This window comes from Rhinoderma darwinii, chromosome 1 (genome assembly GCF_050947455.1).
Source record: "Rhinoderma darwinii isolate aRhiDar2 chromosome 1, aRhiDar2.hap1, whole genome shotgun sequence".
Lineage (NCBI taxonomy): Eukaryota > Metazoa > Chordata > Amphibia > Anura > Rhinodermatidae > Rhinoderma > Rhinoderma darwinii.
This window is the reverse complement of record NC_134687.1, coordinates 580,679,525-580,823,703: the sequence shown is the minus strand read 5'-3', so window position 1 is coordinate 580,823,703 and position 144,179 is coordinate 580,679,525.

Below are 144,179 nucleotides of genomic sequence, written 5' to 3'. Positions count from 1 at the left end.
CATAATATTCTTATACTCAATGTTCTCATGGAATTTGAGACTTAAAGAGAAACAAATGATGACATGTCTCCACGTTTGCCTTTGGCAGATGTTTATCAGACATTGAAATGCTGTCTTATATTTGTAATTAATTTATATTTATGATGCTAATTAATTTATATAACAATGATAATATATGCTGAGCAAGATATTTATCCTTAGGAACCAGCAAAGATTGTAAGCAAAAAATTAGATTACCAATATTAACGAAATTATATGAAGACTTCTCAGATAGATAAGACTAACAAGAAATAGGACACCTTAGTCTAATCTTTCTTATCTCATAATATAATTAACGAGGGTACAGAACGATACACAGTTTATCTCTTAATGTTGGAACAAATTGTTCTGAATAAAGGGATTAAAGGTTTTTCAAGCTTCTTATGTCATAAGAAGTTTATTAAGAAAGTATTTATTGTTACAAAATGGTAAAAGAAGACTAAATTAATAAAATGTTACTGGAATAAAAAAAAAAAAAAAAGAGAGACTGCCGGGATGAACCTATTCAAATAAACGGGATAGAAGCTCTGGATACAAATTTACCTCTATTGTTATTATAATAAAAAGACCACGCGTTCTTGTTGGTTAAGTGGAAGACCACAGCTTTATTATACATACACTCCTCAACAATTAAAATTGCAACACCCAGAAGGAAAAGTTTTGGATATGTGGAAATCACAGAATTGATAGACATGTTAATAATATGCAAATTATAAAATATGGAAACAAAATATTTCAAACATCTTGATTTACTCAGTATCGAGTATGAGCGCCACGTGCAGAAATGCACGCACTTACACGCCTTGGCATGCTATCAATGATGTTATTGATGGTTGTCTGAGGAATGTTATGCCACACTGAATGCACTTGGGCACGCAAATCATCAAGATTGGCTGCTGGCAGCTCTCTTTGCAATTGTTGGCCAATGATGACCTAGATGTACTTGAGGGGAGACAAGTCCGGAGACGCTGCAGACCATGGTAACATGTTTAGACTATGCAGCCTACTCATATTAGCACGAGCAACATGCAGCCTGGCATTGTCCTGTTAAAAAACGGCTTCTGGGAAAATTTGGAGAAATGGCTGTACCACTGCTTTCACAACCAATTCAATGTGAGGCCGAGCTGTTAGTGTAACTGAAATGAAGACTAGAGGGGTTCGGCTACCATACATTATGCCATGGCACACCAAAATCCTGGGAGTAGGACCGGTGTAATCTTCCCTTGTGAAGGCCTCTTCATGGCATTACCCACGTGGTCTCCAGACCAATCTCCAGCAATCATTGCATCCAAGACAAAAGCAGGACTCATTGCTAAAGAGAATAGACCTCCATTCCAGCCTCCATTGCCATCTTGCTGGGAACCATGATAGCCTTTGAGAGTGTTGGCGTGTGGTCAATGGAATACCTGTAGCTGGACGTCTGGCTCGTAGCCCAATGTCGTGTAAATGCCTTCTGATGGTTTGTGTCGACACTGGTTGCCGCTCTAGGCTTGGGATGTGACGTCCAATTTCACTTACAGTACAGAATGCATCACTACGTGCCATTCTTGCAATCGGAAAATCTGTCAGTGCAGAGGTTCGCCTCCGCGCACCTCTTGCTGTCATTCCCGTTTGTTGTTGTTCTCCCAACCTCCGGGAGTTGAACAGTGCTGACATCTTGTCCTAGGCACGTAGCAATCTGCCGGAGTGATAAACCAAGTTCAAGGATTCTGTCCTTCTCAGTTTGTGTCAAGTGATGATAACTGGCATGTCGACGAACAGGAGGCATCACACAATCATCCCACACCACTTGATTCGATTTTTGAGTGTGGCTTAAAAACGTTGCTATCAATCTGGCTTTTATTCCCCTCCTACATGCCACAGATTGGAGCTAGCACAATTATGCCCATGCACTACAATGCAGTGGGCATGTATCCCTTTAAGGGTATGTTCACACGCTTAACCAAAAACGTCTGAAAATATGGAGCTATTTTCAAGGGAAAACAGCTCCTGATTTTCAGACATTTTTTTTAGCAACTCGCGTTTTTCGCTGCGTTTTCTACGGCTGTTTTTGGAGCTGTTTTTCTATAGAGTCAATGAAAAACGGCTCCAAAAACGGCTCAGGAAGTGACATGCACTTCTTTTTCGTGGGTGTCTTTTTACGCGCCGTTTTTTGAAAATGAGGCGTAAAAAAATGCCCCGTCAGAACAGAACGGCGTATTTCCCATTGAAATCAATGGGCAGATGTTTCTAGGCGTTCTGCTTCCGTTTTTTAAGGCGTTTTTCGAGGTGTTAATTCCCCCCAAATACGCCAGAAAACACTACGTGTGCACATACCCTTACTCTGCTTGAACATAGCACTGAGCACTAAATAACCGCCATGTAGGGTGAAGAGTAAACCATTTGGCATTTACAGCCCATACCCAAGAAAAAAAAAATTATATTCCGTCCTGAAGGCCCAATAGAAATATATCAAGGCCAATTGGGTTCAGATGAATCCTGCTGTGCATCAAAACATCGGCATTATTGCATTGTGCCTTACCACAACTTCAATGGCTCTAAGTACTTGACGGGACACATGAACATTCAAGACCCTTCTAGCCCGCTCTATGGCGGATAGATTATGGGCCCTGTTATAAACCTATCATGGGACCACTGCCAGAACACATCTTGACTATACGATCCAAGAAAAGGCCATTTCTCTCCAGATCCGACTTAATGAGACATATTAATTCTGCCAGTTTCACCACGCAAAGATCGTTACCACCTTTGGTCTGCCTGCTCACACGAACCACTTTTTGCAGCACTCTCAACCATCTTAAGCCGCGCCACTTCCCTTCGGCCTCTGTGAAGTCCAAGCTCGAAAACTCCAGGGCGGTGTGCCGCTCTCTGAGCTGCTCAATAAGTGTAAGAGTGACCGATCAGCCAAATTTGTGGTCGCTCACCACATAAAAAGAAGAAAGTATAACCGAGAACCAAGAACTGGTACATAAAACACAAGGGTGAAGGAAGACCTACTGCGGTAATAAATCAAGACGTATGTAGAAACAAAAGCTGTCAGACTTTCACCTACCCAATGTCATGATATAATTTTCCAACATACCCCTGGCATTTGCCATGGTGGTCCCACCAATCCTGAATGAGTACATGCAAAACTCCGCAGGATTCAAACCCAAGGACGTCAGACAAGCCTGAAACAACACCTCAAATTGGAATCTAGTCAGAGGGAGCCCATTGTCATGCACTAGCAAACAATCGCCCGCTGATCTAACAACCGGGTACTCTTGCAACAAGCCTTACGTGCCCTATTGACACGTAAGAAACCAATGTTTCCTTCTTGGGATTTCGTCATTGACCAAATCACTCTTAGGAAAAGATAAATGAGGAATTCAACAGAATTTGTCTTCCTTCTTCTTGGGGATAATGCCAAGAGGGGAAACTCTCAAAATAGGATTTGCTTTGCATCTCTTGGGGTAGAAGGCTTGACTAAGCCATGACTAAGGACGCAGTTAGCGTCAGAAACACGTAGGCACCGCTCACACTGCTTCATTATCCCTCTATTGTACTCTGGAAATACCTTTATTCACCGCACTTGTTTTTTACTCTTTTGTTAATAAAACTTGGAAGAAGCTTCCTATTTTAACAGACTTAAAAGGACTCAGCGCTGGATCCAATTTCTGCTTTTTTCTATGCTTATACGTGTACCGACACGAGGACCCGTGCGCGAACGATTCCATACATCTATATAAGGTGAGCTGGAGGAACCCTCCTATTGTTTCTAATGAGGGTTAGTGTTAGCCTCTGCATTGGCTAACACTAAGCCGCGCCTTAGTAATGGACACTTTCAATCAGTCAGCAGATATTATTAAGGCGGCGGTAATAAAGTTTAAAAAAAATACAAAGACATAGAAAAACAGGTTTATTGAAATAAAAAACCCCCTCATTTACCATTTCATTGATAATAAAAAAAAAAAGCCGTCATCGACGTAGTCCTCGAATCCGACGTAGTCCAATGACCGAACCTGTAAAAAAACATTAGTAAGGGCCTGTTCACATCACCGCTGCCCTTCCGACTGAGGTTTCCGTCAGGTAACCCCTCAACGGAAAGGCAAACTGAAACCTCAGGTTCATGGTCTCTATGGTGACGGAAACTTTGCTAAAGGTTTCCATTTGTCCCCGTTGCAATAGGGTTCCATTGTTTTGAGAGAATCAATAGCGCAGTCGCACATCTGCAGCAGAGATCCAAGGGTAGGCCAAACACATTGGACTTTAATGGCAATGTAAGAAAGTTATTGCTCCTTATATCCTCACAAGTGCTTCCCCCTCTCTTAAAGCTTCCTTCACATTGTGTTATTGTCCTATGTTTATCGTAGAGAAAATCTCCGAACGTACACTATAAGCAACGTAGACGATAATTCACATGGCTCCATTTTGTCCTTTTAGCCTCCATCAGGCTAGTATATGTCGGTTTACCTTTTTTTTTTGAAGGATAGAATAGTGTAGTAGACTTTGCTATTCCATCCTGAGAGATTCCACAAAGAAACGTATACTCTCCTGACATTAGTACGTGGACAGTGATGTCAGGAGCATCCCAATGCTGGAGTCCCCAGGCAGAGCATCACAAGTGCTGTACCTGTGGACTGGGGAAAGCTCCTGACGTTACTGTCCATATATGTAAAGTGATGTCAGGAGATTCTCCAGGGCCGAAATCCTTGCCCAGAGCGTTGTCGACGCTCCGGCCGTATACTCAGGCTTTGCAAAGCTTCAAACGTCACTTTACATACATGGATATCAGAAACAGTGCCAGAGTCCTGGGGCAGAGCGCTAGTAGAAGGCTCCAGTCCTGGGAAAGCTCCTGACAACACTGTCCATTTATGGACAGTGACTTCAGGATTTTCCCAAGTGCCATTCCCCAGGCGACGTATCCCACTTTATGCTTTACAGTCGAATATGTTTTGACTAAATAGAACAAAATCCAGGGTATTATCGGTCCCTGCCTGCTCCATGGTTTCATTCACTATAATTGACAACAATACCAAAATCAGTTAATGCCTATAACATACTAACGTGAGCGACACACTTTTCGTTGCCCTCCCCCTGTAATGGAGGGAGTCCCAGACAACTTGGCTGTATGGGTCTCAGAAATTCCTCATGGCGGCCCAGCCGCAGGGTGCACACGGGCTGGCTGCCTTGTTTTTCAGAAGCAGCAGATCGCCTAGTGCACTCCCTCACAAATAGAGCACTCCTGCCTGAATTTGCAAGTGGCATATAAATGGCAGTGCCCTTTCTTTGAACTAGCATGCTTCATTATTGTGTGGTTGGCTGGATTCACACATCAGTTGCCTTTGTGGGCCAACCTACGGACGGGCACAAAGCCAAGCAATGCCTGAATTCAACGTCAGAGTGCCACCAAGCCAAACCACTGTGCAGCTTGTAGGCACAAAAAATAGTATCTTGATAAACGAATACCTTAGCGCACTACTCAAGAAATTGCTGGCAGATGATGTGAACCAGAACTGAAAAACTCAAAGCTCTTGGCAAATACCACATAGCTTTAGAAAAGGGGTAAAGAAGAACTATCCTGCATGTAAACTGATGCACAATGTTTAGATGGAGAGTCAGAAATTATATAACGTTACAGGTTTTTTGGATATGACACCATATATATTATATTGGATATGGCACCAATTATATTTATTCACATATTCTTTCCCTGCAAGGTTTGTTTTAAAATGGAAGAAAAATGAGATTAGAAAGGTAAAATAACTTTTTAATATAAATCGATTGAAGCATTTTTTTAACCCCTTAATGACCAAGCTTGTTTGGACCTTAATGACTAAGCCAGATTTGTCAAATCTGATAAGGCCCCATGCACACAAACTTATTTTTTCCTGTCCGTAAATACTGGCGTAAATACGGGTCCTTGGTTACACGTATTCGACCCGTATTGCACCAGTATTTACGGACCCGTGCCCGTAAATACGGGTCCGGTGTCACCAGCATTCCACCCATATTTACGGGCACGTTTTCGCTGCAAAATTGCACTGCAGTAATCGGCAGCCCTTCTCTCTATCAGTGCAGGATAGAGAGAAGGGACAGCCCTTTCCGTAGTAAAAGTAAAAGAAATTCCTACTTATCCAGCTGTTGTCTTGGTGACGCGTCCCTCTTTCGACATCCAGCCCGACCTCCCTGGATTACGCGGCAGTCCATGTGACCGCTGCAGCCTGTGATTGGCTACAGCGGTCACATGGGCTGTAAAGTCATCCCAGGAGGCCAGACTGAAGGAAGAAGCAGGGAGTTCTCGGTAAGTATGAACTTCTATTTTTTTTTACAGGTTGATCTACATTATGATTGGTAGCCACTGTCCAGGGTGCTGAAACAGTTACTGCCGATCGTTTAACTCTTTCAGCACCCTGGACAGTGACTATCCACTGACGTCGCCTAGCAACAGTCCCGTAATTACGGGTGCACACACGTAGTCACCCGTAATTACGGGAGCCCCATAGACTTCTATGGGCCTGCCCGTGCCGTAATTACGGCCTGAAATAGTACATGTTTTATATTTTTCAACGGCACGGGCACCTTCTCGTAAGCAAACGGGGAGGTACCCGTTGCAAATAGAAGTCTATGGGTCTGTAATTACGGGCCGTAATTACGGCCCGTGATTACAGGCGTTTTTACGTTCGTGTGCATGGGGCCTAAGTCTGACTTTATCGGAGAGTAACTCTGCAGTAGTTTGCATATCCAAGTAATTCTGACATTGTTTTTTCATCACATGTTGTACTTTATTTTAGTGGTAAAAGTAGGCTGATACGATTTGCGTAAATTAATTAAAAAATACAAAAATTGAAGACGTAAAAATAAATTTTTTTCCCTAGTTTGAACTGCAATATGTCACATATGTACATACATACTGTACAATTTTTTTAATGAAATATATATTTCCATCTCTTTACTCTATTTTGGCAGCACTTTTGAAAAAAATGTAAATTTTGAGCAATTTAGAAGACTTACAAATGTAATAATATTTTTATAATCTAAACCCCTTAAGGTATTTATTAAAGGGTGTTTTAAGTATTTTGAGGCCACAGTTTCTTGTAAGAATTCATGCAAATTAGGCGTAAACAAATATAATTACATTTTTTTCACAAATGTTTCATTTGAAGACAGATTTCTTTGTAAAGCGAACATGAGAATGAAGAAACACACCCCAAAATCTGTCACCCTGTTTCTCCTTTTTTTTAAAATACCCCCATTGTGGCTCTAATGTGCTGCCTGGACACACGGCAGGGCACTAAAGGAAGGGTGCATCAGGAGGCTTACACTATGGAGGGGATGTATTGGCGAAATGATAGATGGCCCTTGAAGGACATAAGGCAGAGGCGTAGCTAGGTTCTCCAGCACCCGGGGCAAAGATTCAGTTTGGCGCCCCCCCCCCAACCTCTTTCCAGATATCTCCTTCCCCCTCGCCGTGTTTGTTTTCTCTACCAATCGACGTGTCATTGCTTTTTATGTAACACATTTGTACATCTTACAAGCAATATGGTTCTATACACAACACCAGAACCAAGTTCATTACATATATACAGCACCAGCACAAATACAGCTCAATTTAGTGCAACCCCTGCCGTATAGGTGTGTACGGCGTAAAACTACAGCTCCCAGCATGGCCCGAACAATGGTGAGGATATGCTGGGAGATGCTGTTTCACAAAAATAAATCCTATCATAATCATCTCGCTGCAGATCACACAGTGACTACATTACTGATTAGAGGCACAATAAACATTTACATTAAGTGACTCACCGGTGACAAGTCAGATTCTAGTTCTTTTTCTCCATCCGGTCCAGACCTCTATGACGACTTCTCCTGGTCCATTTCTGCAGTTTGCCGCTCACATGTCTTCAGCTTCTCACTTTACCAACATTTCTGCACCTATAAATAAATATAAAGTTATCATTATACCACACACTACACCCCTAAATATAATAGCGCCATACACTGCACCTCTAATAATAATAGCACCATACACTGTGTCCCAACACACACTGTGCCCCCTGTAGATAGTGCCTGCCATAGAGCCCCCTGTTGATAGTGCCCCGATATAGCCCACCCCTGTATATAGTGTCCCACAAATAACTCCCCCTATAGTGCTCTACAGATAGCCCACCCCTGTATATAGCCCCCTGTAGATATAGCCCAGCCCTGTATAAGGTGCTCCACGTATAGACCGACCCTGTATATAGCCCCCTGTAGATATAGCCCACCCCTGTATATAGTGCTCTACAGAAAGCCCACCCCTGTATATAGCCCCCTGTAGATATAGCCCACCCCTGCATATAGTGCTCCACAGATAGCCCAACCATGTATGTAGCCCCCCTGTAGATATAGCCCACCCCTGTATATAATGCTCCACATATAGTCCACCCCTGTATATAGTGCTCCACATATAGTCCACCCCTGTATATAGTGTTTCACAGATAGCCCACCCCTGTATATAGTGCTCCACATATAGCCCACCCCTGCATATAGTGATCCACATATAGCCCACCTCTGTATATAGCCCCCCTGTACATATAGTCCACCCCTGTATATAGTGCTCCACTAGATAGTCCACCCCTGTATATAGTGCTCCACAGATAGCCCACCCCTGTATATACTGTGAAAGGGGCAATACATGACAAAAAAAGGGCATTTAAAAAATACAAATCTGAGGGTACAGCTGTAGCCTTTGTAAAATATAAAGAGCTTAATAAAATCTGTAAAAATGTAATAAAATTAGCAAAAATACAAAATGAAAGGCAGGTGGCCAAGGATAGTAAAACAAATCCTAAAAAATTCTTCAAGCATATAAATGCAAAAAAGCCAAGGTCTGAACATGTAGGACCCCTAGATAATGGTAATGGGGAGTTGATCACAGGGGATCAAGAGAAGGCAGAGTTACTAAATGGGTTCTTTAGCTCTGTATATACAACAGAAGAAAGAGCAGCTGATGTAGCCGGTGCCAGTGCTGTTAATATATCAGTTGATATACTGAATTGGATGAATGTAGAGATGGTCCAAGCTAAATTAAATAAAATAAATGTGCACAAGGCTCCGGGACCAGATGGGTTACACCCTAGAATTCTTAAAGAGCTTAGTTCAGTTATTTCTGTCCCCCTTTTCATAATATTCAGAGAATCTCTAGTGACTGGTATAGTGCCAAGGGACTGGCGCAGGGCAAATGTGGTGCCTATTTTCAAAAAGGGCTCTAGGTCTTCCCCGGGTAATTATAGACCAGTAAGCTTAACATCCATCGTGGGGAAAATGTTTGAGGGGCTATTGAGGGACTATATACAGGATTATGTGACAATAAATAGCATTATAAGTGACAGCCAGCACGGTTTTACTAAGGACAGAAGTTGTCAAACTAACCTAATCTGTTTTTATGAAGAGGTGAGCAGAAGTCTAGACAGAGGGGCCGCTGTGGATTTAGTGTTTTTGGACTTTGCAAAGGCATTTGACACTGTCCCCCATAGACGCCTAATGGGTAAATTAAGGACTATAGGTTTAGAAAATATAGTTTGTAATTGGATTGAGAATTGGCTCAAGGACCGTATCCAGAGGGTTGTGGTCAATGATTCCTTCTCTGAATGGTCCCCGGTTATAAGTGGTGTACCCCAGGGTTCAGTGCTGGGACCACTATTATTCAACTTATTTATTAATGATATAGAGGAAGGGATTAATAGCACTATTTCTATTTTTGCAGATGACACCAAGCTATGTAATATAGTTCAGACTATGGAAGATGTTCATGAATTACAGGCAGATTTAAACAAACTAAGTGTTTGGGCGTCCACTTGGCAAATGAAGTTTAATGTAGATAAATGTAAAGTTATGCATCTTGGTACCAACAACCTGCATGCATCATATGTCCTAGGGGGCGCTACACTGGCGGATTCACTTGTTGAGAAGGATCTGGGTGTACTTGTAAATCATAAACTCAATAACAGCATGCAGTGTCAATCAGCTGCTTCAAAGGCCAGCAGGATATTGTCGTGTATTAAAAGAGGCATGGACTCGCGGGACAGGGATGTAATAATGCCACTTTACAAAGCATTAGTGAGGCCTCATCTAGAATATGCAGTTCAGTTCTGGGCTCCAGTTCATAGAAAGGATGCCCTGGAGTTGGAAAAAATACAAAGAAGAGCAACGAAGCTAATAAGGGGCATGGAGAATTTAAGTTATGAGGAAAGATTGAAAGAATTAAACCTATTTAGCCTTGAAAAAAGAAGACTAAGGGGGGACATGATTAACTTATATAAATATATTAATGGCACATACAAAAAATATGGTGAAATCCTGTTCCTTGTAAAACCCCCTCAAAAAACAAGGGGGCACTCCCTCCGTCTGGAGAAAAAAAGGTTCAAGCTGCAGAGGCGACAAGGCTTCTTTACAGTGAGAACTGTGAATTTATGGAATAGCCTACCGCAGGAGCTGGTCACAGCAGGGACAGTAGATGGCTTTAAAAAAGGGTTAGATAATTTCCTAGAACAAAAAAATATTAGCTCCTATGTGTAGAAATTTTTCCTTCCCTTTTCCCTTCCCTTGGTTGAACTTGATGGACATGTGTCTTTTTTCAGCCGTACTAACTATGTAACTATGTAACTATGTAACTATATACAGGGGTGGACTATATGTACAAGGGTGCTATATACAGGGGTGGGCTTTCTGTAGAGCACTATAGGGGGAGATATTTGAGGGATACAATATACAGGGGTGGGCTATATCTACAGGGGGACTATATCTACAGGGGGACTATATCTACAGGGGGACTATATCTACAGGGGGGCTATATACAGGGGTGGGCTATATACAGGGGGACTATATCTACAGGGGGACTATATCTACAGGGGTGGGCTATATACAGGGGTGGGCTATATACAGGGGTGGGCTATATCTACAGGGGGGCTATATCTACAGGGGGGCTATATCTACAGGGGGGCTATATCTACAGGGGTGGGCTATATCTACAGGGGTGGGCTATATACTATATAGCCCCCCTGTAGCTATAGCCCACCCCTTTATATGGTGCTCCATAGATAGCCCACCCCAGTATATAGCCCACCCCAGTATATAGCCCCCCCTGTAGATAGACACCCCCCCCCCGTAGATAAAGCCCCCCGCGTGTAGATAAAGCCCCCCCGTAGATAAAGTCCCCCTTGTAGATGAAGGCCCCCCCACCGTGAAGAAAAAGTCCCCCCCATAGACAAAGTCGTCCCCCTTGTAGATAATGCCACACACTTTTATTACAATTAAAAAAAAAAAAAAAAAATTCAAACTCACCTTAATCCCGCTCCCACGCTGGCCGGCAGCCATGGAGACCTGCTCTCTTCTGCCCAGCTCTCCTGGGGGTTGAACGCAGCGTCTATGAAAGGCGCTGATTGACTGGGCAGGATGACTTTCCCTGTCAGTCAGTCAGCGCCTTTCATCGACGGAAGCGTCACTGGTACAAAAGGTACCAGTCGCTTCATTCGTGGAAAGGCGCTGAATGGCCGGGCATGGAACGTGCCCGGTCATTCATTGCTTCTAATTATACCTGTGTCCTTGCGACACAGGTACAATTATAGTACAGGAGGAGGTGGCGCTGGCGCCCCCTCTAAACTGCGCCCGGGGCACATGCCCCGCTTACCCCCCCCCCCCTAGCTACGCCCCTGCATAAGGGACTTGTCTACCGCTAGTTTTTGGCCCTGGGTGTATAGATTAAAAAATGAGTCACTTAGAAGGGAGATAAGGGGTCTCAATTTGTTAAGACGATCATGGCCTGGGTCACTTCTTGGGGGGATTTGTGAGTTGTCTGAAAAATGCATGAAATGCATTATTGATTCATAGCGCGTTCGGGCCATAACGGCTGAAAATACAGGGGTGCTGTGGATAGCCCAGCCCAGTAGGAGTGGATAGAAGGTTTTTTTTTAACTATCCCCATGTTTAGGGTAATTCCCCCCAAAAAAATATTATTTCGGAAACTGTTGGGGGATCCATGCTCTGGCATAGGAGGACCTGGGATTTTGGGTGACAAATTGCCTGTCATATAAATTTGTCTGCTGGACAATTAGTCCCAGGACCTGTTCACCTATAAACAAATGAAAAAAAATATAGGAAGTAAAATTTTAGATATCTGTGTTAATGCCTGGAGTCGCTATAAATGGCAAAATTTAGGGGAAGAAAGGAATTGCAGGATCCCACATTGCGGGAAGGACTGGGCCCTGCTCCTGACGCTTCAATGGTGACAGCTGCGTCCACCCCCATAGGACTGGGGGATCCAGTGGCAGAAGCAGAACTTGCCTCGCTTTCAGAGTTAAGTTCTGCTTCTGACGCAGTGTCCGTATCGCTGCCAGAACTGCTAGAGCACAGCAAGGCTTATGCCTGCTCTGCAGAGAACATTCTGCGGCTTCTGCGATTCATGTTCGCTACACTAATAATATCTTACATACATAGTTACATAGTTCGTACGGTTCAAAAAAGACACATGTCCATCAAGTTCAAGCAAGGGATGGGAAAAGGGAACTAAAAAATTTCTACACATAAGAGCTTATATTTTTTTGTTCTAGGAAAAATTACCTAAACTTTTTTTTAAAGCCATCTGCTGTCCCTGCTGTGACCAGCTCCTATTCCATAGATTTACAGTTCTCACAGTAAAGAAGGCTTGTCGCCTCTGCAGGTTGAACCTTTTTTTTTCCAGACAGAGGGAGTGCCCACTTGTTTTTTGAGGGGGTTTTACATGGAACAGGATTTCACTATATTTTTTGTATGTGCCATTCATATATTTATATAACTTAATCATGTCCCCCCTTAGTCATCTTTTTTCAACGCTAAATAGGTTTAATTCTTTTAATCTTTCCTCATAACTTAGATTCTCCATGACCCTTATTAGCTTCGTTGCTTTTCTTTGTATTTTTTCCAACTCCAGGGCATCCTTTCTATGAATTGGAGCCCAGAACTGAACTGCATATTCTAGATGAGGCCTCACTAATGCTTTGTAAAGTGGTAATATTACATCCCTGTCCCGCGAGTCCATGCCACTTTTAATACACAACAATATTCTCCTGGCCTTTGAAGCTGCTGATTGACATTGCATGCTGTTATTTCGTTTATGATTTACAAGTACACCTAGATCCTTCTCAACAAGTGACTCCCCATTGTTGTTCCCCCTAGGTCATATGATGCATGCAGGTTGTTCATACCCAGGTGCATAACTTTACAGTTATCTACATTAAACCTCATTTGCCAAGTGGACGCCCAAACACTTAGTTTGTTTAAATCCGCTTGCAATTCGCGAACATCTTCCATAGACTGAACAATATTACATAGCTTGGTGTCATCAAAAATAGAAATAGTGCTATTAATCTCATCCTCTATATCCTTAATAAATAAGTTGAATAATAGTGGACCCAGCACGGAACCCTGGGGTACACCACTTATAACCATTCAGAGTAGGAATCATTTACCACAACTCTCTGGATACGGTCCTTGAGCCAATTCTCAATCCAATTACAAACGATACTTTCTAAACCTGTAGTCCTTAATTTACCCATTACACGTCTATGAGGGACAGTGTCAAATGCCTTTGCAAAGTCAAAAAACACTATATCCACAGCGGCCCCTCTGTCTAGGCTTCTGCTCACCTCTTCATAAAAACAAATCAGGTTGGTCTGACAACTTCTGTCCTTAGTAAAACCATGCTGGCTGTCACTTTTAATACTATTTATTGTCACATAATTCTGTATATAGTCCCTCAATAGCCCCTCAAACATTTTCCCCCACAATGGATGTTAAACTTACTGGTCTATAATTACCCGGGGAAGACCTAGAGCCCTTTTTGAAAATAGGCACCACATTTGCCCTGCGCCAGTCCCTTGGCACTATACCAGTCACTAGAGAATCTCTAAATATTATGAAGAGGGGGACAGAAATAACTGAACTAAGCTCTTTAAGAACTCTAGGGTGTAACCCATCTGGTCCCAGGGCCTTTTGTACATTTATTTTGTTTAATTTAGCTTGGACCATCTCTACATCCATCCAATTCAGTATATCAACTGATATATTAACAGCACTGGCAGCGGCTACATCAGCTGCTCTTTCTTCTGTTGTATATACAGAGCTGAAGAACCCATTTAGTAACTCTGCCTTCTCTTGATCCCCTGTGACCTACTCCCCATTACCACTATCTAGGGGTCCTACAGTTCAGACCATGGCTTTTTTTTTTGCTTTTATATACTTGAATAATTTTTGGGGATTTATTTTACTATCCTTGGCCACCTGCCTTTCATTTTGTATTTTTGCTGATTTTATTACCTTTTCACACATTTTATTAAGCTCTTTATAATTTACAAAGGCTACAGCTGTACCCTCAGATTTGTCATTTCCAAATGCCCTTTTTTTGTCATGTATTACCCTTTTTACAGAAGGTGTAACCCATGTGGGGTTTAATTTTAGTCGTTTATACTTGTTACCTATAGGAATAAATTTTGCTCTATAATTACCCAAAGTAGATTTGAAAATCTCCCATTTATCATTTGTACCATTATTTGACATTAATTCTTCCCAGTCTATATCCTGAATTGCAGTCCTCATCCTGGAGAAATTGGCCTTTTTAAAATTAAGTGTTTTTGACCTCCCAGCCTGTGTTTGTTTTTTACAGTATAAGTAAAATATAACTATATTATGATCACTTTTACCGAGGTTTTCACGAACATTGACGTTCCCAACAGCTCTGCATTATTAGAAATGACCAGATCCAACAGAGTTTCACCTCTAGTCGGGTCTTCCATGAACTGTTCCATAAAAATTTTCTGCAACAGGTTGAGGAAATGTCTCCCCTTTGCAGTTGAAGCCGAGCCATGACACCAATTAATATCCCGGTAATTAAAATCTCCCATTATCACTACTGTACCTGCCTGTGCAACCCGCTCCATCTGTTTATATATCTGAACTTCCATCTCCTCAGTTATATTGGGGGGTCTATAGATTACACCAAAAGTATTTTTTTTCAGTGTTTACCTTTGTAATTCCACCCACAAGGTTTTAACCTCCTCACAATCTTCACCCACTATTTTCCCTTTCACACTCATATCACTTCTCACATACAGACATACACCACCACCTTTCCTATGTGTCCTGCCTTTCCGAAACAGTGTAAAACCCTGTAGATTTACAGCCCACTCATGTGAAGAGTCTAGCCAAGTTTCAGCAACACCAACTATATCTATATTTTCTTCCAGTACCAAGGCCTCCAGCTCCCCCATTTTGCTTGCTAGACTTCTGCCATTTGTGAACATACACTTTAACTTGCCTATAACTGTTTTACTTTCATTGTCAGAAATGTGATTATTTGGGCATTTTTATTTTCATTGCTGTTTTGTAACGAAAGGATCTCCTTATCTTGTAACATAGTCCTCTCCCCACGGTCTGTTTCTCCCCCCTCTCTAACCTAACTACCTATTTAGTTTCTACATTGACCTCCCTCCTCAGCCCTAGTTTAAATACTCCGCCACCCCAGCTAGAATTCTCTCCCCGAGCACAGCAGATCCCCTTCCATTTAGGTGCAAATCATCTGCAGAATACAGTTTGTACCCCAATGAAAAGTCAGCCCAGTCCTCTAGAAACTCAAAGCCTTCTCCTCTACTGCAAGACTTAAGCCATGCATTTAACTCGCTGAGCTCCCGCTGTCTTTCCTGTGATGCGCATGGCACAGGCAGTATTCCTGAGAATACAACCTTGGAGGTCCTTCCCTTCAGCTTGTAGCCTAGTTCTTTAAAATTATTCTTAAGGCTCCTCCACCTACCATTTATTCTGTCGTTGGTACCTACATGGACCACAACAGCTGGATCACCACCAGCCCCTCCCAGCAATTTGTCCACCTGTTCGACCTCATGCTTAACAGGGAAACAGCAAACCATTCTGTTGAGGCGGTCTTGGTGACAAATTATTCTATCCTTCTTCCTGATTATAGAATCCCCTACAACTATCAATTGTCTTGCCTTATCTGCATTACCATCCCGCCGACTACTAGCTGAACTGTTCTCCTGGCTGTTAGGGAGATCCGTATCCACTAGGGCTGCCATTTCTGAGACTGACATCCTCGCATCATCACCCAACTTGGCAATTTTGCTTGGAATATCAGAAACAGGATTGGCCTTCCTTTTCTTGGACCCCTTTCTACTGCCCCTAACTACATTAACCCAGCTACTTGCCTGATCCTGCTCACCCATGTCTTCACCCTCCAGATCTACCCCACTAACTGTGTGCTCCATGAGCCACATGATGCTCACATCTGCCACAGAGGTATTCACCCTGGAATTCCGGATCCAGTCGTGCATACAGATGGCAAACTGTGCACTGAAGAAAACCTCCAATCTTGCTATCCATTATCCCAGTTGCAATAAAACAGTGAACAATTGAAAAAGTAAAAGAAGAGTACTTACAGGGACTTTAACTCCTCTTGTTAACTCCGGTTTTATAACTCCACTTATATCACAAGCCACTTAGTCCACCAAGCTCAGAACAAGCATTTAAAAAAAAAAAATGAAACCGCAGGTAATAACCGCTATTAGAATAACGTAACAAGAAAAAAAAATGGAGAGGGGTGATTACGGGTAATCTGGGATGTGATTACGGGTAATCTGGGATGTGATTACGGGTAATCTGGGGTGATTACTGGTAATATAGGAACACTGGTGAATATCTGGTGTGTTTTTCACAGTAAAACAGTGCAGGATTTGTATAGTATCTCTCGCTCTCATCTTACAGATAAACTACAGTGAGAGGAGGGAAACAGCACAAATCCTATTTAGTAAATATGAGACTATGGTCACTGTGATAGGTATATCACAGTGACCATATGATCATAGACCCATTATAACGGTCCCTGATCAGTTTCTATTTACATGCAGAATATCTGCCATACACTCACATCACATGCCTGTGCCATTTTCTTTTTTTTCCCGGACATTGGGGGGTGGGGGGAGAACGGGGGCATGATCACTGGCATCGCGGGCCTAACAAGTCCTTTTTTTAATCTCCTCTCACCAAACATTCACCAAACAACGGTCCCCAGACAGTGCTCCGAGCCCTCAGCTATCTCCGTTAGCTGAGAGCAGGGACATATCCCTCTACACGGTGCCGCAAATTTATTCTGATGCAGTGACGTGAAAAGTCGTATGTATCAGAATAAAGTCCGGTAGTGGCTGCTGTGAAAAGGCATATTGGTGGTCACTAGTGGGTTAAGATACAAAGATAATTTTACCTCACTGTTAATTGTTTGTATAAATATTTTCAACTTACTCAATGAAACTAGAATAACTAGAGGTCATGGATTTAATATCAAATTCTAATAAGAGGAAGGGCTTTATTTCCAGGATTTACAAGCGTAAATAGTGGACCATTGAATAATGAAAAATGGAAAGGAAATCTGCGTTATTGTTGATCTCGATGTCTTGGTCTCTCTGAATCTAACTACTAAAATTACACAATTCTTCATACTCCAATGCTTATTCAGGAACCTGAAAAATATTGACAAAATTTGGGTAAGAGGGTTGGATAAATGATGTGGATCTAAAAACATCTACTATAGAAATGCACAAAACTGCCTATTTAAAAAAAAACAAAAAAAAACTAATAGAAAAGTGAATGGAAATAAGGAAGGTCAACATACTGCTGGACCCCAGGATATGTATTCTGGGTGACTCGACACAAATTCACATGCATAATGCTCAAAAGTTAGTTTTGCCCAGGGGACTATTAATAGAAAGACGAACCATTAGAAAATTAGGTGTGGAATAGCTGGATTCAGGGAGAAAACTATAGAGAGGAATCAATGCTGGGGTCACTTTTTTCCTCCTCTTTTTTCTTTGTGTTTATGGGGGTGAGGGTGTCCTTTGTCCCCTTCCTTTTCCCTCTTTGTTCCTAGTGTGTGATGATGATATACAGCACCTGACCCCAGTAGCCAATCACTCCCCACTGTTGGGACATATATGGCAATAAACATGCTAATTAGTTCTCCACCAGGAGAAGGAAAACAATCCCTCTACTGCCACCTATCTGCAATAAACATGCATGCTTGGACAACAGATTTCTTCTAGTTAAAGGCAATGTGTTGCCAGAAAAACATGTTGTTTTTTTTTTAAATTAAACATTTAGTGTGTGGGTGATTAAACATTGTTCAAATTTTTTATTTTTTTTTCACGAGTCAGGAAATATTATAAATTAATTCTAATTTATAGTATTTCCCATTTCTGGTCACTAGATGGAGCTATTCCCAAAATTGCAGCATTGCAAAATTGGGTAAAAAGCCCTCGCTCTAGTGAGCTCTCAGCATCCCCCCCCCTCCTTTATCCTGGCTAGTGCCGGGATAAACGAGGGGTTTGAACGGTGTAACCTCCTACACTGTGTGTCGCCATTTTTTGAGCTAACACACAGTGTAGTAGGTTTACATACAGTAGTAAACACACACAAACACGAACATACATTGAAATCTCTTACCTGCTCCTGCCGCCACGGCTCCCTCCGGCCCGTCCGCTCCGTCTGCTGCCGCTGGTCCAAGTGCACAAGTCCGGAAGCCGCGACCGGAAGTAGTAATATTACTGTCTGGCCGCGACTTCCGGTCCACAGGAAAATGGCGCCGGACGGCGCCAATTTCAAATTGGACTGTGTGGGAGCGGCGCATGCGCAGTTCCCACACAGACGCCGTACACACAAGTGAATGGGACGGGAGCCGTTCGCAGTCCTTATGGGACTGTGGCTGCCGTATTCCATGTCTGTATGTGTCGTTAATCGACACATACAGAAATGGAACAAAAAATGGCAGCCCCCATAGGGAAGAAAAAGTGTAAAAATAAGAAAAAGTAAAACACAAACACACAAATAAATATAAACGTTTTTAATAAAGCACTAACATCTTTAACATATAAAAAAATAATTTGTGATGACACTGTTCCTTTAACAGTTCAGGCAGGTGAGGCATTAGTAAAAGTGCTAATAAAAGATACATAATCTCCCTCTTCTGTCAACTTTAGGACATTTTATATTATGGATATTGCAGAGTGGACTCCACACCACAAATCCGTGGCAATTTACAGTACATGCAGAGGAATTTTTTTCTGCCATACATTTCAAGCTCCCCTGTCTTTTCAGGGCCATACTGCAGGAAACTGTGAAGTGGAGACCCTAGTTGGTTAAAGCCGCTAGTCAATAATCTAGCCCTGTGAGGGTCTGCAAAATAAGTTTAGTATGAGGCCCATCACTGCATCAGTGACACATGGCCCTATGAGTTATCATAGTATTATGACAGTTCTAAATGTTGGTGGTCAGAACTATATCACTGTCAGAAGGTCACTGCCAATACTGTATTTGAAACCACAAAAATGCATTTAGAGGCTTATATATAATATTACCCTGTTTTCATATTAATATATTGATACTATACCATAAAGTATGCAATTTGAAATGTGTAATAAAACCATTGAATGACTAATAATGTACATATTTTTGAAAACGTAAATTGCCGGAGAGTATTGATGCAGTCCTAGTTACAATCATACAAATTAAAGCAACATGGTTTTCTTCTTCTAATATTACTATAGAACATACAATGGAATATTCTCTATCCAAAATCATGTGGAAAACAAAAAACATGACAAAAATAGTCTCTTCAATTCTAATCTTTGATCAACATTCAAATATGAACAAACTAATAACTCAAAGGTGCAGCAGACAAAAGGGTTGTAGTCAGATGACATGAAATATTATCAAATAAATTGTGTTATTAGAATCATGTTGCAAAATAACATTTGCCTTACATGACAAAGAAATAAAAAACGGAGAAATCTGTTTTTAGCCTTCATAGAACAGGGACTCTTTTTTATCTGGATCAAAAACAGTACTCTGCACCTCAAAAAGGGTGATTAATAGTAAAACATATCACATATTTGACATTCAAAGAATTCCAAAATATTTAGCAGAATTGAAGTCATAGCAAACAGACTGTGTATAGTACCTCAGATTAAGGGCATCAAATAAAGTTATAGGGCTGTACAGTTGAAAATGTTTTATTGTAAGTTCCCTAGAACCAGCTAAGGGTTAGACTTTCTGAAGAAATGCTACTTTAAAAAATGTTGACTCGTCGATCATTGAATTTTTGTTTTTAGCTGCACTATAAAGAACCTTCAGCCCTTCCCGTGAGGAACTGCCTAAGTGAAACTTATACATGACATCGATACACATTTATTGCAACCACAATGTAGTAGAGCTTAATTTGTTAAGCCGTCCAAATTTCAAGTACATCTGTAAGTGTGTGTGTATGTATATATATATATATATATATATATATATATATATATATATACATATATAAATTAAATGTTGGTGTTAGAGCACATATTCCTACCACCTAATCATAAAAAATGACTAATAGTAGTAGCAAGGTTCAAGCATGAGAATCTCCTTAATTATCGGCCAAATTCAGTCAGTCCGTGGGTCAAACCACACACAAAACAATAATCTCATACAATGTGATATCAGAAAATATCTTATTTATGTAAAGCTCACCGCTCGCCACTTTGCTTTCTCTGGGTCTCCTTCACTTTTTTTCCATGCTCTCCCAAAGTTCTGACACGGTGTCCTCCTCGCAGACACCAACTCTCCTAATCTGTGTAGATACGGGTTCCGTTAGTCTTTATCTCCTCAGTAGTCACAGCTCCTTCATGTGATCAAACTTAGAGTTTCTCTAGTTGCTACATCAAAGGAACCATGGAAGAAAAAGGGCAACACTGCGTGGATTTAGGTTAAAAAGAGTAATGCTTCACTTGTTTTATTATCCTTACAAAATATATCACTTGTAAAAAGCAAATCATAAATACAGATTGGTTTCGCCATTGCGGCTTCATCAAGAGACACAAAACTTTGATCAGCACATTCCAACAAAATGAAACAAAACATGTATGCAGGTGAAAAAACACCTCTGACTGCAAAATTATACAGCACACTAGAAAATGGTGACAGCAAACTGTGAACACCAATGGCACCTAAACACTATAAATAAAAATGCATTGCTGCTGAACCAACTTACAATAGTAAGGTTATTGTGTGACCCCACCTGCCACGACAAGGTGACATCTATAAGGTGGGTCCCTACGCTGCACATGTTGCAGCAGAGAAAATAAATGATTGTACAATAATAAATTGAATTAAAAATTTTCAGAGTCGGTTAATCTAACATTTGAGATCTGATGTGTATTTGGATCTCATGAATAGAGTGTGGCAGGCATAGTCGGCAGCTGCAGACTGCTCGAACAGCCTCTGATGTCACACGGTAGTGAAGTTCAATAGTTAGACCGGCAATGATTTTTTTAAATAGCGCTAGCCCCCCCGACATGTTTCGCTGCACCAGCAGCGTCCTCAGGGGATAATTTCAGGGCTATTACTCGCGTGTGCAAATTCCTCTTCCTGATATAGTGGGGGGACACACCTACTACGGTGTGTCATCCCCGGTGAGCGGCCAATAGGAATTGTGGAGAGGGACAGGCCTTCGCTGTGTTTGACTGACATTAGGATCGGCCTATACGGTGAAATGGCCGTTATCCAATCAGATATCACCCTTGGCGCATGCGTATCGTGGTCAAGTTGAGTGATAGAGTTTCTACGGGACCGCTGACATCATCAAAGGACGTAACGGGGGCTGAAAAATGCGCTGTGTGTACACGCGCATTATATATTGACAGCTGCGTCTTGATTTTACTCAGTAATGGTAAGAGTGTTTCTTTGGAGATACCCAATTACTAAATGTGTGTGTCCATATAAGGATGATGATGTGAATGCGGCCATTATTAGGATGAAATATCAATTTTGGCGCATGCGCACCGTAGGCAGATCAAATAGTAGAGTTATGAAGTTTGAGCCGCTGTCATCGACGAGAAACGCTGCGATTAGGTAAAACGCAGTGTACGTGGACGTGCTATGCATTGTCAGCTAGGCATAAGTTGATCTACGTGTAGTAGGATTCCTTTTTACGTTTGGATTTACCTACATGTAGTAGGACTACTTTGTTTAACTGTATAAATGTGTATATACATTTGGGGACAATGATATCGGTTGGAGATACTGGCAATAGTGTCCGACTCGTGATGACATATATAAAAGCAAGGGAAAGATAATGTTATTTTAAAATTGTACAGGAACAGTGAATTGTAAACCTAATGTTAGGTCTGCTTAGGTAGGTGTGCTGGTTTATATTTGTGTTGATATGTTTTTGGGAAGAATTGTATCACATACTGATGGAATAGTAGGTAGTAGTTTGTGTTTAACAGTACTAGTGACTGTGATGGTATTGAATGGGTGAATATCTAGAAGAAACTTATTGGTTAATAAATAGGGAGAACTATAGAGAGAGCTATAAAAAGGCAGCAAAAGTGAAGCCTTCGTTTAGACCATTGGGGCTAAGATAATTAATTCTATGTATCCAGCGTGCTTCTTCTTGCAGTAATTTTTTGTCTAAATTACCGGACCTAGGACCCAATTTGACTTGTGTAATGCCCCAGAATTTGAGTGCATTAACATTTCCTTGGTGGGAGTATCTGATATGCCTGGAAAGTGGTGTGTCTTCTCGTGTGTTGATGGTACTGATATGCTTTGAGATTCTTCTTCTTAGCTGTTGCACGGTCTTGCCAATGTAGAGTTTTGGGCATGGACATATGGCGGCATATATAACTCCGCTACTCTGGCAATTGATAAATTGCCTGATGGTGTATTGTTTGTCGTCCACCGGGTTATTAAAGGTTTTGATTTTTGACATATACGGGCAGAAAGTACATCTGCCACAAGGGTATGAGCCTGTGGTAGGTGGCGGAAGCCAAGTTTGACGAGGAATAGATGTTGTTGTGTAATGACTGTGCGTGAGATGTTCCTGAAGGTTCTTGCCACGTCGATATGTTATACTGGGACTGTCAGAGATGACCTCAACTAGGTCAGGGTCTGCTTGTAAAATGGGCCAATGTTTCCGCAGTATATTAGATACAAGAGGTGAGCAGGTGTCAAAGTTTGCTGGACGACACAGCAACCTATACCATCTTAGAGAAGAACCCCACTGAGTCCTTTCTCTTGGAATTGGACCTCCTTCTCAACGAGGTCAAGTCTAAAGTCAGGATGAATACAAATTTATGTTTAATGCCAAACCTACCTTATCCACGTTCTATGCAGTACCCAAGATCCACAAGAACATCAGGCCAGTCCCCGGTAGACCCATTGTATCGGGCAATGACAATCTAACCCATGGAATAAGCATATATGTTGATGGGATTTTGTCCCCATTCGTCAGAGCCCTACCATCCTTCCTCAAGGACACTAAAGACACCCTCACCAGAATCCAAGAGATCAATGTTTCCACTACTACACTAATAGCCACCATAGATGTAGAGTCCCTCTACACCAATATTAAACACGAGCTTGGTCTAAAAGCAGTTCAGCACTTTCTGAACACAAAAGGTACACAGTTTCATGCACACAACAATTTCACAATTTCTCTTCTTCAATTTCTCCTCACGAACAACTATTTTCTTTTTGATGGTAAATTTTACCATCAACTCAAAGACACAGCTATGGGCACAGTCTGCGCACCCACATACACCAATTTATTTCTGGGGTGGTGGGAAGACACATTAATTTTCAATGAGGACCTACTTTTTTTCACTAGTCACATTTTGTTTTGAGGCAGGTATATAGATGATATACTAGTTTTTTGGGATGCTGATAAGACACTTTTTCTTAATTTCATGGATATCCTCAATAACAACACCATTGGGATGCATTTCACTCACCAAATACACACCAATCAAATCAATTTTCTTGACCTTCAGATCTCTTTGGACTCTGGTGGGAGTGTCCACACTAACATTTATCGTAAGGAAACAGCCACAAATAGCTTCCTTCACTGGGGGAGCTTTCACCCACCGGCCCTTAAAAAAGGGATACCAATAGGGCAATACCTTAGAGCCAGGAGGAATTGCTCTGATGAACAAACTTTCCAACAAGAATGCGATACCCTTTTTCAAAAATTTACGGCTCGAGGATACTCCAAAAAGACCTTACATAGGGCATATGCCAGAGCTAGGGCAGTCTCGAGAGACGAACTCCTATATGGAAACAAACATCCAGTTACAAACAAAGACAAACACCCCTCTAATATCAGATGCATTGGAAACTTTGACACCTGCTCACCTCTTGTATCTAATATACTGCGGAAACATTGGCCCATTTTACAAGCAGACCCTGACCTAGTTGAGGTCATCTCTGACAGTCCCAGTATAACATATCGACGTGGCAAGAACCTTCGGGAAAATCTCACGCACAGTCATTACACAACAACATCTATTCCTCGTCAAACTTGGCTTCCGCCACCTACCACAGGCTCATACCCTTGTGGCAGATGTACTTTCTGCCCGTATATGTCAAAAATCAAAACCTTTAATAACCCGGTGGACGACAAACAATACACCATCAGGCAATTTATCAATTGCCAGAGTAGCGGAGTTATATATGCCGCCATATGTCCATGCCCAAAACTCTACATTGGCAAGACCGTGCAACAGCTAAGAAGAAGAATCTCAAAGCATATCAGTACCATCAACACACGAGAAGACACACCACTTTCCAGGCATATCAGATACTCCCACCAAGGAAATGTTAATGCTCTCAAATTCTGGGGCATTACACAAGTCAAATTGGGTCCTAGGTCCGGTAATTTAGACAAAAAATTACTGCAAGAAGAAGCACGCTGGATACATAGAATTAATTATCTTAGCCCCAATGGTCTAAACGAAGGCTTCACTTTTGCTGCCTTTTTATAGCTCTCTCTATAGTTCTCCCTATTTATTTACCAATAAGTTTCTTCTAGATATTCACCCATTCAATACCATCACAGTCACTAGTACTGTTAAACACAAACTACTACCTACTATTCCATCAGTATGTGATACAATTCTTCCCAAAAACATATCAACACAAATATACACCAGCACACCTACCTAAGCAGACCTAACATTAGGTTTACAATTCACTGTTCCTGTACAATTTTAAAATAACATTATCTTTCCCTTGCTTTTATATATGTCATCACGAGTCGGACACTATTGCCAGTATCTCCAACCGATATCATTGTCCCCAAATGTATATACACATTTATACAGTTAAACAAAGTAGTCCTACTACATGTAGGTAAATCCAAACGTAAAAAGGAATCCTACTACACGTAGATCAACTTATACCTAGCTGACAATGCATAGCACGTCCACGTACACTGCGTTTTACCTAATCGCAGCGTTTCTCGTCGATGACAGCCGCTCAAACTTCATAATTCTACTATTTGATCTGCCTACGGTGCGCATGCGCCAAAATTGATATTCGATCCTAATAATGGCCGCATTCACATCATCATCCTTATATGGACACACACATCTAGTAATTGGGTATCTCCAAAGAAACACTCTTACCATTACTGAGTAAAATCAAGACGCAGCTGTCAATATATAATGCGCATGTACACACAGCGCATTTTTCAGCCCCTGTTACGTCCTTTGATGATGTCAGCGGTCCCGTAGAAACTCTATCACTCAACTTGACCACGATACGCATGGGCGATATCTGATTGGATAACGGCCATTTCACCGTATAGGCCGATCCTAATGTCAGTCAAACACAGCGAAGGCCTGTCCCTCTCCACAATTCCTATTGGCCGCTCACCGGGGATGAAACACCGTAGTAGGTGTGTCCCCCCACTATATCAGGAAGAGGAATTTGCACGCGCGAGTAATAGCCCTGAAATTATCCCCTGAGGACGCTGCTGGTGCAGCGAAACATGTCGGGGGGGCTAGCGCTATTTTAAAAATCATTGCCAGTCTAACTATTGAACTTCACTACGGTGTGACATCAGAGGCTGTTCGAGCAGTGTGCAGCTGCCGACTATGCCTGCCACACTCTATTCATGAGATCCAAATACACATCAGATCTCAAATGTTAGATTAACCGACTCTGAAAAATGTTAATTCAATTTGTTATTGTACAATCATTTATTTTCTCTGCTGCAACCTGTTTCTAAATTGAACAATAAAAGTTATATCTTAATGAATGCAACAATTCTATAGCAGCTGGGAAATTGGGACTCATTTGTGCCCTGCACATCTATCTGCCTGCCTATTTCAATCATCCCTGCCAGCTACTAGGGTCTCTGTTAATTTTTCCTATGCTGCACATGCACCTAGAACTGGGACTAAGACTACATATTCTTGGGGATGGTAGGAACCAGAATTAAACTACTTAAAATCACCCAGGGCAGAATGGGAGGATTGCAAGATCAAGAAATGAAGGCAGTCCCTATCCCCACATGTATGCAATACAAGGGAGACACAAAAGTTTGATCAGCACATTCCAACAAAATGAAACAAAACATACAGGTGCAAGAACGCTTGTGACTGCAAAATGATACAGCACACAATGGCGAAAGCACACTGTGAACACCAATGCCATCTAAGCACTATAAATAAATAAATATGCATTGCTGATGAATCAACTTACAATAGTGAGGTTCTTAGCGCACATTTTGATCAAATTGTGTGAGCCCACCTGCCACGACAAGGCAACCTCTTTGAGGTGGGTCCCTAAGTTGCAAATGCACCAAAATGTGCAGCTGTTATATGACAGAATACACATGATAATTGTATTCTTTTAAAAATTTGTGTAAATAGTTTACAGAGGCAGAAAATGAGTGAAGACTGTACTATAACTTCAGGGGAATGGTGCAAGCAGAGGAGCCGTGCCTGCACAATTCTATGTTGGGGACCCGGGACTGTAGATATGGTCCAAGCAAAGTTAAATAAAATAAATGTGCACAAGGCCTCGGGACCAGATGGTTTACACCTTAGATTTCTTAAAGAACTTAGTTCAGGTATTTCCGTCCCCCTCTTCATAATATTTAGACATGGGCGGCCTTAGCGACATGCGACACGTGCGGTGGCACAGGGCGCCGGCGGGTGAATTTCTCCCACTCTGCGGTTACTGCTCGGGGGCGCCAGCGGGTCAGGTGTCCTTCATTGACCTCACTACTGGCTTCCCCGCACCGCGACTACCGCTCCCCTCCTCGTCTTACGTCCTGAGTGATGATCAGTCGTGATGACATCACTCAGGACACAAGACAGGGAGGAGACTATCTTACCATGCGTTCCTGGTCTGGCTATTTCCCCAGGGCTCTGCTCCAGCGGTATCAGTGGGCACAGTGTACTGTAAGAAGCCCAGCAGGTCAGTTAGACTGTGGGCTTTGGTTGTATGGGGGCACTGATGGGGGTCTAAAAATGGCAAATGGGCAGAGGATTCAGTGCCACCTTGATGCCCATTTGCCATTTATTGCCCATTTATTGTTCTTCTGTGACAGAGGGTGCTAAAGGGGCAGTAAATGGGAAATATGCATCAAGGGTGAACTGAACATAAGGACACTAAAGGGGAAATAAGTGGAAAATGGGCATCAAGGTGGCACTGAACGACACTGTTAATAAATGGTAGATGGGCACATTGCTCAGTTGCTCCATAGTGCACATTTACCATTTGTTGCCTTTTTAGACCCTGTGCACATTAATTTAAAGGGGTTAAAAATAAATTCTGTTGAAGCGGTAGAGGAGAAGTTAAAATAAAAAAGAACTTATACTTGCCTTTCTCCTCCCAAACGTTCCTGCGCTGGAGGCTCCCGTCACCTCTGTTCACTGTTTGTATACTGTTTGTACTGTCGACGTGATGTCACCACTGCAGCCGCTCTGTATACAAACCAGTTCACACGTTGCGTAAATACTGCAGATTTTCCGCAACGGAATTCGTTGCAGAAAATCTAGAGCAAATACAGTAGCAGCAAAGTGGATGAGATAAAACAAATCTCATACACACACTGCGTAAATACTGAGCGTAAAAACTGACCTGCGGTGCAGAGTTTTATTCTGCAGCATGTCAATTGTATTTGCGTAAACGGGTATTTGCGGGTTTTCCCCATTGTATTCAATGGGCAGGTAAATTCCGCAACAAATAACAGTTGTTGCATTTTTTGCGGCGGGTTCGCAGCGATCCTGCCGCAAAGAACGCCACTCAGAAAACAAACAATATATTATACTTACCTAGGAATCTGTGTTTTATCCTCCTGGGATAACGCTTTCTCTCATGTGACCTCTGCTGCAGCCAATCACCAGCTGCAGCGGCGGTCACATGGATGAAACGTCATCCCAGGAGGCCGGCCTGGATGATGTCAGAGGACCGGCCTCCTGGGATGACGCTTCATCCCATGTGACCGCTGCTCATCTCAGGAGGCCGGCGTGCAAGCAGGCTGGCGAAGTACTGCAGTTTTCTGTACCAGACATTCCAGGCGAGAAAATGCCCCACAGTTTGGTGCAGTTTTTCGCCCCAAATTCCCTGCGGCGCACAGGGCGGATACGGAAGCAGAACGCCTCCAAACATCTGCCCATTGGGAAAACGGCGTTCTGTTCCTGTGGGGCGTTTTTTACGTGGCCGTTTTTTCACTTTTTCAGCTGTTTTTGGGGCCGTTTTTCATAGACTATAGAAAAACATCTCCAAAAAACGACTGAAAATCAGGTGCTGTTTTCCCTTGTTTTCCCTCCGAGAACTCCCATTGACTATAGAAATTAGGTGCAATTTTGGCGCATTTTCAGCGCGTTTTACGTGCAAAAGAATTGACCTGACGCTTCTTTTTTTACGCCACACATTTTTAAACAAAACGCGTCGTATGCACTAACGGCACGCTATATCATTAATGTCAATGGGACGCTTAAACCAAGCATTTTTGTCGCATTTTTAGGCGTGACATATGCACAGACAAAAGCACCAAATGCCGACAATACATAACAATGATAAATGGAGTGGGGGGCACCAATTCCGCACAGGGCACCCTGTAGCCTAAGGCCGGCCCTGTATTTAGAGATTCTCTAGTGACTGGTATAGTGCGAAGGGACTGCTGCAGGGCAACTGTGGTGCCTATTTTCAAAAAGGACCTAGACAGAGAGGCCGCTGTGGATATAGTGTTTTTGGACTTTGCAAAGGCATTTGACACTGTCCCTCATAGACGTCTAATAGGTCAATTAAGGTGTAAAGGATCTGCCAGGCACTACGTCTGTGGATACTCCCAGGATTAATCAGTCGACACCTGAGGCCAGACCTCTTAGACTGACACCGGCTCCCACCAATCAGGGTGGCAGGCTCAGGAGTGGGAGAGCCTATCGCGGGCTGGTCAGTCGGAGTTAGCTCCGCCCCCTGTCCATTTATACCTGCCGTTTTCTCTTCCTCATTGCTTGTGATTCTTCTTGGTTTCCTGGCCCCACTGCTGCCTTGCTCCAGCCTGCTTCTGCCGTGCTTCTGCCTTGCTTCAGTTCCCGCTTATCCTGCTTCGCTCTGCCCCCGGCTTGCTTCCTGCTCCGTGCTCTGCATTTGTATACTCCATTACATCCTGATCCTGACTGGCTCGTTCACCACTCCGTTTCCTCACGGTGTTCCGTGGGCTACTGCCCCTTCCCTTGCTTGTTCCCTGTTTGTATCCCCTTGCACTTAGTCAGCGTAGGGACCGCCGCCAAGTTGTACCCCGTCGCCTAGGGCGGGTCGTTGCAAGTAGGCAGGGACAGGGCGGTGGGTAGATTAGGGCTCACTTGTTCCCTTCACCTCCTTCCTGCCATAACATAATCACAAGCCAATACCTAGTCTACCATTTCTCCTTCGCTGACGCTATCATGGACCCCCTTGAGACCCTGACCCAGCAGATGCAGGGCCTCTCCCTACAGTTCCAGGCCCTGGCTCAGAGGGTCAACCAGTCTGACGCTGCCATAGTAGTACCCCTCACCTCACCTCTAGAACCTGACCTCAAGTTACCTGACCGGTTCTCAGGGGACCGTAAGACTTTTCTCTCCTTCCGGGAGAGTTGCAGACTTTACTTCCGTCTAAAACCTCACTCCTCAGGTTCCGAGAACCAGCGGGTGGGAATCATTATATCCCGACTCCAGGAAGGGCCCCAAGAGTGGGCCTTCTCCTTGGCTCCTGACGCCCCTGAACTTTCCTCCGTTGATCGTTTTTTCTCTGCCCTCGGACTCATTTACGACGAGACTGACAGGACTGCCTTAGCCGAGAGTCAGCTGGTGACCTTACGTCAGGGTAGGAGACCTGTTGAGGAATACTGTTCTGATTTTAGAAAGTGGTGCGTAGCTTCTCGGTGGAACGACCCGGCCCTAAGGTGCCAGTTTAGGTTAGGATTATCTGACGCCCTGAAGGATCTGCTTGTTAGCTACCCCTCTTCTGACTCCCTAGACCAGGTTATGGCACTAGCAGTACGACTTGACTGACGTCTCAGGGAACGTCAGCTTGAACGTTTCAATGTTTTCCCCTCTGACTTCCCTGCGATTCCCCCCGAGGTCCGGTCTCCTCGCTCTTCCACGGAAGACTCGGAGGTACCTATGCAACTCGGGGCCTCCATGTCCCCTCGACAACGTAGAGAGTTCCGCAGGAAGAATGGTCTCTGCTTCTATTGTGGGGATGACAAGCATCAACTGAACACCTGTCCCAGGCGCAAGAATAAGCAGCCGGAAAACTTCCGCGCCTAAGTGATCATCGGGGAGGTCACTTGGGCGCACAGGTATTTCCCGTTAATATGAAACGCAATAAAATTTTGCTTCCCTTTCAGGTCTCGTTTGCTGGCCGGTCTGCCACTGGCAGTGCCTTCGTGGATTCTGGCTCATCTGCTAATATCATGTCTGTGGAATTTGTTATGTCTCTAAAAATGCCTTTTATTGATTTGCCTTATCCTGTCCCGGTAGTGGGTATCGACTCCACTCCTCTTGCTAATGGTTATTTTACTCAGCATACTCCTGTTTTTGAACTCCTTGTTGGCTCCATGCATTTGGAGCAGTGCTCTGTACTGGTGATGCAGGGATTATCGTCCGATTTGGTATTAGGTCTTCCCTGGTTGCAGCTGCATAATCCCACGTTTGATTGGAATACTGGGGATCTCACCAAATGGGGTAGTGAATGCCTGACGTCATCTCTTTCGGTTAACTCTATTTCTCCCCGTGAGGAGGTAAACACGCTACCTGAGTTTGTTCAGGACTTCGCTGATGTGTTTTCTAAGGAGGCCTCCGAGGTGTTGCGCCCTCATAGAGATTACGATTGCGCCATCGATTTGGTACCTGGTGCTAAGCTTCCTAAGGGTAGGATATTTAATCTTTCATGTCCTGAACGTGAAGCTATGAGGGAGTATATCCAAGAATGCCTGGCCAAGGGTTTCATTCGCCCCTCGACTTCTCCTGTAGGTGCTGGCTTCTTCTTCGTGGGGAAGAAGGATGGTGGTCTTAGGCCGTGCATTGACTATCGGAACTTGAATAAGGTCACAGTAAGGAACCAGTATCCCCTTCCTTTGATTCCGGATCTTTTTAATCAGGTTCAGGGGGCCCAATGGTTCTCTAAGTTCGATCTACGGGGGGCATATAACCTTATCCGCATCAAAGAGGGGGATGAGTGGAAGACTGCGTTCAACACGCCCGAAGGTCATTTCGAATACCTGGTCATGCCCTTTGGGTTGTGTAATGCCCCTGCCGTCTTCCAGAATTTTATTAATGAAATTCTGAGAGATTACCTGGGAAATTTTCTTGTAGTGTACCTTGATGACATACTGGTGTTTTCCAAGGACTTGTCCTCCCACGTGGAGCATGTCAGGAAGGTCCTCCAGGTCCTCCGGGAAAATAATCTGTTTGCGAAAACCGAAAAATGTGTGTTTGGAGTACAGGAGATACCATTTTTGGGTCAAATCCTCACTCCTCATGAATTCCGCATGGACCCTGCCAAGGTTCAGGCTGTGGCGGAATGGGTCCAACCTGCCTCCCTGAAGGCGCTACAGTGTTTTTTGGGGTTCGCTAACTATTACAGGAGATTTATTGCCAACTTCTCGGTCGTCGCTAAGCCTCTTACGGACCTCACTCGCAAGGGTGCTGATGTCCTCCACTGGCCTCCTGAGGCCGTCCAGGCTTTTGAGACCCTCAAGAAGTGCTTTATCTCGGCCCCCGTGCCGGTTCAGCCCAACCAAAGGGAGCCATTTATTGTGGAGGTTGACGCGTCCGAGGTGGGAGTGGGGGCCGTCTTGTCCCCGGGTACCAGCTCCCTCATCCATCTCCGCCTCTGTGCTTACTTCTCTAGGAAGTTTTCGCCCACGGAGAGTAACTATGATATTGGCAACCGCGAACTTTTAGCCATTAAATGGGCTTTTGAAGAGTGGCGTCACTTCCTGGAGGGGGCCAGACACCAGGTAACGGTCCTTACTGACCACAAGAATCTGGTTTTCCTAGAATCTGCCCAGAGGCTTAATCCTAGACAAGCTCGATGGGCGCTATTCTTTACCAGATTTAACTTCTTGGTTACCTATAGGGCTGGGTCCAAAAATATTAAGGCTGATGCACTGTCACGTAGTTTCATGGCCAATCCTCCTTCTGAGAAGGATCCTGCTTGTATTTTACCCCCTGGTATAATCGTTTCTGCCACTGATTCTGATTTAGCCTCTGACATTGCGGCTGATCAAGGTTCAGCTCCCGGGAACCTCCCTGGGGACAAGCTGTTTGTCCCCCTGCAATACCGGCTAAGGGTACTCAGGGAAAACCATGACTCCGCACTATCTGGTCATCCTGGCATCTTGGGTACCAAACACCTCATTACCAGAAACTATTGGTGGCCTGGTTTGCCTAAAGACGTTAGGGCTTACGTCGCCGCTTGTGAGGTTTGTGCTAGGTCCAAGACCCCTAGGTCCTGACCTGCGGGCTTACTACGTTCTTTGCCCATTCCCCAGAGACCTTGGACCCATATCTCCATGGATTTTATCACCGATTTGCCTCCATCTCAGGGCAAGTTGGTGGTGTGGGTGGTAGTAGACCGCTTCAGCAAGATGTGCCACTTTGTGCCCCTTAAGAAACTACCTAACGCTAAGACGTTAGTTTCTTTGTTTGTTAAACACATTCTGCGTCTCCATGGGGCCCCAGTCAATATCGTTTCTGACAGAGGGGTACAATTTGTTTCCTTATTTTGGAGAGCTTTTTGTAAAAAGTTGGAGATTGATCTGTCCTTCTCCTCCGCCTTCCATCCCGAAACTAATGGCCAAACGGAAAGGACTAATCAATCCCTGGAACAATATTTAAGGTGTTTCATCTCTGACTGTCAATTTGATTGGGTCTCATTCCTTCCCCTCGCCGAATTTTCCCTGAATAACCGGGTCAGTAACTCGTCAGGGGTCTCCCCGTTTTTCTGTAATTTCGGGTTTAATCCAAGGTTCTCCTCCGTTTCTCCTGGTTGTTCCAATAATCCCGAGGTAGAGGATGTTCATCGGGAACTGTGCACAGTCTGGGCCCAGGTTCAGAAGAACCTAGAGGCATCCCAGAGCATACAAAAGATTCAGGCTGATAGAAGACGTTCTGCTAACCCCCGGTTTGTCATCGGGGATCTGGTGTGCTTGTCGTCTAGGAACTTGCGCCTTAAGGTCCCGTCCAGGAAGTTTGCTCCCCGATTTATTGGGCCTTATAAGGTCATTGAAGTCCTCAACCCTGTATCCTTCCGTCTGGAGCTGCCCCCATCCTTTCGCATACACGACGTCTTTCATGCCTCCCTCCTTAAACGCTGCTCCCCATCCTGGTCCCCCTCGAGGAAACCTCCTGTTCCCGTTCTCACCCCTGAGGGGGTGGAATTCGAGGTGGCCAAGATTCTGGACAGTAGGATGATCCAGGGCTCCCTCCAGTACCTGGTCCATTGGAGAGGATACGGGCCGGAGGAGAGGACTTGGGTACCTGCTCGAGATGTTCACGCTGGGGTATTGGTCAGGAGGTTCCACCTTCTCTTCCCCACTAAACCGGGTCCTCTTAGTAAGGGTCCGGTGGCCCCTCATAAAAGGGGGAGTACTGTAAAGGATCTGCCAGGCACTACGTCTGTGGATACTCCCAGGATTAATCAGTCGACACCTGAGGCCAGACCTCTTAGACTGACACCGGCTCCCACCAATCAGGGTGGCAGGCTCAGGAGTGGGAGAGCCTATCGCGGCCTGGTCTGTCGGAGTTAGCTCCGCACCCTGTCCATTTATACCTGCCGTTTTCTCTTCCTCATTGCTTGTGATTCTTCTTGGTTTCCTGGCCCCACTGCTGCCTTGCTCCAGCCTGCTTCTGCCGTGCTTCTGCCTTGCTTCAGTTCCCGCTTATCCTGCTTCGCTCTGCCCCCGGCTTGCTTCCTGCTCCGTGCTCTGCATTTGTATACTCCATTACATCCTGATCCTGACTGGCTCGTTCACCACTCCGTTTCCTCACGGTGTTCCGTGGGCTACTGCCCCTTCCCTTGCTTGTTCCCTGTTTGTATCCCCTTGCACTTAGTCAGCGTAGGGACCGCCGCCAAGTTGTACCCCGTCGCCTAGGGCGGGTCGTTGCAAGTAGGCAGGAACAGGGCGGTGGGTAGATTAGGGCTCACTTGTTCCCTTCACCTCCTTCCTGCCATAACATAAGGACTATAGGTTTAGAAAGTATAGTTTGTAATTGGATTGAGAATTGGCTCAAGGACCGTATCCAGGGAGTTGTGGTCAGTGATTCCTACTCTGAATGGTCCCCGGTTATAAGTGGTGTACCCCAGGGTTCCGTGCTGGGACCACTATTATTCAACTTATTTATTAATGATATAGAGGATGGGATTAATTGCGCTATATCTATTTTTGCAGATGACACCAAGCTATGTAGTAATGTTCACTCTATGGAAGATGTTAGTAAATTGCAAGCTGATTTGAACACACTAAGTGTTTGGGCATTCACTTGGTAAATTAAGTTTAATGTAGATAAATGTAAAGTTATGCATCTGAGTACCAAAAAATCTGCATGCATCATATGTCCTAGAGGGAGCTATACTGGGAGAGTCACCTGTTTGAGAAAGATCTGGGTGTACTTGTAGATCATAAACTAAACAACAGCATGCAATGTCAATCAGCTGCTTCAAAGGCCAGCAAGATATTGTCATGTATTAAAATAGACATGGACTCGCGGGACAGGGATGTAATATTACCACTTTACAAAGCATTAGGCCTCATCTAGAATATGCAGTTCAGTTCTGGGCTCCAGTTTATAGAAAGGATGCCCTGGAGTTGGAAAAAATACAAAGAAGAGCAACGAAGCTAATAAGGGGCATGGAGAATCTAAGTTATGAGGAAAAATTAAAAGAACTAAACCTATTTAGCATTGAAAAAAGACGACTAAGGGGGACTTGATTAATATATATAAATATATTAATGGCACATACAAAAAAATATGGTGAAATCCTGTTTCATGTAAAACCCCCTCCATCTGGAGAAAAAAAAGGTTCAACCTGCAGAGGTGACAAGCCTTCTTTACTGTGAGAACTGTGAATCTATGGAATAGTCACCGCAGGAGCCGTCACAGCAGGGACAGTAGATGGCTTTAAAAGAGGCTTAGATAATTTCCTAGAACTAAAAAATATTAGCTCCTATGTCAATGTGTATACATTTTTCCCTTCCCCTTTCCCATCCCTTGGTTGAACTTGATGGACATGTGTCTTTTTTCGACCGTACTAATTATGTAACTATGTAACTATGTAACTGTACAAGGCCCTAGCAAGCTTGATTGCAGAGATGGAACAGAGACCAGCTTGTGGCAACAAAAGCTTTACTAAGTCGGTGGAAACAGAGGCCCTGGCCTTAGCAGGCAAATTAACACTTCACAGACTTGAGAGGCATAGTCCTCAGGAGACAGGCCTAGTAGGCTGCAAATGGCTGTACTGGCTGTACTGACTGCTCTGCTCCGCTGTCTAACATAGGGAGGGAAGGCAATCAGCTCCAGGACACACAGTCTACAGTCCACCAGCTTGTGTTGTTACACCAGGTTCTTCCACTTCCACCACTTCACTGAACACTCCTGGTTGGAAAAGCAGCAGTTTTATACAATAAGCGCCATTTCCAATGTCAAGCTACAGCATATCCATGCTTAGACACATATGCAGAAAATCAGTGTTAAATGACCCAAACTTTTTCAAAATAAAATAGTATTACACCTCGGGTGTAAGTGGGCACCTGGCACATCGCTACTCTTTATCCCATTGTATATCTGCATGGTCTGTCAACTTCTATTCTATGATTTTTTGGCTACCTTGCCAGTTCTGTCTATCGATTCTGATGGTCTATTTGACAGTTGTTTATTTTTGTTATGTGACTCACCATGGCTGTTTATTTACAATGTACTTCTGCATGGTATAGATGTTATGGCCAGTAGCCCACTCAGTATTTTCTTTACTGTGAGGACTTATATTTTAATCCATTTTTGATGCTATTAACTGTATTTTGTATTTTTATCATGTCTCAATAAAAACTATTTTATTTTGAAAATGTTTGGGTCATTTAACACTGATTTTCTGCATATGTGTCTAAACTATGACTTTGGTGTTCGACCAAATTATTCTATTGAGGCACTTTTTTGGTGTTATAGCATAGCCATGCTTTCAAATCCTGGTGCTATTATGTGAAAAATCCCCGTAGTGTAATAAAAAGTGAAAGTTAAACAAAAAACAATAAGTGGTTTCGGCATAATCGTTACATCAAGTGGGAATAAAGTTAAAGTGCTATTTATACCATTCGATGAACAGTGTGAAAAAAGAAAACAATAATAAAAAAATATTCAGTTATTCTTTTTTTAATAAAACTTAATCAATACGTTTTAGGTACCCAGAATGGGTACCATTGAAAAATACAACTCGTCTCGCATGTCGATGGAAAACTAAAACAATGAAAAAAAAAATTACTGTGTCCTGAAGACCAAAATAGGACACATCCTTAAGTAGTTAAAGAGAGTGGGGGCCCAAATATTTACTAGGTAAATATGGGCATGTGGGCTCTTGCCACTTCTTGGGCTGTAGGAATCAGTATCCTTTTTGTAAAACTATATTATAAAGCAAAGTTGACTACAATATACAGGCGCATTCCGCAAAAATAAAATAAAAAATATAACCCTCAATGGCAGAAGCATGTGTCAGGAAATTGCCCTGTTGTAAACCCCAGATGTAAACCTCAGATGTGGTGTGAACAAAGCCTTGGACTACATAATGGTATTATTCTGTACAGTGCTTAGAAAGAATTATATATATAAATTGAAATATTATTAATATAATTAGCATTATTATTACTTATTTATAGGGCTCTATTTATATGGCACATTATAACAATTGGGTGGTACAGACAAGTGTATACAGTGTTTACTCTCTATAGTAGGCAGGATCCCTGAACGTACAAGTTTATAATCTATATGGAATAGATATAAGAGGACAGGGAATGGAGTAATACGCTATAGATATGTCAGGGGGAGGCAGTGTTTACATTTTTGGGAATTCTTTAGACCTGTTATATGCTGGTCGGAAGAGGTGTGTTTTCAATGAGCATTTGACGGGTTGGAAGGTTTGAAAGTGTCAGATGGAATATGCAAAGAAGTTGTACTAAAAGGGGAAGCACAGGAGAAGTTTTGTATGGGATAGTAAGTGTGAGACAGTGATTGGAGTGGTAGTCAGTGGCAGAGCATAGGTTGCATGTGGGATGTTATCTGTGAATTAGAGAAGAAATGTAGAACAACAGGGGCAATACTGGACCACACTCTTCAATAAAGGGCATGGCATAGTGCCTACTAAAATCAATGGGTGCCCATTGATTTTAAGGAATACCTCTGATCCTCCAACTCTATCTAAACAATAGAAACCACGTGTCCCATTTATTAACTCATCATTCCCTAATATGGATCTATAGGCTGAGTTCACATGTCGCAGATTTTCAACACAGATTTGATTACTACAAATCTGCGACGTGTGGCCTAAAAGTTGTCTGCCTATACAAGACATATTAAAACAATAATAATAGCATACAGTAAGACTGGACACTGGACAACACTCCTTATTAAAGTGCTCGGAATAGTGCCTACTGAAGTCAATGGGTGCCCATTGATTTCAAGGAATGCCTTTGATCCCCCAATTCTATCTAAATGACCCTCCAACTTTATCTAAATGAAAAAAAAAAGAACAAAGCTTTTTGTCCCATCTATTAACTCATCATCCCCTAATATGGCATTTTAGGGTGCGTTCACACGTCGCAGAGTTTCAATGCAAAGGTTGAGATCCGCGTCAAATCCGCTACAAAATCTGCAACAAATCCACTACGTGTAAACTCAGCCTTAAAGTTGGCTGTCTATACAAGACATTAGAAAACAATAATAATAACAACATACAATAAGTAAGACTGGACACTGGACAACACTCTTCATTAAATGGCATGCTATAGTGCCTACTGAAATCAATGGGCGCCCATTGATTTCAAGGAATACCTCTGATCCTCCAACTCTATCTAAATGATAGGACACGTAGTTTCTATTTATTTTTATCTATTAAGTCATCATGTCCTTATATGATATTTTAGGCTGAGTTCACACGTCACAGATTTTCAACGCAGATTTTACCTTTGCAGTGCAAAGTGTGAGAGCTGCAATTTAAATCCACAACAAAATCAGCAGCAACTAACATATAGTAAGTAATAATAAAGTACTGTGGCCATTCATTAAATGGGTAACATGGGATACTATATTTCCCCTGCAACTTCCCCTGAAAGTATCATTCTTTAGAATGCATTAACATCACTTATATTTGACAAAACTTGCTGCCTGTGCCATAAAAACTGAATGAATGTCTAAACACAATCCAAAATAAGTCCAAAAAAATCAAAGCCCTTATCAGCTATGAGAGATGAAAAGAAAGCTGAATTAAAAAGTGCCCCTTGGCGGAATGTCGGGTTCGCCAAGATAAAAGAGGCACGGCTATACCGTCAAAATGAATACCTGTAACAATGCTAAGTGTTAAGTGGTCGTTTTTTGAACTGTCAACCATATTAATTGTTTTGGACGTGTTTTGGAAGCTCTTACTAGTGAATTACCCGCAGTATACATTTTATAATTTCATTTTGCTGCCAGCCCAACTTTGAACCAACTTCTGTCATCCGGGTCATACATACAGTATGACAGAAACATTGACAGTGTAGACCAAACAAAGTCTGACTCAATAACACAAAACATCTGTTTTGTTCCATATCTAACAGTTACAAAACACATACCATGATTATAGCATGTGGCGTACACCTGCTTTTCCTGACAGCAATTTGAATACATTTCTAGCAGGAGAAATAGTGTGTTCATATAGGCCCTCATTGATCACTGATCAGATCATTCTAATAGGGCTGTTGATGAAGACAAAGGTGAGAAATGCCTTGGAGAGAAGAACAACACACTATAATAACCATGACATAATCCAGAGCTAAAAAAATATATACATTTCTACATCAGATCTTGCCAGTTAGAGATTTTTGAGGACTTTGCCAGAATAGCTTGGTGCGTATGAGAAATAGTTGGCTAGTCTTGGTTCCAATCTTTTTAAAAATGGCTTCTTATTCAATGTTGTCACCAAGATCAACCCAGTTGAAAGTATGAACCATCTGTTGCAACAACTGACACAACAGCATGATGCCCTGCAGTTAAGCCAACGTACCTTGAAAGTGGAACCTTGAGTATTCAATCAGCTAGGGGCTGACTAAATTGAGGTGTGGAGTTGAAGGGATCCTCCAATTCCTCACTAGAGACCCCCACAAAGAAGTTTGGCCTTAACCGGTCGGATGTCCAGGTCGTGGCAGCGGGTCAAAGCAGCTGGAGAGTAGTCATACGGAGTTGTGTGTCAGAACCAGAAGACGAATCAGGCGCAACAATCCAGAAGGAGCAAATGAAGACGAGGAGTCAAAACCAGGACATCATGGATCAAGGTCAATCCAAAGGGCAAGGCAGAGTGCAGGAACAGAGCAGTGTCAGAACACAGGTTGTCATTATGGAATCAAGCAAGCTAGAAGAAGTGTCCAAGAATGGCAAACTGATCCTCAGTCAATGAGTGGGAGACCTGGCTGCGTTTAAATAGTAAGCCAATAGAAAAATATACTTTTTCTTTAAAATAATGATCTATTACCTTTATGGAGGCATTTTATATGTGTTTGGTGAGTTTTGGTATTTTGGTGGGGCCGTCGGACAACCCCTATAAAGAAATGAAGTTTCAGAATTTTTATTTTATGGGGAACACAAGTATTTAACTAAAATAGACATTTCAATAGAGTTGACAGATCCTTTTGAACCACTAATACTAAGCATATATTGATTGTTTGCAGGTCTGTAAAAGTGTCTGTACAACAGATTAGGAAACGTGGATGAATAAGTAAGTACTATGAGTTCAATTCTAAAATAAGTTTTAAATAGTATTTTGCAAAAATAAAAAATGGAACTAGAAAGAGTATATGATGATGTAATTAGTTTGATGTATTTACATGAATTACATAGAATGAGGACAGTGTATATGTGTGTAGGCTTTGTAATGCAGTACTGTAGATATGTGCAGCTTTTTGAAAAAAAGGTGGTAAAAGTTTAAAAACTGAAACATTGCCAAACTAGCCAGTTTGGCACAAATTGATAAAGGACAGATTTATGAACAGACCAAAACTATAGCAGATTTTCTGTCTGTACAAATGGGGCAAAATTAGATGTGCGCTAAAATCCCTGAATTGATGCAGGCCTGTACGTACATTTCAGAAAAGTGCTGGATATTGGAACATGCCAGAGCTTAAAATATAACAAAAATACACAGAACAAATGAAGATGCTTATGTATATCAGGAGTGGCCGGACAGTCTTTTGGACTTTGTCCAAAACCTTCAAAAATTGGCAGCCCGAAGCTTTATACATAGGTAAAGTGCGTGCACTAATCCTTTGTGACCTATATTCCACCTTTCACACTGTTGACTATTCTCTACTTTTCCAGATTCTCTCCCCACTAGACATCCAAGGTCTGGCTCTTTCTTAAAACACCTTCTATTTTTCTTTTAGTGTCTACCTCATTCATTAAATCTTCATGTCTCTTTCTGTCTCACTACTCTGTCCCCTTTTCATCTCACATTTAAATATCGAGTCTATATTCCCATTACCTCCGGTTGCCTTTAACACAAAAATTAATTCTGTATCCATCCCCTTTTCACGCAGTAAACTATCAAAATCCTATTACACACATTGAAAATATCCCAGTTAAACTACTGCAACACCCTTCTTTGTGCCCTGCCAACAAACAGACTAACTCCTTTCCCATCTATAATTAATTATGTACACTTTTCAAAAAAAAACTATTTTCTTCAATAAAACAGTGTATTAGTGTGATTGGTGCAACTTTCTAATTACTTTTTATTAAATATTATTTTAAATTTTTCATATACAGCTGCTTTGTATCCTGTATACACACCAGCTGTATCTAGCGCTGAGACCTGAATCCACTAGGTCAGCAGCACTGACGGGTTCAGTGATAGCAGATCCTGCATGTCTCTGACACCCAGGCTAAACCTGTAATCGATCACATCTAGGTTATGAACTTAGATGCGATCGATAACAGCTCGATCCTGTCACTGAACCCGTTAGTGCCGCTGACCTGACGGATACAGGTTTCAGCGCACGATACAGCTGTTCTGTATATAGGATACAAAGCAGCCACTGGCGTAGCTATAGGGGTCGCAGCGGTCGCAATTGCGACCGGGCCCCGAAGCCAGGGGGGCCCACGGCCCCCCGCACTACATCAATAAAAAGTTACTATAGTAACTCGGGCCGCGGGCCCCTGTTACTATAGTAACATACTTTACTTACCTTCCTGGTTCCGGATGGCAGCGGAGGTCCTGACGTCAAGCGCTGTGCGCAGCGCATGACGTCACCACGCTATGCGCCGCGCATAGCATCGAGACTACAGAACTCCCGCCGCGGCCGAAGAGGAAGGTAAGGTTAGCCCTGACTGGCGGGGTCTGACTCCCGGGACCCGCCAATCAGCTGTTTTGAAGGGGCCGCAGCACTCGTACGAGAGCTGCTCCCCTTCATTCCTGTCACTTCATTCCGGTCACACTGTGAATCCGTGTCGGCGATTCACAGTGTGAGCGAGTAGTGAAATGAAGGGGAAGCAGCTCTCGTACGAGTGCTGCGGCCCCTTCAAAACAGCTGATTGGCGGGTCCCGGGAGACACATAAGCTATTGATGGCCTATCCTGAGGATAGGCCATCAATGTTTAGGGACTGTACAACCCCTAAGCCTACGATGTAGCAGGCTTAGGGGGCCCATGAGACAGGATCACAGATTGTGTGATCCTGTCTGCTGGGCCCTGTATCTAAGCCAATCACATGGTAGGCTTAGATACATGGCCCATGCGTGATCCTGTCTGCTGGGCCCTGTATCTAAGCCAATCACATGGTAGGCTTAGATACATGGCCCATGCGTGATCCTGTCTGCTGGGCCCTGTATCTAAGCCTACCACACTGTAGGTTTAGATACAGGGCCCCAGCACACAGTAATCTTATACTGTATAACATTACTGTCTGCTGGACCCTGAATCTAAGCCTACGTTGTGGTAGGCTTAGATACAGGGTCCCACAGACAGTATCACACATGGGCCCTGTATCTAAGCCTAACACACGTGTTACTAATCATTTTGTGTGTGTTTTCTTACAGGTTCGGTCGTTGGACTACGGCGGATTCCAGGACTACTTCGATGAAGGCTTTTTTTTTATTAATAAAATGGTTAATGAGGGTTGTGTGTGGGTTTTTTATTTCAATAAAATATTTTTTCTATGTCTGTTTTTTTTTAAACTATATTACTACCGCCTTAGTAATGGCCGCCGGCTGTTTGACAGCATCCATTGCTAAGGCGGGGCTTAGTGTTAGCGGATGCAGAGGCTAACACTAACCCCCATTATTACCCCGTTACCCACCACCACCAGGGGTGCTGGGAAGAGCCGGGTACGATCCAGTACCTGACCATCTGTAGTGATGGTCGGCCACTGGGGTGGCCGCAGGCTTGTATTATCAGGAGGGGAAAGGCCAAAAACAGTGGCCCTTCCCACCCTGGTGATGCTAGGCTGCTGCTGCTTTATTGTATCTGGCTGGTTATGAAAAATGGGGGGGACCCCACATTATTTAAAAAAAAATAAAAAATTGGAAAGAACGATGTGGGGTCCCCCCCAATTTTCATAACCAGCCAGATACAACACAGCAGCAGGCAGCATTACAAGGGTGGGAAGGGCCACTGTTTTTGGCCTTCCCCAGCCTAATAATACCAGCCTGCGGCCACCCCGGTGCCTGCCCGTCACTACAAATGGTCGGGTACTGGTTCGTACCCGGCTCTTCCCAGTACTCCTGGTGGCGGTGGGTACCGGGGTAATAATGGGGGTTAGTGTAGCCTTTGCACCGGCTAACATTAAGCCCCGCCTTAGTAATGGAGCTTGTCAATCAGCCGGCGGCCATTACTAAGGCGGTGATAATAAAGTTTAAAAAGATACAAGCACATAGAAAAAATATTTTATTGAAATAAAAAAACACAACCCTCATTAACCATTTTATTGAGAATAAAAAAAACGCCGTCATTGAAGTCCTCGTATCCGAAGTCTAACAACCGAACCTGTAAAAAAAACACAAACACACAAAAATAATCAGTAACACATAAAGAAGCAAAATTATTATTCTTACCTATCCTGGGTCCAGCGCTGGAGCCGCAATGTCAGCGAGCTGGGCCCTGTATCTAATCCAATCATGTGTGATACTGTCTGCTGAGCTGTGTATCTAAGCCAATCATGTGTGATACTGTCTGCTGGGCCCTATATCTAATCGTATTTTGTGTGATACTGTCTGCTGGGCCCTATATCTAATCGTATTTTGTGTGATACTGTCTGCTGGGCCACTGTATCTAATCCAATCATGTGTGATACTGTCTGCTGGGCCCTATATCTAATCCTATCTTGTGTGATACTGTCTGCTGGGCCCTATATCTAATCGTATTTTGTGTGATACTGTCTGCTGGGCCCTATATCTAATCCTATCATGTGTGATACTGTCTGCTGGGCCCTATATCTAATCGTATTTTGTGTGATACTGTCTGCTGGGCCACTGTATCTAATCCAATCATGTGTGATACTGTCTGCTGGGCCCTATATCTAATCCTATCTTGTGTGATACTGTCTGCTGGGCCACTGTATCTAATCCTATCATGTGTGATACTGCCTTCTGAGCCACTGTATCTAATCCTATCATGTGTGATACTGTCTGCTGAGCCACTGTATCTAATGCTATCATGTGTGGTACTGTCTGCTGAGCCACTGTATCTAATCCTATCATGTGTGATACTGTCTGCTGGGCCACTGTATCTAATCCTATTATGTGTGATACTGCCTTCTGAGCCACTGTATCTAATCCTATCATGTGTGATACTGTCTGCTGAGCCACTGTATCTAATCCTATCATGTGTGGTACTGTCTGCTGAGCCACTGTATCTAATCCTATCATGTGTGATACTGTCTGCTGGGCCACTGTATCTAATCCTATTATGTGTGATACTGCCTTCTGAGCCACTGTATCTAATCCTATCATGTGTGATACTGTCTGCTGAGCCACTGTATCTAATCCTATCCATAGTTTATAGGGTCGTAGTGCTATAGATATGCTATGCTGTCTCATATACACACTTTTTTTTGGGAGGACACATATGTATTGGGGCTATTTCCCAGACATTTTAAGCCTTGAGGGTATGTCCACACGGCAGCGTCTGTTATGGCTGAAATTACTGTGCTGTTTTCAGGAGAAAACAGCACCGCAATTACAGCCGTAATGGCATATGCAGGCGTCTTTCGCTGCGTCCATTATGGACGTAATTGGAGCTGTTTTTCTATGGAGTCCATGGAAAACGGCTCCATTTACTTCTGAAGAAGTGACAGGCACTTCTTTGACGCGGGCGTCTTTTTTACACGCCGCCTTTTGACAGCGGTGCGTAAAAAAAAATGACCGTCGGCACAGAACATCGTAAGACCCATTCAAATGAATGGGCAGATGTTTGCCAACGCTTATGAGCCGCATTTTCGGACGTAATTCAATGCTAAAACGCCCGAATTACGTCCGTAAATAGGGTGTGTGAACCCAGCCATAGTGACGCCCCGGCTGCTAGTGCTGCATTGTTGGGTCACTTAGGAGACCCAGCGATGCAGCTGACAGCTGCGGACCGTCGGCCATGAGAAGTTTGCGGGGGGGGGGGGGGCCCAGTAAGAATTTTTGCATCGGGGCCCATGAGCCTTTAGCTACGCCCCTGAAAGCAGCTGAATCTGAAAAAGTAACAATTATTTATAATAAAAAGTAATTCGAAAGTTGAAACAACCCTTTTTTAAAAAGAAGTTGATGATCGGCGGATTGCCTCGGGCCAGCCTCCCTATGCTGCAGGACAAATGTAGCATTTAAATGAATGGCTGTCCAGGTAATGCCCAGAACGGCTCTCCATTCTTGCACAGAGTCTATCGAGGGACCTTCCTCTATGACATCCATATGCCCCTAAATAAGGGTGGGATTCAAATTTTTAACAACAGGTTCCCTGTTTTGCAGACAAAGACATACATGCTGGGGGGTCTCAGTGTTTTGCGGTGTATCGCGCCATGGAAAATGATTCTAATAATAAAATAAAACAATTATGATATTTCAAATACACCCTATATTAAAGAGGACTCAAAATAAAGAAATTTCCTGTCCAGAATGTTTAACTGGATTTCCATACTATGTATATATCTACATAAATGTACATACCTACCCACACATTATATTAAACTCACCCATTATGTATAGACTTACAGTATATGCGCACATTCAATATCCTAAGCATGCTCAGCCCATTTAGCTACACTGTGCTCTGTGAGAAGAGTGGAGGACAGTGCGGCGTGCACAGTAAGCCGCTACAAATCTCCCGACTAAATACAGCACCAGAACCTAGCTCAATATATAAATACAGGCCCAGAACCAAGCTCAGTACATATATAGTACATATATATATATATATATATATATATATATATATATATAGAGAGAGAGAGAGAGAGAGAGAGAGAGAGAGAGCACCAGAACCAAGCTCAGAACATAAATACAGCACCAGAATCAAGCTCAGTACATATACATACATTACCAGAACCAAGCTCAGTACATAAATACAGCACCAGAACAAACAAAGCTCAGTACATAAATACAGCACCAGAGCAAAGCTCAGCACATAAATACAGTACTAGAGCAAATCTCAATACATAAATACAGCACCAGAACCTCTCTCAGTACATAAATACAGCACCAGTACCAAGCTCAGTACGTATATACAGTACCAGAACCAAGCTCAGTACATATATACAATAACAGCACCAAGCTCAGTACATAAATAGAGCACCAGAACAAAGTTCAGTACATAAATACAGCACCAGAGCAAATCTCAGTACATAAATACGGTACTAGAACCAAGCTCATTACGTAAATACAGCACCAGAACCAAGCTTAGTACACATATACAGCCCCAGAACCAAGTTCAGTACATAAATACAGCACCGGAACCAATATCAGTACATATATACAGCCCCAGAACCAAGCTCAGTACATAAATACAGCACCAGAACAAAGCTCAGTACTAGAGATGAGCGAACAGGGACAACCGAACCCGGTTTCGGTCCGAACTTCCGGAAAAGTTCGGTTCGCAGCGAATCCGAACTTCACCGGGTTCGGCTGAACCCGTTTTGACCGAACCCGGTCAAAAACATTATACAAATCGGCAGCCACTTGTCTCTATCAATCACTGATAGAGAAAAGAGGCTGCTGATTAAAAATAAAATAAAAAGCATTTCATACGTACCCGGTCGTTGTCTTGGTGACGAGTCCCTCTTCTTCCTCCAGTCCGACCTTTTCTGACGCGGCAGCCTGTGATTGGCTGCAGAGGCCTCTGCAGCCTGTGATTGGCTGCAGAGGCCGCGGCAGCCTGTGATTGGCTGCAGCGCTCACATGGGCTGCATCGTCATCAAGGAATGTCGGGCCGGATGTCGAGAGGGACGCGTCACCAAGGCAACGGCCAGGAGACCGGACTGGAGGAAGCAGGGAGTTCCCGGTAAGTATGAACGTCTTTTTTTTTACAGGTACTGTGATCGGTAGTCACTGTCCAGGGTACCGAAACAGTTACTGCCGATCAGTTAACTCTTTCAGCACCCTGGACAGTGACTATTTAGGGTATGTGCACACACACTAATTACGTCCGTAATTGACGGACGTATTTCGGCCGCAAGTACCGGACCGAACACAGTGCAGGGAGCCGTGCTCTTAGCATCATAGTTATGTACGATGCTAGGAGTCCCTGCCTCTCTGCAGGACAACTGTCCCGTACTGTAATCATGTTTTCAGTACGGGACAGTAGTTCCACGGAGAGGCAGGGACTCCTAGCATCGTACATAAATATGATGCTAGGAGCCCGGCTCCCTGCAGTGTGTTCGGTCCGGTACTTGCGGCCGAAATACGTCCGTCAATTACGGACGTAATTAGTGTGTGTGCACATACCCTTACTGACGTCGCCTAGCAACACTGCCGTAATGACGGGTGCACACATGTAGCCACCCGTCATTACGGGGCCTCATGCACACGACCGTAAAAACACCCGTTATCACGGGTCGTAATTACGACCCGAAATAGCGGGCCCATAGACTTCTGTTAGCCACGGGTACCTTCCCGTATTCTCACGGGAAGGTGCCCGTGCCGTTAAAAAGATAGAACATGTTCTATTTTTTTATTTTACGGGCCGTGCTCGTAATTACGACTCGTAACTACGAGCACGGCCGGCCTGCCACGGGCAGCCGGCCGCTTTTGCGAACCGTGCTGTCATTATAATTATAGCAGCACGGCCCGTAAAATAGAAAAATAGAACATGTTCTATTTTTTTAACGGCACGGGCACCTTCCCGTGAGAAAACGGAAAGGTACCCGTGGGTAACAGAAGTCTATGAGCCCGTTATTGCGGGTCGTAATTACGACCCGCAATAACGGGTGTTTTTACGGTCGTGTGCATAATGGGAGCACGGCTCGGAAAAACGAACGGCTGCCCGTGCTCATCTCCTGAAATACTCTGTGCTGCCTTAAACTCTGTGGACAGGTCAGGATCATGTTTCTTTTAAATGCTGCTAGGGAACCCGCTCGATCCACTATATAAGGCTACGCTACAGTGCAGCATTTAAAAGAAACAGGATCCTGACCTGTCCACAGAGTTTAAGGCAGCACAGAGTATTTCAGGAGATGAGCGTGCAGATTCAGTGCTGCTGTAAACTCTGCTCTTACCATTACGTAGCTCTCAGTCTGTTACCTCTACTCCACTCCTGTCCTCAAGAACACCTTCACATGATTGGCAAGTCACCACGTAATGGTAAGAGCAGAGTTCACAGCAGCACAGAGTATTTCAGGAGATGAGCGTGCGGATCTTGTGCGTGGTGGTGACTTGCCAATCATGTGAACGTGTTATAGAGGACAGGAGTGGAGGAGATGTAACAGACTGAGCCAGGTAATGGTAAGAACAGAGTTCACAGCAGCACAGAGTATTTCAGGAGAGGAGCGTGCAGATTCAGTGCTGCTGTGAACTCTGCTCTTACCATTACGTAGCTCAGTCTGTTACCTCTCCTCCACTCCTGTCCTCAATAACACCTTCACATGATTGGCAAGTCACCACCCCGCACAAGATCTGCACGCTCATCTCCTGAAATACTCTGTGCTGCTGTGAACTCTGCTCTTACCATTACGTGGTGACTTGCCAATCATGTGAAGGTGTTCTGGAGGATAGGAGTGGAGGAGAGGTAACAGACTGAGAGCTACGTAATGGTAAGAGCAGAGTTCACAGCAGCACTGAATCTGCACGCTCATCTCCTGAAATACTCTGTGCTGCCTTAAACTCTATGGACAGGTCAGGATCCTGTTTCTTTTAAATGCTGCACTGTAGCGCAGCCTTATATAGTGGATCGAGCGGGTTCCCCAGCAGCATTTAAAAGAAACCGTGTTTGTGTATGTGTGTGTTTGTGTATATATGTGTGTTTGGGTATGTGACTTTGTCTGTTTTTGTTTTTATATGTGTGTTTGTGTATATGTGTGTGTGTGTGTGTGTGTGTGTATATATGGGTGTGTTTGTGTATATGTGTTTGTGTATATGTTTGTGTATATATGGGTGTATTTGTGTGTGTGTTTTTGTATATGTGTGTGTTTGTGTATATGTGTGTATATGGGTGTGTGTTTGTGTGTATATATGGGTGTGTTTGTGTATATGTGTTTGTGTATATGTGTGTTTGGGTATGTGTGTTTTTGTTTGTATATGTGTTTGTGTATATGTGTTCGTGTATGTGTGTGTATAACTGTGTGTGTGTATGTTTGGATATGTGTGTTTTTGTTTGTATATGTGTGAGTTCGTGTATATATATATGTGTGTGTGTTTGTCTGTTTATGTGTGTGTGTGTGTGTGTGTGTGTGTGTGTGTGTGTGTGTGTGTATATCTTGTTGTGTTTGTGTATATATGTGTGTCTGTGTATGGTTGTTTGTTTGTGTGTGCGTGTATATATGTGTGTAGGTGAGTAGAAGTATTGGTATTGTTCACATTGATAACTGTTTTTTTATGTTGTTGCAGATTTTGATGTACCGATTGGACTACATCTTCGATTCGTTGGACTACTGCGTAGATCTACGTTTTTTCAAATTTTAATAAAATGGTTAACGAGGGTTTTGTTGGGGATTTCTTATTTCAATAAAAAAGAATTGTCTTTGTGGTTTTTTTTAAACTTTATTAGTGCCTAGATAATGGCAGTTGGCTGATTGACAGCGTCCATTATTAAGGCGGTACTTAGTGTTAGCCGGTGCAGAGGCTAGCACTAACCACCCATTATTACCCCGGTACCCACCACCACCAGGGGTGCCGGGAAGAGCTTGGTACGATCCAGTACCCGACCATCTGTTGTGATGGTCGGGTACTGGGGCGGCCGTAGGCTGGTATTATGAGGCTGGGAAGGGCCAAAATCAGTGGACCTTCCCACCCTTGTAATGCTAGGCTGCTGCTGCTGTGTTGTATCGGGCTGGTTATAAAAATGGGGGGGACCCCCACGTCGTTTTTTTTTTTGAATTTAACAAATTTAGCAATAGACGGGTCCCCCACATTTTTAATAACCAGCCATATACAAGGCCGCAGCAGTCTGGCATTACATGGGTGGGAAGGGCCACTGGTTTTGTCCATTCCCAGGCTAATAACACTGTGTTGTATGTGGCTGGTTATGATAATTTGGGTGGAACCCCATGTCTTTTTAAAAAAAAAATATTAAATAATTAAAAAAAATGACGTGGGGTCCCCCCCACTTTTATAACCAGCCAGATACAACACAGCAGCAGCAGCCTAGCATTACAAGGGTGGGAAGGTCCACTGTTTTTGGCCCTTCCCAGCCTCATAATACCAGCCTGCGGCCGCCCCAGAGCCCGACCATCACAACAGATGGTCGGGTACTGGATCGTACCTGGCTCTTCCCGGCACCCCTGGTGGTGGTGGGTACCGGGGTAATAATGGTGTTTAGTGTTAGCCTCTGCACCGGCTAACACTAAGCCTCGCCTTAGTAATGGATGTTGTCACTCAGACAGCGGCCATTACTAAAGTGGTAGTAATAAAATTTGAAAAGACAAAGATATAGATAAAATATTTTATTGAAATAAAGCACCCCCAACACAACCCTCATTAACCATTTTATTGTAGAAAAAAAAACGTCATCTAAGTAGTCCTCGAAACCGACGTAGTCCAAACACCAAACCTGTAAAAAAATAAATGAAATAAAACATGTCGTAGGCTTAGATTCAGTTTAATGTGTGATACTGACTGTTATACCATGTATAGAAGCCTGCCGTGAAGTTGACTTAGATACATGGCGCCAGCAGACAGTATCATACATGGCCATACATACATATATACAAACATACATACAAGCATGCACATATATACATGCAAATATACATACATGCAAACATACACACATATATACATGCAAACTATCATACATACATGCATACACACACACACATGAAAACATACATACAAACAAACATGCAAAGATACATACATACATATATACAAGCATGCACAAATATACATGCAAACATAAATGCATGCAAACATAATTACATACATGCACATATATATAAACATACATGCAAAAATAAAAACATGCAAACATACATACATGCACATATATACATACATACATGACAACATACATACAAACATACATACATGCAAACATACATACATACATGCAAACATACATACACACATGCAAACATATATACATGCAAATATACATACAAACATGCACATGTATACATACATGCAAACATACATGCACATATATACATACATGACAACATACATACATGCAAATATATACATGCAAATATACATACATAAACACATGCACATATATACATACATGCCAACATACATGCACATATATACATACATGACAACATACATACATACATATATATATACACACATGCAAATATACATACAAACATGCATACATACATACATGCAAACATACATTCATGCAAACACACATACATGCAAACATACATACATACATACATACATTCATGCAAACAAACATACATACATACATACATACATACAAATATACATACACACATGCACATATATACATACATACATACATGACAACATACATACATACATGACAACATGCATGCAAAAATACATACATGCAAACATACACACATGCAAACATACATACATGCAAATATATACATGCAAATATACATACAAACATGCACATATATACATACATGCCAACATACATGCACAGATATACATACATGACAACATACATACATGACAACATACATACATGCCAAAAAAAAATAATAATACGTTTATACTTACTTTCCTCCTGTCCGGCCTCCAGTGATGACGTTTCATCCATGTCGCCGCTGCAGCCTGTGATTGGCTGCAGAGGCGGTCACGTGGGATGAAGCGTCATCCTGACGTGCGTGACCGCCACTACAGCCTGTGATTGGCTGCAGCGGCGAAAGGGATGAAACGTCATCGCTGGAGGCCGGACAGGAGGAAAGTAAGTACGAACGTATAATTTTTATTTTTTTATTACATTTAAATTGTATTTTCCGCGCGCCGAGCATGTACTGTCAAGGTTGCTGAAAGAGTTAGTGCAGCCCATTAACTCTATCAGCACCCCGGACAGTAGCATGCTCGGCGCACGGAAGTGACAGGTTCGGTCAGAACTAGTTCGGTCCGAACCGAACTTTTTTGTGAAATTCGGCGAACTAGCCGAACCGAACTTTTGATAAGTTCAATCATCTCTACTCAGTACATATATACAGTACCAGAACAAAGCTCAGTACATAAATACACCAGAACCAAGCTCAGTACATAAATACAACACCAGAACCAAGGTCAGTACATATATACAGTACTAGAACCAAGCTCAGTACACATGTACAACACCAGAACAAAGCTCAGTACATAAATTCAGCACCAGAACCAAGATCAGTACATAAATACAGCACCAGACCTAAGCTTGGTACATATATACAGCACCAGAACAAAGCTCAGTACATATATACAAACACCAGAACCAAGCTCAGTATATATATATACACAGCACCAGAACAAAGCCCAGTACATATATACAGCCCCAGAACAAAGCCCAGTACATATATACAGCACCAGAACAAAGCCCAGTATATATACACAAACACCAGAACCAAGCTCATTATATATTTACAGCACCAGAACAAAGCCCAGTACATATATACAGCACCAGAACAAAGCCCAGTACATATATACAAACACGAGAAAGAAGCTCAGTACAGATATACCGCACCAGAACAAAGCTCAGTACATAAATACAGCACCAAAACCAAGTTCAGTACATGTATATATGTTTTGAGCTTTGTTCTGGTGCTGTATATAAGTACTGAGCTTTGTTCTGGTGCTGTATTTATGTACTGAGCTTGGTCCTGGTATTGTATTTATGTACTGAGCTTTGTTGTGGCACTGTATATATGTACTGAGCTTGGTTCTGGTGCTGTATTTATATGCTGAGCTTGGTTCTGGAGTTGTATATATGTTCTGAGTGTAACGTCTATGGCCACGGACCGTCGTCCTGACTTACCCCCAGACGACCGCGGCCATGGACGAGTGAGTTGCAGGCGGCATCTCCCTCCTGGGAGACGCCGGCACTCACTTCCACACTGTGGTACTGGCTCCCGCAGGGTGCACGTGCCCGCCCGACCTTAAAGGGCCAGTACACGCACATACAGAATAGCTGCAAATTATCCCAGAATGCCTCTGGACTATAAAAGGGGCTCTGTCCTTCCAATCAATGCCTGAACATTATTGTCGTTACCCTAGTTTGTCTTTGCAAATGGTCTCCTAAATGTTTTACAGTTCCCAGTGTTTCCCCTTCCTGCGGCCTGTACCCTCTATCCCGTGCTACCCTGCCCCTGTGCCTTGAAGTATTGGAGTTGTGTTGTACTCTCTGCTGCATCTACTGTGTTGCACACTTGCCGGGTGTCTGTCTACTGCCGGAGCCTCATCTCAGCATGAAACCACCGCTACTGTCTATGTTGCCTCAGGTACCCTTTCAGAACTATAGACATTGCCTGTATCTGTTTGGCCAGCTGCTATCCAGCTACGCGGTATGGCCCAGTGGGTCCACATCCGGCACCGTGACACTGAGCTTCTCTTTGGTGCTGTATATATGTATTGAGCTTGGTTGTTATGATGTATATAACTCCAGAACCAAGCTCAGTACATAAATACAGCACAAACATAAATACAGCTCAGTACAGAGATCATTTGCAAATTCAGTTTAACCCCTGCCATATAAGTTTGTATGCCATAAAACTACAACTCACATTATAGCCAGAACAATGGTAAGGATATGCTGGGAGTTGCTGTTTCACAAAAAAGAGCGATACACCCATCCTTTCGCTGCAGATCATGTAGTGACTACAGTACTGACAGGGAGAATAAACATTTACATTTAGTGACTCACCATTGACGTCTTCTCAGATTGGGGTCATTCATTTCCTATTTTCTTTTCTATCTGGTCCAGACCTCTATGATAACGTCTCCTGGCCACGACCCATTTCTGCAGAGTTTGCCGCTCAGATGTCTTCGGAAGCTCACTTTTTTTTCTGCACACATAAACGATGATAAAATTCTCATGGTGCCACACTCTTTGCCCCTAAATAGAATAGTATCATACACTTCACCCCTGAATATATTAGTGCTACACACTGTGCCCCTGAATATAATAGTACCATACACTGTGCCCATGAATAAAATTGTGTCAAACACTGTAAAGTAATGCACCACACACACACAGTGCCCCCTGTAGATAGTGCCCCTCATAGAGCCCCCTGTAAATAGTGCCCCTCATAGAGCTTCCTGTCGATAGTGCCCCTCATAGAGCCCTCTGATGATAGCGCCCCCTGTGGATAGGACCCCCTGTAGCGTCCCCTGTAGATAGGGTGCCTGTAGCATTCCCTGTAGATAGTGCCCCTTGTGGCGTTCCCTGTAGTGCCCCCTGTAGCGTTCCCTGTAGATAGTGCCCCCTTTAGGCGTTCCTTGTATAGTGCCACTTGTAGCGTTCCATGTATAGTGCCCCCTGTAGCGTTTCCTGTAGATACAGCCACCTGTGGCGTTCCCTTTATATAGTGTCCCCTGCAGCATTCCCTGTAGATAGGGCCTCCTGTAGCGTTCCCTGTATATAGTGCCCCCTTTAGCGTTCCCTGTAGATAATGCCCATGTAGTGTTTCCTGTAGATAGTGCCCACTGTAGCACCCCTCTGTAGCCTCCCATGTATATAGTGCCCCTGAGGCATTCCTTTTATATAATGCCCCTGTGGCGTTTCCTGTAGATAGTTCCCCCTGTAATTAGTGCCCCCTGTAGCCTACCCTGTAGATAGTGCCCCCTCTGGCATTCCCTGTAGATAGTGCCCCCTGTAATTAGTGACCCCTGTGGCCTTCCCTGTAATTAGTGCCCCCTGTGGCATTACCTATAGATAGTGCCCCATGTGGCGTTCCCTGTAGATAGTGCCCCCTGTAGGGTTCTCTGTAGATAGTGCCCCTTGTAGCGTTCCCTGTAGATAGCGCCCCCTGAGGCGTTATGTGTAGATAGGACCCCTATATAGTCCCCTGTGGTTAGGGCCCCCTATATAGTGCCATGTATATAGTGTCCCTATATAGTCCCCTGTATAGTCTCCTGTAGTTAGTGCACATATATAGTCCCCTCAAGATAGAGCCCCTATATAATCCCCTGTAGTTAGTGCCCGCTATATATTCCCCTGTAGATAGGGCCCCCTATATAGCCCACTGTAGTTAGCGTCCCCTGTATATTAGTGCCCTTGTCCAATGCAAAAATGTAATGCTAAAGGCAAACTCCACTCTGATAATGACGACCTTCTTTAGTCACCTCCTCACACCCTCCCATACAAGACTCCACTTGTATTTCCCCTATCTTCTGATAATCCATCTCTCATTCTATCCAACATTGTCTAGCCCTACAAAATGTCAAATTCTCACTGAAAACGTACCCCTCTCAGCAAGCAAATTACAGCAGCCGTTTTTTTACATTGATTTCTATACATTTTTAGGTAACTTCGTTCAGACGTTGTGGAAAATAACTGTGCGGAATTTAGGCTGCGGTGCAGAATTTTCGCTTTGCACCATGCAGGGGCGTAACTAGGAAAGACTGGGCACCGTAGCAAACTCCTGACTGGGCCCCCCCCCCCCCCCCCCCGGGTGCCAAAAGCAGCTCCCCTTATAAATAGTGCCCCCTATAGAATGTGCCATACAGCCCCCCTGTAGACAGTGCTATATAGCCCCGCCTATAGACAGTGTCACACCCCATTTGTAGATACCACCCCCACCTCCCACTTGTAGATAGTGCCATACAGCCCCCTGTAGATATCGTCATAAAGCCCACATTGTATATAGCGCTATACACCTCCCACTGTATATAGTGCCACACAGCCCCCTCCCTTGTATATAGTGCCACACAGCCCCCCTTAGTAAATAGTGCAGCACAGCCCCTCCTTAGTAGATAGTGCAGCACAGCCCCCCCTTAGTAGATAGTGCCACACACAGCCCCCCGTTTTTGTTCTTTTTTTCTCGCTATTACTAGCTTCAGATTGATCATGCTTAAGGAAAGCTTTATATCTATCATTTTTATTGGATTCTTCGCTTGTTTACCGACAGTGCACTATAACCCCTGTTATGATTTGTTTTCCGTAATATATTATATCTTCATCAAATAGCGAGATGATACTTTTAGATAGGCAGTAGCTATGACATGTACCATTGTCATTTATATTGGCTCACAAAAGGGTAATTTTTTTTCTTACTACTGTAATTTATAAGTAATATATATAATAAAATATATTAAAAACCAAACACACACATAGCTAGCAGACTGGGACATTAAGGCATAAAAAAAGGGTAAGACTCTGTTCACATCTGTCTCCTGGTTTTGTTTATGGATACCAAGACGCAGTGTCAGGTCCATCATAGGACGAATATCACAGGTGCCTGACGGACCCCATTGACTTATATTGGAGTCCATTGGGTTTTGCCGTGGTGTCTGTCATTTTGAAGGTAAGAATGGCGCTGCATGCAGCGCTAGTATTCCTGTCCAATATGATAGACTCTGCGACTTAGCCTTCGTCGCACATGTGAATAGAGCCTAAGACATGACATTTTTAACAACCAAATGTAGCAGTTTTATTATACATGGGGAATTTTCTCTGGAAATATGTTTTAATTATAAATAAATTTAAAAACATTTTAATCATGCAGAACAAAAAAAATCATAATTCTCTTTAAAATGTCAATAACGGTTTATATTCAGCTGTAAATGGGTCGATTCTCTCTTTAGAAGTTTCCTTTTTTTCCATTTGACGGGATAATTTTTCACTAATGCTCTAATCCCAGTCATCTTGATGACTGGACGGCTTATACATGAGTTAAAAGTCTTTTTTTTTCTTTGCATCATTTGTACTTTTCTTGGAAATATTACTGAGGACAAATTTAGATTTGTACATACCTGTCGAATAGGATCATTACTGAACACTTCAAACCAACGATCTCTAGCCAACTGGAGCCGAGATTGAAAATATGCTATTTTAGAAAAACTCTGTGTATACAAAGCTATGTAACGCCTACACAAACACGTCTTGTATACAAATAGATACTAATGGCTAAATGTATAATCTGTATGCGGGAAAAAGGTGACCCAAAATCCATGATTAGCCCCTTGATGGACAAGCCATTTTGGCCTTCATGACTACAGCCATTTTTAGGTTTCTGCCTCCCACATTTCGACAACCATTTTTTTTACATAGCATTATAAGCTATAATATTATAACATTTTTAGGTATCAATTTGAGGTACATATCAGTTACAATTTAATTTATATGAATATTTTATAAGCGAGGAATGCATTAAAAAAGTAATTCTACCATTTAAATTTTTTTATGCAGTTCCTCATTCACCAATAATACACATTAACTTGAATGTATGGGTTGTTATGTTATAGAGATAGTAAATCTATTTTTTTTAATGATATTTATATAACTAAAAATGTTTTTTTATTTTAATTATATTTATCATTTTTTTTATTTTTGCGACTTTGTTTTATTTTTATTATGTTTAATTTTATTTAGCCTTTTCTAGTCCCAGGAGTAGACTTTGACCAGAATTGTAGCTTTCTCTGATTCCTAGAAATGCTGCAGAACTTTCGACTGGATTTTCTATGGAGAAATTCCACCGCATTTACAAGTGGATGAGATTTTATGAAATCTCATCCACACGCTGCGAAAAAATTCCACTCAGAATATGTGAATAAATTGACCTGCAACAAGTTAAAGCAGCATTTGGTGCGAATATTTGCCGGATTACCCTATGGATTCTGGGTCGGATGTGCTGCAGACTTTTCTGCAACGTATTCGACCCGTGTGAATACACCACTACTGTTTCACGCATAATCACCCTGATGTGATTGTATATCATGGTGCCTTTATGCTGACCATATTCAAGATAAAAGTCTTCCGAAATGTCAGATTTAAGCCATTTCAGCCAACCATCGGTTAAAAATCAACGCGAACTATCATTTGTGATGGCCATAGGAAGAATCCCACCGACAATTTATTATATGTGTATTGCCGGTTTTAGACATATCATAACGTACAGTTAGGTCAAGGCGCTAGAAAGGGTTAATTCCCCAGTAAACTATCATTGATAGTTACAAGCAGCAAGGCCATTTGTTCTCTGAGGTATTTATACATATAGCATGTATGTGATCAATGAATAAAAACATATACAGTTATAGGCAGAAGTTTGTGAAGCATAAATAGAGACAGGTAATGGTAGTGTGACATTGCTGGCATGATCATAGGTGCTAGACTCCCTGGATCCCAAATTAATGCCCCATTTTGGAAAACGGGAAGCGCAAGCAATCGGTGTTCGGTTCTTAAATTATCTTTATTAATCCAGATTCACAAATGTTCACATTGGCTAGAAAGGCACGGGCAACCTTTCAGATCTTAATTGGTCCTTTAAGGTTGGTATTTTCTCTTGTATCAACCGGACGAAGAACTGGTTACAGTCTAAAAAGTTGCATTTGTGCTGTTCATATTTTTTAATGCTTGCATTGAAAATATTGCAAAGTTGTGGGACTCCCTTCTATTAGCTCATCCTACCCTGATAGGACATATAACAAATGGGAATCAAAAACAGAGAACCCCTTTAAATTGATTAACTGAAACTGAGTATATCTGCATTATTTGCCACTTAAGAAATCTGTGGTGATAAGCCAAAGTAGAACCACTGTGTTTGCCGCACTTACAAGCCAGTAGAGCGCAAACATAAACTAAAACTTCATAATCACATTGTGTCACCACACGGGTCTGACTAGTATGTGTGATGAGATACATGTGTCAGCATTTGAGGATAAAGCAAGTAAACAATGACTATAATGCAAGCAGTCGATAATAGTAAGCGGAGCTTTTAGAGAATGGAAAGGGCAAATATTCAAGTGTCATATTATCTACTGGTAGGAACTGTTTACAGCACTAGCAACAGACCAAATTTCAAACGAGTGCGTTCTTGAACGACAATCTATTGCCTTGCATCGTGCCCAGCTACGTGGGAGATTTGGCAAACATTGTATATGTGAATCACAGCCTCAAATAACAGATATTTGGAAAGAATCATATGAAAGACAAACAAAATTTAAGCCTGCAAAGAGAAAAATGTTAAGACTTCAGAGAAGCACAATACAATTTATGTAATTAATTTGTTCATGGATGGAGTTCAGCTCTTGGTAATGGTTCAGCTCCATTGTTGTGTATGTTAATCAGAATCATCAGTATCCATAAAATCTTTATATTGTTACATTCATCATATTATAAAATATGGAACATCTGGGACATGTATTATACATTTGTCCTACAGTGGAAGCTGCAGATTATATTGTCTCAAATTACTACCTCTTTTCTGATTAATTCTATCCAAGCTAGACTGAATATGTTTCTTCCAAGCATTGACTCTTAAAGGGGTTTTCCTATCAGAGACATTTATGACATATCCACAGGATATGTCATAAATGTCAGATAGATGTGGGTCCCACCTCTGGGACATGCACCTATCTCTAGAACAGGGCATCCTAAACCCCGTTCTGCCGCTCTGTTGTGTGGCTGAAGCGTGTGACTCCCGACAAAGAATTACGGAAACAGGTGAGCTACACTGTTTCCGTAACTCCCATAGTAGTGAATGGCAGTTACGGAAGCAGTGTAGCATGCAAGCTACGCTGTTTCCGTAACTACCATTCAGATCTATGGGACTTACGGAAACAGCGTAAGAATGGGGTTTAGGGGGCCCCGTTCTAGAGATAGGTGCAGGTCACAGAGGTGGATATGTCATAAATGCCTCTGATGGGAAAAACCTTTAAGTATTTGGGATTTAGGGATTCTCAGGCTGACATGAACCTATAAACCATCCAGCATTTGCATGGCCTCCTCACAATTAGTACCTGAGACAATTGTAAAGGCCTTTTTACATGGGCTAATTATCAGGCAAACGAGCATTCATATGAGCGCTCATTCCCGATCCTATCCCTGTGTAAACAGGGCAATGGTCGGCTGATGAACACGCAAAAGCTTGGGAGATCGTGTTGTTTATGTAGCATTAAATATTATGATTGAAGGCAGCACATCTGCTTGTGTAATCAGGGAGACGTGCTGCCGACATGGTGGAAATGTATAGGGACAAGCTATCGTAGTAACGAGCGCCTGTCCCCATACATAACCAAGTATTGCTCCTTGTGAGAGGCGCAAACGCGCCTTATCGGCCCGTGTAATAAGACCCTAAGAGTCCACCATAAATACACCCTTAAAGAATACCCAAGCAATCTGAGCTTCCACCTCTCAACTTCCAGATACAATTATATTCTTGTGGCTTTCTGAAAAGTTAGCTCCTGTTTACTGACCCTGGTATCTGAACTATGAATACTATTTTTTGTACCAGTTAAAAAAAAAAAGTGCAGACATTTCTGTAGAATGAAGTAGATAAGTGAAAATAGAAAAGACAAAATGACAAGCTGTCCCAATGCTTCCCAGGCTCTTACTAGCGAAATGACTCTGAATATACTGGTCTAATGGATCATTTTATTTTGAGAATGTGCTGGAAATTCAGACCAAAATGCCTCATGCACATGACCGTGTGCGCCGGCCGAGTCCCATCAGTGATCCGAGGAAAGATAGAACATGTCCTATCTTTCCTCGAATCGGAGACTCGGATCATTTTTCACGGACCCGATTCACCCACTAAAGTGAGTGGGTCCGTGAAAACTATCAGGTGCCACTTGGATGCGGTCAAAAACGGCCCGAGTGGCACAACGGTCGTGTGCATGAGGCATTAATGCTAGACTAGAGGCATGTTCCTACTTATCCTTATAATTTATCTACTTAATAACCAAGTGATAGTTTGCCAAAGACATATGGTACCCTATATGGCCAATATAAATTGACTACTGGGTTGGAGGTTGTGGGGTGTTCTCGGTAAACAATGGTTGATACCTGCCAATATTAGTCCAGGGAAAGACAACCGGTAAATCGGCAATAGTGTCATGGGCCCCCAAGGCTCATTGGTGTGTGTTTGGAGCGAAGGCTAGCCCATCTATTCTGATCCTGCAGGAGAGCTACTGTAGCATAAATTGGTGAAAAAGTTATGGCCGGCCATGATAGAAAGGCGTCAGAGCACATAGTGTTACTGCAATGTTGATCTTCATGAACGCAAAAAAAAAATCATGAAGAAGCCAATTTTTTTTATTTTAAGGGAAAATGTCCCTTTTCAACTTCAAAGATGGCAATACCTGGATTAACACTGCATCTCCAGTAACCTAATACAGATAACCTGGAATATTATTACTTTCAAGAAAGACATCTACGACCCTTTTAAACTCTTTTAATGAATTAACCATGACAACTTCCTCTGGCAAAGAATTTCATAGTCTCACTGCTCTTACAGTAAATAATCCTTTCTAGACATAGTGGATGCCCACTTGTTATAGTTACAAAATCCCCAAAAATCCAAACCATTGTTTGATACTGCAAAGATTAGAAGGACATTCCAGGTGCATGTGCAAGACACAAGTCCATGACACTATAAATAGAGCTGTAAGAAGCCCATAAAGACAAATAACTACACAAACCCTAGAGACAATTTTACAAGTGCAACAAACGGTCAATAAAAATATATTTTCGTAAGAATAGCTGTCAGCTACCATAATGTCTAATCTCGGTATCTCGTTTCTTCAAGTGATTTTGACTATGTATGTCATAGCTGACTAGAAGTGTGTCTAAAAAAAAATCAGATTTTATTTTCTTTCACTTACACCTATAACATAGATGAAACACAGTATATCAGACTTGATTCAGGAGTCTCATCACTGCTTTAACGTTTTACAGGTCATTTCTGTAGTGAAGTCACTTTCCAATAAAATATGTAATAATTAATACAAAAATATACAAGTTTCATTGCATTAAGGTAAACATGTATTGAAGGACTCCATCCATATAATGTTATTAATATTTTTATTAAGGAGAAAAAACTTACAAAAAATATGATTTCCTCCTACAAAATACATATACATTTACAATTATTTAAACACTTCCATTTATTTTAAATATGTATTTATACATTTCCAGGAGGAATAACAGGGGAACACCACAATGCAGAGATCTATGAAAAGATGCTCCAGATTTGAGTAGTGTGTGGTTGCTATAGATGTGCTTGCTCACAACTCCATAAAGTTGTGAGCGATTGCGGGCATGGCCGGCTGTTGACACCCGCGGGCCGCGAGGCGCATTTTCGTGCCGCGCTCCCATACGAAGTATGGGAGCACGGCCCATAAAATCAGAAAAGTAGGACATGCTCCATATTTTCCGTCACGGTTCTACGGCATGGACGCCCTTCCACAGCGCTATGGAAAGGTGTCCGCGGCCAATAGAACCGGGCGGTTCCGCAATTACAGAGTTTTTTTTTACGGTCGTGCGCATGGGGCCTAAGTCAGTATATACCTTAGTCTGTCCCTGCTCAACGCTGGCTTGGTACTTTGCTGCCAACAGAGAATAGGAAAGCAGCTTGTCAACAAATAGTATCATATTCCCCATCTATATTTTTTAGAAATGTCACTAAATATTAGTAATGTGAAGAGAAACGTTTGTCCGTTTCCTATCAATTTGCTGCGTGCCGTTATGTTTATAAACCCGACAGAATAAAAAGTCCCAAAATGTCATTGAAGAAACATGAACGCCGAACATGCTTTTGCAGATAGTTTATTTTAAGATGACAGCTCCGAGAATAACAAAAAGTCCCGCAGTATATTCAGCCAAAGGAAAGAAAGATAACAATGAGGTACAAAAACCCTATACTGTGCTGATAACACAGCTAACTCTATCCAAAGAGCATTCTTGAGTATGCCCAGTGAACTGATGGTGATGCTATCGATAGGGGATGTTTGGAGCATGTTATTTGGGTGTCAAATTTTTCAGGCTTTGGCCCAGGCATAAATATACTCGGTATTCAATGGGCACTCACAGTGTCCATAAAATACAATACTCAACATTGAAATTGCAACAACAAGAAGTAAAAGTTTTGGAATAGTGGAAATTACAGGATTGATAGACATGTTAATGATATGTGAATGATAAAAAAATGGAAATAAAATATTCCAAACATGATTTATTCAGTGTTGAGTTTGAGCGCCATGCGCAGAAATACACGCACTTGCATGCCTTGGCATCCAATCAATGAGGTTATTAATGATTGTCTGAGGAATCTTATGCCACGCTGAATGCACTTGGGCACACAAATCATCAAGATTGGCTGCTGGCATCTCCCTTTGCAAATGCTGACCAATGACGTCCCAGATGTGCTCGATGGGAGATAAGTCTGAAGACGCTGCAGGCCATCGTAGCACGTTTAGGCCACGCAGGCTACTCACATTAGCATGAGCAACATGCAGCCTTTCATTGTCCTGTTGAAACACCGCTTCTGGGACACTTTGGAAAAATGGCCGTATCACTGGTTTCACGACCAAATCAATGTAACGCCGAGCTGCTAGTGTACCTGAAATGAAGACTAGAGAGGTCCGTCTACCATACATTATGCCACCCCACATCATAACCCCGGGAGTAGGACCGTTGTGACGTTCCCTTGTGAAGGCATCTTCATGGCGTTGCCCATTTGGTCTTCAGGGCAATCTTCGGCTATCATTGCATCCGAGACGAAAGCGGGACTCATCGCTAATGAGGGTAGACCTCCTTCCCAGCCTCTATTGCCGTCTTGCTGTGCACCATGGTAGCCTTTGAGAACAGTGGTGTGTGGTCAATGGAATACCCGCAGCTGGACGTCTGGCCCAATGTTGTGCAAACGCCTTCTGATTGTTTGTGTAGACACTGGTTGCCGCCCTAGGCTTGGGATGTGACGTCCAATTTCACTTGCAGTACAGAATAGATCACTACGCACCATTTTTCCAATAAGACCATCCGTCCGTGCACAGGTTCAACCTCCACGCACCCCTTGCTGTCATTCCCGTTTGTGTTTGTTGTCCCAACCTCCGGGACACGCAACGTTGAGCAGTGCTAACGTCTTGACCCAGGCACGTAGCGATCTGCCAGAGTAATAAATGAAGGTCTCTCAGTTCAAGGATTCTGCCCCTTTCAGTTTGCGACAAGTGGCTATAACTGACACGTCGACGAACAGGAGGCATCGCACACTCATCCCACACCACCTGATCTGATTTTAGAGGTTTCATGTGGCTAAAAAAAACTTTGCTTTCAATCTGGCTTTTATTCCCCTCCCACATGCCACATATTGGAGCTAGGTCCTTGAAAATGTGATCATTTTTAGATCTTAGCGACACCTGCTAGTTCCGCAATTTGCATAACCTTACAGCTTGCCTATTTTGGTGTTGCAATTTCAATATTGAGGAGTGTAGTATCTGCGATTGTGCATATACTTTATATCAGGTCACTTTCAGATCAGACTAGGTGTCACATCTCAAATCTGTGGCAATGTGCAGTACAATACATATAGATGGAGTTTTTAAAACCCCGTTCACACATAGCAGAAAAATTTCAACCATAAATATCAGCATGCTATGGATTTTAAAATCAGGAGCATGCTCATTATGTTGCATAAAAGTGCAGATTGTTCACACGGATTTCACTCTTTCAATGTATAGAGTAAAATATGCAGTGTATTCGTAGCATAATCCACGGCAAAATCTGCATGGAACACGTGGATTTGGCCGCGGAATCTAAGTGGATTTGCAGCTAAATCCACGACGGATTTCTTCTGCTACATCTTAGGGCATGTTCACACATGGCGGAATTGCTGTGGAATTCCGCTGCGGACAGTCCGCAGTGGTATTCTCCAGCGGCCGTTTTTTACATTTGTTTCAATCCATTTTTAGGCAAGTTAGGTCAGACGTTGCGGGAAAACTCCGCTGTGGACCATAGGCTGCGGTGCAGAATTTTCAGTCCGCAGCATGCACTACCTGTTGCGGGGAAGCGGAATTTCACTGCGGATTTCAGCCTTTGCAATGCAAAAACTGAAATCTGTGGCAAGTCCGCTGTGTTTTCTGCAACGTCTGAATTACCTGTCAAATATGCAAATGTTGGTGCAGATTCGTTGCGTAATTGCCCCAAATCTGCACCAACATTTGCAGCGGAAAAACTCTGCCACTTGTGAACATGCCCTAATACTGCTAAAAATAGTGCATATATAGTCATGTCAGCCACAGTGCATTTATAATAACATAATAATAACATTCATTTTCACTGTAGGTTGTAAAATGATATGCTTTTTTTGGACCCATCTGCAAGGTAGCCTAATAGGTCAGTAGATGTCAGCACATTTAAAAACTGCAATATTTCACAATTTATCTTTGCATAAATAGATAAGAAAAAAATAAAAAGTAAGCACTTTTAAATGCATTCCCCCCCCCCCCCACAAAAATAGATTTAAAAGATAAGCTACTTGATGATAGTTTCCATTAAGCTACTCTCTGCACAGGACTTCATTAAATAAAAGAAAATGACGTGAACAGCCTTTCAGCCTGTCCTTCTCACTCACCTCTTCTCTTGCAAAATGCAGTATGCTAATATTTGTTACAATATATGTAGATAGTTATATGTCTAGTTGTATATTCAGTATATATGTTTCAGTTGGAGTATTTGTGACATACCGTATATACATTCTTTCTATACCAAGTTTGTTGAATTTATGTGTGTATTTCTTCTGACCTAAGCCATTAGCTTGCAACCTGCATCTCTCCAACTGTTGTGAAATTACAACTGTCAACCTGCCCTGACAGCTAAAGTCTGTCTGTGCATGCTGGGAGTTGAAGTTCACCAACAGATAGCGATCCACAGGTTGAAGGCCTGTCTTTGGTTATCATGGATGATTACTGATAGATTATTTTTCTCCTGGGCTAATAATTACTTACCCTCTTATAATCTCCAGCAGAGCCATGTACAGTATGAGAAAAACATTGACTAAATAAGACTAACATCGGCATGAAAAAAGGGAAAACCTTTTTGGCTCTGTCAATCTGAATCATACCTAAGGTGTAGCACGTGATGTTCTGTTTTATACTTGGAAATATGATGGCTATGGCTAACCATTATTGTGTCTTGTTCTGTAGCACATGTTCTAAGAAGATCATGCGGTTGGTAGTGTTCAACTTATTCCAGATGCAATAGTGGTTTCTTTAAGAACGAATAAGCCGACTAAAAATGTTATCCCAGTATTACAAGACTGGATTTCAAGTATTAAGAAGTTGTGGCAAGTAGATCAGAGAGTTTCCAACATCTGTACAAGATAAACGTTATTTAGGCTAATCGCATGTATACCTCCGAGACATCAGAATATGTTTAGATTCTCCTGGAGGTTACAAGGGCAGATCAGTTATTCGAAACAAAGACTTATATACTAGCTACTGTGGAGAAGGTATTGAACTGTAAATGTATCATGAATGCTAACACGTGACCAAACTTCATTTCATTTGTTGCGTAGCCGTTTAAATGTCTTGCACAATGAAATATGCTGCCTCATGATGACAGGCCCAGTCCATGTGGCCTATTAGGACATATGAACATCAGAGCCATGATGGGTGGACCTGGACCACTCTATGAGTCAGAATCAACGGACTCGGCAAGACCATGTATTACATGAACAGCTACTGCAGGGGAAATGTCTGGCCAGACGTTGCTTCGCCAGGTGATATCAGCTTATTCGCAGGGTACGAGAAACTGGTCCCGCTACTTCCATATGTTTTGTAGACAACTATTACAGATGTAGCCATCTTTAACTTGATTCTGATAACTTGCTGCAGCATGATATCACACAACAAAAGCCATTGAAAAGTCATTAAAAAAGTCACGACAAGAGATCTAACCATTGTTTATTTAATGGGTTAAAAGTCAAGGTAAAGACGGCTACATCTGTAAATGCCTTATGGTGCATTGACTGAGTAAGAATGTCTGAATTCTTCTATGTATTTGAAGGGTACCTGTGATTAGGTTTGTACAGGAAAGAATGCAAGTACACTCAATCAGGGATAGGATAGATAGTCTAGGTTGAAGGAACATCTGCTACTGCAAGTACTAGTTCTTTATCATTTGTCGTGAAGTATTCTGCAAGATCCAAATCCCAAACCTCTGATGATGTGGATGATGAGGACAGAGATGGAGAGTAGTTAGGAAGTCTTTGGAAGAGAAAGTAGAAGTAGGTCAGGCAGCAGCTTGAGAACAAGCTGAAGTCAAGGTAGAAGATGCTGTTGTGATGCCTAGTGGAAAATGTGGTCATGCCACCTGTGTGGATTTTTTTTTACCTGAACCCAGACAACATATGTAAAGCCATCTGTTCTCTGTGCAAGACCAACAATATCTGGGGACGTATGCCCGGTCGCGCCACTAACAGCAGTTGCATGCCCGCAAGGTCCCTAAAAAAATATGTGTACTGTGCGCCAGACAGTTCTGCACCTACTGAGATTAGCAGCACAGGGCCAGGGTAATTTGGTACACCATCCTTATCCCGTGTCAGTTCCGTGGGGTGTACACCATTCATGATCCATAGAAAATCTACGCATTCCCCTTGACAGGGACAGGCTGGCTGCAGCAAGACACAACAGTTCACCCTCAAATAATCAGTTCAAGATTTGTTTGGGGTCACAGTCGTGGGGCCCCCAGCGATCTGACAGTTACCACCTATCCGGTGGATCAGTGATTATTCTTTATTCTGGGAATACTCCTTTAAGGCCAATAGAATGGAGCATACTGAGTAGTAGTTGATGGCCTACAGTGTAAGGCTGGATTCACACGAGCATGTTCGGTCCGTAAAGGACGGAACGTATTTCGGTCGTAAGTCCCGGACCGAACACACTACAGGGAGCCGGGCTCCTAGCATCATAGTTTTGTACGACGCTAGGAGTCCCTCCTCTCCCGCAGCGAGGCAGGGACTCCTAGCGTCGTACATAACTATGATGCTAGGAGCTTGGCTCCCTGCAGTGTGTTCGGTCTGGGACTTGTGGCCGAAATACGTGCCGTCCTTTACGGACCGAACATGCTCGTTTGAATCCAGCCTAAGGGTACGTCCGCGCACAAACTCAAAAACATCTGAAAATACGGAGCTGTTTTCAAGGGAAAACAGCTCCTGATTTTCAGACGTTTTTTAAGCCACTCGCGATTTTCGCTGCTTTTTTTACGGCCGTTTTAGGAGTTGTTTTTCTATAGTGTCAATGAAAAATGGCTCCAAAAACGTCCCAAGAAGTGACATGCACTTCTTTTTCACCGCCATTTTTTAAAACGGCCGCGTAGAAAACACCCCGTCGGAACAGAACGCCGTTTTTCCCATTGAAATCAATGGGCAGATGTTCGGAGGTGTTATGCTTTCGATTTTTCAGCAATTTTTCAGGACGTTTACAGCCCGAAAAACAGCTGAAAACACTCCGTGTGAACATACCCTTAGTCTTCCAGGAACAGCGTCACTTGTATCTATGGTCTGTGTTTGGTATTGCAGCTCAGCTCTATTTAAGTCAATAGGGCTGAGCTACAATACCAGACACAGCCTATTGCTGCTGTTGAAAATAAAGCAGACACTTTTTTCTAATCCTGGACAACCCCCGTTTGCTTTTTTTGGATTGACACACCCCATTGATCTCCTGGCTCTGTTCTACAGCTCTGTCTGACTACTCTCCAGTTTCGTCATCACCACTGAGTTCCGCTGCCAATGGTTGACTACTCTGAGGACCGCGAAAGCTTAAAGAATTAATTGTCTCAATTATTATTCAGACATTTCATTAAAACCTGACTAATATTGTGTAGTTCCCTCCTGTGCCACCAAAACAGCTATGACCTGTCGAGGCATGCACTCCACAAGCCCTCTGAAGATGTCCTGTGGTATCTGGTATCAAGGTGTTAGCAGCAGATCCTTTAAGCACTGTAAGTTGTGAGGTATGACCTCCATGGATCGGTCTTGTATTTCTAGCACATCCCACAGATGCTCGATCGGATTGAGACCTAGGGAATTTGGAGGCCAAGTAAACACAGTGAACTCTTTGTTATGTTCTGTAAACCATTCCTGAACACTGTGTGCTCTAAAACCTTTCTATCATAGCCAGCAATAAATAACTTTTTTAGCAATTTGGGCTACAGTAGCTCTTCTGTGGGATCGGACCAGACGGGCTGGCTTTTCTTCCCCAAGCACATAAATGAGCGTTCTGCGCCCATGTCCCTATCACCGGTTCACTCGTTGTCATTCCTTGGACCACTTTTGCTGGGTACTAACCACTGCATACCGGGAACACCCCACAAGACCTGCCGTTCTGGAGATGCTCTGATCCAGTCATCATCCATAATAATATGGCACTTGTCAATGTCGCGCAGATCTTTACGCTTGCCTATTTTTCCAGCTTCCAACATGTCAACTTCAAGAACTGACTGTTCACTTGCTGACTAATACATCCCACCCCTTGACAGGCACTATTGTTAAAAGATGATCGACTTTATTTGCTTCACCTGCCAGTGGTTTTAATAATCAGTATGTATGTATGTATACATATATATATATATATATATATATATTTGTGTGTGTGTGTGTGTGTGTGCGTGTCGGTGTGCGCGTATGTGTGTGTGTGTGTGTGCCTGTATTGATTTTTTACCGCCAATAGCAATTAATGTTTTCTTCTTTACATAAAGAGTGCAAGGATTGACTAAGGAGAGAATTCATGCACCCCAGGCCCTGCACACATTAGGGGAGATTTACTGATGCTATCTTAAATTTAAACAGAATAAAACCAGACCAGACAGGCAGAAATTTATCACAGTGGCGCACAATGTATGAAAATTTGGTGCATTTTGCTAGACATCTTAGACCGTTTCTCACATATTTACGTCACCTCTTGACTGGCGTACTTTATAGGAAAAGTATACAGAAAATAGCTATACTTATCCTCATTATATCCAATACTAGTTTTGATAAGAAAAAAATAATAATACACTGTCTAAGCAAGGCTTAAACCACAGATAAACTATTGTTTGGTGACTTCTGCCAAACATCAAGCTCATGTATCCTACAGCCAACTTAGGTTTCGTTCACATCTGCGTCAGGACTTCGTTCATGGGTTCCGTCTGACCTTTCCATCAGATGGACTGAATCCAAACTGAAATGGTGATGGATCTGGTGCAAATGGTTTCCGTTTGTCACCGTTGTATAAGGGTTCCATTGTTTTGATAGAATCAATACCATAGTCGAAAGGTAAACGGAAAGGTCAGACGGAACCCATGAACGGAATCCCGACGCAGATGTGAACGAAGCCTTACCTCTACTACATCTACACATTGCAATCTTTATATAGAACTTGGGTAAAAAAAATTTTTAAGAAAAATGTTTTGTTGTGGTTGTTGTTACTGTTTTAGGCCTCATGCACACGACCGTGCCCGCAAACACAGCCGCGGGCCGCATTTTCTGGCCGTGCTCCCATATAAAGTATGGGGGCACAGCCCATAAAATACGAAAAGTAGGACATGCTACTATGTCCTAATATGGAAAATATTGCATTTAATGTGAAAAAAAAAGTATTTTTCAGACATCATAATTAGTCTTGGTAAATTAGGTGCAGGTGAACCTGCATTCTGCTAGGTACTTGTACAGCTTTTAAACAAATGTTCTTTCGATATTATCTCAGTGATCAATGAACTGATGTAAACTAACACATTCTACCGTGGTGTCAGACGTGGAGCCGCAGTACACACATGGCAGGGAAGATTACCAAATCCTTACAGCACTGATGTCATTCCAGAATGGCAGAGCAGTCCGATTTTTCTTCTTTTCTTTTGGGTGGCCATAAGGATAACAGTGCTACATCTGGCTCAAATATGATCATGCTGCATCTGATGCTAGATATTTAATCTAAGCAATTATGTCTGATGCAAAGAAAAAGTACATGTGTATACTTGTAAGCACTGACTGAGAACGTTTTTTTATGAGATCTTGGACTGGTATCACTTTTTAGGAAACTTTTTAAAAAATAAACTCTAGTAAAGCCAGAGTTCTTCATGCAGTGGTCCATTGCCTAGCAGCAGGTGCAACCGGACTTTGGCGACCACTGCAGAGTCATACAAATGTCCAAGCAACAGGAGGTAAGTAGTTTGCTAGTATTTTTTTCTTATCTTTATGATGATACTTAAGAAGGTCATGAAGCAAAAGTGGGTGAGCACGAGCAAGCGTTCCAAAATTGGCACAAATATGTAAAAAAGGTGGTCAGCAAGTAGGTTGTATTTATCAATGTATGACACCCCTAGTAATTGTTTTTCCATTTCAAGGATTTAGCAAATCAATGCGTAGACAGTAAGCTGCTTTCCAAGAGTTATAGTCACTATTTTTAGGAGATACACAGAATTAGATGAAGAATGTAACAGACGATCTTCTGGCCTGGATTGAACTCCATTTGAGGAAATCAATGTTAGAACAAAGCTGCTTCTCTTCATACTATAAGTCCATCTAAGATTCCATTCTTTGTAGATGGCTGGATCAAGTATGGGGGTACTACTACTATAATAAGCTAAATAAAATAACACGCCACTGTTATGAGAAACTTCGTTCTCAACCAATAAACATGTTATCATACTCTTTACATATGGCAAAAGCAAGAATGTTTTTGAAAGTGCTATTGAATCCATACTAACTCTACAAAATCCAATATCCTCAATCTGGGGCTTGGCTTACATCATATTCCATGTGGAAAATTTGAACCTACAAATAAGCAGTAGGCTTGTGTGCATAGGAACTCACCCCCACATGGCAGAGCCTTGTGCATGGAGCCTGCAGAGAGTCACACGGGGTCCCGATGACTTTGTACGACAATGTTGCTAGAGGTGAATACCTCCGTAATACGCTATATAATGGAACATGCCAATTTTATTTTCTATATGGGAATTCCATATAGGCATTCCATATGAATGAATAAAAAGAAAAAACTCTGTATGCTTCCATATCAAACTGTAGGTATACAGAGGTACAGTGTCGCTCCATAGAGTGCTATTGGTGCCATATAAGGGCTCTGTACAACTCAGAGCTTGTAATGAGCCCTAATATGGCCATGTGCATAAACCCATTGTAGCGCCAGCAGCCGCGAACCTCCTTCACTCTGGCGGGCCGTCTGCCTGTTTATTCTCACTGCCGATGTCCTCTTTCCCTAGGACGCCAGCGCGCTATGCCTCCTGCCCCTGGGAACTGTAGGGTGTGCATGCTCCGGCCGTTTCTTAAATGGCCAGCGTGCACTAGGAATAGTGCCTCCAGCCTATCCCTGCATACCCTGTACTATATAAGGAACTCTGCCCACTTTCCCAGTGCCTGAGCAATGTTGCTCTAACCCAGTGTTAGTCTGCGAATGTTCTGTATCCTGAGTCCTGTGTCCATGACCAATCCTGTATCCGGAGTCTTGTATCTGTGACCAGGCCTGTATCATGAGTTTTGTGTCCATGGCCAGTCCTGTATCCTGAGTCCTGTGTCCATGACGAGTCTTGTATCCTGAGTCCTGTGTTCGTGACCAGTCCTGTATCCTGAGTCCTGTGTCCAAAACCAGTCCTGTATCCTGTATCCAGTAATCCGGCACCAGTCTGCTTCCAGTAATCCGGCACCAGCCTGCTTCATGCCTGTACCCGCTACCTGCAATCTGACTGTGTTCAGCTGCCACCAATGTACCATCTACCAGTGACTGTATTATACCTGTCAGGTCAGCAGCTACTCCGTTGCGGCAGAGTATCCCAGTTTATCCACAATCCCATAGAACGTTACAGTTTGCACAAGCCATAGACCCCACTGGCAACCCCAAGTGCCCGCAAGATGATATGCGACCCTTGCATAACCCTCAAACAATGCAAGACGATATGCAAGACCTCCAATTACACCAAGATTAGCTATTGCAGGCAGTTAACACTTTAGCCAATCGCCTGGACCTTGCTATGGCAACTCCACAAGCTGTAGCTCCAGTCAGCTCTGAAGCCGGAATTCAATTGTCACTTCCACCCTGCCATGGTGGAGATTCCAAAGCCTGTCGAGGCTTTCTTAATCAGTGCACCATCCACTTTAAATTGTATGCCCACCTGTTCCTGTCAAAACAGACAAAGATAGCATTTATGGCCTCCCTGTTGTCTGGTAAGGCCTTGGCATGGGTGAATCCCCTCTGGGAACGTGAAGGACCGGAGTCCACTAATTTTCAGCTCTTCCTGGACACCTTCCGCACTGTCTTTGAAGAACCTGTTCGTACTTCTTCAGCTGCTGCTTCCATTCTGTCACTACGTCAACCAAGTTTGACTATTGGAGAATATGCCATCCAATTCCGTACCCTCGCAATCGAGCTTGCTTGGAATAATGAGGCCCTTGTGGCAACCTTCTGGCAAGGATTAGCCAGTAGGATGAAGGATAAGCTGGCAGGTCGTGAACTCCCTTCTACTCTGGATGCCCTGATTATATTGGCTACCCGCATAGACCTGAGGTTCTGGTAATCCTCTCAAGATGCCCTCTGATGCCTAACTTTGAAAGACCCCTGCTACCTTCTTTCGCTACTACCTTCGAAGAGCCTATGCAGGTTAACCAGGTCAGGCTATCGGACTAAGAGCGGCAGCACAGACGTTCTGCTAAACTGTGTATGTACTGTGGGAGAAAGGGTCATTTTGTACGTCGGTGTCCTCAGAAGTCAGGAAACTCCAGCACCTAGGGTTTGATTGGAGAGATTACCCTAGGTGAACTAAAACCCTCTGCAAAATTCTCTCCTAAACTCTCGATTACAGTCTCTATTTTCACGGGTGCGGCATTTCATTCTGTCTCAGCCTATCTGGATTCTGGAGCGGCAGAGAGCTTCATACACCAGGCCTTAGTAGACTGTCTCCATTTACCCACAACCCTTCTAAAGAAACCCCTAGCAGTGGCTTCGGGAATGGACATCCAATTTTCTCCATTACTGAACCATTGAGATGATAAGTGGGGGCACTAAACACAGAACAAATAGTCTTCTATGTTCTAACTGAGGCTATTAACCCAATCCTTCTGGGCCTCCCCTGGCTTCGCAAGCATGCTCCCATTCTTGACTGAAATTCTTGAGAAATTCTTATCGGGGTCCTGCTGTCAATACAAGTGTCTGCCTGGGGTTCGACCTTCAGTGTCCCAGTCGCTCCCTTGTCTACCTCCGTAATATGTCTGCTATACAGACGTGTTCAGCAAGAAGGAGGCTAAGACCTTGCCTCCACATCGTCCATACGACTGTCCAATCGAGTTGCTTCTTGGGACTGCACCTCCTCGTGGACAGGTATATCCTCTCTCTCTCTGCCCGAGACCCAAGATGTCTGCAAATGTCAAGGAAAACCTTGAGATGTGGTTTATTAGGAAGTCAACTTCTCCAGCCGGGGCTGGATTTTTCTTTGTAGGGAAAAAAGACGGGTCTCTCTGGCATTGCATAGACTATCGTAGTCTGCATAAGATCACTGTCAAAAATAAGTACCCCTTACCGCTGATCTCCAACCTCTTCAATAGAATCCGTGGAGCCAAGATTTTCACAAAGCTGGATATATATTGGGCTTATAACTTGATTCGTATCCGTAAAGGTGACAAGTGGAAAACCGAATTCAACACCAGAGACGGTCACTACGAATATCTCATGATGCCCTCTGGATTATGTAATGCTCCAGCTTTGTTCCAGGAATTTGTGAATTACATATTCCGGGATCTATTGTATGTCTATGTGGTGTTGTATCTTGACGATATATTGATCTACTCATCTGATGTGATGACACACTGGAAGCACATTCGCCCTGTACTGTCACGGTTAAAGGGAAACAACCTCTACGCCAAATTGGAAAAGTGCGTGTTCAAAAATTAATCCTTGCCCTTCCTGGGGTATATAATTTCCGATCGTGGACTCCAGATAGAACCAGATAAAGTAAAGTCGGTCTTGGTTTGGACTCATCCTCAAGGTCTGCAGGAATTTGCGAATTTCTATCATCAGTTTATCCCTAATTTCTCGTCACTTACTGCTCCTATCTCTGCTCTCACCAAAAATGGGGTGAACGCAAAGAGTTGGACCCCTTCAGCAGAAACTGCATTCATTATGCTTAAAAAGTCCTTTACTTCTGCCTCCGCTCTTCATCATCCAGATGTTTCCCAGCAGTTCTCTTTGGAGGTTGATGCCTCTTCCATTGGTGCTGGAGCACTTCTCTTTCAGAGAAACTCTAAAGAAAAGAGCTGTTCCCTGTGGCTTCTTCTCCAAAGCCTTCTCTGCAGCAGAAAGGAACTACTCCATTGAAGATGTGTGCTTTTGGTCATCAAATTGAGATAGAAAAGACCCTAGTAGCTGGCAGGGATGTATGATTCAAAGAGACAAATATAGGGTGCATTAGTACAAAAATCCCAGTTTCCCAGCTACTACTTGAATTATGGCATTAGGTAAAACATAACTTTTAATATTTAGCTTTAGAAATAGAGTGCCATGAAAGAACGGTAGACGTACAACATAGAGTTTGGATTAAAATGTGCAAAGTCGGTTAGCGTAGCATTAGAGATGTAGGAGGTATTGACATCTCATAGACGTGATGTGGCTAGCATGTACGGCAGCTGCAGACTGCCTAAAGAGCCTCTGTTCTACGTAGGATAAGGTGCAAGAGCTAAATAGCGACTAAGTTAGATTTAAAAAAGCACTAGCCCCCCCCCCCCCGACATGTTTCACTGCTTGAGCAGCGTCTTCAGGGGATAAATTCGGGGCTATTACCGGCGCGTGCAAAAAATGCTTCCTGTTATAGTAGGGAAGACACCCCTCGTGGGGTGTGTCATCCCCAGTGATAGCCAATAGAATTCACAGTGAGGGACGAGCCCTCATAATATGTAATTGGCATGTCGGCTAGCCTATGTAGTAAGGCAGCCGTTCACCCAGTTGCAAGCCAAAGCTGGCGCATGCGCACTGTAATGAAAGCGGGTGATAGTGTTTTTTTCCCTTCCTTCTGAAGGTGGGACGGCTGTCATTACGAGGTGTCTGCAAATATCGAGCAGAGTGCCACATATGTAGATGCGTTACTTAGTGGCATAACGTCAGGATTTGCCACAATACAGGTAAGAAGTTACATTTGGATATAATCCTGATGTTTAATGTATTTATGGGGAGGATACGGCCAAATTGGAACAGTAAATTATATTCCAATTAGGATGGCATATATAAGAGGAAGCAGGAGAGTTATAATTTATGTTGTACTGAAGGGCAAATTGTAGCTCCTAAGGGTAGTATTACAGTGACAGGTTAACTGTATATACAGGTAAGGTGTATTATATACAGTATATAAAAGATTGCATCACATAATGGTGTGTAGTATACATATAGTTGTCAAGATATAATATGATCCATATTATTTGGATAATTGAATGGAAATTCATGAAGGATATTTATAAAGAATTTATTTATTTATAAAGACCAATGGGGCTAAGAGAGCCTAACCTATGTATCCAGCGTGCTTCTTCTTGTAACAATTTTTTGTCTAAATTGCCAGCCCAAAGGCCCAATTTGACTTGGGTAATGCCCCAAAATTGCAGGGCATTGGCATTTCCCTGGTGACAAGATCTGACATGTCTGGAGAGAGGGGTGTCTTCTTGTGTGTTGATAGTACTCACATGTTTGGAAATTCTTCTCCTAAGCTGTTGAATTGTCTTGCCGATATATAGTTTTGGGCTTGGGCATTTGGCGGCGTATATAACACCGCTACTCTGGCAATTCATAAATTGTCTGATGGTGTACTGTTTTCCATCTACAGGGTTATTGAAGGTTTTGGTTTTTGGCATATATGGACAGAATGTACACCTGCCGCATGGACTAGAACCTATAGTGGGTGGCGGGAGCCAGGTTTTACGAGGATTAGACGTTTTAGTATAGTGACTGTGTGTTAAGTATTCCCGAAGGTTCTTGCCGCGTCGATAAGTAATACTTGGGTAGTCAGAGATAACCTCAGCCAAATCTGGATCAGCCCGTAAAATGGGCCAATATTTCTGTAATATATTTGATATTGAAGAGGAACAGGTATCAAAATTGCCAATACATCTGATGGTGGAGGAATGTTTGTCTTTGTTGGTATCTGAATGTGTATTACCGTATAGAATTTTGTCCCTAGAAGCAGCTCTTGCTCGTGTGTATGCCCTATGTAAGGTCTTTTTAGTATAACTGCGTGCTGTGAATTTTTGGAAGAGAGTATAGCATTCTTGCTGAAAAGTTTGTTTGTCAGCGCAATTCCTCCTAGCTCTCAGGTATTGTCCTATCGGTATACCTTTTTTGAGTGCTGGTGGATGAAAGCTACCCCAGTGAAGGAAGCTATTTGTAGCGGTTGCCTTCCGGTAAATATTGGTGTGGATACCTCCACCAGAATCCAGAGAGACATCTGAAGGTCAAGAAAATTAATTTGTTTGGTGTGTATTTGGTGGGTGATTTTCATCCCTATTGTGTTGTGGCTGAGAATGTCCATGAAATCAAGAAAAAGTGTTTCATCCCCGTCCCAAAAAAACAGTATGTCATCTATATACCTGCCCCAAAATAAAATGTGACTAGTGAAAAAAAGTAGGTCCTCGTTGAAAATTAAAGTGTCTTCCCACCATCCCAAAAATAAGTTGGCATAAGTGGGTGCACAGATTGTGCCCATATCTGTGCCCTTAAGTTGATGGTAAAATTTACCATCAAAAAGAAAATAGTTGTGCGTGAGTAAGAAATGAAGAAGTGATATTGTAAACTCATTGTGAGCATAGAATTGTGTACCTTTTGTATTCAGAAAATGTCTGACTGCTTTTAATCCAAGTTCGTGCTTAATATTAGTGTAGAGGGACTCTACATCTATAGTGGCTATTAGCGTGGTAGTAGAGACATTGATCTCCTGGATTCTGGTGAGGGTATCTTTGGTATCTTTCAAGAAGGATGGTAGTGCTCTGACAAATGGTGACAAGATTTCATCGGGTAACGATAACCTGACACAGGGAATAAGCAAGTATGTTGATGAAATCTTGTCACCATTTGTCAGAGCACTACCATCTGTAATGGCAGGAAGGGGGTGAAGGGAAAGTGAGCCCTAGTCTACCCACCGCCCTGTCCCTGCCTACTTGCAACGACCCGCCCTAGGCGACGGGGTACAACTGGGCGGCGGTCCCTACGCTGTCTAAGTGCACGGGAGAACAAACAGGGAACACGCAAGGGAAGGGGCAGTAGCCCACGGAACGCCGAGGAAACGGAGCGGTGAATGAGTTGTCAGGACCAGGATGAAGTGGAGTATACCCAAGTGAGCACGGAGGAGGAAGCAAGCCGGAGGCAAAGCAAAGCGGGTTAAGCAGAACAGCAGCAAGGCAGAAGCACGGCAGGAGCAGGCTGGAGCAAGCAGCAGTGGGGCCAGGAATCCAAAAGAATTACAAGCACTGAGGAGGAGAACACAGCAGGTAATAAAGGACAGGGGGCGGAGCTAACTCAGACTGACCAGGCCGCGATAGGCTCTCCCACTCCTGAGCCTGCCACCCTGGTTGGTGGGAGATGGTGTCAGTCGAACAGGTCTGGCCTCAGGTGTGGATTGATTAATCCCAGGAGTATACCTAGACGTAGTACCTGGCAGATCCCTAACACCATCCTTCTTGAAAGATACCAAAGATACCCTCACCAGAATCCAGGAGATCAATGTCTCTACTACCACGCTAATAGCCACTATAGATGTAGAGTCCCTCTACACTAATATTAAGCACGAACTTGGATAAAAAGCAGTCAGACATTTTCTGAATACAAAAGGTACACAATTCTATGCTCACAATGAGTTTACAATATCACTTATTCATTTCTTACTCACGCACAACTATTTTCTTTTTGATGGTAAATTTTACCATCAACTTAAGGGCACAGCTATGGGCACAATCTGTGCACCCACTTATGCCAACTTATTTTTGGGATGGTGGGAAGACACTTTAATTTTCAACGAGGACCTACTTTTTTTCCACTTTTTTTCACTAGTCACATTTTATTTTGGGGCAGGTATATAGATGACATACTGGTTTTTTGGGACGGGGATGAAACACTTTTTCTTGATTTCATGGACATTCTCAACCACAACACAATAGGGATGAAATTCACCCACCAAATACACACCAAACAAATTAATTTTCTTGACCTTCAGATCTCTCTGGATTCTGGTGGAGGTATCCACACCAATATTTACCGGAAGGCAACTGCTACAAATAGCTTCCTTCACTGGGGTAGCTTTCATCCACCAGCACTCAAAAAAGGTATACCGATAGGACAATACCTGAGAGCTAGGAGGAATTGCGCTGACGAACAAACTTTTCAGCAAGAATGCTATATTCTCTTCCAAAAATTCACAGCACGCAGTTATCCTAAAAAGACCTTACATAGGGCATACGCACGAGCAAGAGCTGCTTCTAGGGACGAACTTCTATACGGTAATACACATTCAGATAGCAACAAAGACAAACATTCCTCCACCATCAGATGTATTGGCAATTTTGATACCTGTTCCTCTTCAATATCAAATATATTACAGAAATATTGGCCCATTTTACGGGCTGATCCAGATTTGGCTGAGGTTATCTCTGACTACCTAAGTATTACTTATCGACGCGGCAAGAACCTTCGGGAATACTTAACACACAGTCACTATACTAAAACGTCTAATCCTCGTAACACCTGGCTCCCGCCGCCCACTATAGGTTCTTTTCCATGCGGCAGGTGTACATTCTGTCCATATATGCCAAAAACCAAAACCTTCAATAACCCTGTAGATGGAAAACAGTACACCATCAGACAATTTATGAATTGTCAGAGTAGCGGTGTTATATACGCCGCCAAATGCCCATGCCCAAAACTATATATCGGCAAGACAATTCAACAGCTTAGGAGAAGAATCTCCAAGCATGTGAGTACTATCAACACACAAGAAGACACCCCTCTCTCCAGACATGTCAGATCTTGTCACCAGGGAAATGCCAATGCCCTGCAATTTTGGGGCATTACCCAAGTCAAATTGGGCCCTAGGGCTGGCAATTTAGACAAAAAATTGTTACAAGAAGAAGCACGCTGGATACATAGGTTAGGCTCTCTTAGCCCCATTGGTCTAAACGAGGGTTTTACTTTCGCTGCCTTTTTATAAAATTCTTTATAAATATCCTTCATGAATTTCCATTCCAATTATCCAAATAATATGGATCATATTAAATCTTGACAACTATATGCATACTACACACCATTATGTGATGCAATCTTTTATATACTGTATACAATAAACCTTACCTGTATATACAGTTAACCTGTCACTGTAATCCTACCCTTAGGAGCTACAATTTGCCCTTCAGTACAACATAAATTATAACTCTCCTGCTTCCTCTTATATATGCCATCCTAATTGGAATATAACTTACTGTTCCAATTCGGCCGTATCCTCCACATAAATACATTAAACATCAGGATTATATCCAAATGTAACTTCTTACCTGTATTGTGGCAAATCCTGACGTTATGCCACTAAGTAACGCATCTACATATGTAGCACTCTGCTCGATATTTGCAGACACCTCGTAATGACAGCCGTCCCACCTTCAGAAGGAAGGGAAAAAAACACTATCACCCGCTTTCACTACAGTGCGCATGCGCCAGCTTCGGCTTGCAACTGGGTGAACGGCTGCCTTACTACATAGGCTAGCCGACATGCCAATTACACATTATGAGGGCTCGTCCCTCACTGTGAATTCTATTGGCTATCACTGGGGATGACGCACCCCACGAGGGGTGTCTTCCCTACTATAACAGGAAGCATTTTTTGCACGCGACGGTATTAGCCCCGAATTTATCCCCTGAAGACGCTGCTCAAGCAGTGAAACATGTCGGGGGGGGGCTAGTGCTTTTTTAAATCTAACTTAGTCGCTGTTTAGCTCTTGCACCTTATCCTACGTAGAACAGAGGCTCTTTAGGCAGTCTGCAGCTGCCGTACATGCTAGCCACATCACGTCTATGAGATGTCAATACCTCCTACATCTCTAATGCTACGCTAACCGACTTTGCACATTTTAATCCAAACTCTATGTTGTACGTCTACCGTTCTTTCATGGCACTATATTTCTAAAGCTAAATATTAAAAGTTATGTTTTACCTAATGCCATAATGCAAGTAGTAGCTGGGAAACTGGGATTTTTGTGCTAATGCACACTATATTTGTCTCTTTGGTCATCAAATTAGCCCTCAAGGAGTGGAGGCATTTGTTAGAAGGTTCTGCACATCCAGTAGTCATTTACACTGATCACAAGAACCTCAACTACTTACAGTCGGCACAACGTCTTAACCTGCGTCAAGCCAGGTGGTCACTTTTCTTCGTCAGATTCAATTTCCAACTCCATTTTCATCCAGCCGACAAAAATGTTAAAGCTGAAGCACTATCTCGTTCTGTTGAAACAGATGAGGAGGATCATCAGCATATCATTGACCCTTCCTGCATTATTTTGGTTAACCCTCTGCAGATCAAAGATATTCCTTGTAAAGGATCTGCCTGACACAGCTTCTGTGTCGACGCCCGTGGTTACTCAGGCCCATATACCTTTTCTACCCTGGTCCCTGTCACAACTATGGACCCCCTTGAGACCCTGGCTCAGCAAATGCAGGGCCTCTCCCTACAGATCCAAGCCCTGGTCCAGAGCGGCAACCAGCAAGATGCTACCCTGGTAGTGCCCCCCACCTCACCTCTTGAACCCCACTTCAAGTTGCCTGACCGGTTCTCAGGGGACCGGAAGACTTTTTTCTCCTTTCGGGAGAGTTGTAGGCTCTATTTCCGTCTAAAGCCCCACTCCTCAGGTTCCGAGAGCCAGCGAGTGGGTATAATTATGTCCCGGCTCCAGGACGGGCCCCAAGAATGGGCCTTCTCCTTGGCTCCCGATGCCCCTGAACTTTCCTCTGTTGACCTTTTTTTTTCTGCTCTCAGGCTCATATATGACGAGACTGACAAGACTGCCTTTGCCGAGAGTCAGCTGGTGACCTTACGTCAGGGTAAGAGACCCATTGAGGAGTACTGTTCGGACTTTAGGAAGTGGTGTGTAGCTTCTCCGTGGAATGACCCTGCCTTTAGGTGCCAGTTTAGATTGGGTCTGTCGAACACCCTGAAGGACCTGTTAGTTAGCTACCCCTCTTCTGACTCTCTAGTTCAGGTTATGGCTTTAGCGGTATGACTTGACCGACGTCTCAGGGAACGACGACTTGAACGTTTTTGTGCCTTCTCCTCTGGCTCCCCCATGATGGCTCCCGAAGTTCCGTTGCTTCCTTCTTCCACGGAAAACTCGGATGAACCAATGCAACTCGGGGCCTCCATGTCTCCCAAACAACGTAGAGACTTCCGCAGGAAGACTGGTCTCTGCTTCTACTGTGGGGAGGACAAGCATCAAGTGAACAACTGTCCTAGGCGTAAGAATAAGCAGCCGGAAGAACTTCCGCGGCTAAGTGATCATCAGGGAGGTCACTTGGGCGCACAGGTATTTCCCATAAATATGAAACCTAATAAGATCTTGCTTCCCTTTCAGGTCTCTTTTGGTGGTAGGTCTGCTACCGGCAGTGCCTTTGTGGATTCAGGGTCTTCTGCTAATATTATGTCTGTGGAATTTGCTAAGTCTCTAGCTATGCCATTGATTGATTTGCCTAAACCTGTCCCGGTAGTGGGTATCGACTCCACTCCTCTTGCTAATGGTTATTTTACACATCATACCCCTGCTTTTGAACTCATTGTTGGCTCCATGCATTTGGAGCAGTGCTCTGTACTGGTTATGCAGGGATTATCGTCTGATTTGGTTTTAGGCCTTCCCTGGTTGCAGTTGCATAATCCCACGTTTAACTGGAATACTGGGGATCATACCAAATGGGTTAATGAATGCATGACGTCATGTTTTTCTGTTAATTTTATTTCTCTCCCTGAGGAGGTGAACACTCTACCTGAGTTTATTCAGGACTTCACTGATGTTTTTTCTAAAAAGGCTTCTGAAGCGGTACCTCCTCATAGAGAATACGATTGCGCAATCGATTTGGTACCAGGAGCTAAGCTCCCTAAGGGTAGGATATTTAATCTCTCTTGTCCCGAACATGAAGCCATGAGAGAGTATATCCAGGAATGCCTGGCCAAGGGTTACATTCGCCCCTCTACTTCTCCGGTAGGTGCTGGCTTCTTCTTCGTAGGGAAGAAGGATGGTGGTCTTAGGCCGTGCATTGATTACCGAAGCTAGAATAAGGTCACTGTAAGGAACCAGTATCCCTTTCCTTTGACGCCTGATCTCTTCAATCAGGTTCAGGGGGCCCAATGGCTTAGAACCTTATCCGCATCAAAGAAGGGGATGAGTGGAAGACTGCGTTTAACACGCCCGAAGGTCATTTCGAATACCTCGTCATGCCCTTTGGGTTGTGTAATGCTCCCGCGGTCTTCCAGAATTTCATAAATGAGATTTTAAGAGACTACCAGGGGGTATTTCTTGTAGTGTACCTTGATGACATCCTAGTGTTTTCCAAGGACTGGTCCTCCCACATTGAGCATGTCAGGAAGGTGCTCCAGGCCCTTCGGGAAAACAAGCTGTTTGCTAAAACCGAAAAATGTGTGTTTGGGGTGCAGGAGATACCATTTTTGGGTCAAATCCTCACTCCTCATGAATTCCGCATGGACCCTGCCAAGGTTCAGGCTGTGGCGGAATGGGTCCAACCTGCCTCCCTGAAGGCGTTACAGTGTTTCCTGGGGTTTGCTAATTATTACAGGAGATTTATTGCTAACTTCTCGGTCATCGCTAAGCCTCTTACGGACCTCACTCGCAAAGGTGCTGATCTCCTCCATTGGCCTCCAGATGCGGTCCAGGCTTTTGAGATCCTTAAGAAGTGCTTTATCTCGGCCCCAGCCTAACCAAATGGAGCCATTTATGGTGGAGGTTTACGCCTCCGAGGTGGGAGTGGGTGCTGTCTTATCCCAGGGTACCAGGTCCCTCACCCATCTCCGTCCCTGTGCCTACTTCTCCAGGAAGTTCTCACCCACTGAGTGTAACTACGACATTGGCAACCGCGAACTCTTAGCCATTAAATGGGCATTTGAAGAGTGGCGCCACTTCCTGGAGGGGGCTAAGCACCAGGTTACGGTCCTTACCGACCACAAGAATCTGGTTTTCCTAGAATCTGCCCGGAGGCTAAACCCGAGACAAGCTCGATGGGCGTTGTTTTTTTTACTAGATTCAACTTTTTGGTCACCTATAGGGCTGGGTCTAAAAATATTAATGCTGATGCACTGTCGCGTAGCTTCGTGGCCAGCCCTCCTTCGGAGGAAGATCCTGCTTGTGTTTTGCCCCCAGGTATAATCATATCCTCTTTTGATTCTGACTTAGTCTCCGAAATTGCGGCTGATCAAGGTTCAGCTCCCGGGAACCTTCCTGAGAACAAGCTGTTTGTTCCCCTGCAATTCCGGCTAAGGGTACTCAGGGAAAATCATGACTCTGCACTATCTGGCCATCCAGGCATCCTGGGTACCAAGCACCTCATTACCAGAAACTATTGGTGGCCTGGTTTGCCTAAAGACGTTAAGGCCTACGTCGCCGCTTGTGAAATTTGTGCTAGGTCCAAGATTCCCAGGTCCCGACCAGCGGGCTTACTATGTTCTTTGCCCATTCCCCAGAGACCTTGGACCCATATCTCCATGGATTTTATCACCGATCTGCCTCCATCTCAAGGCAAGTCGGTGGTGTGGGTGGTAGTGGACCGCTTCAGTAAGATGTGCCACTTTGTGCCCCTCAAGAAACTACCCAATGCTAAGACGTTGGCTACCTTGTTTATCAAACACATCCTGGATCTCCATGGGGTTCCTGTCAATATTGTTTCTGACAGAGGGGTACAATTTGTTTCATGGTTTTGGAGAGCTTTCTGTAAAAATTTGGAGATTGATCTGTCCTTCTCCTCGGCCTTCCATCCTGAAACTAATGGCCAAACTGAGAGGACTAATCAGTCTCTAGAACAATATTTAAGGTGTTTTATCTCTGACTGTCAATATGATTGGGTTTCCTTCATTTCCCTCGCTGAATTTTCCCTTAATAACCGGGTCAGTAACTCGTCAGGGGTCTCCCCCTTTTTCTGTAATTTTGGGTTCAATCCACGGTTCTCCTCCGTTTCACCTGGTGGTTCCAACAATCCTGAGGTAGATGTCGTTCATCGGGAACTGTGCACAGTCTGGGCCCAGGTTCAGAAGAACCTAGAAGTGTCCCAGAGCATACAAAAGACCCAGGCAGATAGAAGACGTTCTGCAAGGTGTTAACCTTGTTTGCGGTCGGGGATCTGGTGTGGCTGTTTACAAGATATTTGCGCCTAAAAGTCCCGTCCCAAAAATATGCTCCCAGGTATATAGGGCCGTACAAGGTCATTGAAGTCCTTAACCCTGTCTCCTTCCGACTGGAGTTACCCCCGTCTTTTCGAATACACTACGTGTTTCATGCCTCCCTCCTGAAACGCTGCTCCCCGTCCTTGGCTCCCTCGAGGAAACCCTGAAGGGGTAGAATTCGAGGTGGCCAAGATTGTGGGCAGCAGGATGGTCCAAGGCTCTCTCCAGTACCTGGTCCATTGGAGAGGATACGGGCCTGAGGAGAGGACTTGGGTACCCGCCCGGGATGTTCACGCTGCAGTATTGCTCAGGAGGTTCCATCTTCGGTTCCCCTATAAGCCAGGTCCACCTAGAAAGGGTCCAGTGGCCCCTCATAAAAGGGGGGGTACTGTAAAGTATCTGCCTGACACAGCTTCTGTGTCGACGCCCGTGGTTACTCACTCTGCACCTGCTCCTAAGTCTGGTCGAGTGACCCCTTCTTCCACAAATGAATCGGGGAGGCTGAGGAGTGGGAGAGCCTATCACAGCCTGGCCAGACGGAGCTAGCTCCCGCCCTCTGTCTATTTATACCTTCACTTCCTGCTCCTCCTTTGCCTGTGATTCTTTCAGTCTGTTTCCTGGCTCTGCTGCTGCTGCTTACTACTTGTCTTCTGCTTCATATTGACCCTGGCTTGACTGACTATTCTCCTGCTCTGCGTTTTGTACCTCGTCCACTCCTGGTTTGACTCGGCTCGTTCACTATTCTCCTGCTCTACGTTTTATACCTCGTCCACTCCTGGTTTGACTCGGCTCGTTCACTATTCTTGTTGCTCACGGGGTTGCCGTGGGCAACAGCCCCATTTCCCTTAGCTTCTGTGTACCCTTGTCTGTTTGTCTGTCGTGCACTTAGTGAGCGTAGGGACCGTCGCCCAGTTGTACGCCGTCGCTTAGGACGGGCCGTTGCAAGTAGGCAGGGACTGAGTGGCGGGTAGATTAGGGCTCACCTGTCTGTCTCCCTACCCCGCCATTACATTCCTCCTGGAAAATGTTTTGTTCGTCCTACAGACATAGGAAGAATTCTTGCCTGGGGTCACAACTCCAAGTTGGCAGGTCACTCGAGCATTTGTAAAACTCGGGACTATATCTCTCGTCATTATTGGTGGCCCACGATACCCAAAGATGTTTTGGACTATGCTTCTTCTTGTACTAAGTGTGTCCAAAATAAAAATACTCATTCCAAGCCTGCGGGCCTTCTCCATCCACTGCCAGTTTGGAACCGCCCCTGGCAACACATTGCCATGCATTTTATTAGAGATCATCCTTCCTCTGATGGTTGCACCACTACTTGGGTTATTGTTGACCGTTTCATCAAAATGGCACATTTTGTTTCTCTGTCTGCCCTCCCCTTAGCTCCTCGACTAGCAAGTCTATTTGTTCAGCATGTATTTCGCCTGCACGGATTGCCTCTTCATATTGTGTCTGATGAAGGCGTCCAATTCACATCCAAATTTTGGAGAGCCCTGTGCACACTTCTAGACGTGGAATTGGACTTTCCATCTGCGTACCATCTGCAATCCAACGGTCAAGCTGAACAAATTAACCAAGTGCTTAAAAATTATCTCCGTCATTTTATATCTTCGCACCATGACAACTGGGAACATCTCCTTCCATGGGCTGAATTCTCGTATAATAATCACACGAGTGAATCTGCACCGCGTTCCAAATTATTATGCAAATGTTATTTTTCGCTGATTTTCTTAAATAGTCGATGCAAATGACAGTCAGTATAATCTTCAAGCCATTAACCGTTGAGTATAATGCGAATTTTATTGAACAAATCTCCTAATGATAACAGATTTTTTTTTAGAAGTAAAAAACTCAAAATTCACTGTTTCAAATTATTATGTACAACAGAGATCAAAACATTTTAAAGGTTGTAAAGAGAACTAAAATGGTAATTTGTTGAATTTGCAGCATCAGGAGGTCATATTTACAGAAATCAAAAGCTCTTTCAATCAAAAAAAAATTAGCAGGCCAAGTTACATGTTAACATAGGACCCCTTCTTTGATATCACCTTCACAATTCTTGTATGCATTGAATTTGTGAGTATTTGGACAGTTTCTGCTTGAATATCTTTGCAGGATGTCACAATAGCCTCCCAGAGCTTCTGTTTTGATGTGAACTGCCTCCCACCCTCATAGATATTTTGCTGGAGGATGCTCCAAAGGTTCTCAATAGGGTTGAGGTCAGGGGAACATCGGGGCCACACCATGAGTTTCTCTCCTTTTATGCCCAAAGCAGCCAATGACACAGAGGTATTCTTTGCAGCATGAGATGGTGCATTGTCATGCATGAAGATAATTTTTCTACGGAAGGCACGGTTCTTCTTTTTGTATCACGGAAGAAAGTGGTCAGTCATAAACTCTACGTACTTTGCAGAGGTCATTTTCACACCGTCAGGGACCCTAAAGGGGCCTACCAGCTCTCTCCCCATGATTCCAGACCAAAACATGACTCCGCTACCTCCTTGTTGACGTCGCAGCCTTGTTGGGACATGGTGGCCATTCACCAACCATCCACTACTCCATCCATCTGGACCATCCAGGGTTGCACGGCACTCATCAGTAAACAACACGGTTTGAAAATTAGTCTTCATGTATTTCTGAGCCCACTGCAACCGTTTCTGCTTATGAGCATTGTTTAGGGGTGGCCGAATAATAGCTTTATGGACACTTGCAAACCTATGGAGGATCCTACACCTTGAGGTTCGCGGGATTCCAGAGGCACCAACAGCTTCACATACCAGTTTGCTGCTTTACAATGGCATTTTAGCAGCTGCTCCCCTAATCCTATTAATTTGTCTGGCAGAAACCTTCCTCATTATGCCTTTATCTGAACGAACCCGTCTGTGATCTGTATTGCACTATTTCATGCTTTTCGGCAGCAGAGAGATCCTTTTTCTTTCCCATATTGCTTGAAACCTGTGGCCTGCTTAATAATGTGGAACGTCCTTCTTGAGTAGTTTTCCTTTGATTGGCCACACCTGGCAAACTAATTATCACAGGTGTCTGAGATTGATTACAATGATCCAAAGAACCCTAAGACACAATGCCATCCATGAGTTTAATTGAAAAACTAATAATTAAATGTTTATGACACTTAAATCCAATGTGCATAATAATTTGGAACACGGTGTACTGCTACTTCTCCATTTTTCATTGTTTACAGCCGACATCCTCGTGACCCTCTTACGGTGCCTGCTACATCTCAAGTTCCTGCAGCTAATGTTTCTTACGGAAGTTTTCTCCAGATCTGGCAGCAAACCAAGTCTGCGATCCTGCAGGCGGTGGATCACATGAAGAAGTAGACTGATAAGTAAAGAAGGCCGCCTCCTCAGTTCCCTCCAAGAATCAAGGTCTGGTTATCTTCTAAAATATATGCCAGAAAATTCACTCCTACAAATTTGCTCCTAGGTTTCTCAGTCCCTTTGAGATCTTGCAACAGATCAATCCTGTAGCATACAAACTATGTTTGCCTCTTAGGCCTCATGCACACGACCGTAGCCGTGTGCACGGCCGTGATTTTCGGGTCGGCCGGCTGCGGACTGTCAGCGGACTGTCAGCCGCAGGCCGCCCGCACATGCACATGGCCGCGGCCATTGTTTTCAATGAGCCCGGACCGCAGAACCGGGCCGTAATAAGACATGCCCGTTCTTTCTGCGGTCCGGGCTCCCGGGCCGTGCACGGACCGCAAAAACTACGGTCGTGTGCACGGCCCCATAGAAAAGAATGGGGCCGCAATTCTCCCGTGGATTTTCGGGGGAATTGCGGCCGCAAAAACACGGTCGTGTGCATGAGGCCTAACTCTCAAAAGTCCCAATTACTTCTATTATGGGTGCGGTCGCGGACTGCCGGCATCACTTACCCGCCAGCGTTTGCTACCGCAGGCCGATGAGCTCCAGCCGGCGTCTTCCTCCTCGAAGATGCCAGCACACGCGGCCACTCTGTTGCAGAGTCCTTTTTATATAGCAGGATGAGTAGGGATTGGATAGGGAGCCTTTTGCATGTGCACGCCATAAAGGGTCAGCGCGTGCACATGCAAAAGGCTCCCTATCCAATCCCTACTCATCCTGCTATATAAAAAGGACTCTGCCCTCTTCCTCCTTGCCTGGGCATAGTTGTGTCTGCCCATGTTCATTTTGTAAATGGTCCCTTTTGTATACTTTTTTTCCCGTATCCCGAATCCCGTATCCAGTAATTGTGTTTGCTCGAGTGCAAAGTCTAGTGTCGGAGTAGACAGTGTCATCTGTGCCAAGTATCATCTGTGCCAAGTGTCATCTGTTCCAAGTGTCATCTACATCAAATATTTGGTACACCAAACAACTGCTACATCAAGTGTCTGTTTAATCTTCTATCCAGGTACTCTTGTCCTAAAGGCTATTTTTGACTGTTGTTTGGCCAGCTGCTACTCCGCTATGGCGGTGAGGCCTAGTGGGTCCACATAGCCCATAGCCGTGAGACCTTCCATGTGTGTCATCTGAAACCTGTGGTCCTCAATTGTTACAGTAAGTCCTCTAATTCTTGTACAGCTCCTAGAGGTTCAGCTGAAGTTTCTGAAGATCCTCGATTTCAAGTAGGTTGGAGGGATAACATTTTATCTTGTGGAATGGAACGGTTTTGGTCTTGGGGAGAGGTCCTGGGAACCTGAAGAGAACATTGATGCCCCCGCTCTCATCAAGAAATTCTTCTTATGCTCTAGACCTAAGAGGAGGGGGCATAAGGGGGGTACTATAGCTCCGACAGCCGCGGATCTCCTCCACTCCGGCAACCGTCAGTCAGCGCGCTCTGCCTCCTGCCTCCGGGACCTGTAGGGTGCGCGCTCCATTTCTTAAAGGACCAGCGTGCACCGCAGGAATAGTGCCCTCAGCCTATCCCTGCATAACTTGGACCATATAAGGAACTCTGCCCATTTTCCCAGTGCCTGAGCAATGTTGTACTTACCCAGTGTTAGGGTATGTTCACACGGCCTATTTTCGGCTGGTTTTTGGGCCGCAAAAGCCCGAAAAACGGCCGAAAATCGGAAGCAGAACGCCTCCAAACATCTGCCCATTGATTTCAATGGGAAAACGGCATTCTGTTCCGACAGAGCGTTTTTCACTTGTTTTTTTTACGCGTAAAATAACGGCCGCGAAAAAGTAGTGCAGGACACTTCTTGGGACGTTTTTGGAGACCTTTTCCATATACTCTATTAAAAAAAGCTCCAAAAATGTCTGTAAAAAACGCCGCAAAATACGCAGCGAAAATCGCGAGTGGCACAAAAACTTCTGAAAATCAGGAGCTGTTTACTCTTGAAAACATCTCGTATTTTGAGACGTTTTTGACGCTGTGTGTTAACATACCATCAGCCTGCGAAGGCTCCATATTCTGAGTCCTGTGTCCGTGACCAATCCTGTATCCTGAGTCCTGGTCCGTGACCAGTCCCGTATCCTGAGTCCTGTTTTTATGACCAGTCCTGTATACTCAGTCCTGTATCCATTACCAGTCCTGTATCCTGTGTCCAGTAATCCAGCAGAAGTCTGCTTCCAGTAAATCCGGGATCAGCCTGCTTCCAGTACCCCGGCACCTGCCTGCTTCCACTAATCCGGCACCAGCCTGCTTACACTTATCTGGCACCAGCCTGTACCTGCTACCTGCAATCTAACTGTGTCCAGCTGCCACCAGTAACTGTATTATACCCGTTTGGCCAGCAGCTAATCAATTGCGGCAGAGTAGCCCAGTAGATCCACAATTCCATTGGACATTACACTCTTACTCTTGCAGATCATACTGGTGTACTTATTAGTTCAGCATTATTTGGCCAGAGGAAAGACATCTGCTGTACCTGGCTTCTGGTTGTTAATCGAAAAGGACATTTAGAGTTTCTTTCTCGTTGTAATGTGTGGTTGTTCATGCCACCATTATACACACATTCTGCCACGCGCTCTTGTAGTCATGCACACACAAAATCTAGAAAAAGTTAGCACACTATCTTCCTTTCTGTTTATTCTTTAACTGGCAAAAAGCCCTCGGAGTAGTCATTACGAATCCCATAATATGTAGCATGCGATCTGCTTCTGGTATAGAAAAACAAATGTAAAAGGGTCTAATCACAGCTGTCTGATCTTTAGATATGCCACTGTTATGATTCATCAAAGCATCACAAAGTGCCTCAACCCAAGAGAACGGGATCAAAACCTGTTACTCACCACCTGCTTCATGTACCAAACATGGACTTTCCATGAACAGATGTTGCAGAAATCAAAGACAACCACGAACGTGCACAATTATCAATCTGAAATGACTGATGACTTAAATGCGTGACCCAAGGGGACAGGAAGTAGATGTTCATTGCGCGGTATCTACACAGAAGATCTGCCTAAGTGGAGTATTGGGAAACCCACAAAATGGTTGCAATTCATTTAAAAACAGTGGTAACGAAATCCTGTAGATGTCTCTTCCGATTCCACAATTCATTTTTTTTTTTTAGATGAAGCAGATGTTTGCTGGAGAGTAAATAGTCAATGTAAAATGTGTATGCATATAATATTAGCCATTGTCAAGAGAATCTGTCACTAGTTTAATAATGCCCAATCTCCTAACTAATCTAATGGATGCTGTCATGCTGATAATTCCAGTGAAAATTGGGTCCCAAAACACTTATTATTTTAAAAGTTATGAGCTTATTTCTAAATATGCAAATTTATACTATACTAGCCAAAGGGGCAGTAACGCTGCTTTTTCTCTGTGGACGGTGTTTGTATTGTCTGTATGACGCTGACCAGTCAGTGTCATACAACTTCTCTTCTTCCCTGCACAGCGTGATCTCCGCTTCAATCGCGAGATCACGATGTGTTTACACTTCTGGCCGCAGCTCCTTCAACACATCGCCTCAGTGCTCATCCAGGAAGACGGTCCTTTTATGAGCGCTGAGGTGATGTGTTGAAGGAGCTGCGGCCAGAAGTGTAAACACAGCGTGATCTCGCGATTGAAACTGAAGTCACACTGTGCAGGGAAGGGGAGGAGCTGTATGACACTGATTGAACAGCATCATACAGACAACTCAAACACCACCCACAGAGAAAGAGCAGCGTTACCGCACGTTTGGCTAGTATAGCCTCATTTGCATATTTAGAAGTAAGCTCATAACTTTTAAAATAAAAAAAACATTTTGGGACACAATTTTTGCTGGAATTATCAGCATGACAGCATCCATTAGATTAGTTAGGAGATTGGGCATTACTAAACCAGTGACAGATCCTCTTTAAAGGAAGGAGACATATTTTGGGTGTCCCGCAATGCTGACAGTGAAAACAAATTGTTGAAGAGTTCAGCCCAATTCTTGGATACCGCAGAAGACATCTTAGGACTGTTTGAAGTATAGTCTAAATATAAAGAACTTCATTCAACAATGTTAAATGGTCACTAACTTTTTAACAAACTTTGCATAAATCAGTAGTACAAGCAAATATAAGAAATGTAATATATCAAATTTGAAAAAAATACCTATTTTTTCCCTTATCAGTCCTCCCACTCCTCCTAACTGTTTAACTCACATTGAATTTACTGCTTAGTCCTTCTCCTCAAGAGGAGATGAACTATCAGCTCACTGAGGGATCAGGTTATATGCTTACATGCTGCTCATTGAATCTATAGAGAGGTCAGGGGAAGGAGGGAGCTGGAGCAGCAGAGTGAGAAATAAAGGCAGAGACACAGATGCTGCTGCAGCTTCTAGTAAGTGTTATTTCTAATCCCAATGCAGGATTCACAGCTACACTGCACATTACTACTACAAAATCTCCTCCAGACTGCTGCTTTTATATGTGTGATAGATATAGGGCTGCAGGATTCTCCTCTTCCCTATGTGTGCAATGTATGGCAGACATAATAGAAGTTAAGGTCCACCCCCAAGCTCAGGGAAAACTATTTAAAATTGGCATATACAAGTCATATAATGGCCAGAAATAGTGTTATTACTCATGTACACACATATGATAGCTTATTCTGTACAGGATGTTGGGGCGATGCTTCTCCTTAACTCAAATGACAAAGGCGTGTATCATAGTTCATATTCATTGCTGATAGCAAGGATGTAAATTTGTTTCCATCTGAGGGACATCCTGTATTTTAGGAATAAATTGTATTGTTGTTATCATATGATATGCTTCAATTTTGTTGAGCGATATGGTACTCTTAAGTGGGATATAACAAATAATAAAATAATGTTCCCTCGTTAGCCTGATCTGACTATCGATATTTTTCAATCTTGCTAATGGATGATATAAAGGGATATGTAAATAATTATTTGTGGTTATAAAAAGATACTTGAGACTTACGGTATATGGGTTACACCTTATTATGGGGGGGGTATTGCACATTCCACTAAATGATGATGCGCTACTGTAGGATGTTTTGCAACCTACTAGTTACTACCCAATAGATGGTTTATTTCCCCCCCCCCCTATATAATACAATACAATATATTATATTATATAGAATGGTCTGTACAACGGAGGATTTTGATATATTTCCTCTCAATCCTGCAAAATATAAAAGAATATACTCCAGAGGTACAGCCTCTTTTAAAAGGAAGTACGTTGTAGAGATAATATAATAAATACACTATATATAGCTAGATCTGTATTTTTGTAAGATCGCCAAAGGGAACAAGATATACGATAATTGTTTCCCATTGGTCCTTAAAGGTCAGGTCCCTATGACGTGTAGGTGAGACATTGGTGGCGTAGGTTGCTTGGCAATTGAATTTAGACGCCGAGAGTGCTCTTGTTACGCACGCGCAGTTATACAATGATGTTTTAGCCAGAACTAAAGATGGCCTCGATGCATGCGTAATGCTGGAGATGATACTATACTAGCTTTTCTTTATTTATATGTGCATGCACAATAGCTATTTATGAACGCTGATACAGATGAGTTATCTGGGATGCAGCCCTGACATCCTACAGCTCACACCGGAGTAAGTTTTTATTTGTTTACACTTGATTCACATGAGATGGATCTAATTACATTGTGTACACAAGTGTTTTAGTATATGTAGTATCTCGTATGCCATTTTAGATTTGCTGTACCAATTCTAGATTGTATACTTATATCTACTTTGTTCACTTGCTCTTTATGATTGAAAAATACTCAAGCGGGGTCAAAATGTGGCTTTTGCTTTTTGTATATTTGGAATGTGTTAATAAACACCACAACTTTTTTGCTACATGGATGCTGTCCTCAAGTTTTTCACCAGCTTATTCTGTACAGTCATCTGAATGGTTATGCATTAGATTCAGGAAAAATGAGGAAGCCAAGTAGCGCTACTTCATCAAGATAAAACAGCTCATCGAGTTTGTTATTCGTAGTTTCAGCTTTCAATAGGGTGACGCATTTCGACACCGAACTGGCGTCTTCATCAGCTCTTATCGCCTACCTCTTTTTTTAAACGAAGTGTAACTGTTTGTTTCCTGTGCGTTTTCCTTCAAATAAACGTTTACAAAGAATAAATTAGACATCATTGTGCAATACTTACCTGCCAGGTGCCGTGACCGCAAAAGCTGCAAATTTTTCCTGCCTTCTCTTGAATAACCCTCCTGTGTCTGGCACCTCCAGCAGCTAGAGGGAATGTCAGTATTGATCTGATGGAGGAGGGCTGGGGTGTGATACCAAAATATTAAGATTTTATACTAATTTTCTTTATAAGAAGTACATGTTGATGTGTTGGCAGCCCTTGACCAGATGATCTGCCATACTTCAGGAGAAATAGTCCTACCCAGAAAAGCTTCCCATCTGCAAATATATTTATGGAAATGAGTGTCTCTCTCTCTTGTTGTATTAAGAATGCAATAAATGTCAGAAATTAGCCCTTTAGTAGAAGTCCCCCTACGGCACAAGCTTTTAAATCCTGTTGGGGTGGTTCCAATTACATGTATCAAAAATGGTGGACCCAGGGGGACCACCCATATATGACATTTACTCAACTTCAGTCAAGTCTTGTCCTTAGAACAACTTATGTAATGGCATCAACTAAATGACCCAATCATGCATGACCCCTAGGGTGGTCACAAGATATTGGGGAAAATTTTATATTTGGTCTATCTTCCGGGGGACCTCGTTAAATATTGTCAATTGGCTAGTAAATTTGATTGGCAAAGTTTCAGCTCAACTTGATAATGTTAACCAATGCCTCATTGAGGTTAAAGTTTAGAAAAACTGTGATGTTTAGCAAAAAATAACAGTTTTTCCTCCTAAAAATTTAATACATTCGTCCTAGAACCTGATTCTTGTCTCATTTCATAGGAAATTTTGTTGTCTTGAAGTTTGATTCTCATGACTTTGTTGCTAACACTTATAGATTTAGTGGTATTTAGCATTTTTCAGGGCAGGTCGTAGTGCATATCATCAAAATCTCAACAAAGCTCATTTAAATACTTGATGACCATCTGTTTCCTTTTGTATTATTTGCATTAAAAGACTAAATCATTAAAATGTATATCATAATTTGCATTTTTATTTGCGTTGCAGGTTTTCAAGCAGTGAAGTTAGTTTAGTGCATTTTTTACCGTCAAATTTAAAGGACAATGGCTCTACCTTCAACTTCTACAGCATCAACGAGCATGAGTTCAAGGCAGAAGAACAAGATTTTTTTAATTGGCCACATGTCTCATCAAATCAGTGGCAGTAAGTTACCTTCTAATTGGCAAGTCTTAAGCAGTTTATTTTATAATATGCGCCAAGTGAAATTGAACAACAGAGAAGCTGCAAGACACAATACAGGAAGTTCTCCTTATTTGGGAGAAAGCAAAGATACCAACGAGACATATGAAAGATTGTGTTACAAAGTTGGAAAAACTGTATGATGGGTGGAGAAAACTGCAAAAAAACGCTACCAGATCTGCAAGCGCCACTCAAAATCGAAGAGTAGAAGCTTTCAAGTCAACCTTTTGCGACCTATTTGATGTTGCCCATCAGGATGCATTTACAAACACCACTGAAGAAGACAGGCAGTTTTTGTTACTCCAGAGAGAAAAAGGACGTCCTAGCTGCATGGGAGGCGTTGACATGAAATTTGTAAAAGCAGAAGAACGAAGAGAAAAGAGGCGAGCAGCTGAGATGGCAAGATTAAAAAAATCAACAAAAAAATGTGGGTGAGTTTGAGTTTTTCACTCATTTTTTCATTTTTTTCATGAAATGTAGTACTACTTAGGCAGATAGTTTGACAATTGACATTAACTAAAACTTATATTTTATTTTTAGAAGGTGAAGAAGATGTAGAACTGGAATCTGTACCAAGCACTAGCAGCACATCAGAGGAAGAAGAGCCGATGCAAGAAGATACGGAGTATAATTTTCCACACCCAGAGGAAGCAGGACCAGAAATAAAGAAGAGGAGGTACTGTCGAGGTACTGAAGAGATGATAACTGAAAAATTGTCTAATGTGAATAATAGCGGCTACAGCAGTAGTGTTAGGTCACGACCCACGGAATTTAATTTTAAGTAGAAGTGTCATACGACTCCGCAGACAGCAATTCCGACAACAAAGAACAGACCTCATCAAAAATAGATTGAGGAATTCCAATTTAGAGGGAGCTGTTGTGAACTGGGATGGAAAACTGCTTCCAGATATGTTGAGTAAAGAAAATGTAGAGGGTAGCAATTTTGATTAGTTGTGGGGATGAAGAACAGTTGATAGGTGTTCCTCAGCTTGAAAATACAGTAGTATGGGGATTACTCAGGCAAAAGCTGTATTATCAGCAGTTGAACATTGGGGGCAGTTGGGAAAATCCAGGCAATGTGCTTTGATACCACGGCAGTAAATACTGGTCTCCTTAGGGGAACCTGCGTTTTGCTAGAGCAATTATTAGAGAAAAACCTTCTGTATTTAGCATGTCGCCACCATATTTTTGAAGTTATTCTAAATGCAGTTTTTCATTGCAAAATGGGCACATCCACTGGTCCTCAGCCACATATCTTTTTGGAAAATTAAAGACTGGGTGCTCTAAGCTAGACAAGACGAAATACAAAACAGGAATACAAGCTGAAAATATTAGACATAAAATAATTAATCAAGACCAAATTTATTTTTGAACAAATAAAAAAACCATAAGCCCAGTACCTGGCGCTATTCATCACGCTAGATGGATGGCAAAAGCCATTTATTCTCTCAAAATATATATTTTCAGGGATCAATTTTCGTTAGAGAAAAAGGTATTGAAGATATTTGTTTATTTATAAACAATATTTATGTAAAAGCGTGGTTCAATGCCCCCAAACCCACTTTGGCCCCCAAATACTGATCCCGATGTATGGTGTGAAAATCGACATTATTTAAAAGCTAAAAAAAATTGTGAACGGTTTCAGGGTTGTTAATGACACAGCTGAAAGTTATAAAATTAATTCAAGACTTCAATTCCTCTTTGACGAAAGACGAAGAACAACGACAGTTTCTGTTACAAGTTGTATCTGAATGTAGACAAAGTTTTCCTGACTCTTCAAAAGCCACCATATCTAAGCCATTAACACCTTAATCTGAAAATTTTTAATTATAATAATGTAATAATATGTATAATATAATAATATAATTAATAAAATGCATTTGAACACTATTTGTTATCATTTTTACACCTTCCCTGTTCTTCTTTTCCCCTAATTCCTTTATTTTCAATTTGGATTTTGTTGCATTTACTTTTGAAAACACCTCCAACTAAACCATGTTTAATGTACAAAATGAAAAATACAAAAAGAAAAATCTGGGAAGAAGATGTAATTGAATGTTGTAATGTTTTTAGGCCTTTGCATGAAAAGTCACTTTTAGGGATAAGCACCACGACCTGACCCGAAAAATGCTAAATACCACTAAATCTATAATTTTTAGCAACAAAGTAATGAGAATCAGACTTCAAGGCAACAAAATTTCCTATGAAATGAGACAAGAATCAGGTTTCTAGGATGAATGATTTACATTTTAAGGAGGAAAAACTGTGATTTTTTTTTTTTGCTAAAAAATCACAGTTTTTATAAACTTTAACCTCAATGAGGCACGGGTTAACGTTACGAAGTTGAACTGAAATTTTGCCAATCACATTTTCTAGCCAAGTTTCTGACAACTTTTAGGGGGGTCCCCCGATTGATTTTTTGTGACCAGCCTAATGACCCCCTTCAGGGTTTTTTTAGAGCTGAAGTTGAGAAACACTGGCTTTTTGAATATGCTTCATATAATAATTTATACCATCCATGAGAGCATCGGTTCTTGGGATAAGTTAACACTATAGGAAACTCTGGGTGTTAAACACTTTTAGTTATTAAAAGTGTGTTTTATAAGACATTGGGGGAGATTTATCAATAGAGTTGCAGGATGCATCTATATAGAAGATGGCGAATATGGTGCAAAGTGTACCAAATTTGTCAAAATAGGGCATGTGACATGTTAAACTTGGCTATATTCCCTAGGCATGTTAGATAGAAATCATTAGACATATTAGACACCTTTCACTTCCTTACACCATCTTAAGACTGGCATACAGATGTAGCCATCTTTATCTTGACATTTAACGCATTATATACACAGTGTCAATAAACTTTAACTTGAATTTTTCAATGGCCTTTGTTGTGTGATATCACGCTGCAGCAAGTTATCAGAGTTAAGATAAACTTGGCTACATCTATACAGTTACATCAGTATTTTGCACACAAAAAAAATCAGTTGTATTTAAAACACATTATTAATTTGGTGTACTCCACTTTTTAGGCAGAATTCTGCTGCACTTTGCTTAGTAAATCTTCCTCTATTGTTTCCATGGCCCTAGTTTAATTATTTACTATATTCTATTTCTATACCTTGTATATTGTATTTATGCCTAACAGGGTCATGATGAGTATTATTAATAAATCAGTAATTCCCATAACAGTTTCTTGTGGTATTTTCTTCTTTTTTTTTTAAATTAATTTTATGGCTTTAATCTATTTGTATATGTCATTCATGATAATTAAATTTGGAATAATCTTGGGGGGAGGCTTAGTTTTAGTTTTTTGATAAATCAATTATCTAATTGAAAAGAGTAATGGTTCCACAAAGTTCCAAAAAAATGTCTAACTTATTGAGATTGTGATTCACTTTCTAAACATCTGACACCATGGGCAGGCGGAGTACATGCAACAAAAGTCAAATAAACATGTGCCCTGTGTTGCAAGAGTGAAAGGACAATGAAACCTAGATGAAAAAACAAAAATATTACTAAAAAGTCAGCAAGTTAACAGCTCTACTGAAATAAACCAGGTAAAGGAGAAAACAAGGAAATTGACTCTGGTTTTATACATTATGAAATAGCATGGTGCCCATCAATAATATTTTAAGGCTAAAATTCATTTAAAGAGCAATGCTGTACTTGTAGACTAAACACAATTTGGCATTAACCAGATTTTGGTGCTCACCTTAATGCTCCTCTGCGCTAGGCATGTTTAGTAATCCTCAGCTAAAATCCTAACTCAATTTGTCAGTATTATCTTTACGTCAACAGTCGTGCTCAAATATTTACAATAGACATAGTACTCTGAGGGTTCGCAACGCAAGATAAATTAGAAAAATGTTAACAAAACGGATGATACTATTAAAAATCCCTGGCACTGGCAGAACATTTTTATATACATGGAAATGTGCCTGCTCTAAGTATAATTTTTATTACATTTTATGTTTAGTTTTCTGCCTTCGGACAGTTTGCTAACACAGAGCAGAACATCAAAGCGCCAGTAGTGGAATAATAAAGGTTTATCATCTTAATAATGCCTAATGCACAGAAGACAATGCACAGGCTTTGGTTCCTCTCAAGGTGTCAGGTTAAATTCAGCAGTGAATATGTCTTTCACTTCAGAAACACAATTCTGGTCATAAACTAAAGTTTGTGCTGCAAGATAATAGCCTTATAAAATTTGGCAAAAGTATTATTAAAATCACTTGATTTCAATCTTAACATTTCTAAATTAACATATGAAGTAAGGGTTCAGGATATTAAATTAATCTATTGTATGTAATAAACGTACTGCATATGCTTAGATGTATTGGGTCATACTTCGAGTGGGATAAAGTACAGTGGTTTAAGTTAATCTCTACCTTTTATCATTATGGCATTTTTTTTGTCCTATACTTTATGCTTACTAATTTCTTTATAGCAAGCAAAGTTCCCCTTTTCTGATACTCCTTATCCACTGCTTAGACGTAGAGTAAAATTATCAAACTCTGTCTTCCTGCAGTCGCCACTAAGGTGAGCTTAGAAATGTATTGCATATTGTTTTATTATTGAGTTCAAAGTATAAAGAGTATGCAGTAAACTCTTAAACTCCCTCTTGTGGTAGCTAAAGGCAGACAGATCTTATCCTTTAACCCCTTGTATATGCAGGCAATTTGGAATTTGTAACATCCACTGGGGTTGTGGACCCACTGGGCCACTCCGCCGTAACGGAGTAGCAGCTGGTCAAACAATATAGGGCAGTCACTGGTCGGTGGTACATGGATGGCAGGCTGGTGCCGGATTATCAGAAACTGGCATGTGCTGGATTATTGGAAGCTGGTTTGTGCTAGATTATCGGAAGCTGGCCTGTGCTGGATTATCAAAAGCAGAACTGGTCTCGGACACTGGCCTTGACACGGACACCGGACACATATACTGAAGTGGTCACAGACGCTCCACTTGGAACGGACAACGGACACAGATATTAAAGTCGACACGGACACCGGACATGGATACTGAAGTCATCACGGATACTGGACTTGACACAGACGCTGGACATGGATACTGAAGTCATCACGGATACTGGACTTGACACGGACGCTGGACATGGTTACTGAAGTCATCACGGATACTGGACTTGACACGGACACCGGACACAGATACTGAAATCAGGGTCAGACTACAGAACTTTGCAGACTAACACCAGATTAGCAATAACATTGCTCAGGCACTGAGGAAGTGGGCAGAGACCCTTATAAAGTCCAGGATGTGCTGGAATAGGTTGGGAGAAATTTTCCTTGTGTGCGCGCTTGCCCTTTAAGAACGGGAACGAGTGCGCGCACCCTATGGGCACAGAGTGGTGTAGAGAGCAGAGAGGCTGACGGCCACTGGGATGAGTGAGACCTGTGGCTGCCGGCGTTACAGAGATCTGTTTAAAAAAAATCGACCAGTATAAAGCTCACTATCCTAAGGATAGGCCATCAATATAAAAGACACGGAATACCCCTTTAACCCTCTTGCTGCTGCAACAATGTTAAAGTTTTTGACATACACAAATAAAACCTGAATAATAAAATAAAAAATAATATTATACCACCATACAAGTATATTTTATGAAAGTATACACCTTGCACGTTCTAAAAATGTCACCCAGCATTATACACTCATGGACGGCTTAATGCAATTAAATCAAAGTGTAGAGTTGTGTAAAAAAAAATGCATCAAATGTTTGTTGCTAAAAGTCTGACCCAAGCAAAGCTTAAAACGCACAACACCCCCACAAAATCAAATTACAAAATATGCGGAGTTCATTCATATCACGTATCACGTAGTCGGCAAATGATCTGATTAGGCACAGGGGGTGGTTAAATGTGCAAATGCTCATCTTTTTACCCCTTTAGTAGAAAAAAATAATCAAATCAAAGACCATATATCCTCTCTCACTGGTAAGAGGGTTGATAACAAGAAGAAAACCCCAGTCACAGGAAGATTGTATAGGGGGTGAGATGATAGTAAAAGACAGGGATCTTTCTTCCTGCTCTCACTTGGAACTTCCCCACCCTCAATAGTAACACCCTAATGATAAATCAAACAATGCTATCCAACGCGTTTCTACATCCTCGGTAACTGGATGTGCTCAGAGTGGGCCGAAACTGCACTGTTGCATGCTACAATATGTTCAATTGCAAACAGTCCGGCGTGCACGGTACTAATGTTTATATAATAATAGAAATACCAAATAAATAGAAGGAAATTCTAAAGGTTGTCCAGAGTTACATGAATTTTCCAGGACTACAATATTGATGGACTATTATTAGGATAGGACATCAATGTTTGATCAGTGGGACATCCGGAATCCCTGCCGATCATCACAATGAAAGGGCCGTGGAATTACTGTGAGCGTTGCATCCCCTTTATTGTTTACAAAGGCAACTTCTTAATGGTTTCCAGGCAATAGATTTTTTTTTCTACACTGTAGAAAGTAGAATAAAATAAAAAAATAAAATAAAAATAACAGTATAATAGTAAAGATGTACTGCTTAGATGTTAGATTTGATGACTGTCTAGTCAATAATTATCAAAGATGGAGCTTCAATTTAATTTATAATTTCCTACAGATTTTTAAATGCTAAATAGAAAAACAGATCCTCGTAGTAGGACTGGACATAAAAACGACCATTCTTGTCCTCATTTATTTTATATTCTAGTTTAGCCAGTTTATTGTTGAAACGTTTCATGCACATATTGAGGGTTTTCTTTGTGTTACACAATGAATCGAAAGACAGAATGAGACAAAATTACTCCCTCCTCCGTCACAGCTGTTTACAAATTAATAGTTTCCTCTGAAAAAGTTTCCCACATAACTCATTAAAGGATATTGCTTTCCTGTGTCTAAAGATACAAAGCTGGAAATATACCATTCTATGATGTATAAAGTCACCTAGGTTCTGAGCGGGGGAATACAAGTTCAAAAGCAATCCTTAGTGATGTATGACATCCGTCCTGTCACTCAGGTTATTTAGTCATTTTGTCCCATATTCTATTATCCATTCTACTTGTAGACGTTTGAAATTTGATGCCTAGTTATGAGGTAGCCATTCTTTGTATATTCCATTATCACCCTCACAATAAAGCCATTGAAGGGGATTAGGTATAACCTTTAATTCTAGACAAGTATCATGCTGATAGAAGCACCACATGTGTGTAAGGATTTTATTAGATCCTTGGCATTCCTTATAATACAAATGTTTTTGCTATATATATATATATATATATATATATATATATATATATATATATATATATATATATATATATATATATATATATATATATATATATAAATCCATTAAAACCAGTATGCAGAAGTGTGCAACCATTTTAGGCAGTCGTGGAAAAATGCTGCAAAGTATGAATGCTTTCATAAATAGAAGTGTTAATAGTTTTTTTTATCAATTAACAAAATGCAAAGTGAATGAACAGGAGAGAAATCTACATCAAATCAATATTTGGTGTGACCACCCTTTGCCTTCAAAACAGCATCAATTCTTCTAGGTACACTTGCACATGTTTTTTGAAAGAACTCGGCATAAGTTGTTCCAAACATCTTGGAGAATTAACCACAGATCTTCTCTGGTTGTAGGCTTCCTCAAAACCTTCTGTCTCTTCATGGAATCCCAGACTGGCTGAAGATGTTGAGATCAGGGCTCTGTGGGGGCCATATCAACACTTCCAGGGATCCTTGTTCTTCTTTATGCTCAACATAGTTCTTAATGACATTGGCTGTATGTTTGAGGTCGTTGTCCTGCTGCAGACTAAATTTAGAGTCAATCAGATGCCTCCCTGACAATATTGCATGATGGATAAGCATCTGCCTGTATTTCTCAGCTTTGAGGATACCATTAATCCTGACCAAATCCCCAACTCCATTTGCTGAAATGCAGCCCCAAACTTGCAAGGAACCTCCACCATGCTTCACTGTTGCTTGCAGACACTCATTATTGTATCGCTCTCCAGTTCTTCAGCGAACAAACTGCCTTCTGTTACAGACAAATATTTAAAATCTTGACTCATCAGTCCAGAGCACCTGCTGCCTTTTGTCGCTTGGCCTTGTTTCCACGTCGAATATATGGCATTTTGGCTACAATTCTTCCATGAAGACCACTCCTGGCCAGAGTTCTCCAAACAGTAGATGGGTGTACCTGGGGTTCCACTGGTTTCTCCCAGTTCTGAAAGGAAGTAAACATTATGTGTCTTTGATCTGCTGCACTGTTTCCTTGGCCATCCACTGCGTCTATGGTCCTCAACTTTTCCCATTTGTTCGTGCTTCTTCAAAAGAGCTTGAACAGCACATCTTGAAACCCCAGTCTGCTTTGAAATCTTTTCCTGGGATAGACCTTGCTGATGCAGTATAACTACTGTTTTTGTTGTTGCTGTACTCAGTCTTGCCATGAAGGACCTGTGACATGAAACTTTATTCCACAACCTCACCATTGTAGCAGGGTTTAGATGTTCTTCACCCAGTTTTAAGCGTCCTATACAGCTGTTTCTGTTATGGTTAATGACTGTGTTTCAACCTACATATGAAAATGATGATCATTATCACCTGTTTGGTATAATTGGTTAATCATACATTCCTACAAAATCCATGACTTTGTGCAAGTTTACCTAGAAGAATTGATCCTGTTTTGAAGGCAAAAGTTGGTCACACCAAATATTGATTTGATTTAGATCTCTCTTCTGTTCATTCACTTTGCATTTTGTTAATTGATAAAAAAAACAAAACTATCAACACTACTATTTTTGAAAGCATTCTTACATTGCAACTTGTGTTCTGTGAATGTTATTCTCGCTGGGCTCTTGCAGTACCCATCAGCTAATTGAAAGAAGCAATATGTCTACTGATTTAAATGAAAATGGGATTAATTGAAAGTAGCAAGACAAAATCTTGAAATAAGTCAAGTCAGGGTCATTTTAATAATAGTAATAATGCCCCCTTTAGGCCCCAACACTATAATAGTGACCCCTCTTGTGTCCCACACACTAACAGTGTGACCCTTTTTGCTACCACACAGTAATAATGCCTCCCTTTGTGCCCCTCACAGGCCTAATTACACCCTTTTGGCCACAATCGCTGATGTTCTGCATAGGTTCGATGCAGTGACTTCCGGTAGGCTGCAGGCGCAAAGCAGCAAGTTGACAAAGAGAGAGAATGCCCACGATAGTTTTCTACTGTATTTGTATCCTAAGGGCGTAGATATAGTTTAAAATGGCACCACCAACAGGTTTTCTGGGGAGGATGTCCTGTTTACCCTATGGTTAAAGCGGTCCTGCCCATACCATGTGGAAGAAAATCTCCGTTAAAAAACAAAATTACAAAACACACAAACACAATAAATCAAATAAATAACTAAGTAACAAAAAAATAAACATAGTCCTAAGACACCAAATAACGTAGACATATCTAGTAATTCTACAATGGTAATAATCTGTACAATAAATCCATAACCATATTTCAATATAAATCAAGTTATATTTACGATCATGTACGATGTTAAAAAACAACTTTTTGATGCATTTTGCCCCACAAATAATTTTCTTTAATTAAATGCTAATATATTTGTACTAAAGAAGAAAGGAACATAAAGAAGGTTCAACTCATCTTACAAAAACACAAGGGGGAATTGAATAACTTGCGTAAAAAAGTTACAAATTCTGTCGCAAGCCATTTGTGCGCTAAACACTGCATTTTTTTTAAGTTTCTTGGTGGACAGGGTTAACCGAGAGGGGGCAATGCCACCCACAGAACAGCAACCTTTTCACGCATGCTCATCTTTGCTGCATCATGACGAGCACATGCGTCATACTGATTACATGGGCACAGCAAGTGTGCATGTGTGATCAGGAACAGGGCAACGCAGCCTCGCTCTAATGGCGGAGATCAGAGAAACCTCTGATCTTCGCCATTAACATCTTAAATGCTGCAATCAAAGCTGATTGCGGATTTAGAAGGGAAAATGATAAGGGGGTCCATCCTTCGATGGCGTCACAGGGAATTCCTGTGATGTGATCGGTGAACATACATGCTATGGTCCAGGGACAGTCCAGGGACCATTAAAGGACGCCAGGACTGTCTGACCATATTTCCTCTTGTTAGGGCATACTGACACAGGCTAATGTAGTGGCATATAGACAAGGCCGGCATCAGCACCCGGTGACCCCAGGGAAGTGCAGGAGCCCACTGCCCTTTGAGGGGCTCTCTCAATTGCCGTGTGCTGATACTGCCATCATGGCTCCTCCATAGCGGCGGCTACGTATGCCAGTGCCGTATGCCAGTGCCGCCCACCGTCTAGGGCTCCCCCCATGCCAAGTGGCACCGCTAGCAGCTGATATGGCTGCTACAGCGGAAGGACGCAGATACTATTGAACGCAATGGCAGAGCAGGGAGGTAGCTTGCTACTCTGCCATTTACTAGGCTACAGACTCCCAGGTAGAGTGCTAATAGCCCGGCTTTGGAGTTAAATCTGACATCATTGTGAATATATGGATAGTGATACCAGGAGGTGAGAAGGAGTCCCAGGCAGAGCTCCAGAAGTGGCGCTGCTCCGGGACTTAGTCTCTAGGGAAGCCCCTGACATCACTCTCCATATATGGACAGTGATGTCAGGAGCAGAGCAGTGTCCCAGACAAAGTGCTAGTAGCGCTCTGCCCGGGACTTTGGCTCTGGTATTGCCCATTACATCACTATCCATATATGCCTTTGCTAGCGCTCTGCCCGGGACTTCAGCTCTGCTCTGGACATCACTATCCATATATGGATAGTAATGTTAGGAGCAGTGCAGTGTCCCAAGCAGAGTGCTAGTAGCGCTCTGCCCGGGACTATGGCTCTGGGATTGCCCCTGACATTACTGTCCATATATGGACAGTGATTCCTCCTGAAGTGGAATCCCCTCTCCTAGAGAGAGTCCCAAAGGCGCTACCTACAGGGAGAGTGGCTGTGTGGTACTGCCTGGGAGGGGGCATGTGTGGCACTACCTGGGAGGGGTACATATGTGTTTCCACGATTCACAATGAGCAAGTAGAAATAAAAGGAAAGCAGTGCTCGTACGAGCACTGCAGCCCCTTCAAAACAGCTGATCAGCGGGGGTCCCAGGAGTCATACCCCGACCCATCCGCTATTGATGGCTTATCCTGAGCATAGGACATCAATTTATAGAGACTGGAAAACCCCTTTAAGGGGCTATATTACTATTTCAGACTAATGTTCTTCTCTGCTATTCCACAATCTTAAAAACTGTGTGGCAACATCTCACAAGTGACATAATCACAAGGAGAAAAACGGAATACAGTGGTACTACAGTCTATCATTTTTATATTGTGTAAATTAGAAGTGGTAAAATATGCTTTTGCCTTCTCTCTAGAGTCGGCGGCTACAGAATTATTTGTGCAGCAGCTAATTTGCATTTGATGTATTTGTTATTCAAGAGGACTCATGAATAAATGTGCATATCACACCTCAAACCTGTACATGTAATCAGGACCGCCATCAGGGGGGTATTAGGGGTACTTCTGTAAGGGGCTCGGCCAGTGGCCCGCGGCATGAGGGGGTCCGTGTCGCCCGCCGGCACGGGCCCCCACCATGGCCGGAGGCTCCGCTAGCAGCCACTATGGCTGCTACAGCGGGACGCCACTGAACACTACGGCAGAGCAGGGAGGTATCTCCCCACTCTGCCATTAAACAAAACACATGTATCCCCTATCCACAGGATAGGAGATACATGTGTGATCGCTGACATTGATAGGGAGAACGGGGGACTGAAAGTCCCCTGAAGTTCTCCATCACAAACCTCGGACTTCCGGGGTCTGTGTCGGCAGCTCCGTAGAAATGAATGGAGCGCCGGTCGCGCTTGTGCGCATGCGTGACCAGCGCTCCTTTCATTTTTATTGAGCTGCGCAGACGCCAGAAGTCCGAGGTTAGTCATGGAGAACTTCAGGGGACCTTCGGTCCCCCGTTCTCCCTATCAATGTCAGCGACCACACATGTATCCCCTATCCTGTGGATAGGGAATACATGTCTTTTGTAGAACACACTATAGGTCAGATTTTTTGGGGGGGTTGGGGCTGCATGGCGTTACCTACAGGGGGCTGCATAGCGTTACCTACAGGGGGGCTGTATAGCAGAAAAAACAAGAAGATCCAGCGATTCGTGGTGTAACTAGGAAACGCTCGGTTTCCACTTTATTGGATATAAGCAAACGAGAAGCTTTAAAGAAACACCAGGAGGAGTGACAAGGTGGTGGTATGTGGCAAATAGATTTAGCCTACGCGTTTCAAGCACTAGCTGTGCTCTTAATCATGGCTAGGTCCTTGGGGCTGTATAGCGTTACCCACAGGGGGAGGGGCTGTATAGCGTTACTTACAGGGGGGGCTGTATGGCGTTACCTACAGGGGGCTGTATAGCGTTACCTACAGGGGGTGCTGTATAGCATTACCTACAGGGGGGCTGTATAGCGTTACCTACAGGGGGGGCTGTATAGCGTTACCTACAGGGGGGGCTGTATGGCGTTAGTGCCATACAGCCCCCTCTGTAGATAGCGCCATACAGAGTCCCCCCTGTAGATAACGCCATACAGCCCCCCCTGTAGGTAACGCTAGACAGCCCCCCCTGTAGGTAACGCTATACAGCCCCCCCTGTAGGTAACGCTATACAGCACCCCCTGTAGGTAACGCTATACAGCCCCCCTGTGGGTAACGCTATACAGCCCCCCCCTGTGGGTAACGCTATACAGCCCCCTGTAGATAACGCCATACACCCATCCCCCCCCCGTAGAGAACGCCATATAGCCCACCCTGTAGAGAACTCCATACAGCCCCCTCTGTAGAGAACTCCATACAGTCCCCCTTGTAGAGAACGCCATACAGCCCCCTCTGTAGATAACGCCATACAGCCCCCACTGTAGAGAACGCCATACAGAAAACCCCTGTAGATAACGCCATATAGCCCCCACTGTAGAGAACGCCATACAGAAAACCCCTGTAGATAACGCCATACAGCCCCCTCTGTAGATAACGCCATACAGCCCCCCCTGTAGAGAACGCCATACAGACCCCCTGTAGATAACGCCATACAGCCCCCTTTGTAGATATCTACAGAGGGGGCTGTATGGCGTTATCTACAGAGGGGGCTGTATGGCATTATCTACAGAGCGGGCTGTATGGCGTTATCTACAGAGGGGGCTGTATGGCGTTCTCTACAAGGGGGGCTGTATTGAGTTCTCTACAGAGGGGGCTGCATGGCGTTAAAGTTGTATATAAGAAAGTTTGTTACAATGTATCAGTCAATTATCTGTGAGCTAAACGCAGCAACAGCACAAACCCCTCTCCTGTGCTGGACTCCTGACAGATGGCTCTTATCTACACTGATACATTGTAACAAGACCATCAGCTCTGAGAGTAATAAGGCAGGACTGGTTCTAATGTTCTCATTCACAGACAACAGGCAGAGATCTTGAAAATCATGAGGAACTGAAGCAGGAAGACAGAAAGCTGCAGAATGTCATTATACAGTAGGCTGGGGTGCTGCACCACTCGCAGGGAATTTATAAGTGTAAAGCTATGTTCACACGGAGTATTTTGACGAGTTTTTTGACGCGGAAACCGCGTCGCAATACTCGTCAAAAACGGCCCGAAAATGCCTCCCATTGATTTCAATGGGAGGCGTCGGCGTCTTTTTCCCGCGAGCAGTAAAAGGGGGGCCCAGAAAATTTAGCTGTATGGGGCCCTGAAATTCCTGATGGCGGCCCTGCATGTAATCACTAACTTCTACTTAAAGGGACATTTTATCCTAAAGGTACAGTAATGCACCAGCTTGGTGACAATTGCATTTTAACGGCCCCATGCAGTAATGCACATTGCCAACGTGACATGACATAAAAAATTAATAAGCCAAACAACTGTAGTCACCATAACAAATATCATAAACTCATATGTTTGTTACACAAAGAACTCATTCCATATAAGAAGGCATACTGCCATGTGCAGTGCCATATTTGATGCACTGGAGGACCTTGAGCTTGACTATACTAAAAAACACCCACCTGGATGAAATTTGGAAGTTCTAGCATTAAAGATCTTTACCCAAATCACTACTTCATCTTTATGGGACAGCCACCCTCTTTAACCCCTTAAGGAAACGGCCAATCGTTGTTTTTTCATTTTCGTTTTTTCCTTGAACCAGCTTGCTAGATGTACTGCAATAGCAATGTATTGCAGTATATTGTGATACTGACAGTCTCAAAGGATTACAAAGGTGACAGACCTAGGCCCCCAGGCTGCCAGGACGTAGGAGGAGGCCACCCCTGAATCTAACGCTTTAAATGCCGCAGACGCGATTGACCCCAACATTTAAGGGGTTACCAATACCAATTAAAACAAGCAGGGCCGGTTCCAGGTTTATGTGGCCCTTGGGCAACACAGACTTGGTGGGCCCCTTTGCGGGGGAACTCATGGTGGCAGTAAAACGACAGAAAATGGCAGTTTGTGCCCCCATATAGAAGTTAGGCCCTGTTTATGCCCCCATATAGAAGTTAAGCCCCCAGTTTGTGACCCTATATAATTAGTGCCCTCTGTAGATAGTGCCACAGTGCCACCTGTAGATAGCGCGATGCGGAGGGGGGGCGGTGGGTTCCCCGTCTCCGGTTTCAGCTTGAGTGGGGCCGTCGGGGCCTGCAGTGGTGGATAGCGCGCTATGTGGAGCTGGGGGGTGTCTAGGGAATCGGGTGTGGCAGTGTCTGTGCAGACAGAAAAGGATGGGGCGGTGGATGAGGTGCGGTTGGATGATAAGGCGAAAGGCGAGGTCTATGTTTGTTTTGAGGGCCCTTTGGGGGCGTATCTGAAGCCGGAAGTAAGGGAAAAAATATGGAGGGACGAATATGTTGACATTTTTTCATTGTTGCCGTTGGAGAAGTTTAATTTAGATAAAGGGAAGTGGTTGGAAAGCAAAAACGAGAAGGAGGAAAAACGTCGGTATCGGTTGATTCCTCAAACTTTTGTTAATTGGTTGCAGGCGTTTGCGATTTTGGCAAGCGTAATTGGACAGAAGATGCCGGAACATTGTTCCAGCCTTTTTTGTTACATGGATGATATCGGAGAGGCTCATCGAGTTTACGGCGGGCCGACGTGGCTGCGCTATGATGAGCAGTTTCGGCAGCGGAAGGCAGTGAGGCCTGACATTAGGTGGGATAACAAAGATATAGGGTTATGGTTGCGGGTCATGGCTCCAGTGCATTTTGGCCAGTCCTTTCAAGGGGGTGGGGTCGGGCGGCCGGCCCCTCATTGCCTTCTGGGGGGGAGCAGGGGTGGCAGGAGGAAAATCCGGGTTCTGCTGGCAATTTAATGAGGGCCAGTGTAAGTTCGGACTGGGTTGCAAGTTCAAACATAGCTGCTCCTCCTGCGGGGGGATCTCTCACGGAGCGGTTAAATGTTTTTGGAAGGGCAAAGGACGAGGGGCCGGGGGCGCTAGTCAAGGGCCGGACACCGGTGAGGTGGGAAGACATGGAGCCCTTTCTAAATAGGTACCCTGATAGGTCCAGGGCAAGTTTGTTATTGGATGGTTTTCGGGTTGGTTTCCGTATCCCTGCCCCTGCCCACAAGGTGCCGTTTACCTTGCATAGTTTGCGTTCAGCGTTGCAGTATCCAGGGGTAGTAGGGGATAAGTTGCGGAAGGAGGTGGAGTTGGGGCGCATGGCAGGTCCGTTTGAGAGTTGCCCTTTACCGGATCTGGTGGTGTCCCTGCTGGGGGTGGTGCCTAAGAAGGAGCCGAATAAGTTTAGGCTCATACATCATTTATCTTAACCGCGGGGGCAATCGGTTAATGATGGGATTTCTCCGGAACTTTGCTCGGTGACTTACACGTCGTTTGATGCGGCAGTTGCGTGGGTGCGCCGTTACGGTGTGGGTGCACTAATGGCAAAAACGGATATTGAGTCTGCCTTTCGCTTCCTCCCCGTGCATCCTGAGAGCATACGGCTGTTAGGATGTTATTGGGACGGGGCTTATTTTGTGGATCGCTGCCTCCCTATGGGGTGTTCTATTTCCTGTGCCTATTTTGAGGCTTTTAGTTCTTTCCTGGAGTGGGTGGTTTGCGATGTTGCGGGGGTCTCGTCGGTCATACATTACTTGGACGATTTCCTGTGTGTTGGTCCGGGCGGGTCTTCGGTTTGTGCTACATTGTTGAGCACGATGGAGTGGGTGGCAAAGAGGTTCGGTGTGCCTTTGGCCCAGGACAAAACGGAGGGACCTAGCTCCTGTCTGGTCTTTTTAGGAATCACCATTGATTCTGTGAGGATGGAGTGTCGGCTCCCGGAAGATAAATTGGTAGCTTTGCGGGCGGAGGTGGACCGGGCTAGGCATTTGCGTAAGATCCCTTTGCGTGCATTACAGTCATTGTTGGGTAAGCTTAACTTTGCTTGCAGGATTATGCCCATGGGCCGGATTTTCAGCTCGCGGCTGTCGGGAGCAACGGCTGGAGTGACAGCCCCTCATCATTTTATTCGTCTGACACAGGCACTGAGGGCGGATTTGGCAGGTTGGTTTGAGTTTTTGCATCGTTATAATGGGAGGTCCTGGATCATGGCCCCGGTGGTTGACAGCGTGGATTGGGAGTTGTTTACAGACGCGGCGGGGGGCGTGGGATTTGGGGCTTACTGCAGGGGTCAGTGGTGCGCGGCTCGGTGGCCGGAGGAATGGGCGGAGTTGGGTTTGGTGAAGAACCTTGCATTCCTAGAGCTGTTTCCCATAGTAGTGGCGGTGGAAATTTGGAGTGAGAGGTTTCGGGACAGTAAGGTCCGGTTCCATTGTGACAACTTGGGCGTGGTGGGGGCTATTAACAATGTGTCAGCGTCATCCCCCCCGGTCGTCCGGCTGTTGAGGCACTTGGTTTTACGTTGCTTGTCATTGAACGCTTGGGTTGTGGCGGTTCATGTGCCGGGGATCAAAAATTACATCGCAGATTCTCTTTCTCGCTTGCAGTGGGAACGTTTCAGGATGGTGGCTCCGGACGCGGAGGCGGATGGGATCTCTTGCCCGGAATAGCTGTGGGGGCTGGGTTACGAGCCGCAAGAGGTTTGATTCGGGCTTCGCTTGCTCAGGGTACTTGGGCTGTTTATGATTCTGCGTGGTGGGAGTGGGAAAGTTGGTTGGCTGTTCTGGAGGGGGTAGTGACGGATGATGATCGGGTGGTGGCGTTGTTAGTTTTTCTGGGGCAGGTCTCTATCGCGGGCTGGTTAGTGTCCAAGGTAAATCGTTTTGTGGTAGCCCTGGCTTTTGGTTTTAAGGTCCGGGGGTACAGGGATGTTACAAAAAGTTTTTTGGTCGGCCAGGCCCTGAGGGGGTACAGGAGGGGGAGGACGTTGCCGGATCGGCGGTGCCCAGTGTCTTTTATGTTGTTGGAACAGTTGTAGGGGGTGTTGTGTGACATTTGTTTTTCTAGCTTCGAGGTGACCCTGTATAGGTTGGCGTTCTCGTGGGCATTTTTTGGGGCCCTGGGGGTTGGGGAGCTGGTGGCGCCCACCACAAGGAGGGGGGTTGAGGATGGAAGATGTGGTGGTAACGGATCGGAGTGTGGAATTCTGGATCCGGCGGTCTAAGACGGATCAAGGGGGGCGGGGTAAAAGAGTGGTGTTGGGGGCGGCCAAGGGGGCCAGGATGTGCCCGATCGCCTGCTTTGCGGGGTACAGAGAGCTTTCGACAGTGCGGAGGGGACAGTTGTTGTGTCATGAGATGGGTCCTTTATGTCCCGGTACCAGTTTACGTGGGTTTTCGTAGGTGTCTGCGGCTGTTGGGATTGGAGGAGGCTTTGTTTTCCCCCCATTCTTTTCGGATTGGGGCAGCGACGGAGGCGGTGGCATGGGGGTTGGGGGAGGAGGTGGTAAAGCGGATAGGTCGATGGGATTCCCGCCGTTTCCAGCTGTATGTGCGCCCTCAGTTTATATGATAGTCACGTCATAATCCCTCCTTCTCTACACTCCCTCCTGCCCCCTCGTCGTTTTTTTCTCTCCTCCTCCATGTTTCGCTTGCATCCTTACTCGTTTTGTTAATCAGTTGCTTTTATTTTTCAGGACCTGCGGGCCGATTGGTGTGGATCGTCGGGCATTCCTACGTTCATTGGGGGGCGGAGCGGGCGGATGTTCGTCCAGACGGGCGGCAGTTGGGTTTTCAGCGGGAGGAGGTAATTGTGCGGTGGCTGGGGAGTAGGGGGATGCTGTGGAGTCGGGTGTTGCCGGACGTGCATCGGTTTGCGCTGATGGACAGGGCCCCGGATGTCTTGGTGTTACACGTCGGGGGTAACGATTTGGGTAGTCATCCTTTTCGGGAATTGAATAGGGATATAAAATATGATCTACTCAGGTTATGGTCCGTTTTCCCGGGAGTTAAAGTGGTGTGGTCGGAGATTGTCCCGCGGAAGGTTTGTCGGCATGCAAGATCGGTGCCGCGGTTAAATAAAGCCCGGGTTAAGGTTAATCGGGCAATTTCGGGTTTCGTGGTGAGAAACGGGGGGGTCTTCGTGCGTCATTATGACTTCGAGGATGGCCAGGGTAATTATTGGCTAGGTGATGGTGTGCACCTGACAGCCGTGGGGATTGACCTGTGGACTCTGCACCTGCAGGAAGGTATAGAAAGGGCCCTCTTGTTGGGTGGGGGCTCGCATACTTAAAGGTGTCTAAGTATGTTCGAGTGGCGGATTGGGGGTCCTTGGAGTTGGTGGTAAATTATGGTGGGGGGGGATTCATAGGGGGTATGGTCCCTCCCCAATTTATTATGGTTGGTAGTCTGGTCAATTTGGGCTCCTGCTGGGTGGTGTCCAGGGGAGTGGTCAATTTGGGCTTCTGCTGGGTGGTGTCCCGGTGAGTGGTTGCGGTTGAGGTCAGCCAACTGCAGGTACCCCTGAGCCAGTAGGGTCACGGCTGGGAGTAAAATACGATGCAGGTGGGCTGTTTGGTGACAGACTTTTGTAGCTCCAAGGACTCCCCTTCCATTGTTATTATTATTATTATTTGTAAATTGTTGTTCTTGATGTTTGTTTGTAAATAAAATGGCTGCTGTGGCCAAATTTATCCGACCCAAGTGTCTGAGTCTTATTAGAGGGACGGGGGGGGGTTTGGAAAAGGTATGGCCATTAATGGGGAAGGTGAGTAGGTGGAGCCACATGCCACCAGTAGAAGTGTACGCACTCTACATTCCCATGATCAAGTACAGGCTGGACCCGGCAGAATGCCATAGGGGGAGGCCACCATGATCAGGGATGTTAGGAAGGGAAGGAGTTAAGGAGTTAGGGGGGTGGTTAGAAGGGGGCGTATGTGAGTGGGGCAAGGTCAGGTTACTTAAGGGTAAGAGAGAGGAAGGACGCTGCCATCTTTAGTTAACAGCACAGGGAAGCTTGTCCCACCCTCCCTCCCAAAATGTTGTGTTCGTCTGTGTTGGTTATTTTGGTATTTCGCTTTGTTGCTCGTTGTTTTTGTTTTTCCGCAGGTACCGGAGGATGCTGTGGAACAGTTTTGCAATGTCGCAGCAGTTGTATGGCGGATTGGGGGTCCTTGGAGTTGGTGGTAAATTACGGTGGGGGGGATTCATAGGGAGTATGGTCCCTCCCCAATTTATTATGGTTGGTAGTCTGGTCAATTTGGGCTCCTGCTGGGTGGTGTCCCGGGGAGTGGTCAATTTGGGCTCCTGCTGGGTGGTGTCCCGGGGAGTGGTTGCGGTTGAGGTCTGCCAACTGCAGGTATAACGGTGCCCCTGAGCCAGTAGGGTGACGGCTGGGAGTAAAATACGATGCAGGTGGGCTGTTTGGTGACAGACTTTTGTAGCTCCAAGGACTCCCCTTCCATTGTTATTATTATTATTATTATTATTATTTGTAAATTGTTGTTCTTGATGTTTGTTTGTAAATAAAATGGCTGCTGTGGACAAATTTATCCAACCCAAGTGTCTGAGTCTTATTAGAGGGACGTGGGGGTTTGGAATAGGTATGGCCATTAATGGGGAAGGTGAGTAGAGATTTTTGCTCTATTGCCACTGGAAAAGTTTAACCTGGACCGTTGGAAACCGGATGAGAGTAAAAAGGAGGAAGAGGAGCGACGTCGTTATCGGTTGACTCCTCGGATGTTTGCGAATTGGCTACAAGCTTTCGCTATTTTGGCTAGCGTGGTGGGCGAAACGGCGCCGGAGAATTGCTCGGCGCTGTTTTGCTACATGGATTCCGTGGGGGAGGCATACAGGGTATATGGCGGTAACGCATGGTTGAGGTTTGATGAACAATTTCGTCAGAGCTAGGCGGTGTGCCCTTCCTTGAGATGGGATCACAAGGACATTAGTTTTTGGATGCGATTAATGTCGGCTCCAAAACAGGGGCATCAGCCCTTTCGTGATGCAGCTGGTGGTCAGGGGTCAGCAAAGGGTCGGTCGGCTTCATCCGGGAAAGGATGTTGCTAGAAGTTTAACGAGGGGCATTGTAAATTTGGATCAGATTGTAGGTACAAGCATGAGTGCTCCGGTTGCGGAGGCGCCCATGGTTTGTCCAGATGCTTCAGGAAGCATAAGGGCAAGCAGGGAGATGCTGAACAGAAGAGGGGCGACGCCGGTGAAAGTGGAAAGGATGCTTCCATTTTTAAGGGCATACCCAAGTAAGAAATTGGCAGATTTATTGTTTCAGGGTTTTTCAGAGGGTTTTAGCATGCCTTGTACTTCTGCGGTACGGGATGGGGTGGTCCGCACTTTGTCGTCTGCCTTGGAGCGTCCCGAATTGGTTACTGATAAATTGATGAAAGAGGTGGCTTTGGGCCGCATGGCTGGCCCGTTTTCCTTGCCCCCCGTTCCTGGTTTGCGGGTTTCCCCTTTGGCTTTGGTTCCGAAAAAGGAGGTTAACAAATTCCGCCTTATTCATCATTTATCGTATCCGGAGAGGGAGTCGGTGAACGATGGCATCGATCCTAACCTTTGCGCATTTAGTTACACTTCCTTTGATGCGGCGGTCGTTTGGGTTCGCAAGTATGGGAAGGGCTCACTGTTGGCAAAAACTGACATTGAGGCCGGGTTTCGTTTGTTGCTGGTGCACCCGCAACGTTTTTGTTTGTTAGGTTGTTGTTGGCAGGATGGTTATTTAGTAGATTATTGCCTCCCGATGGGCTGTTCCATTTCCTGTGCTTATTTTGAAATGTTTAGCACTATCTCGACAATATTTTATTTATCGGTCCACCGGCTACGTATGTGTGTGCGGGGTTGCTGCATACTATGGAAAGGGTGGCGATTGATTTTGGGGTACCGCTTGCGCCCGAGAAAACTGAGGGACCTACGATGGTCATCAAGTTTCTGGGGATAATTATTGACTCGGACAGAATGGAATGTCGTTTGCCTGAGGATAAATTGCTGGAATTGAGAGAGTTGGTGGCAAGTACTTTGTGCAGTAAGAAGATTCAGTTGCGGGATTTGCAATCGTTGTTGTGACGTTTGAATTTTGCACGTAGGATTATGGCCATGGGGCGGGTTTTTTGTAGACGGTTGGCTAGTGCTACCACAGGGGTTCATTCTCCCCATCATTTCATTAGGTTGCCCTGTGAGTTAAAAGCGGATTTGTTGGTGTGGGGGGAGTTTTTGCAAAGCTACAATGGGCGGTCTGGTTCTCATGTATAGTCCAGTGTCTAGTGTGGATTTGGAGTTCTTTACAGATGCATCAGGTGCTTGTGGTTTTGGGGCATATTTCCAGGGGCAGTGGTCTGCGGGTGTTTGGCCTGGTGCATGGCGTGCATGTGGTTTTGTCTGTAATTTGGCTTTGCTGGAATTGTTCCCGATTGTGGTGGCTGCAGAAATTGGTGGGATTGTCTGAGGGGCAGGACAGTGCGTTTTGTGTGTGACAATTTGGGAGTGGTTCAGGCCATCAATGCGCAGACGGCAAATTCCCCGCCAGTTGTGCGATTATTGAGATATTTGGTTTTGAGAGGGTTGGTGTTGAATTAGCATTTTGTGGCAGTTCATGTTCCAGGGGTGCTTAATTCAGTGGCTGATTCCCTTTCTTGTCAACAGTGGGACAGGTTTCATCTGCTATTGCCGGGGGCGGAGACTCATGGCCTTGCTTGTCCGGAGCATCTTTGGAAGGTGGTATGACTGTGGCAATGTCGCTAATTAGGAAGTCAGTTAGTGCAGTTACATGGAAGAGGTTCAGTGCGGTATGGCGGGTTTGGGAAGCCTTGTTGGGGGATGCGCAGGTGGGTAGTTCAGACGCGGATCGGTTGGCCTGCTTGCTGTATTTTATAGGGAATTCTTACAATGAGGGGGTGTCTGCATCAGGGGTCTCTCTGTGTTTGTCTGCAATAACGTTTTGGTTTAGAGGGGAAGAGGACGTGACTAAGTCTTTTCTGGTTAGGCAAGCGATGAAGGGTTTCAGGAGGGGTTCCGTGTTTAGGAATTATAGGAAGCTGGTATCTTTTGATCTTTTGGAATCTCTTTGTGAGCATTTGCAGTCTGTTTGTGTGTCAGGTTTTGAAGTACGTTTGTTTACACTGTCTTTTTCTTTACCTTTCTTTGGGCTTTCAGGATATCGGAGTTGGTGGTGGCAAGTAAGCGGGTGGCTGGGGGCTTATTGGTCACGGATGTTGAATTGAAAGGGTCCTGCATGTCATGCTTGCTCCGTATATCAAAGACAGACCAAGCGGGGAAAGGTTTTTTGGTGCGCTTGCATGAGTTACCAGGGTCGAGGGTATGCCCGGTTCGCTCTTTTCAAGAGTTTGTTCCGGATAGGCCTGAGGGACCGGCATCCTTGTTGGTTCATGCCGATGGTACGACTTTGTCGAAATATCAGTTTGTGCAGGTTTTCTAAAAATGTATCCTGTTGTCTGGCCGGGTAGGATCGGGGTATAGCTCTCACTCGTTTAGAATTGGCGCGGCTACTGAAGCAGCTAGTTGGGGTTTATCCCCGGCGATGGTCAAGCGGATAGGTAGGTGGGAGTCAGACAGATATAGGATTTATGTCCGGCCTCATTTGCTTTAGGGCGGTTGGGGTGAGTTATGTTGTAAGTGGGGGATTGATTTGCTTACCTTACTATTGTTCTGTGTTTTGTCCTAGGTGCGGGCCCCTGTTTGGTGTAGATAATGGGGCACTCATACGTTCACTGGGGAGGTGTTCGGGCTGATGTTCATCCGACTGGATGACAGTTGGGCTTGGACCAATCCGAGGTTCAGGTCAGATGGTTGCTTTTGAGGGGCATGCTTGGTGCAGGTTGTTGCTGGAATTCCAGTTTTATGCAGGATTGGATAGGGCGCCCGATATTTTGGTCATTCACCTTGGTGAAAATGATTTAGGAATGAGGTCGTCCAGGGATCTTATGCGGGATGTCAAATTGGACCATTTGCGTTTGTGGTCTGATCATCATTTGGTCGGACATTGTTGTTCGCAGGGTGTGGAGGCAAGCGCGTTCAGTGCAGAGTTTGAATCAGGCCAGGGCAGAGGTGATAAAGTTGTGGGAAAATTTGTGGCTCGCAATGGTGGTGCGGTGGTGGGTCATAGGGAGTTGGAGGGGGCTTCCTTCGGTCCGACGGGGTTCATTTAAATGAAGTGGGGTTGGACATGTGAACTCTGGGCATTAAAGACGGCTTGGAGAAAGCCCTGTAGTTGTGGAGGGACGTTCATGTGTAAGGTAACACACATGAATGTCGTGGCGGTAGGAGGAGGGGTCTTTGAAGGCACGTAATGGGAAGAAGGAGAACAACATATGGCATTGTTGGAAAAGAACTCGGGGCATTTAAACCTGAGTAGTATCGTAGGGGCTGGGGAGTGGTTACCCAGCTTGTTTCATACATTCCTGAAGGGCAGGGTCCCCAGGAAGGGTAGGTCTTGGAGATGGTTGGTGCCCTCAGGTCAGGTGCAGTACGGCTGTAGGACAATAGGATCCAGACCTGATAAGGAAAGGTTGGAGTGAAAATATAATGCCTGAAGTGCCTTCAAGGATACTTTAACAGGGGAATGTTGCAGAATAGAGCAGGATGTTAATTTATGGAGTGTTTGTTATATTGTGTTATGGTATTTGATTGCATTTGAGTATTTTTGTGTATTTAATAAATGGCTGCTGTGGCCTTTACACCAATTCAAGTCGTGGTCCCTTATTGGGTTACTGGTGGTGGGGGGTCATAGATAGAAAGGCATCAAACATACCTAAGGTCATGTGTCTGGTATTCACTTGAATGGAGCTGAGCTGCAATACCAGTTTTCCATATTGGCCCGTATGTATCAAAACTGTCTTAGTGTACCAGGTGACAATGGCAACCAGTCAAAGTGATTGGCTGCTATAGACAAGAACACTCTCTTCTGAGAAAGTTTTCATACATGAGGCCAATACGATGACATGCAATAAGGTAACACATTAGGCTTCGTTCACACCTGCGTCAGAGCTCCGTTCCAACGTTCTATCGGATCTGTCCGTCGAAATGGAGCCCTGACTGACACAAACTGAAACCGTGGGTTTCCGTTTCCATCACCGTTGATTTCAATGGTGACGGATTCGGTGCCAATGGTTTCAGTTTGTCTCCAATGTGCAAGGGTTCCGTCGTTTTGACGGGATGAATACTAGTTGAATTCAGTTAAGTATTGTTTTCCTGCTTTTGTCGTGCCATGCCTTCTGCATCTATCACGTTATCACATCTGTGAGATTTGAACTTTTCAATTGCAGTAAACATAATTCCGAGTTTCACGCAACATGAAGTTTGTCAAATAAACAAGTGATTTTCCTATTTTCTTCAATCAGCTTCTTGCACAGAGATGTGTATGACCTTTAAATATTCAGACAGATGCCTCCATAAATGTTATTCCACATTACTTACAGACACCTAGAAGATAAGTGAAGGTCTTTCATTTCGCAAGTGTGATATATAACCTGCGGAAACAGCAGTAAAATATTGAGCCAAATGCCCAAAAAATCTAAATTGATCATCACCTCCTAACAAAAGGAAATAAATGTGCAGGTGCATGTCTGCTGTGACCGCAAAGCAAACATAAGGATACAGCAGCACTCTGGGAGCTAAGATTAACGCAAACATTGATAAATCGGTTATTGCTATATTAACTATAATTATAAATGTGAGGATATTAGCGCACATTTTGATCAAATTGATCAAACTCTGTAGATGTCTCCTTATCGTGGCAGATCACAATTTGAGCAAAAGCACATTTCCTTGTGTTTGTTTGCTAAATATTCAGCCAAAGGGGAAAGAGGTGCCTTATGAACAACATTTTCCAGTATTTCATGAGTGTTAGGGCTTATTCAGACGAACGTGATATATGTCCATGCAACGCGACCTATGTTAGTCTATGGGGCCGTGCAGACAGTCCGTGATTTTTACGCAGCGTGAGTCCGCTGCGTAAAACTCACGACATGTCCGTTCTTTGTGCGTACTTCCGTGGGACGTGCGTGATTCGCGCAACAGCAGTGAAAAGTATGAATGAAAACAGAAAAGCACCGTGTGCTTTTCTGTTTACAAACATACAAACGGACTGTCATAATGATGGCGGCTGCGCGAAAAGCACGCAGCCGCGCACCATAGGACCATGACAAACGGAGCTGTTAAGTGCCTTTTACGCACGCAAAACGCCGCGTTTTTTGCATGCGCAAAACGCACACGCTCGTGTAAACCGGCCTTAGTGTCTTCCATCACCAACATATTCAAGCGCATACAAACCAAATAGCCAACACATGCGGCTGCTACGGGAAACCTGGCGAGAGGGAACCTAGCCTTGGTTGATCACATATTTTTTGCAATTGGTTGAGAAGAACCTCTACAGAAGAACTACATTGTTAGCAAAAATGAGGGTAGGAATTGGCCCAAGGATCATGGAAATGGCATGGAGAGGGAAAGATACACAAGGTACTTCTGTCCTAGGTGGCAAAACGGAGCACCGTAATAAGGCACCTATTTTGATCTTTGTTATGTACGCCATTGAACATGTTTTAGCTACATTATTTATACAGTAGACAGAAGATAAATTAAGGCATTAATCTCAGTCACTTTATTGTTATTGTATTGGCATTAGTGAAATATTAATGCCCAGCAGCAGTGTATGAGAACAGAGATCTCTTGCCAGGAAAGAGACATTTTATGTTAGCTGATTACATTTATAGAACAGGTGGGATGTAGTTTTCTAGGACCTGAGTTGAATATGAGTTGACAATAAAGCATTTTTCATAAGTCTCGGACTAGCTGTCAGTAGGGATTTAATGATGGAGTAGGGTCAGTTGTCAATTCACATCAGATGCCAGTGTTGGTTATACTGTATTTCCTTCTAAAGCCCCCGGATCAGGTCGTCAGGGCAAGATTTTGTTTCTGAAGGGAGCAGCATTGTGAACATCTTTTTGAGGGTGTAGGATCTCAGAAGAATAAAGCAGCCTTTTTGTTTCAGGAGACTGGCAGATGACAGACATGAGGACAGAGGACTTGGCACATCAGGTTAGTGGAGCAGGCTCGTAGGGCACAGGCACATTAAGCACTATGTTGTAGGGGTCCAAAATTCCCACCACCCCAGTCTGCCTCCTCCTCACATAGCAGGAAGTAGTCACTGTTAGGAGGAGGGGAGATAGAACTTTTTTACTTTGGTAAGCAGAGGGAGGCCTGCATGGGCACTGCTACAGCGGTAGCGACGGCACTATAGCAGAGCAGGAAGGTATCTCCCTGCTATCTACTAGCGCCACTGTAGCTCCCTGAAGGAGCAGAATGCCCGTGTGGCCAGGGATTCTCCTGGAGAGCTCCTTGATGTCTCTGTCCATATATGGACAGTGACATCAGGGGAAACACCTGAAGCGGAATCCCCATCCACAGCGTTGCAGACGCTGTGACCGGGGATTCCACTCCAGGAGAAGCCAATGACGTCACTGTCGAGACGACAGGAGCTTCTCCTGGAGTGGAATCCCCGGTCACAGCGTCAGCAACGCTGTGGATGGGGATTCCGCTTCAAGAGTTTCCCCTGATGTCACTGTCCATATAAGGACACTCTCTACAGGGGGCTGTGTGGCCCATCTACAGTGGGCTGTGTGGCGCTCTCTACTGGGGGCTGTGGGGCGCTCTCTACAGGGGGCTTTGTGGCGCATTCTACAAGGGGGCTGTGTGGCGCTATCTACAAGGGGGCTGTGTGGCGCTACCTACAAAGGGGCTATGTGACGCTACCTACAAGGGGGCTGTGTGGCGCTACCTACAAGGGGGCTGTGTGGCGCTACCAACAAGGGGCTGTGTGGCGCTACCTACAAGGAGCTGCGTGGCACTACCTACAAGGGGCTGTGTGGCACTACCTACTGGGGGAATCTGTGAGTGGTGGGCTGATGGTCATTTTAAGGTGAGTGGGGGGCTGATGGTTATTTTACTGTGAGTGGGGGGCTGATGGTCATTTTACTGTGAGTGGGGGGCTGATGGTCATTTTACTGTGAGTGGCAGGCTGATGGTCATTTTACTGTGAGTGGGGGGCTCATGGTCTTCAAGTGGTTTCCGCCTCTGACCTCCAATTGAAATTAATAGGAAGCAGAAAATACCTGCGTCACCCGTTTGGAGCTTTTTTGCCTGCATCTTTTGCATTAGCTTCAACGGCTTAAAGGAACAGTGTCACGAAAAAAAAATTTTTTACATCAGTTTGATTTTAGTGTTTTATTAAAAAGTTTTATATTTATTTGTGTGTTTGTGTTTCACTTTTTTTTATTTTTGAACTTTTTCTTCTCTATGGGGCTGCCATTTTTTTTTCCATTTCTGTATGTGTCGATTAACGACACATACAGACATGGAATACGGCAGCTACAGTCCCATAGTGAATGCGAACGGGGCCCGTTCCATCCACTATGGTGTACGCCGTCTGTGTGGGAACGGCGCATGCGCCGCTCCCACACAGTCCAAGAAGAAATGTGCGACGTCCGGCGCCATTTTCCTGTGGACCGGAAGTCGCGGCCGGACAGTAAGATTACTACTTCCGGTCGCGGCTTCCGGACATGTGCACTTGGAGCGGCGGTAGCAGACGGAGCGGACGGACCGGAGGGAGCGGCGGCGGCTGGAGCAGGTAAGTTATTTCTGTGTATGTATGTGTTTTACTGTGTGTTTACTAGTGTATGTTAACCTACTACACTGTGTGTTAGCTCAAAAAATGGCGACACACAGTGTAGGAGGTTTGACCGTTCAATCCCCTTGTTTCTCCCAGCACTAGCCAGGATAAAGGAGGGGGGGATTCTGAGAGCTCACTAGAGCGAGTGAGTTTTCTCCAATTTTGCAGCATAAAGCAATGCTGCAATTTTGGGAATTGCTCCATCTAGTGACCAGCACTGGGAAATATTATAAATTAGAATCTAATTTATAATATTTACCGACTCGTGAAAAAAATAAAAAAAATTAGAACAATGTTTAATCACCTACACACTAATTGTTTAACTAAAAAAAAAAATACATTTTTTTCTAGCGTCACATTCCCTTTAAGAAAAAAACTGAAAAAAAAGGTCCAACAATGCTGTCAATTCAAAATCTGCTTCAGGCAGATTTTTTTTGCTTTACAAAAAACGTGTGTAAACATACCCTACGAGTGTAGTGCTTGTATTTAACCGTTTTCTGTCTTTCTCGAAATTTTTTTGCTAGGGGTGTCCTGAGGAAATGTTATTTTTCCAGTGCTGCCTTGAGTCCGTAAAGGTTGGGAAACTCTGTATTTAGGGGGTCTGTATTAGTTTGAGGTCTGGGGTCTGTATTTAGGGTGTCTGTATTTAGGGGTCTGTATTAGTTTATGGGGTCTGTATTTAGCGGGCCTGGTCTAGGGTCTGTATTAGTTTAGGGGTCTTTATTTAGGGGTCTGTATTAGTTTAGGGGGTCTGGTCTGGAGTCTGTATTAAAGGAGTCAGGTTTGGGGTTATTATTTGTGTAGAGGGACGGGTCTGTGGTCTCTATTTAGGGGTCCTTTCTGAAGTCTGTATTTATTTAGGGTGCTTGTTCTGGGGTCTGTATTTGTTTAGGGGGTCTGGTCTGGGGACTGCAATAGCTCAGAAGGTCTGGGTCTGTATGTATTCTATGATCTAGTCTGGGGTCCAAATTTATTAGTCTGAGTAAAAGGGTTTTTTCCAGGCACATTGATAGGTCATCAGTATGAAAAAATGGTCTGTGCCCGGGCAACCCCTTTAATGTATGGTTCTGGGCATTGGTGTCTGAATTTGTGTGTTTCTATAGAGGCTGGAAATGGCGGCAGAAATGATGGGCAAAGATGTCTCATCAGGAGAAGTCGCCATAACGGTCTGCGTCAAATGGAGAATAAAAGAAAACTACTCCCATCAGAGAAGACATCACCTGTGAGTCACTGGATCTATAGGGGATCTGTCCCCTCTCCTGATATGTCTGTTGTAGGAAATTCTTGTATTCTACAAATCTTTGTGTACCCAGGACTAATAGACAAATGCATGTTACCATTCGCTTTGTCAAGAGGAAGTGTGATACTGTCAGCGATGGTTGGAGACTGTCAAGTACGTAGGGACACAGCCCTTTGACAAGGGGAATCATAACACCCGTGGTGTTCACTATAGAAACAGCAGAGCGGCAGTGGGGAAAGGGGGCCCAAGTTTGGGGAACAGCCCAGGGCCTATGGTCTACTTAATCCGCCACTGGTCATTAGGGCCATAAACAAGCAGTGGTGGTGACAATGGTAAAAGTGGGCCATTTTTCTGGCTCTGACCATAGAGTTTCTTAAGCAAACTCATAAATAATTGGGAATTTTTAAGCGAGGATCTTTATGAGGACACGCTTGGTCCTAGGGCACTTTAGCCACAGTACCCAAGAAAGGACAATCTAAAGAGGAACTATATTAAATGTATTACACTTTCTTACAGGTTCCTTTCCATTTTAACTAGTAGCACCACCTTTAGCAGCAATACTTGCAATCAGAAGCTCCTTTAATTTGATAACAAGCATCCACATTACTCTCGATGAATTTAAACCCACTGTTTTCAACTTTATTTAGACATATGTGTAGCTTTTCTTGCATAAATGTCTTGTTTTTTTAATGGATTTTGTCTTTACTCTTGCCATCAATACTTAAAAGCTTAAGTGGCTTATTCTCAAAAGGAAGGTCACAGGCATAAACTACTCCATAAATGTGAACTTAAGTGGATCTTTCACTAAATTCATTAAAACCAAAGGGCCTTAATGTGGAATTTAACATAGCAAAACTTACACTTGGATAGTCCTTTATCTGAGCGTCTATTCTGCTCCTTGCGATACTCTCCTTGGTAGATTATATGGGTGATAAATTATTTGTATATTCATATATCTTTCGTTGATGTATTTTTAATAACTTTTTCTATTTTTCTGTTTCTTATAAAGAACAGTGGGACACCATGACCACACACCACCATCGGATAGCTATACATAATGCCTTTTTGAAAACTTGTCTTCTTGCACTTATTTCTGAATATGCCTGTGGACTTGACCATTTCAGGACATTTATGCAGATTTCATGAGAGCAAGTACAGAGGGTTCACCACAAGGTGCAAACCTTTAATCAGCCTCGAAAATAGAAAGGCCAGATTAGACTTTGCCAAACAACATCTAAACAAGCCAACCCAGTTCTGGAACAGCATGAAACTAAGATCAATATGCAGGGGCGTAGCTAGGGGGGGGGGCAAGCAGGGCATGTGCCCCGGGCGTAGTTCAGAGGGGGGCGCCAGCGCCCCCTCCTCCTGCACTATAATTGTACCTGTGTCGCAAGGACACAGGTACAATTAGAAGCAATGAATGAGCGGGCACGTTCCGTGCCCGGCCATTCAGCGCCTTTCCACGAATGAAGCGACTGGTACCTTTTGTACCAGTGACGCTTCCGTCGATGAAAGGCGCTGACTGACTGACAGGAAAAGTCATCCTGCCCAGCCAATCAGCGCCTTTCATAGACGCTGTGTTCAACCCCCTGGAGACCTGCGCAGAAGAGAGCAGGTCTCCATGGCTGCCGGACGGCGTGGGAGCGGGAATAAGGTGAGTTTGAATTTTTTTTTTATTAATTGTAATAGAAGTGTGTGTCTGTATCTGCGGGGGGTGTCTATCTACAGGGCTGGGCTATATACAGGGGGACTATATATACAGGGCTGGGCTATATACAGGGGGACTATATCTACAGGGGGGCTATATACAGGGGGACTATATCTGCTGGGCTATATACAGGGGGACTATATCTACAGGGGGCTATATCTACAGGGGGGCTATATACAGGGTGACTATATCTACAGGGCTGGGCTATATACAGGGGGACTATATCTACAGGGCTGGGCTATATACAGGGGGACTATATCTGCTGGGCTATATAGAGGGGGACTATATCTACAGGGGGCTATATCTACAGGGGGGCTATATACAGGGGGACTATATCTACAGGGCTGGGCTATATACAGGGGGACTATATCTACAGGGCTGGGCTATATACAGGGGGACTATATCTGCTGGGCTATATACAGGGGGACTATATCTACAGGGGGGCTATAACTACAGGGGGGCTATATACAGGGGGACTATATCTACAGGGCTGGGCTTTATACAGGGGGACTATATCTACAGGGCTGGGCTATATACAGGGGGACTATATCTGCAGGGCTGGGCTATATACAGGGGGACTATATCTACAGGGCTGGGCTATATACAGGGGGACTATATCTACAGGGCTGGGCTATATACAGGGGGACTATATCTACAGGGCTGGGCTATATACAGGGGGACTATATCTACAGGGCTATATACAGGGGGACTATATCTACAGGGGGGCTATATACAGGGGGACTATATCTACAGGGCTGGGATATATATAGGGGGACTATATCTACAGGGCTGGGCTATATACAGGAGGACTATATCTACAGGGCTAGGTTATATACAGGGGGACTATATCTACAGGGCTGGGTTATATACAGGGGGACTATATCTACAGGGCTGGGCTATATACAGGGGGACTATATCTGCTGGGCTATATATAGGGGGACTATATCTACAGGGGGGCTATATCTACAGGGGGGTTATATACAGGGGGACTATATCTACAGGGCTGGGCTATATACAGGGGGACTATATCTACAGGGCTGGGCTATATACAGGGGGACTATATCTACAGGGCTGGGCTATATACAGGGGGACTATATCTACAGCGGGGCTATATCTACAGGGGGGCTATATACAGGGGGACTATATCTACAGGGCTGGGCTATATACAGGGGGACTATATCTACAGGGCTGGGCTATATACAGGGGGACTATATCTACAGGGCTGGGCTATATACAGGGGGACTATATCTACAGGGCTGGGCTATATACAGGGGGACTATATCTACAGGGCTGGGCTATATACAGGGGGACTATATCTGCTGGGCTATATACAGGGGGACTATATCTACAGGGGGGCTATATCTACAGGGGGCTATATACAGGGGGACTATATCTACAGGGCTGGGCTATATACAGGGGGACTATATCTACAGGGCTGGGCTATATACAGGGGGACTACATCTACAGGGCTGGGCTATATACAGGGGGACTATATCTGCTGGGCTATATACAGGGGGACTATATCTACAGGGGGCTATATCTACAGGGGGGCTATATACAGGGGGACTATATCTACAGGGCTGGGCTATATACAGGGGGACTATATCTACAGGGCTGGGCTATATACAGGGGGACTATATCTACAGGGCTGGGCTATATACAGGGGGACTATATCTACAGGGCTGGGCTATATACAGGGGGACTATATCTGCTGGGCTATATACAGGGGGACTATATCTACAGGGGGGCTATATCTACAGGGGGCTATATACAGGGGGACTATATCTACAGGGCTGGGCTATATACAGGGGGACTATATCTACAGGGCTGGGCTATATACAGGGGGACTATATCTACAGGGCTGGGCTATATACAGGGGACTATATCTGCTGGGCTATATACAGGGGGACTATATCTACAGGGGGGCTATATCTACAGGGGGGCTATATACAGGGGGACTATATCTACAGGGCTGGGCTATATACAGGGGGACTATATCTACAGGGCTGGTCTATATACAGGGGGACTATATCTACAGGGCTGGGCTATATACAGGGGGACTATATCTGCTGGGCTATATACAGGGGGACTATATCTACAGGGGGCTATATCTACAGGGGGGCTATATACAGGGGGACTATATCTACAGGGCTGGGCTATATACAGGGGGACTATATCTACAGGGCTGGGCTATATACAGGGGGACTATATCTACAGGGCTGGGCTATATACAGGGGGTCTATATCTACAGGGCTGGGCTATATACAGGGGGACTATATCTGCTGGGCTATATACAGGGGGACTATATCTACAGGGGGGCTATATCTACAGGGGGCTATATACAGGGGGACTATATCTACAGGGCTGGGCTATATACAGGGGGACTATATCTACAGGGCTGGGCTATATACAGGGGGACTATATCTACAGGGCTGGGCTATATACAGGGGACTATATCTGCTGGGCTATATACAGGGGGACTATATCTACAGGGGGGCTATATCTACAGGGGGGCTATATACAGGGGGACTATATCTACAGGGCTGGGCTATATACAGGGGGACTATATCTACAGGGCTGGGCTATATACAGGGGGACTATATCTACAGGGCTGGGCTATATACAGGGGGACTATATCTGCTGGGCTATATACAGGGGGACTATATCTACAGGGCTGGGCTATATACAGGGGGACTATATCTGCTGGGCTATATACAGGGGGACTATATCTACAGGAGGGCTATATCTACAGGGGGCTATATACAGGGGGACTATATCTACAGGGCTGGGCTATATACAGGGGGACTATATCTACAGGGCTGGGCTATATACAGGGGGACTATATCTGTTGGGCTATATACAGGGGGACTATATCTACAGGGGGGCTATATCTACAGGGGGCTATATACAGGGGGACTATATCTACAGGGCTGGGCTATATACAGGGGGACTATATCTACAGGGCTGGGCTATATACAGGGGGACTATATCTACAGGGCTGGGCTATATACAGGGGGACTATATCTACAGGGCTGGGCTATATACAGGGGGACTATATCTACAGGGCTATATACAGGGGGACTATATCTACAGGGGGGCTATATACAGGGGGACTATATCTACAGGGCTGGGATATATATAGGGGGACTATATCTACAGGGCTGGGCTATATACAGGAGGACTATATCTACAGGGCTAGGTTATATACAGGGGGACTATATCTACAGGGCTGGGTTATATACAGGGGGACTATATCTACAGGGCTGGGCTATATACAGGGGGACTATATCTGCTGGGCTATATATAGGGGGACTATATCTACAGGGGGGCTATATCTACAGGGGGGCTATATACAGGGGGACTATATCTACAGGGCTGGGCTATATACAAGGGGACTATATCTACAGGGCTGGGCTATATACAGGGGGACTATATCTACAGGGCTGGGCTATATACAGGGGGACTATATCTACAGCGGGGCTATATCTACAGGGGGGCTATATACAGGGGGACTATATCTACAGGGCTGGGCTATATACAGGGGGACTATATCTACAGGGCTGGGCTATATACAGGGGGACTATATCTACAGGGCTGGGCTATATACAGGGGGACTATATCTACAGGGCTGGGCTATATACAGGGGGACTATATCTACAGGGCTGGGCTATATACAGGGGGACTATATCTGCTGGGCTATATACAGGGGGACTATATCTACAGGGGGGCTATATCTACAGGGGGCTATATACAGGGGGACTATATCTACAGGGCTGGGCTATATACAGGGGGACTATATCTACAGGGCTGGGCTATATACAGGGGGACTACATCTACAGGGCTGGGCTATATACAGGGGGACTATATCTGCTGGGCTATATACAGGGGGACTATATCTACAGGGGGCTATATCTACAGGGGGGCTATATACAGGGGGACTATATCTACAGGGCTGGGCTATATACAGGGGGACTATATCTACAGGGCTGGGCTATATACAGGGGGACTATATCTACAGGGCTGGGCTATATACAGGGGGACTATATCTACAGGGCTGGGCTATATACAGGGGGACTATATCTGCTGGGCTATATACAGGGGGACTATATCTACAGGGGGGCTATATCTACAGGGGGCTATATACAGGGGGACTATATCTACAGGGCTGGGCTATATACAGGGGGACTATATCTACAGGGCTGGGCTATATACAGGGGGACTATATCTACAGGGCTGGGCTATATACAGGGGACTATATCTGCTGGGCTATATACAGGGGGACTATATCTACAGGGGGGCTATATCTACAGGGGGGCTATATACAGGGGGACTATATCTACAGGGCTGGGCTATATACAGGGGGACTATATCTACAGGGCTGGTCTATATACAGGGGGACTATAGCTACAGGGCTGGGCTATATACAGGGGGACTATATCTGCTGGGCTATATACAGGGGGACTATATCTACAGGGGGCTATATCTACAGGGGGGCTATATACAGGGGGACTATATCTACAGGGCTGGGCTATATACAGGGGGACTATATCTACAGGGCTGGGCTATATACAGGGGGACTATATCTACAGGGCTGGGCTATATACAGGGGGTCTATATCTACAGGGCTGGGCTATATACAGGGGGACTATATCTGCTGGGCTATATACAGGGGGACTATATCTACAGGGGGGCTATATCTACAGGGGGCTATATACAGGGGGACTATATCTACAGGGCTGGGCTATATACAGGGGGACTATATCTACAGGGCTGGGCTATATACAGGGGGACTATATCTACAGGGCTGGGCTATATACAGGGGACTATATCTGCTGGGCTATATACAGGGGGACTATATCTACAGGGGGGCTATATCTACAGGGGGGCTATATACAGGGGGACTATATCTACAGGGCTGGGCTATATACAGGGGGACTATATCTACAGGGCTGGGCTATATACAGGGGGACTATATCTACAGGGCTGGGCTATATACAGGGGGACTATATCTGCTGGGCTATATACAGGGGGACTATATCTACAGGGCTGGGCTATATACAGGGGGACTATATCTGCTGGGCTATATACAGGGGGACTATATCTACAGGAGGGCTATATCTACAGGGGGCTATATACAGGGGGACTATATCTACAGGGCTGGGCTATATACAGGGGGACTATATCTACAGGGCTGGGCTATATACAGGGGGACTATATCTGTTGGGCTATATACAGGGGGACTATATCTACAGGGGGGCTATATCTACAGGGGGCTATATACAGGGGGACTATATCTACAGGGCTGGGCTATATACAGGGGGACTATATCTACAGGGCTGGGCTATATACAGGGGGACTATATCTACAGGGCTGGGCTATATACAGGGGGACTATATCTACAGGGCTGGGCTATATACAGGGGGACTATATCTACAGGGCTATATACAGGGGGACTATATCTACAGGGGGGCTATATACAGGGGGACTATATCTACAGGGCTGGGATATATATAGGGGGACTATATCTACAGGGCTGGGCTATATACAGGAGGACTATATCTACAGGGCTAGGTTATATACAGGGGGACTATATCTACAGGGCTGGGTTATATACAGGGGGACTATATCTACAGGGCTGGGCTATATACAGGGGGACTATATCTGCTGGGCTATATATAGGGGGACTATATCTACAGGGGGGCTATATCTACAGGGGGGCTATATACAGGGGGACTATATCTACAGGGCTGGGCTATATACAAGGGGACTATATCTACAGGGCTGGGCTATATACAGGGGGACTATATCTACAGGGCTGGGCTATATACAGGGGGACTATATCTACAGCGGGGCTATATCTACAGGGGGGCTATATACAGGGGGACTATATCTACAGGGCTGGGCTATATACAGGGGGACTATATCTACAGGGCTGGGCTATATACAGGGGGACTATATCTACAGGGCTGGGCTATATACAGGGGGACTATATCTACAGGGCTGGGCTATATACAGGGGGACTATATCTACAGGGCTGGGCTATATACAGGGGGACTATATCTGCTGGGCTATATACAGGGGGACTATATCTACAGGGGGGCTATATCTACAGGGGGCTATATACAGGGGGACTATATCTACAGGGCTGGGCTATATACAGGGGGACTATATCTACAGGGCTGGGCTATATACAGGGGGACTACATCTACAGGGCTGGGCTATATACAGGGGGACTATATCTGCTGGGCTATATACAGGGGGACTATATCTACAGGGGGCTATATCTACAGGGGGGCTATATACAGGGGGACTATATCTACAGGGCTGGGCTATATACAGGGGGACTATATCTACAGGGCTGGGCTATATACAGGGGGACTATATCTACAGGGCTGGGCTATATACAGGGGGACTATATCTACAGGGCTGGGCTATATACAGGGGGACTATATCTGCTGGGCTATATACAGGGGGACTATATCTACAGGGGGGCTATATCTACAGGGGGCTATATACAGGGGGACTATATCTACAGGGCTGGGCTATATACAGGGGGACTATATCTACAGGGCTGGGCTATATACAGGGGGACTATATCTACAGGGCTGGGCTATATACAGGGGACTATATCTGCTGGGCTATATACAGGGGGACTATATCTACAGGGGGGCTATATCTACAGGGGGGCTATATACAGGGGGACTATATCTACAGGGCTGGGCTATATACAGGGGGACTATATCTACAGGGCTGGTCTATATACAGGGGGACTATAGCTACAGGGCTGGGCTATATACAGGGGGACTATATCTGCTGGGCTATATACAGGGGGACTATATCTACAGGGGGCTATATCTACAGGGGGGCTATATACAGGGGGACTATATCTACAGGGCTGGGCTATATACAGGGGGACTATATCTACAGGGCTGGGCTATATACAGGGGGACTATATCTACAGGGCTGGGCTATATACAGGGGGTCTATATCTACAGGGCTGGGCTATATACAGGGGGACTATATCTGCTGGGCTATATACAGGGGGACTATATCTACAGGGGGGCTATATCTACAGGGGGCTATATACAGGGGGACTATATCTACAGGGCTGGGCTATATACAGGGGGACTATATCTACAGGGCTGGGCTATATACAGGGGGACTATATCTACAGGGCTGGGCTATATACAGGGGACTATATCTGCTGGGCTATATACAGGGGGACTATATCTACAGGGGGGCTATATCTACAGGGGGGCTATATACAGGGGGACTATATCTACAGGGCTGGGCTATATACAGGGGGACTATATCTACAGGGCTGGGCTATATACAGGGGGACTATATCTACAGGGCTGGGCTATATACAGGGGGACTATATCTGCTGGGCTATATACAGGGGGACTATATCTACAGGGCTGGGCTATATACAGGGGGACTATATCTGCTGGGCTATATACAGGGGGACTATATCTACAGGAGGGCTATATCTACAGGGGGCTATATACAGGGGGACTATATCTACAGGGCTGGGCTATATACAGGGGGACTATATCTACAGGGCTGGGCTATATACAGGGGGACTATATCTGTTGGGCTATATACAGGGGGACTATATCTACAGGGGGGCTATATCTACAGGGGGCTATATACAGGGGGACTATATCTACAGGGCTGGGCTATATACAGGGGGACTATATCTACAGGGCTGGGCTATATACAGGGGGACTATATCTACAGGGCTGGGCTATATACAGGGGGACTATATCTTCTGGGCTATATACAGGGGGACTATATCTACAGGGGGGCTATATCTACAGGGGGGCTATATACAGGGGGACTATATCTACAGGGCTGGGCTATATACAGGGGGACTATATCTGCTGGGCTATATACAGGGGGACTATATCTACAGGGGGGCTATATCTACAGGGGGGCTATATCTACAGGGGGGCTATATACAGGGGGACTATATCTACAGGGCTGGGCTATATACAGGGGGACTATATCTGCTGGGCTATATACAGGGGGACTATATCTACAGGGGGACTATATCTACAGGGGGACTATATCTACAGGGCTGGGCTATATACAGGGGGACTATATCTACAGGGCTGGGCTATATACAGGGGGACTATATCTGCTGGGCTATATACAGGGGGACTATATCTACAGGGGGGTTATATCTACAGGGGGGCTATATACAGGGGGACTATATCTACAGGGCTGGGCTATATATAGAGGGACTATATCTACAGGGCTGGGCTATATATAGGGGGACTATATCTGCTGGGCTATATACAGGGGGACTATATCTACAGGGGGGCTATATACAGGGGGACTATATCTACAGGGCTGGGATATATATAGGGGGACTATATCTACAGGGCTGGGCTATATACAGGGGGACTATATCTACAGGGCTGGGCTATATACAGGGGGACTATATCTACAGGGGGCTATATACAGGGGGACTATATCTACAGGGCTGGGCTATATACAGGGGGACTATATCTGCTGGGCTATATACAGGGGGACTATATCTACAGGGGGACTATATCTACAGGGGGACTATATCTACAGGGGGCTATATACAGGGGGACTATATCTACAGGGGGGCTATATACTGGAGTGGACTGTCTATAGAGCACCATATACAGGGGTGGGCTATATAGTATATAGCCCCCTGTAGATATAGCCCACCCCTGTATATGGTGCTCCATAGATAGCCCCCCCTGTAGATATAGTCGCCCTGTACATAGCCGAGACCTGTAGATATAGCCCCCTGTAGATATATTCGCCCTGTATATAGCCCACCCCTGTATATAGCCCCCCTATGTATAGCCCACCTCTGTAGATATAGCCCCCCTCTGTAGATATAGCCCCCCTGTGTATAGCCCACCCCTGTAGATATAGCCCCCCTGTGTATAGCCCACCCCTGTAGATATAGCCCCCCTGTGTATATCCCAGCCCTGTGTATAGCCCAGCCCTGTGTATAGCCCAGCCCTGTAGATATGGTCCACCTGTAGATATGGTCCCCTTGTAGATATGGTCCCCTTGTAGATATGGTCCCCCTGTAGATATGGTCCCCCTGTAGATATGGTCCCCCTGTAGATATAGTCCCCCTGTAGATATAGCCCACCCCTGTATATAGTCCCCCTGTAGATATAGCCCACCCCTGTATATAGTATCCCACAAATAGCTCCCCCTATAGTGCTCCACAGAAAGCCCACCCCTGTATATAGCCCCCTTGTACATATAGTCCACCCCTGTATATAGTGCTCCACAGATAGCCCACCCTTGTATATAGTATATACAGGGGTGGGCTATCTGTGGAGCACTATATACAGGGGTGGACTATCAAGTGGAGCACTAGATACAGGGGTGGACTATATGTACAAGGGGGGGCTATCTGTGAAACACTATATACAAGGGTTGGACTATATGTGGAGCACTATATACAGGGGTGGGCTATATCTACAGGGGGCTACATACATGGTTGGGCTATCTGTAGAGCTCTATATACAGGGGTGGGCTATATCTACAGGGGGCTATATACAGGGGTGGGCAATCTGTAGAGCACTATAGGGGGAGTTATTTGTGGGGCACTATATACAGGGGTGGTCTATATGGGGGCACTATCTACAGGGGCTCTATGGCAGGCACTATCTACAGGGTGCTCTATGGCAGGCACTATCTACAGGGGGCACAGTGTGTGTGTGGGACACGGTGTATGGTGCTATTATAATTAGAGGTGCAGTGTATGGCGCTATTATATTTAGGGGCGTAGTGTGTGGTATAATGATAACTTTATATTTATTTATAGGTGCAGAAATGTTGGAAAAGTGAGAAGCTGAAGAAATGTGAGCGGCAAACTGCAGAAATGGACCGGGAGAAGTCATCATAGAGGTCTGGACCAAATGGAGAAAAAGAACTAGAATCTGAGACGTCACCGGTGAGTCACTCAATGTAAATGTTCATTCTGCCTCTAATCAGCACTGTAGTCACTGTATGATCTGCAGCGAGATGATGGGTGGTATGATTATGATAGGATTTATTTTTTGTGAAACGGCATCTCCCAGAATATCCTTACCATTGTTCGGCCCATGCTGGGAGCTGTAGTTTTACGCCGTACAAACCTATACGGCAGGGGTTGCACTAAATTGAGCTGTATTTGTTCTGGGGCTGTATATATGTACCGAGCTTGGTTCTGGTGTTGTGTATAGAACCATATTGCTTGTGAAATGTACAAATAATTTTATGCTCGCGTTACATAAAAAGAAATGACACGTCGATTGGTAGAGAAAACAAACACGGCGCGGGGGAAGGAGATGTCGGGAAAGAGGTTGGGGGGGCGCCAAACTGAATCTTTGCCCCGGGTGCTGGAGAACCTAGCTACGCCTCTGCAATCTGTACCAGAATGATGGGAGGAAGAAAGTATGGAGAAGGCTTGGAACAGCTCATGATCCAAAGCACACCACATTCTCTGTAAAACATGGTGGAGGCAGTGTCATGGCATGGGCATTCATGGCTGCCAAAGACACTGGGTCACTAGTGTTTATTGACTGAAGACAGAAGCAGAATTCTGAAGTTTTCAGGGATATACAGTACTTTCTGCTCAGATTCAACAAAATGCAACAAAGTTGATTAGACGTCGCTTCACAGTACAGATGGACAATGACCCAAAACCAACCTCGAAAGCAACCTTGGAGATTTTTAAGGCAAAGAAGTGGAATATTCTGCAATGGCCTAGACAATCACCAGATCTCAACCCAATCGATCTGCATTTCACTTGCTTAACTTCTTGACAGTGTACCCACGCGATCAGCGGCAGGAGCACATCTGTTATACACAGCCTGGCTCCTGCTGGAACTGCCAAAATCGAAGCGCGCTCCGATTCCGGCAGTTTAACCCATTAAATGCCGCTGTCAATAGCGACAGCGACATCTAATGTGTTTGATAGAGGGAGGAAGCTCCCTCTGTCACCCCATTGGTGACCCCGCAAAGAAATCGCAGGGCGCCGTCGGGTTTCCATGGCAGCCGGGGGCCTAAAAAAGGCCCCCCAGGTCTGTCTTCAGAAAATGCCTGTTAGGCCATGCCGGAGGCATGGCCTAATAGATTGCCTGTCAGTTTTACACTGACAGGCAATAATGCTTTGATATACTAAGTATACCAAAGCATTATATATGTGATCAGCTGATCGCATAGTGAAGTCCCCTGGTTGGACTACAACAAAAAATGTAAGGCAGTTAAATAAAGTTTGTGAAAAAAAAATAAAAAATGTACAGTCAGAATAAAGTTTTATTTAGTAAAAGTGTCAAAACAAATAACACACACACATATATGGTATCCCCGCGATCGTAATGACTTGAACAATAAAATTAACTCATTAAAGGGAATGTGTTGCCAGCAAAACATGTTTTTTTTTTTTTAGTTAAACAATTAGTGTGTAGGTGATTAAACATTGTTCTAATTTTATTTATTTTTTTCACGAGTCAGGAAATATTATAAATTGGATTCAATTGGATTCTAATTTATAATATTTCCTATTGCTGGTCACTAGATGGAGCCATTCCCAAAATTGCAGCATTGCATGTGGTAAAGCAACCACATTGCTTTATGCTGCAAAATTGGGTAAAAATCCCTCGCTCTAGTGAGCTCTCAGAATCGCCCCCTCCTTTATCCTGGCTAGTGCCGGGAGAAACGAGGGGTTTGAACGGTCTAACCTCCTACACTGTGTGTCGCCATTTTTTGAGCTAACACACAGTGTAGTAGGTTTACATACAGTAGTAAACACACACTGAAACACAAACATACATAGAAATCCCTTACCTGCTCCAGTCGCCGCCGCTCCCTCCGGTCCATCCGCTCCGTCTGCTGCCTCTACTCCATGTGTACAAGTCCGGAAGCCGCGACCGGAAGTAGTAATCTTACTGTCCGGCCGCGACTTCCGGTCCACAGGAAAATGGCGCCGGACGGCGTGCATTTCAAATTGAACTGTGTGGGAGCGGCGCATGCGCCGTTCCCACACAGCGGCGTACATGATAGTGGATGGAACGGGCCCCGTTCGCAGTCCCTATGGGACTGGAGCTGCCGTATTCCATGTCTGTATGTGTCGTTAATCGACACATACAGAAATGGAACAAAAAATGGCAGCCCCCATAGGGAAGAAAAAGTGTAAAAATAAGAAAAAGTAACACACAAACACACAAATTAATCCAAACGTTTTTAATAAAGCACTAACATCTTTAACATATTAAAAAAAAAATTGTGGTGACACTGTTCCCTTAATTAAACTGCCGGATGAACGGCGTCCAAAAAAAACGCAAAACATTTGAAAACATTGGATATTTCAAGAAAACTTAGGCGTGATCATCGTACTGTGAAAAGATTTGTGGCTGATTCAGAGCACAGACGGGTTCATTCAGATAAAGGCATAATGAGGAAGGTTTCTGCCAGACAAATTAATAGGATTAGGAGAGCAGCTGCTAAAATGCCATTGCAAAGCAGCAAACAGGTGTTTGAAGCCGCTGGTGCCTCTGGAGTCCCGCGAACCTCAAGGTGTAAGATCCTCCAGAGGTTTGCAAGTGTGCAAAAAGCTAGTATCGGCCACCCCTAAACAATGCTCACAAGCAGAAACGGTTCCAGTGGGCTCAGAAATACATGAAGACTAATTTTCCAACCGTGTGGTTTACTGATGAGTGCCGTGCAACCCTGGATGGTCCAGATGGATGTAGTAGTGGATGGTTGGTGAATGGCTACTATGTCCCAACAAGGCTGCAACGTCAGCAAGGAGGTGGCGGAATCATGTTTTGGGCTGGAATCATGGGGAGAGAGCTGGTAGGCCCCTTAAGGGTCCCTGACGGTGTGAAAATGACCTCTGCAAAGTACGTAGAGTTATTGACTGACCACTTTCTTCCGTGGTACAAAAAGAAGAACCGTGCCTTCCGTAGCAAAATTATCTTCATGCATGACAATGCACCATCTCATGCTGCAAAGAATACCTCTGTGTCATTGGCTGCTATGGGCATAAAAGGAGAGAAACTCATGGTGTGGCCCCCAAGTTCCCCTGACCTCAACCCTATTGAGAACCTTTGGAGCATCCTCAAGCAAAATATCTATGAGGAGGGGAGGCAGTTCACATCAAAACAGAAGCTCTGGGAGGCTATTCTGACATCCTGCAAAGATATTTAAGCAGAAACTGTCCAAATACTCACAAATTAAATGGATGCAAGAATTGTGAAGGTGATATCAAAGAAGAGGTCATTTGTTAACATGTAACTCGGCCTGTTAATTTTTTTTTGATTGAAAGAGCTTTTGATTTCTGTAAATATGACCTCCTGATGCTGCAAATTCAACAAATTACCATTTTAGTTCTCTTTACAACCTTTAAAATGTTTTGATCTCTGTTGTGCATAATAATTTGAAACAGTGCATTTTGAGTTTTTTACTTCTAAAAAAAAAATCTGTTATCATAAGGAGATTTGTTCAATAAAATTCACATTATACTCCAACGGTTGATGGCTTGAAGATTATACTGACTGTCATTTGCATCGACTATTTAGGAAAATCAGCTAAAAATAACATTTGCATAATAATTTGGAACGTGGTGTATATAAAAATAGAGGGCACGTATATTGTCTCTTGCTTCCATTAGTCACCAGTTTACAATATACCAGAATTGTTGTCCTTTTTTCTCCTTTTGATCGGGTTTATTTCTGTGGAACAATAAACATAGTATTATTATTCTATATTGATCCCCTGTGATGACCGCAAAATGTGGATTTCAAGTGTGTCTTCTATCAGACTTTACATAGCAATGGCCCGTCAGAATGTTGCGCATGTGTAATGTTCGATGACACTTGCTACAATACGTAGCAATGGTAAACTTCTGGCGCTAGCACTTGGACATGCGCAGTAGCGTCTGGGAGACGCTATGTAGTTAGACACCGCATGGATGATTGATCTCCTCACTATTTCACAAGATGATCGTATTTCTTGTCCGATTGGTGAGTGGTCCTGTAGTTCCGTCCCCTCTACAGACCTGTGGCATTTATGATTTAATGCTAATCAGGTTACTATACTATTAGGTTTATGCTTGTTTGTGTTTTTATATTTATACATTATTCACTAACACGTATGTATATATATTTGACCTGATTGGTCTCTTTAACCCCTTCCCGCCTTTGGGCGTGACTGTACGTCCGAAATCAAAGTCATTTCCCGCAATAGGGCGTACAGTTACGCCCAAGCTTTAAACTGTCACCATGTCAACAGATATGGTGACAGCGTCCCGATCGCAACTGTCATAGACAGCTGCCGAGCAGGACTCGTGGCACAGGACCAATCAAAGTGGTCCCGTGCCGGCATGAGCTGTGATTGGCCAGTCAGTAATGACAGGCAAATCACAGAGCAGGAGACTTGTTTTGCCAGCATCTCCGGCTCTGACGAGCTCATTCCTGTCAGAGAGCTTGTCAGAGTCGGACGCCAGTGAAAAGAACAGCGAAAGTGAAGAACAAGTGTTAAAAAAAACAAAAAAAAAACTGCGATCTGCCCCTGTTGTGCCCACTGTGCCCACTGACCAGTGATCACCACCTTTGGTGCCCACTGGTTGTATGATATATAATTATATAATTATATAATTTCAGTCACCCACAGTGTCCTTCTGCCGTGTGATCTGTGCCCAGCGATCACCTGTCGCAGTACCTGGTCACCATCACCCTGCTGTGTCGCTAGATTGCCCACTGCCCGAGTTCCCTGTTAGGTAGCAATGCCACTTCTCATTTTGTTTTCCCCCTGGTAGGTAGGGTACACTTACTGTTTGAATACAGCAGGGTTGCTGTTCTCAATGCGCAGTTGAGAGTAGCGCTGTTTATTTTTTGTTAAAAAAAAGTTATCAAAAAAAGTTTAAAAAAAATTTACACATTTTTTAAAAAAAAAGTTACAAAAAAAGAGTTACAAAAAAAGTTACAAAAAGAGAGTTAGTTAATTAGTAGCTGAACAAAATTATGGCCAAAAGAGTCTTCACAGCCGAGGAAACGTATCAAATGCTGTGTTCTGATACGGACAGCACGAGTGAAGGTGAAGAGCAGTTCGTGTTTCCATCTTCCTCTGCATCCAGTGACTCTGAGTCTGCACCCCCCAGTCGGTGCAGAAGAGCCGTAGGTCCTGCTCTGCCTGAGCTGACATGGGTAGCTGCGGACAATTATACCCCCCAGGTGCCTGAGTTTACAGCCTCCTCAGGCATTCAAATTGACACTACGGATTTCAGCCCCATTGATTATTTTAAAGTTTTTTTTTCAGACACCCTTTTAGAATTAATTGTCCAGCAGACCAACATTTATGTGGAAAAATTTATCGCCCAGAATCCCGACTCATTTTATGGGAGAGGTCAAAATTGGACGCCCACAAACGCAGTGGAATTGCTGAAGTTTTGGGGCTTATTTTTACGTTTTGGTCTCATAAAAAAGCCCAGTATTAGGGACTATTGGTCCCCTGATATTTTATATAAAACCCCCCTGTACCGCACAGTAATGACAAGGATGCGATTGGAAGCCATCGTAAAATTCCTTCATTACAATGACAATAGTAAGGGGGTAGACTGCACTTCAGGCAGTAAAACTCTACAAACTCTGTGAAAGTGCCACCGGTTACACTCACTCTTTTAGTGGAAAGATCGTATGGGATCTTATCCATCCTTTGCTCGGCAAAGGATATCATCTTTATCTGGACAACTTTTACAACAGTGTCCCATTGTTAAAAGTTCTCTCATCCAGATCCACATTGGCGTGCGGAACAGTCCGCAGAAATCAGAAGGGCCTCCCCAAAAATTTGCTGGGTCAGATACTAAAATTAGGAGAGAGCAGAGCTGTCTGCAGCGACAATCTGCTCCTCCTGAAATATAAGGATAAAAGGGACGTCCTTATACTGACCAGCATACACGACAGCTGAGGCAGCCTTGTCCCTGTACGCGGATCCACCACCCAAGTTCCCAAACCATATTGTGTACAGGAGTACAACAAATATATGGGTGGCGTTGACCTGTCTGACCAGGTCATAAAACCATACAGCGCCATGCGCAAGACCAAGGTATGGTATAAAAAGCTGTCTGTGCATCTTACACAGATGGCTTTATACAACGCCTGTGTCCTCTGCAGATATGCCGGCAGTGGGGATACGTTCCTGCAATTTCAGGAAACGGTCATCAAGTCCCTGATATTTGGTGACCAGGGAGGGGTGGGCAGTTCATCCGGTTCTTCCGTCAGCAGGATAATTCCCGGCCAGCATTTCCCCACAGAAATCCCCCCCACTGAAAAAAAACAGAAGCCCCAAAAAAAAATGCTGTGTATGCGCCAAGCGAGGCATTCGTAAGGACACCACATACCATTGTGAGACGTGTCCCACAAATCCCGGCCTGTGTATGAAACAATGTTTAAAAATATATCACACCTCCTTAGATTTTTAATTTATTTATTCTTCATTCACCTTTTCTGTCTCCCATACTGGCCATGACAAATTATTAATTTTTTTACTGACCAGCCCCATTTAAAATTTGATCATTTAAAATTTGTAAAAAAAAACACCTAAAACAAAACTAAAAATTCTCACTATTCCAAGGACCCAAGGGATTGTCTGTCTCATCCAGGTTGCAAATGAGAGGAATAAATCCAGATGAGATTGGTTGTCTCAGCAAATCTTTTTTTGCTGAGGCCTTTGATTTATTTTTTGGGCTGGATTTTATGGAATGGTGGGTAGGTTGGTAGTGGGACCTGCCATTCCCTCTCCCTCCATAGCGGGGTTTCCAGGTTGCCCTCCTTAGTT